General features: G+C 42.4%; 1 protein-coding gene across 1 annotated transcript; it reads right to left on the bottom strand.

The window, feature by feature from the left end:
* Window positions 1-12,593: 12,593 nt before the first annotated feature.
* LOC126484036 (uricase) lies at window positions 12,594-113,020 on the bottom strand. The gene is made up of 7 exons (XM_050107372.1): window positions 112,886-113,020; window positions 40,960-41,091; window positions 33,860-34,298; window positions 30,513-30,708; window positions 27,851-28,037; window positions 20,859-20,982; window positions 12,594-13,111 (listed from the first exon to the last, which is right to left on the bottom strand). The coding sequence occupies exons 1-7, from the start codon at window positions 112,894-112,896 to the stop codon at window positions 12,938-12,940; spliced, it is 1,263 nt and encodes a 420-aa protein (XP_049963329.1). The 5' UTR covers window positions 112,897-113,020; the 3' UTR covers window positions 12,594-12,937.
* Between the last annotated feature and the right edge of the window lie 31,159 nt (window positions 113,021-144,179).

The raw sequence follows: 144,179 nt of genomic DNA on the forward strand, positions 1-144,179 counted from the left end.
TTTATCATCCTGAATTAAAATATTTCCTTTTATCAATAGTGCAATTTATAAACAATGTTTTGTGAGTAGAATAAAATTTCCAATGGTAAACTTAACTGCTTTTTCGATGTTATTTTACCAGCTAACTAAAAATAGGAAAGCCTTGAACGCCTTCCACTAAATTTGGTTAGTATTAAGATTCTTTTACAGGGAGTGCAGTGGTGCTTACGCTGAAATCATTAAGTATTTGATTATCTCATCGCTAGTCTCAGTGAACTCTTCTGAACTCTTCATGTGTGGTCTGGCGTCTCCTTACTAACAACAGGTCCCAGGTTCAAACTAGTCAATTCCCTAAAAAACACGCTCAGAGCGTCGTTGCGTGAAAGTGGTAGGGAGACAAAAATTAAAACAAACAGACACCACGTAGAATGTTAGAACCTAGTGAAGCTGCTCAACATGTGCACCGGAGTGAAAGTGATGGGGTGCGGACTGGAATCAGTTGCAACTGACTGGTAGTATTGAGCACTTACACCGGACTAGCCGTCCACGTTCAACAGGTGCACAGGATGGTCGATATCTACGACTTTTGAATCCAAGGAATCATGGTCTAAGCGCTCCAGAACCGAATTCGGCATTAGAAGAGGCTACAGCACCTCATATATTACATCAAAGTGTTAGGAGACAACTGCGTAATACCAGTCTCCTTACCATGATGAGATGTAAGTCGTACATCACAGCGCCATGGACCCCGTGAAAAATGAGCAGGAAATCATGCAGAATGGGCGCCCTAGAAAGGTGTTTGTTGGTTTCTTTACAGACAAAACTCGAAATTGTTTGTACCTTAACAATCGCTGGCATTGTGTTTGGAGACACTCGGTAATATCGAATGCCTTCTACACTGTGTCCCACATGTGCAGCAAAGTGGTGATGTGATATTCTGGGGTGGCATTACACGGGGCCACCGGACACCGTTTCGTGGTTGTTGACGGAAATCTCACCATTTTACGGTGCGGGATTCTGCAACCAATAGCGGGACCGTATCACCAACGTTTTGGTGAAAATTTCATCCTGATGGATGATAACTCGCGTGATCATTGGCGTATTCTTGTCAACACGTTTCTTCAGCATGCTAGGGTCACGAGAGTGGAGTGGCCTGCCTGTTCCCCGGACACGAACCCAGTCGAACGTGTGTGGTATCGATTGAAAAGAGCTGTTCCTGGACGTCGGTAACGATTCCGAACTCTGCGCGACTTATGCAGAATTGCTATTGAGGAGTGGGACAACATGGACCAGGACTGGCTGGATGATCAGATCGGTGGTATGCCACGACGGATTCAAACCAACATCCGAGCAAGGGCGCTAAGAATGAGTGCACCGTAGAGTGCGTTGTAGACGTGTGTCACAGGAAGAATACCATAAACACACACACAGCCGGCCGGTGTGACCGTGCGGTTCTAGGCGCTTCAGTCTGGAACCGCGTGACCGCTACAGTCGCAGGTTCGAATCCTGCCTCGGGCATGGATGTGTGTGATGTCCTTAGGTTAGTTAGGTTTAAGTAGTTCTAAGTTCTAGGGGACTGATGACCTCAGAAGTTAAGTACCATAGTGCTCCGAGCCATTTGAACCATTTGAACACACACACACACACACACACACACACACACACACACACACACACACAAGCGAGTGCGCGGGCGCGCGCGGGAATTAAACGTTGTAGTTTCATAGGTTGGAAACGCTCGCGACCTGCACGAAGACAAACGAACAGGAGTGCAGAGTGAGAAACACACATAACTACAGTTCGATTTAGAAAGGTGAAGTGTAAAATACGAATATGCAGCGCAAGAAATGCTGCAGAATGGAAAAGCTTCCAAATGTATATGTGAAACGAAATATTTCGACATCAACCACCACTAGCAGGGGTTGCTGGGAAGAAGGGGGGAGGAAGGGGGGAGGAAGAAGCAATGGTGTGGAGAACATATGGAGAAACACCGTAAGTACCTTGTACTCCAGCTTTATAAACAAAATACTCTTTTTAATCTAAAACAATCAAAACGTACAAACATACATATCCAATTTGCAGAAAAACGGCAGAAGATAGTTCATAAATAAGAGCGAAGGGCGTCTGGTGCAAAATTTTCTTAAATTAAATGGCACGAGGCTCAAGGTGGAAAACCCAGTAGTAACTGATTTTTACAGCTGCCGCGGAGGATGGCCTTGCAAACAAACGTACCATTAGCTTTGTAGTCTGTTGCCATTCTCTCTTCCTTTCTTCCAGAGGTTCTTTTCGTTGCATTTGTATCATGAAAGTTATGTTTTCTGTAGCTAACTTTGTAATCTAAATGCCTCCTTCGACAGCTATTCCGTCAATTCCTTTCCCTGTATGAGTTTTTAGTCCATGTTAAGTCTACAAACCAGTTCTTTTGTAACATTGTAGTCTTATTTCTTGCTTTCTCACTTAGAGAGCTGTGATGATTTAGACCCCTCAAAGGACATTGTTTTGCTGTCGTTCCGTATTACCGCCTTCTTCGTAAACAATGCTCTGCGTTCTGATTTTCTAAAGTCTTTAAAATAGGAGGGCGCCTCCCTGGTTGTTTCAAATACGAGTATTTCTCAGTGAAAGGCGGCAGTTTGAAATTGGCAAATTTCATGTATTCCAGAATAGCTTCAGGTTCAATTTTTTTTGATCAGACACTCAGTCACAGGTCGGCTCCTTCTGTCAGATTGATGTAACGTTACAGGACTATCTTACCACGAGCTAAGGGCTTCGAACGATTTCGTCCAATGAAAGGACTAGGTGCCAGAATTCTGTAAAACGAAATGAACGTGATATCGGCCTAACAAGGGAAACATTTGTCCTTGCACAAATCGGATTTGGAGGTTATCTAATACGTCTTTAACAATTTCGTACACATACTCAACATTCATTCCGAGTAACTTTCCCCCTTCTTGTTGAGCTTTGCGTTAGCTTGCTTCTGCTTTGTTGCTGTTGTGGTCTTCAGTCGGTAGACTGGTTTGACGCAGCTCTCCATGCTACTCTATCCTGTGAGAGCCTCTTCATCTGAAAATAACTACTGCAACCTACATCCTTCTGTGTTCATCTCTTGGCCTTCCTCTACGATTTTGACTCCCCACTCTTCCATTCAGTACTAAATTGGTGATCCTCTGATGTCTCAGGGTATGTCCTGTCAATCGATCCCTTCTTTTGGCCAAGTTGAGCCACAAATTTCTTGTCTGCTCAGGCCTATTCAGTATCTCCTCATTAGTTACACGATCTCCCTATTTAATCTTCAACATGCTTCTGATATCGTTAGTGAAAAGGTCAGACTGCATTATCCTTGGGTTATATTCACTTTCTGAGGGTAAATTTCAGGGCATGAAATGTGTTTATCGCTTTGTATGATGGCTGGTATGTTATCAAGATGGGAGGCGGCTTGCACTAGCTTTTATTTCATAATGCAGTCTCGTATTTTGTTCATAAGTATTTCTGTTCTATATTATACTTGTTCTGCAGTTTTCCTCACGTTGTGAATGTGGCTGATGGTATTTGAAAAGTACAGTAGGAACACCATACGGTAGCCTCGCCTATGCAACTACTAACAAGAAATTGTGTTTCCGTTGTCCGTCAGAGATTCGTGCGAGAGATTGTTCACCGCGTAGGAGTCTTCCAAATTAGCCTTAGACTCACTGTAACCTCCTTCTGGGCTTCCTGCCCCTAAGTTTTCCGCCACGTAATAACCCATATTGCTAAATTAGTCTAGTTAATCTTCTACATATTTTGGTGAATATTGGCAGGAATCAACTCGCACAAAAATTTTGGAATGTCTGTGTAATACATTTGTTACACAGGTAAATCAGTCTGGAACTTACGCAGATAAGCTGTTCATACGAGCTTAAACATTTTCAGAACATTTACTAGTCTCGGCAGGAAAAATGATTATTCGTCCAGGGTAAATGGCTTTATCAACTTCGAATTACTGACAGTCTGACTTTAGGGCATGTTTCCACAGTTAATTCTCCTGCCCACCTGGACGTACGCGGCTGTCTTTGACACAACAAACCTGTTCATTTGTTTGGAAATCATGTACAGAATATCGCAGGAACGTTTCTAATTACACATAATGTCTCTGAAGATTATCACAAGAGTTCCTTCAGAAATGGTTTTCATCTAATAATCTATATAATACAAGCGCCAAGTGACTTCGATGTGCAAAAGGTAAGCCGGCCGCGATGGCCGAGCAGTTCTAGGCGCTACAGTCTGGAACCGCGCGACCGCTACGGTCGCAGGTTCGAATCCTGCCTCAGGCATGGATGTGTGTGATGTCCTTAGGTTAGTTAGATGTAAGTAGTTCTAAGTTCTAGGGGATTGATGACCTCAGAAGTTAAGTCCCATAGTGCTCAGTGCCATTTGAACCATTTGCAAAAGGTAAATGCATTCACAATCTGTGCGAAGAATGTAATGGTAGTCAGCACGTTACGTACCGCTACTAGAATAATAATAATATTTTGGTTTCTTGAACCATTAACAAGAACCGTGCTTGTAGAAAATCTATAGGATTCTCTCCTTCCTGTTTGCGCAAGATACAGGGTGTTTCAAAAATGACCGGTATATTTGAAACGGCAATAAAAACTAAACGAGCAGCGATAGAAATACACCGTTTGTTGCAATATGCTTGGGACAACAGTACATTTTCAGGCAGACAAACTTTCGAAATTACAGTAGTTACAATTGTCAACAACAGATGGCGCTGGGGTCTGGGAAACTCTCTAGTACGATATTTTCCACATATCCACCATGCGTAGCAATAATATGGCGTAGTCTCTGAATGAAATTACCCGAAACCTTTGACAACGTGTCTGGCGGAATGGCTTCACATGCAGATGAGATGTACTGCTTCAGCTGTTCAATTGTTTCTGGATTCTGGCGGTACACCTGGTCTTTCAAGTGTTCCCACAGAAAGAAGTCACAGGGGTTCATGTCTGGCGAGTAGGGAGGCCAGTCCACGCCGCCTCCTGTATGTTTCGGATAGCCCAAAGCAATCATACGATCATCGGAATATTCATTCAGGAAATTAAAGACGTCGGCCGTGCGATGTGGCCGGGCACCATCTTGTATAAACCACGAGGTGTTCGCAGTGTCGTCTAAGGCAGTTTGTACCGCCATACATTCACGAAGAATGTCCAGATAGCGTGATGCAGTAATCGTTTCGGATCTGAAAAATGGGCCAATGATTCCTTTGGAAGAAATGGCGGCCCAGACCAGTACTTTTTGAGGACGCAGGGACGATGGGACTGCAACATGGGGCTTTTCGGTTCCCCATATGCGCCAGTTCTGTTTATTGACGAAGCCGTCCAGGTAAAAATAAGCTTCGTCAGTAAACCAAATGCTGCCCACATGCATATCGCCGTCATCAATCCTGTGCACTATATCGTTAGCGAATGTCTCTCGTGCAGCAATGGTAGCGGCGCTGAGGGGTTGCCGCGTTTGAATTTTGTATGGATAGAGGTGTAAACTCTGGCGCATGAGACGATACGTGGACGTTGGCGTCATTTGGACCGCAGCTGCAACACGGCGAACGGAAACCCGAGGCTGCTGTTGGATCACCTGCTGCACTAGCTGTGCGTTGCCCTCTGTGGTTGCCGTACGCGGTCGCCCTACCTTTCCAGCACGTTCATCCATCACGTTCCCAGTCCGTTGAAATTTTTCACACAGATCCTTTATTGTATCGCTTTTCGGTCCTTTTGTTACATTAAACCTCCGTTGAAAACTTCGTCTTGTTGCAACAACACTGTGTTCTAGGCGGTGGAATTCCAACACCAGAAGAATCCTCTGTTCTAAGGAATAAACCATGTTGTCTACAGCACACTTGCACGTTGTGAACAGCACACGCTTACAGCAGAAAGACGACGTACAGAATGGCGCACCCACAGACTGCGTTGTCTTCTATATCTTTCACATCACTTGCAGCGCCATCTGTTGTTGAAAATTGTAACTACTGTAATTTCGAAAGTTTGTCTGCCTGAAAATGTACTGTTGTTCCAAGCATATTGCAACAAACGGTGTATTTCTATCGCTGCTCGTTTAGTTTTTATTGCCGTTTCAAATATACCGGTCATTTTTGAAACACCCTGTACATATTGCCTTATGTTACTTTTCTCGTGTATTATGTTTCGACACTGTTGTGCTGTCATCAAACTTCGCTGCAAATCTTGGTGAATCCTTAGTTTCGGTGTTTTTTTATTACGCACATATTCCTCCCATGCATATGGAGATACAAGAAAGTAGGTTCACACAGTAAAATCACAATGGAAAATGCGTTTTTCGATAGCTCTGTACCTTTTTAAGATAAAACACCATGTGGTTGCAGATGAGAAGCTATGTGATCTGTGGGAAAGGTCTTACAGAGCTTAAGCAAATAGTAATTAGATCTTGGTAGATAAAATACTGTTCAGACCGAATTTGTATTCGCAGACTTTATCATCTGACACGTTGTATCGTCAGATCACAGAAAAATAAGAACCCACTGATGATGACACAAATTTTCTGAAACAAGTTTACGCGAGAAAAGTAACAGTACAACAATTCATGTTTTGCATAAATAGACGGAACACGATAGTATGTGCGGAGTAATAATTTAATTTGTATACATTTTTGTGTTTTACAAAGCGATGTAAAGTAGTGAGAAACTTGTTTCTGTAAATTAATTAATTATTAAACTTAGTACTGGGAATACTAGCTTTTCGCAGCTGATGAATACTGACGTTGCCATTCCCAGATAAGGCCTTGTATTTTCCCTTTCTTTAAATCGGTTTATAAAAGGCCATCTTTCCCACAAATTGCTTCGTAAGAAAGAGAGGTGCGAAGCGCGATGTGTCAGTAGTACCATTTGGCAGCTGCACTATCTTGCCTAACGACACCACTGATGGGGACGAACTGCTCTGGTCAAGACAGTAGCTACACATTTCGATATTGAGGCCTACGTTGCCTTACGAGTTCACACATCATTACATGAGGAAATCAGCGTGCGCGCGGCGTTAGACATCGCCACTGTCGCCAAGTAGATCCCTATTAAAGACGCAATATGCCTCTGCACTCCTGCAATTAGAAAACAGTATTTCTCCGAGGTGACATTTCATGCTTGAATCAATAACAGTTCAAGAAATTCGCGTTCACACACTTCGTGTCGTTGTACATGTAAATAGTTACAGGTGATGTTGCCATGGTATATCAGGAAGCAATGCATATTTCCTTCCACTTCTTCTGGGCGGACAAACACAGCCTCGATAAATTTGAAGGAACACATCATTCCGCCATGCTATATATTAAAAGCGTACTTTGTTGAGCACTACTAGTTTTGAGCGTGGCTCATTCCTAAGTGCATCTACGACTGACGTCGATTCATCGTCCTCGTCAAACAGAAATCACGTGTCCTGCTATGCATGCTTACATTCTGAACTCAAATACACATGGCACACAATTTTCAAATATAGCCTGATGGAATTACGTATTTCTTCGAAGAGTACTTCTTTTATACAAACATGGTTGTTTAGTGATCCATTACTAAACAGACAACATGCAAGTGTTTCACTATTGCAGGTGCGATCGTAGATATACGAGACTGCATCTCTACCACTGTGCAGTAGTGATTTAAGTAGATTTTGAAGAACAGTGGCCGGCGGCTGTGGCCGAGCGGTTCTAGGCGCTACAGTCCGGAACCGCGCTGTTGCTGCAGTAGCAGGTTCCAATCCTGCTTCGGGCATGGATGTGTGTGAAGTCCTTAGGTTAGTTAGGTTTAAGTAGTTCTAAGTTCTACGGAACTGATGACCTCAGATGTTAAGTCCCATAGTGCTTAGAGCCATTTGAACCATTTGAAGAACAGTGAACACTCATATCCAACAGGAGCATCATTTGCAGTAAGAACGGAAATTAAGTCAGTAACATCAGCTCACATTAATTTTGAGAGTAAACTCGTCCAATGTTTATGTAAAAGAAGTAAAATTTTTCAAAGGGAAATAACTTTAAAGGGTTTACTTGGGTTGGTACGAAACTGCCTAAAAAATGAAAACCATTTTATTTCGATAAACATTATCAAATGCAATGCAAGTTCCCTTGTTGTTCCAAAACCTGTCATCTATACTCGGTCGTAGTACTAAATTGCTTCTTAAGTACCTCCATTTATAAAACCAGATTGACCATTCATTATTCGAGAAGTGCTACAATGTTCAACGTACTTACCCATGACGCGATGCAAAGGATACATTCAGAAGGGGTGAGACTGTGGCTGTGTGCCGATGTTATGGTGCTACTATCAGACGAGAGTCTCTGTAAGATGCCATTAACAAACTGGAAGAATGGTTCCAGGAAAATGAACGTGTCATAAATAGGAATAAGACAAAAACAACGAAATTCAGTAAAAGAGATACCCTGCGAACAATGACATTCACCTTCGGAGAAGAACTGGAAATAGTCAAAACCTACAAATAACTACTAATTACACTGCAGATGACAGGCCATACACTTTACAAGCTGACTGAAGACGGGGCAGGAAGAACGATGGAAGTAACTTTGGAATAAAGAAACTGAGCCTACTTTCTGTAAAACCAAAAGTAAAACTTGCGCCTCTTGCATCAAACAGCACACAACTTACAAGTAAACACCGCACACACTCAAATCAAGGGGTGTATCTAGGCAGATACTACCTGCTGCACTGTGTACCTCATGGCAGTTCTCAGATTGATATTAATCCCACAGAGAACCAAACTTCTGCAAGAGAGGAAGCATAAAACAAGAGACAAAGTCCACAGACCCCTTAACACCCCAGCGATCACAAATAACGAATGAAAGGAAGCCAACGTCCAGTCGCGCCACGTATATACGTAGGTGGAAGCTCATCGACTGTATCAACGAATATGCTCAACTAAGCGATATCACAACACCACCAATTTTTTGTCGGTGCACCATATGCGGAGAACCTAGCAATACATATCGCATCAGCAAGTGTAAAGGAAGAACATTAACATTATCTCATTAAGGAAATTATAATAACTTTAATTAACTAAGTCCTTGTACATATTGTGTTTAACAAAATCTTTCTTTTGTGAATATTGTAATGCGTTTAATATACGCTTATAAGGTATTTTTCATACCTATCAGTCATGCTTTCTTCAGAAATGCAATAATTACGTTCATTTCAAAAATATGATGGCACTTTCTCATTTACATAAACTTCACTGAATAGCTTGTGTAGTACTTGCTCTGAATATTTCCCTGAAACCATCAAGGCTTGTGCTGGTATTTGATCCATATCTAGGCATTTGTTCCCTCCGAATTTGACCAACGTTCTCTGATATTCAGAGATATAGATTACACGTTCCTTATCGTCCTTTGATCTCTGTTCTCATTTTAAACTGACCTATCTGAAGTCTCCTGTGTGTATGGCGTCCCCATATGTTGTCAGAAAATGCAATTTGACGAAATATATGTGAGACTGTATGAAAGTAGCATAACACGTCGTGTGGACGTAAGGTCAAACCTATTATCAAAAATAATTAATTTTGTAAAACTTATTAATATACTGAATCACCGACGATATGCATCGCATAGACATATTATAATTGTATTAACGATAGTTATTATCTATTCTTTTCTATATATCGAGGAGAAAATGCGCGCTTTTTTTGTCTCGTTTGCCGTCTCTCTTGTTCACGTCATAACAGCTTAAGTAGCCATATCAGGACTAGGCGGGCCTGGCGCAGCCAATATTTTATGTTCTTACCAAGTAGGTGGACTTTAAATAATTATTTTGTATTGCTGGCCTGGCTAAGCGTAACGAAGAGATATTACAATTATTTTCTCAGTTAAATAGTTTTAGAGCAACTAAATGATAAGTTACTCCAGACCGTTTACTATTTGATTTCGGAAGAGGTTTCACATGGAATTTTGTGTTGTAATGTCTGTCTCCGACATAGTGTATTAGGACTAGCCACAGATATGTGTTTTTAAAGTCATGATATTATGCTAGCTAAGGCAGAAAGTATTATTAATAGCAATAATACATTCCAAGACTCATTGAAATGATCCTGGCCAGATATTAAAAGGCGCGTTGCGTATATAGGCTAGAACCCAACCAAAATACATTGGGCGCAGTATCTGCAAATCATCTTCAACTACGACAAACTTAGAAGCTAAATAATAAACAAACGTAATAATCATTAAAACATTTTCTTACTAACACTAACACTGTCAGACGTTATGTGTGTCAGCCATGTAAGCCTTTGTGTAAATGATAGCGGTTAAAAATACACTACTGGACATTAAAATTGCTACACCAAGAAGAAATGCAGATGATAAACGGGTATTCATTGGACAAATATATTATACTAGAACTGACATGTGATTACATTTTCACTCAGTTTGGGTGCATAGATCCTGAGAAATCAGTACCCAGATCAACCACCTCTGGCCGTAATAACGGCCTTGATACGCCTGGGCATTGAGTCAAACAGAGCTTGGATGGCGTGTACACGTACAGCTGCCCATGCAGCTTCAACACGATAACACAGTTCATCAAGATTAGTGACTGGCGTATTGTGACGAGCCAGTTGCTCGGCCACCATTGACCAGACTTTTCAGTTGGTGAGAGATCTGCAGAATGTGCTGGTCAGGGTAGCAGTCGAACATTTTCTGTATCCAGAAAGGCCCGTACAGGACCTGCAACATGCGGTAGTGCATTATCCTGCTGAAATGTAGGGTTTCGCAGGGATCGAATGAAGGGTAGAACCACGGGTCGTAACACATCCGAAATGTAACGTCCACTGTTCAAAGTGCCGTCAATAAGAACAAGAGGTGACCGAGACGGGTAACCCTTGGCACCCCATACCATCACGCCGGGTGATACGCCAGTATGGCGATGACGAATACACGCTTCCAATGTGCGCAGACTGCGATGTCGCCAAATATGGATGCGACCATCATGATGCTGTAAACAGAACCTGGATTCATCCGAAAAAACGTCGTTTTGCCGTTCGTGCACCCAGGTTCGTCATTGAGTACAACATCGCAGGCGCTCCTGTCTGTGATGCAGCGTCAAGAGTAACCTTAGCCATGGTCTCCGACCTGATAGTCCATGCTGCTGCAAACGTCGTTGAACTGTTCGTGCAGATGGTTGTAGTCTTGCAAGCATCTCCATCTGTTGACTCTGGGATCGAGATGTGGCTGCACGAACCGTTACAGCCATGCAGATAAGATACCTGTCATCTCGACTGATAGTGATACGAGGCCGTTGGGATCCAGCACGGCGTTCCGTATAACCCTTCTGAACCCACCCATTCCATATTCTGCTTACAGTCATCGGATCTCGACCAACGCGAGCAGCAATGTCGCGATACGATAAACCGCAATCGCGATAGGCTACAATCCGACCTTTATCAAAGTCGGAAACGTGATGATGCGCATTTGTCCTCCTTACACGAGGCATCACAACAACGTATCACCAGGCAACGCCGGTCAACTGCTGTTTGTGTATGATAAATCGGTTGGAAACTTTCCTCATGTCAGCACGTTGTAGCTGTCGCCACCGGCGCCAACCTTGTGCGAATGCTCTGGAAAGCTAATCATTTGCATATCACAGCATCTTCTTCCTGTCGGTCAAATTTCGCGCCTGTAGCACGTCATCTTCGTGGTGTAGCAATTTTAATGGCCGGTAGTGTAGTTATTAAAAACATTGCTGTAGAAACATCAATAATAGCTGATACAATTGAGAAACATTATATAAATTTTAATAAACAAATTATTGCACTTATCACATACGTGTATCAGACATATACCGCAGGCAGCGCAACTGCTGTTTAGGTTTTTATGTTAGTAACGCCACATAGCGCTCTGTATGAAAATCACTGACTGTGCTGTGTGCAGTCTGTGGCTAGTTTGCATTGTTGGAATATTTGCTATTGTAGTGTTGGGCAGTTGGATGTGAACAGCGCGTAGCGTTGCCCAGTTGGAGGTGAGCCGCCAGCAGTGGTGGATGTGGGGAGTGAGATGGCAGAGTTTAGAGAGCGGACAATCTGGACGTGTGTCCGTCAGAAAAACGAAATTTGTAAGACCGGGTGTCATGAACTGTTATATATATTATAACTTTCGAACACTATTAAGGTTAATACATTATTTGTTCTCCATCAAAATCTTTGATTTGCTAACCATGCCTATCAGTAGTTAGTGCCTTCAGTAGTTAGAATCTTTCCTTTTCTTTTTTTCTTTTTTTCTTTAGAATCTTTTCTTCAGTATTGGTGCTCGCTGTATTGCAGTAGTTCGAGTAACGAAGATTTTTGTGAGCTAAGTGATTCATGAAAGGTATAGGTTATCGTTATTCAGGGCCATTCTTTTGTAGGGATTATTGAAAGTCAGATTGCGTTGCGCTAAAAATAATGTGTGTGAGTTTGTGTTGATCAGAATACGTAAAGAGAGAAATGTCTGAGTACGTTCAGTTTTGCTCAGCTGTTTGAAAAACAAATAACGTAGAGGTTTTCCAGAACAGTCATTCTTAATTTTTCTAAGGGGGTGTTTCACAATTAAAGGCTGGAAATATACAACTGATAAGATATAGAAATGACATTACCTAACTTTTAATAAATAGTTTTATTGTAACTATCTTTATACAAATGTACAATCCTTCATAGTAAGGTGCGTAAATTTACAATACTTAGTTAAAGTCTTATTTTTTATAGACTAGCCAATAACTGATGGTTGCTCTGCCGCTCGAAAATTTGGATAATCTGTCCAGCAGGCAACCCCGTTCCGTGTAAGTACAATACATTTTATTGAGCAACGTATAGCGCCCGCGAGACTTTCGGTGCAGAAGAAACTACCATTCCTGGCAAGCGGCAGCTGGGCGCACTTAGAAAATCGCGCATAGTGCCAACAAGCGCTCGCTGCGAGTCTCGCGTCGCTATCGGCGGTGACGTCACAGCTTGGCCTTGAGATCCTTGCGGGCGAGCTTGGCGTGGATGATGCCGGACGGCTTGTCCACCGGCTCGTACACTTCCTTGTTGTCGCTGCCCACGATGCTGCGCGGGAACTTACTCAGGTCGATCGTGAAGTAGTGCTTGTTGGGCATCCACATCTCGATCTGCGAAATCTGCAACGGGAGAGCCTCGTTAGGTACGCTAATGCGCCGCTGGAATGAACTACACTCCTGGAAATTGAAATAAGAACACCGTGAATTCATTGTCCCAGGAAGGGGAAACTTTATTGACACATTCCTGGGGTCAGATACATCACATGATCACACTGACAGAACCACAGGCACATAGACACAGGCAACAGAGCATGCACAATGTCGGCACTAGTACAGTGTGTATCCACCTTTTGCAGCAATGCAGGCTACTATTCTCACATGGAGACGATCGTAGAGATGCTGGATGTAGTCCTGTGGAACGGCTTGCCATGCCATTTCCACCTGGCGCCTCAGTTGGACCAGCGTTCGTACTGGACGTGCAGACCGCGTGAGACGACGCTTCATCCAGTCCCAAACATGCTCAATGGGGGACAGATCCGGAGATCTTGCTGGCCAGGGTAGTTGACTTACACCTTCTAGAGCACGTTGGGTGGCACGGGATACATGCGGACGTGCATTGTCCTGTTGGAACAGCAAGTTCCCTTGCCGGTCTAGGAATGGTAGAACGATGGGTTCGATGACGGTATGGATGTACCGTGCACTATTCAGTGTCCCCTCGACGATCACCAGTGGTGTACGGCCAGTGTAGGAGATCGCTCCCCACACAATGATGCCGGGTGTTGGCCCTGTGTGCCTCGGTCGTATGCAGTCCTGATTGTGGCGCTCACCTGCACGGCGCCAAACACTCATACGACCATCATTGGCACCAAGGCAGAAGCGACTCTCATCGCTGAAGACGACACGTCTCCATTCGTCCCTCCATTCACGCCTGTCGCGACACCACTGGAGGCGGGCTGCACGATGTTGGGGCGTGAGCAGAAGACGGCCTAACGGTGTGCGGGACCGTAGCCCAGCTTCATGGAGACGGTTGCGAATGGTCCTCGCCGATACCCCAGGAGCAACAGTGTCCCTAATTTGCTGGGAAGTGGCGGTGCGGTCCCCTACGGCACTGTGTAGGATCCTACGGTCTTGGCGTGCATCCGTGCGTCGCTGCGGTCCGGTCCCAGGTCGACGGGCACGTGCACCTTCCGCCCACCACTGGCGACAACATCGACGTACTGTGGAGACCTCACGCCCCACGTGTTGAGCAATTCGGCGGTACGTCCACCCGGCCTCCCGCATGCCCACTATACGCCCTCGCTCAAAGTCCGTCAACTGCACATACGGTGCACGTCCACGCTGTCGCGGCATGCTACCAGTGTTAAAGACTGCGATGGAGCTCCGTATGCCACGGCAAACTGGCTGACACTGACGGCGGCGGTGCACAAATGCTGCGCAGCTAGCGCCATTCGACGGCCAACACCGCGGTTCCTGGTGTGTCCGCTGTGCCGTGCGTGTGATCATTGCTTGTACAGCCCTCTCGCAGTGTCCGGAGCAAGTATGGTGGGTCTGACACACCGGTGTCAATGTGTTCTTTTTTCCATTTCCAGGAGTGTACATCCGCACTTTTATAGTTCCTCACAGCAAAAAGGTAGACTCCATCTTTCCAGATTTCCGAAAGGCGTTTCACGCACAATTACCCTGGCGGCCAATAACCAAGCTACGCTCATATCTTAGGATATGTGCGAATTTGTCAATAAAGTTACCATTATAAATCCCAGTTTGTTATATTGGACGGTAAATATTCAATAGTAATGAAACCACATGCGCCCCAAAGGAAGCCCATAATATTCTCAGTACGCATAAATAATTTATCAAATTAGCTCAGCAACACTGTAAGATGGTTCACTGTTGATGCTGTTGTCTACAGCGAAGCATCGCCGCGGATTGAAACTCCCCTTACTTTGATTCGGAGATAATACATCAATCAAAAAAATATGAGACTGTAGTGTATGAGCATGTTTCTGTCATCTTGTGTAACAGAGTAAAACTGACGACTTGTTCCACGTGTGTTGCAGTGTATCTTACTGGAACGGTCTTTTAGTTCTTTTTGTAGTTTTCATTCTCTAATCCAGTGTTTTGAGCTCTAACCCACTATAGAGTTGCAGGGATTTCCAGCCAGTCGTTAGATGGGCTGTTGGTAGTAGCGCAGAGGGGTTTCCAATTGCGAATGAATGGGAGACGCCTACCAGTTGCCTCAGAACCCAGGAAAATATTGGCCATTGGCACTATCTTTAATTTAATTCTGAGATAATGTTGTCCCTTACTCTAGACAAAAATTAATTTTTTTTACGTGTTTATCGTTCGTGGGTGTGCACACACACACACACACACACACACACACACACACACACACAGAGAGAGAGAGAGAGAGAGAGAGAGAGAGAGAGAGAGAGAGAGAGAGAGAGACCTTACGTTAAAAGTTGTGCCAATGAGGTACCATTACACACCGGAAGCAACCATGCGAGGTAGAAATTAAAACCAAACAAACTACTCTGCGAATCATCATTATTTGGGTTTTAAGACAGTTCAATTTATTCTTTCAGTTACATCGGACACCAGTTTCTCTGAAAATGGCTAATGGATACACCTTGTTCTACTAATTATATCTCTGTATATAAAAGGAAACTTTCCGACTGACTCACTCCTCATTGCCCAGCCCAAACAGCTACGGATAGAAACTCGAAATTTGGAGAGGTTGACCTTACACTGTAGGCATCGTTTAAGAATGGCTTTTACGAAGAAGGACGGAAGCTCGGGTTTAACGTCCCGTCTACACCGATTCATTAGAGACGGAGCACAAATTCTGATTGTGTCAGGGATGGGGCGTGACCTTTCATAGGAAACATCCCGGCGTTTGCCTGCAGCAGTTTAGGGAAATCACGGGAAGTCTAAACCTGGATGGCCGGACCATGTTTGAACCGTCGTACTCCAGTGTGCTAACCGCTGCGCCATCTCGCTCGGTATTTTTCGAAATAGACCCCTAAGGGGAAGGAAATAGGCGATAACAGTTTTTTGAAAGCTGTCGCTATTAGGGCAATTTTTAAGCTAGAGCTATGATATTTGGTATTTGGCTTCTCCGTCAGAAATAAAAAGATACGCGTTTCAGTATTCTTGGAAATTCAACACCCAAAGGGTGTAACAGGGGATGAAAAATTTTATGAAAATATTTCGTTGTCTCTGTTCGAAATAAAGAAATATGTGTTATGGGACGAAAGTTTCTGTGGAAAAATCACCACAAAAACTCAAAATGCAAAACTTAAAAAAACTTCCTACTTCAGCTACTAGAATCACTTTTTGGTCAGAAGTACATTTGGAAAGGACTATTCTTTTACGGCCTTAAAGGCAAGCGAAGCAGAGGGCGCTAAGCTAGTTTGCCATAAAAGCTAATCAAACGTCATAGGAACAATTCATCGAACTAGAGCGTCGACTGTAACTCCCAACACCATAACAAAGATAAAAGTGACAGGCGAATAGAAAAATGGTGAGGCTCATAAACGCCGTTTCCCCTCTAGCTGGGTAGGGAACAATTAGAAGCAATATTAAGTAGTGCAAACAGGTTGCTTGGCTTAAAAAAAAATGGCTCTGAGCACTATGGGACTCAACTGCTGTGGTCATCAGTCCCCTAGAACTTAGAACTACTTAAACCTAACTAACCTAAGGACATCACACACATCCATGCCCGAGGCAGGATTCTAACCTGCGACTGTAGCAGCAGCGCGGCTCCGGACTGGAGCGCCTAGAACCGCACGGCCACCGCGGCCGGCTGCGTGGCTTACATTTCAGATATAAGGTTGTTAGTCGCTAAAATAGCGGTTGGTTAAATCTCACAAGTGAAGAAGATTGAGTAGAAAAAGCGAAGGAACTGTGGTGCCTGGAGAGCAAAATTATACAAAACAGGCGAATTTCGGTAAACGTAAACAGGATAATGTAAGCGAAGGAAGATTTTTCAGCAGAACTGCTGTCATCAAATTTTAAACTAGAGCACATGGATAATTTTACGAGAATGTGTGTCGAAAGCATAGCACTCTGTAGTAAGAATACGTAGACAGCGGAAAAAGGAGAAAATATGGCAATGGAAAGCCAGCAATATTGAGTGTTGTGGAGAAGCACTGTGGATATTCAGGGTAGCAAATAAAAAGAACATTTGAGGGAAGCAGTCTACCAGGTGGTCTTACAAGAAATTAATATACGAGTAAAGCAATCTAAGACTAATTCATTAGGTAATACAGAAAGCAGTGAAGAGGGAGATGTAGTTCACAGATTATACGTATTGCTGTTGCCGTGGTCTTCACACCCAAGACTGGTTTAATGGAAATCTCCAAGCTGGTGTAATCTGTGTAAGCTTCCTCATCTCTACATAATGAAGACATTGGCTTAGTAGCCACGCATACATAATGCAACACTGGATATAAATAAATGGATAACGTCGAAGCAGTCTTGTGACGACTCAAAAGAGAGAAAATTTACTCTAAGCCACTATGATTCTTAGCAACGAATCATCTCTTACCGCCAACTGTGCTCTTTACTTGAGACATTTCATAAAAAGAGTAGCTCTGAATATTTACTTCTTTGTGGGCACAAGATGATTATTATTTATTATCTTCTCTTCTGTTATGTAATATCTTCTCTGTGAAATTTAAGACTCATTAATAACGCACAAAATAAACAACATTTTGCGTTAGTCACATTACTTTTTTTTAAATTCGTTTCGCATCGAACGGGATGGGCCGTGACAAAGTTCTTTTTTTTTTTACTAACGTTAAGTGAACTTACAGTGTAGCCAACACCTTACTGCAGATGTAGTACATGTGACGATTCAACAGTTGCGTAATTAGATACGTAGTCTGAAGGACTTAGGTTTAAATTCCCGCCTAAACATCCTGATTTGTGTTTTCTTGAGAACATAAAACTACTGCAGAAGAATTGTAATATGTATCCTTACTCGAGCAGAAGGTCGATTTCCTTAACTTATCGTTAATCTGAGCTTATATTCTTTCTCTAATACTCTGGAGTAAAATTTTACCTATGCTACTGCTTTCAGCTCACTGCATCTCCCTGTGCTCATCCTATCAACTTTACTTGCATTATTTTGCCCCTCAAAATGTATTGCGCTGTGGCACCATGCAGTAAGTACAATATTTCTATCAAGCACGCAAGACCTCTCACAACTTTCTCCTCACACTGCTGGCTACCAGAAGGCATTGCAATTCAAGACGTAAAACACAAATTAATCTATGTAATGAAGAGTACATCTGTTTTCCTAACAGTGTTGTGGAAATATTGTTTTATTTGTGTGAGATTAAGCAGATACAGCAACAACGTACAGCTGAATCGCGAAAATCTCCTGCCGAAGAGAGCGAAATACCGCGCTCACACTCGCTTCTCATGCCACGTCCTGTCACAAACTCTCATCATTCGTGTTTGCGCGCGGTTTCGTCCCAAAACGAGAGTAATTAAAAAAGCCAACTCGGGTGGGAAGCACTGTGACGTGTGCGATATAACAGCTGCTGACGAATTCCATAAAGCTTCCATCCGTGCAGACTAGATAATTACCGTACACCCGGAAAATTAATCTGTGACAGCAATAATTCGCCGTTCGTCCTTTTTTCGATTCCCTGTCTTCTTCATCAGTAAGCTTACTAATATTGTGTGTATGAGGGGAAATGATGGTGACTGTTTATGAGCAATTTGCCTTGTCATGTTGCTACTCAAAATGAAAATCCATTTCCAAACTAAATAACTTGTATTTGGTTTACGAGAAGCTATATTCCTTGTGGAATATCTAAAGAAACAGAAAACTGTAGGATAGACAGCAAATGAATGATGACTCTCCTACTTACAATACTTGCAGAATACGTACCACAATACGAGAATATCCATATTGGAATTTTCTTTCCATATTGGTAATGTATGATTCTTATTGTATAACTGGCCTGCAGACTTATAGAAGTTTGGGTCTGACCGTGATGCGTGCACGGATAGACGAAGCGGTTAAGACGACCACTTGTGTAATGCGGGAAATCCGGTTTCGAGTTATAGTCCGGCACAAATTTTCTCTGTCGTCATTCCAATACACAACCCTGTAGAGGCTTAATTGTAACCGGGTAAGGTGGCACATTGGTTAGCACACTGGACTCGCATTCTAGAGGGTGACTGTTCAGATCCGCATCTAACTATACAGATTCAGGCATTCCGTGATTTCCCTAAATCGCTCGAGGAAGGACAGGGCCGATTTCCTCCCCCAAACTTATTACAATCCGAGCTTGTACTTCGTTTGTAATGACCTCGATATCGAAGTAACAACTATAGTCAGCTGAAGCTCTGCTTCCATTTGTTTCTGTTTCGCTGTAATTAAATTTTCATCCTCACGGTAATACACATACAGAACAGAAAATTAAATAGAATCCATGTTCATAACATCATCTACAACGCTCATCCTCTTGCATTGAAATTTAACCAGAAGATACAGTCAGGAAGTTTCATCTGCCGATCTCTAAGTTTTATGTATGTGGTGTCATAATTGAACTGGTATGTAATGCGAATCGTCAGGAACACCTGCAGAACGATATTTTCATACCAATAATGTTCTCATATTTCAATCCAATGTGAAACTAGTAACTTTATTACCATTTATAGTTAACTATGGCTGCTGCTGTAGGATGAAAAACGCAAACGTGTTCTTAAAATGTGTCTCAATGAATATACGCAAGTACTTTCAGACAGGTATATGAGTAACCTAAAACCATCAGGTAAGCAGTAATACAACACAAATGAAATGAACACATTTGAATTCAGAAGAAGTTGCATCTTTTGCAAAGTAATTTCCCTTGACAAACTAGATAAATGTACAGTAATCCGTTTGTACAAATAGTTTTAGTGGCTTACATACTAAGATAAAAAAAAACATGTTTAAGGAGGATGAAATAAATTCCAGACAGTTCCCTGTGACAAAGGCCAAACCATAAACAAGGAAACACATTGATAACTCCTCTTTGATTTAAAAAATTCAAGTAGGAGTGCGAGGTCATCGGAAACTGAGTACGGAAAGCTTGGGATCTGCAATAGTTCAATAAAAATTTGAAAACTCATTACAGTGGTGAAATCGTAATTGTCAATGAACGACAAAGAACTCTTTGGCAAGACTGTGTAAAAGATGCTCTGAATAATTTAGTCATCACTATATGGAAAAATCTCTTAGAAACTTTATGTTGCGTCAAGAGCTTTCACGAAGTTTCTCACAAAGTACCAAATAAGAAAGCTCTGTGAAATAGATTAGAAGAGGTGTATTGTTAACAGCCATATGTTGGTGTGCTTGAATAGAATTTCGAATAATTTAAAAAAACTTCGAAGAGTGCAGTAATTACTCACGAAAATTGTTTCTACAGATAAGCTGTTGAGCTCCTTTTAACATGTCTCAATACGGAGTCATTTGTACAACCCACCTGAGACAGCACATGAAGTATCAATTTTGCATATTATTTTGCGCGTTACAAACTGAAATTCAAACTACATTTACATCCACATGTATACTCTACAAGCCACTGTGAACAGAAGGCAGAGTAACTATAATTTTCCGGGCATGATCGACTGTCAGAGTGGTACAACCTAAGAAGCTCAACAAGACACCTCTGGGAACAACATGAAGCATGTGAGAACCCAACAACGAGTCTGAATATCTTATTACCAAAATTACAGTATATGCGAAATTGCAGTGTCAACTGACGTATGGGAGGCAGAGGTAGCTGCGAAAATTACTATGTACACGCCCTCCACATGCGTCGTTAAGGCCATTCTTCTCGAATAATGAACAGGGGTAGATACTGACCTGCTGGACTTTGTCGAGCACCATCTTCTCTGTGAGGTACAGAGTGTTCTGCACAGACGGCGAGAAGATGCCGGTGTCCGACGGTCCAGCGAACTTGTCCAGGATGCACTCCTTCACCGCGTCCCTACAAATACAAACAATAATCACATCTAACTCCGCCTGAAGAGGTCTCAATGTGGCCATAAATTTCAGGACTAAAATACGTGGGTAATCCCAAAAGTAAGGTCTCTTATTTTTTTGTAAGTACATAGATCTGTTTATTTCTACAATGGCTTATACCAGTTTACAACTTGAACATTTATGTAGAAAAATAGCTAATCACCATTTATGTCGATGCATTTTTGTAGGCACTGTGGCAGTTTTTGTATGCCTATGTCATATCAGCTCGCCGTCATGCCGTTCAGAAAGTTATGAACCTCTTCTTTCACCTCGTCGTCGCAGCTGAATCGCTTTCTGGTCAAATGTTCTTTTAACCTATAGAACAGGTGATAGTCACTGGGCGCCAAGTCAGGACTATAGAGTGGGTTGGTGATTATGTCCCACTGAAACTGTTGCAGGAGAGCAACAGTTTGCCGAGCGATGTGTGGGCGAGCGTTGTCATGGAGAATGTGTACGCCCTTGCTCAACATTCCTCTTCTCCGGTTCTGAATGGCCCGTTTGAGTTTCTCAGAGTCTCACAGTACCTGTCAGCGTTAATTGTGATACCAGCGATTCAGCTACGACGACGAGGTGAAAGAAGAGGTTCATAACTTTCTGAACAACATGGCTGCGATCTGGTACGACATGGGCATGCAAAAACTGCCACAGCGTCTACAAAAATGCATCGACATAAATGATGATTATGTCGAAAAACAGGTAAATGTTCAAGCTATAAACTGATTTAAACCATTGTAGAAATAAAGAGGTTTATGTACTTATAAAAAAATAGGAGACTTTACTTTTGCGATTACCCTCGTACTCCTTCACCCTTCAATATAACGTCGTTCGTCAAAAAGAAAGTCAGCCTTCGGCATACCAAATGTGTGCACTTCTAAATTACCGAAAATAACGACAGTTTCTTATAACATTTTACTGTAAAAAAAATGCTGCATCAGCAGTGTCCTAAACAAACGTGTACATCACCTAAGGAACTTCATTATTGAGGTTATATGGTATTCAACTGTATAAAAAGTTTGTTCGTAACGTGACCTGTGACAGACATATAGGGTGCGTAACGTAATACGGACGCCTCTAATATACAGCATTATTCGTATATACCTCAAAGATTTCAGAAATGACTCCACGAAAACTGCATGATATACCGAAAATGACCCATATCAGTGGATAGAACATCTCTCCAAGTTTCGATTCGTAATACGCGCCGTAGCGTAGGTACAATACAATCAGTGTAATTGTATGGGGCAGGCGTGTCGGAACATGCAGCATGCAGATAAGTCATCTGCTCCATATTGACCCTTCGAATTAGTTCACGCGTGTAGAATGTGTAAGTAGGCTGTTTAGGTTTTTATGTTGGTAACGCCACGTAGCGCTCTGTATGAAAATCACTGACTGTGCTGTGTGCAGTCTGTGGTTGGTTTCCATTGTTGGAATATTTGCTATTGCAGTGTTGGGCAGTGGTGGATGTGGGGAGAGAGATGGCAGAATTTTGAGAGCGGACGATTTGGACGTGTGTCCATCAGAAAGAGTAAATTTTAATACTGGATATACTTACTTACTTACTTATCGCGAATGGACCCAGAAGGATCACGCAAAGCTTTCTGACGTCGTTTCTTCCATACTTCTTTCATTCGTTCTCCATGTTTTCTTTTTCTTTCTTCTGTCCATTTTGTTCCTGGTCTCTTTAGTGCTTCCTTCTCCGACAATACAATCCACTTTTCCACCTTATTTCTAAAAGTTTTTCTATCTTTGACATCTTTAAGTTCAATATTTGCTTTTTGTAAATCTAATTTTACTTGGCTAATCCATGGTGTTGTCGATTTGACTTTTTCTATGTAAGTGAGAATTCTGTTGGTGAGTCGTGTGGGGGGAAGTCTAGTGACATGTCCATAAAATTTTAATCTTCGCCTTCTTATGTCTGCTGCCAGGTTTGATGTAGTTTCTGTGGTTCTTCTTGATTGTATCCGGTATCCTTCTTCTGTTAATTTTGGACCTAAAATCTTTCTCATAATTTTGCGTTCTTCTTTTAGTATTTTTTCTAAATCACATTTTGTGTGGAGTGTGAGCGTTTCACTAGCATATAGTGCTGCTGGCTTAATTACTGCGCAGTAGTGTCTGATTTTTGTGTTCGAGGAGATGCATTTTTTATTGTATATTTCATGTGTCATACCATATGCTCTCTTCATTTTCTGTTGTCTGATCTTCTGTGCAACTTTCTCTCCTCCGGTTGGCTCCAAAATTTCACCTAGGTATTTAAAATGTTTTACTCTATTTATTTTTCCATATTTTGTGTTCAAACTGTGTATATGGAATTTCGTACAGAAAAATTCTGTCTTTTGAATATATATATATGACGACTTTTGAACATTATTAAGGTAAATACACTGTTTGTTCTCTATCAAAATCTTTCATTTGCTAACTATACCTATTAGTAGTAGGTTCCTTCAATAGTTAGAATTTTTTATTTAGCTGGCAGAATTGGCGCTCGCTGTATCGCAGCAGCTCGAGTAACGAAGATTTTTGTGAGGTAAGTCATTCATGAAAGGTATAGGTTATTGTTAGTCAGGGCCATTCTTTTGTAGGGATTATTGAACTTCAGATTGCGTTGCGCTAAAAAAAATATTGTGTGTCAGTTTAGTATTGATCAGAATAAGTAAAGAGATAAATGTCTGAGTACGTTCAGTTCTGCTCAGCTGTTTGAAAATCAAATAACGTAAGGGGTTTTCCAGCACAGTAAAATATAAATTTTCCTAAGGGGATGTTTCATAAAAGGTAACCCAAAGAAAAGATTTACAATTTAGGTTTTAGTTGTTGCACCTTCCCAGGAGAATCCCATGAATTTCTCTTGCTCTTCAGCCCGTAATAGAGCTTAAATTGAGAGCTTATAATGTGAGGAACATGGAGAGATGCTGACGTCTGTCTATTGCTTTTCCGCAAATTGAGAGCTTATAATGTGAGGAACATGGAGAGATGCTGACGTCTGTCTATTGTTTTTCCGCAGTTGTCGTCTGAAATCCTGGAGATATTTATGAATAACGCTGTCTTACAAAGGATTTCGCAAGTGACAGCACGCTAAGGATACATAATACCCGTAATTTCTCTAACTGGAGATATATTTAAATTGTGGTGTTCTTGAAGCACTTGACAGCGGTAGCACAGCAACGCTTTACAAATTATTCACACAGTACGCAAAATGCAAGCCGTCGGAAAATCTCAGTTTCTTCATGGCTGAGCGATGCACAGCCGAAATATTAGAAGAAGAAGAATCTGAATTTATGAGGCTACACACCAGAAATTTAATGGAGCAAGTTCAGTTTCGCCTTTCATTGCCGAATAAACATACAAAAACCGAAGAAGATTGCACCGGAGCGGCAAGTCTTCATATAGAGCACATGTCCAATCTCTTTCACGGAAATGTTTAGCGGCGTACATTAAGAATTTCGTATCTTCTTTCTCTTTTATTATCGAGCTCTCAAAGATCTTTAACAAATGCACACCTTTTGCTTTAAAAATAAGTTATAAATTACGTCAGTATCTCTCTACAGAAAATTCGAGCGTTAATTAAGCGCAAAATATCCTGAGACTTCAGTGGGATCATGACCACTTCGTCTAAGTGTGGATGACAGCTGCTTTTTTGTCTGTACCATGAAAATTTTGAGCGTTTTTATTTGTTTCAGTTAATATCTGTAATTAATTTTAAACACGGATTAGTAGCACCACTCTTTATACGAGGCTTCTCACGAACGATAATTTAGCCGTCAGTTCAATTCTGCTAAGATTAGCAAGAGCTCAGAAAATTAAAATACCGTTTTTGTGCGTCGGGCCTTCATGTGATGATATGTCAATAACAAAACAGCCTACATCCAATTAGCCTTGCGCACGTTTTCGAACAGCAAAACCTGATACACTATCTGGAGGATACGGGACTGGTATTGCCCCAGACATTCTGATTTAAATTTTCCTCGAGCTTCTCAATCACCTTTGTACAGTGATGGGCTAATTTATTTTTCTCTTCCAGACTTCTAGATGGTAAACCTCTGATAACATTGTCATCATCAAGATGCTATACTCCAACCTTTTTCATTCCTTCTGACGTAGGGGTGACCGAGGTTAGTTGGCATAAGGGGCTAGCTGGCACACATCTTCTATTTCCTGCCACCGTGGAGCCAGTGCATTCCCATCGTGCTAGAAATGAGTATTTATAAAGGCGAACCATCCACTATAATTTTGCTTGGAAATGTCACGAAGGAAGGGCCAAAGTTTCATCGTTTTCTGACCGTTGAGTAAATTTTTTGATCGTAAATTTTTTTGTTCTTGTGAATCTGTAGATCAAATTTAGAAACTACTGATAATACACTCCTGGAAATGGAAAAAAGAACACATTGACACCGGTGTGTCAGACCCACCATACTTGCTCCGGACACTGCGAGAGGGCTGTACAAGCAATGATCACACGCACGGCACAGCGGACACACCAGGAACCGCGGTGTTGGCCGTCGAATGGCGCTAGCTGCGCAGCATTTGTGCACCGCCGCCGTCAGTGTCAGCCAGTTTGCCGTGGCATACGGAGCTCCATCGCAGTCTTTAACACTGGTAGCATGCCGCGACAGCGTGGACGTGAACCGTATGTGCAGTTGACGGACTTTGAGCGAGGGCGTATAGTGGGCATGCAGGAGGCCGGGCCGGATGGACGTACCGCCGAATTGCTCAACACGTGGGGCGTGAGGTCTCCACAGTACATCGATGTTGTCGCCAGTGGTCGGCGGAAGGTGCACGTGCCCGTCGACCTGGGACCGGACCGCAGCGACGCACGGATGCACGCCAAGACCGTAGGATCCTACGCAGTGCCGTAGCGGACCGCACCGCCACTTCCCAGCAAATTAGGGACACTGTTGCTCCTGGGGTATCGGCGAGGACCATTCGCAACCGTCTCCATGAAGCTGGGCTACGGTCCCGCACACCGTTAGGCCGTCTTCCGCTCACGCCCCAACATCGTGCAGCCCGCCTCCAGTGGTGTCGCGACAGGCGTGAATGGAGGGACGAATGGAGACGTGTCGTCTTCAGCGATGAGAGTCGCTTCTGCCTTGGTGCCAATGATGGTCGTATGCGTGTTTGGCGCCGTGCAGGTGAGCGCCACAATCAGGACTGCATACGACCGAGGCACACAGGGCCAACACCCGGCATCATGGTGTGGGGAGCGATCTCCTACACTGGCCGTACACCACTGGTGATCGTCGAGGGGACACTGAATAGTGCACGGTACATCCAAACCGTCATCGAACCCATCGTTCTACCATTCCTAGACCGGCAAGGGAACTTGCTGTTCCAACAGGACAATGCACGTCCGAATGTATCCCGTGCCACCCAACGTGCTCTAGAAGGTGTAAGTCAACTACCCTGGCCAGCAAGATCTCCGGATCTGTCCCCCATTGAGCATGTTTGGGACTGGATGAAGCGTCGTCTCACGCGGTCTGCACGTCCAGCACGAACGCTGGTCCAACTGAGGCGCCAGGTGGAAATGGCATGGCAAACCGTTCCACAGGACTACATCCAGCATCTCTACGATCGTCTCCATGGGAGAATAGCAGCCTGCATTGCTGCGAAAGGTGGATATACACTGTACTAGTGCCGACATTGTGCATGCTCTGTTGCCTGTGTCTATGTGCCTGTGGTTCTGTCAGTGTGATCATGTGATGTATCTGACGCCAGGAATGTGTCAATAAAGTTTCCCCTTCCTGGGACAATGAATTCACGGTGTTCTTATTTCAATTTCCAGGAGTGTAATTGTCGAAAGTGAGGTTAACTGGAGTTGCATGCATGTATTACAATCTTTTATTTCTGATGTACGGGATCGTGTGGTATCCACTTCGTTTATGATATCAATTTGGCACAGCTAGGTTTGGGTTAAGTTGACAAGTTTTCCAGCAGTTCACATCGAACAAAACCGACAAGGAATGTCTCACTGTCTCAAGAGCCTCCCGATCACCATAAATACATTTCAATGATTGTTTTGGCGAATTACTATGCGAGTCATGATCCAGTGAAGATTGTCGAACCGACAACAATGAGGTTCGCGTGTCCACTATGGTCAAAAAGAGGAAATTTGGAGATGGCCAGACGACGACGATTCGCTTTGGTACAACCAATATAAAACTGCGGGAAAATTGAATTCACGTGTTCAATTAAACGAGCGCCCAACCTCTACATTCGTAGGAGATTTAAAACATTGAACTGATTCTATTTGAATAATTACAAGTATCTATAATTAGCAGAACCTATTTTTCTTGAAGTATTCATTGTTCGGCTAGATAGTTAGGCTCATAAAGTTGTTTATGAACTTAAGTAGAATTTGTTTTTTTTTTTTTTCAAGTGTTATTTCTTCACAAGGTATTTAGTTTTTGAAGAATTTATTCTTTGAAAAGAAAGTTATCGTAAGTTTTGATAAAATAATATGTTGTTCCTTGAAAAGTGCTGTGTTCTGCCTAAGTAACCATATCAGGTTATGCCAATTCACCCATAGGGGTATGCCAACTAACCCAGCAGATAATTGGCCTGGTTCCAAACTTTTAGGAAAAACAGCCGCGTTTTAATAAACTACAATTTTACCAGCTGTCAACTGAGTTCTTCTTAAATGTTTTTCGATTACGTATTCGATTAACAGGTCCTACATGATTTTGTAATCAATAAGCTAAGCTAATCGCGGGATTCATCAGAATCTCTCCAAGTATTACCCAAAAAATCGAAAAATCAAAAGTCAAAATCCATGCCAACTAGTCCCTCTCTACTTGTAAACAGGAGAGGGCAGTCACCGGTGAAGTATCAGCAGGCACACTCACCAGACTTTGTCGAAGTTGACGCCGTTGGCGGTGGAGTAGTCCCACGTGGCGCTGACGATGGTGCTGAAGATCCTGTCGTTGGCGTCGGGCAGCGTGCGGTACTCGTCCTGGATGAAGTCCTTGAAGGCTGACTGCGTCGTCTTGAGGACACGCAGGTCGCGCAGCCCGCCCTTTATCTTGGGCCGCTCTGCAAAAGGACAACAGGGTTTCAAATAAGTAACATCTGTCGCGAAATTTGTAAAAGCTACCCCCTGAAACCAAGGAACGGTAGTACTGGTACTCATTAATGCGAAAATGGAAGGAAGACGAGGATGCATTTTCAAGGGCACGACGCGTCTGCGTGATCTTCCACAGTGTGAACTAAAGACTTAAAATGAAGTACATTCTACCTTCGAGGGGTAAGATCCGTTTCCGTACAGAGCAGTAGCCTTACGCTTCATACCTGAACAGAAAAGGATGTCGACTCAGCAGTAACTGCGAAGAAATTGGAACGCCGAACCATATCGTTCGGTGCTGTATCCATTTTAAGGACACCACTGAATACGGAGGAACTGAAATACAGAAGCACGGGTATGGGACAGCACACAACAGGTCTTAAGGGTACCAGATAAACATAATAGCTGAAAATATATCCAGGAGAGAACTGGAAATTTATCTTTAAAGATAGGAGAAACACCGCAGGTCCTTGAAGAATTTATGACATAAATGAATGTAATTAAGTACGGACTCCCCCATGGCCGGTGTTATTTTGGGTAAAATAATTTAGGTTACTGGGCCGCATCATTGTATTTACTAAAACAGCTAAATTGCCGACATGCTGATCGGCTTTCTGCGGTTCTCTTCAGGGAGTTGAACATAATTTTGGGTTTTGGGTCGCGTAATTGTAACTACTAAAGCCGCTAAATTATCGACGTTTTGACAGACTTCCTGCGGTCCTCCTCCAGGGGGTTCAGCGCCCTGAAGAGGACTACAGAAAGTCGGTCGAAACGTGGGCAGCTTAGCTGTTTTAGTAGTTACAATGACGGTGCCCACTACCAAAAAGTATTTATCTAAAAGGACTGAATGCAAAGTTTGGGCGTAGAAGTATGCTGAACTTCATCTGGCGGGGTGTCCAGCGTGGGCCCCTAAGCTGTCGTCTGTGAAATGTTGCGAAACAGCTGCCAGACAACACAGGAAGGCCAGACATTCCCCGCCGGAGCCGGAGGACGCACGGCGGTGATGGCAGCACAAAGTGGTACTGTGACAACGTATTGTTGATCAGTGGGAACTTTAATAAGCACTGCAGGTACTTCGGGATTTCAACTTCTTAGCCTTGTCGTGGTCTTCCAGATTTCAGGAAAGCTATCTTAGTGCCGGAAGCCATAAATCTCAAGCTATCTTTTTTGAGGCAATTTATAACTAAGATAGGACTAAAATCTTAATTACCAATTAATAAGTTTATAAATTTAGTTAGTAAATATTGTTATCTTAGGAAGAAATGAATTAGCACGAAACTTTCAGAATAATTAGGAAATAAAATTACAAAATGGTAGCTATTAAAAACAATAAAAATTTCAGTCTGATATAATTGGTAAGTGGTTACATTGTATATATACAAGCAACAAATAGGTAAAACTCTACGCACGTGGAATGTATCTTCAAAAATAAAAATCCTCTGATTACTGATTAGGTGAAAACTAAAATATAAGAAGATTCGGAAACAAATTGCTAGTACCAGCAGAGCTAATCTAGTTTACTGCATTTTGCAGAAAGACACTACGATTTAGTTCCAACGGAAGGTATCAGATGAGAGTTACAAATTGTGAAGATATGAAAAACCTCAGGACCGTAGAAGAGGATGCAAAAGTAGAATAAAGCTATATAATATAATTGCTTGCTCAGTGAGAGAAACCTGGCGAGACAAGGCTCGCATAAAAAGAATGAAACTGAAGCACTGAGTATAAAGTTATTTTAATGAAACGTGAATTTGTGTTTGGCGGGGACATCGACAAGTAAAGTTGTCTTATAAGGATACTGAATAATTAACGAATGGCGAATACTTCGACTGAACGAAGAGCGTAAATTTACGAGAACATTTTTTGCTGGCAAGTTGTTGGAAGTTTCCTATGTGTGTCAAATTTACAATAGTTTGATGAATAACTTCGCCACCCTATTGCGATTGATTGATTGTTACTATTAATTCAAAGGGAATCTATATCGAGAGAAATGGTGCTGCAGGTGTTACTAGCATAATTAAATCCCTATCGACACTTCTTAAAACAGGCTTCTTACAGTTTGCCTAAATCACACTAACAGAAAATCTGGTGTTATTCCTCTAAAGCAATAAATTTAAAAAAATCGTTCTCGTCTTTTTCTGAACCAATCGTGCTAGTAGTTACTTGTGATACTAATGACCGAAATGTTAAAAGTAGGTTCATAGTTCTTATTTTCCTCAATGGATCTTCGCTGGAGAAAGAAAAGGAGAAGTCCAACGGAGATAAAACAAGTAAATACGGTAAAATAGATCTCAAAGGAAAGGAAGCATTCAAGAAAATGGCTTTCCTTAGAGAAAATTAATCTATCAGCACGAAACAGTAATGGTTGTAATCTGATAGAATATTAAACTGTTTAACGAAACATACATGCAGCCACAGTGTGTTGTACTTTCTGAAGTTGTGCTCACCGTTTCTGGCCTGCGTGACGGTGCAGAACCTGTAGGCCGTGGGAGAGAAGATGAAGGCGTGGTTGTGCGGCCGCTCGTCGGATTGCAGCCTCTCCCAGGGGTACTCCTCCACGTGTACGGAGACCTCCTCCACGTGTCGGTACGTGTACAGAAAGTGGCTGCACACCAGCAACCCGAAGTCTTCCGGTGATTCCACCTGCGATACAGAAACACTTTATCAAAGGCCGCGTCACACGTTTCCCTATCCGTAATCACCGTCGTTTGTGTGAACTGCAACAGACAGGAAAGAAGCATCGTAGTCCGGGTAGTACAGAGATATTAAGTGCAGAAAATATTTTTGAAGTACTATTCATTCGTTCAAACTTCGTTCATATTTAAAGCAGTCTTTGTGTTATCTCCATCGCAAAGGCGTCAAAAGAAGCGGTGAAATGTAGGTAACAGCAGCTGTGTGACACCTTCACAGTGGTGCTATATAGAACTGTGGTGATACTTGGTGCCAGAATGATACCACTAAACCACATTATAATTCACATGAACTTCTGAGCTGTGGTCTAGTTTCGGCATGTTTCGACACCTTGCTGTCGGTAGTGTTGCCGGGCCCGAGGGTGATGTTGAAGAACGCCACGATTTTGCACCATTAAAGAGGAAGGCTACAGATACTTTTGGGCCAAATTTCAAATTTCTGCGTTGCAATGGGAGATTATTACTGGGTTTTAAAAAAAAGTAGCCCTTTAACTGTGTTTCGCAATGTAAAACGTCTCAAGGCTGAACCAAAAAGTCTATACGTTTTTTTCTCCGCCGCCGACCGAAAAGTGGAAAACTGAAGTGTGCAGTGATAAATAAAGAGTTACTTATTTTAACTTTTTCATGCGACATCTGAACCGACGACTGAATATTTTATGGTGGGTGGTGCGCGCTGCGTGATCTCCTATAGCCGTTGTGCCTGCCTACATTGGAAGTTTTGAGGCCATACACTGCTACCTGTGTCCGTGGCTTGTTGAAGCGGACCGCTTTGAGCAATGGCTTTTTATGAGTGGACTTCCTCTCTTTGTAGCATATTGTAATGAAACAAATGGTATTAACAACTGTTGTTGTTGTTGTTGTTGTGGTCTTCAGTCCTGAGACTGGTTTGATGCAGCTCTCCATGATACTCTATCCTGTGCAAGCTTCTTCATCTCCCAGTACCTACTGCAACCTACATCCTTCTGAATCTGCTTAGTGTATTCATCTCTTGGTCTCCCTCTACGATTTTTACCCTCCACGCTGCCCTCCAATGCTAAATTTGTGATCCCTTGATGCCTCAAAACATGTCCTACCAACCGATCCCTTCTTCTAGTCAAGTTGTGCCACAAACATCTCTTCTCCCCTATCCTATTCAATACCTCCTCATTAGTTACGTGATCTACCCACCTAATCTTCAACATTCTTCTGTAGCACCACATTTCGAAAGCTTCTATTCTCTTCTTGTCCAAACTGGTTATCGTCCATGTTTCACTTCCATACATGTCTACACTCCATACAAATACTTTCAGAAACGACTTCCTGACGCTTAAATCTATACTTGATGTTAACAAATTTCTCTTCTTCAGAAACGATTTCCTTGCCATTGCCAGTCTACATTTTATATCCTCTCTACTTCGACCATCATCAGTTATTTTACTCCCTAAATAGCAAAACTCCTTTACTACTTTAAGTGTCTCATTTCCTAATCTAATCCCCTCAGCATCACCCGATTTAATTTGACTACATTCCATTATCCTCGTTTTGCTTTTGTTGATGTTCATCTTATATCCTCCTTTCAAGACACTGTCCATTCCGTTCAACTGCTCTTCCAAGTCCTTTGCTGTCTCTGACAGAATTACAATGTCATCGGCGAACCTCAAAGTTTTTGTTTCTTCTCCATGGATTTTAATACCTACTCCGAATTTTTCTTTTGTTTCCTTTACTGCTTGCTCAATATACAGATTGAATAACATCGGGGAGAGGCTACAACCCTGTCTCACTCCTTTCCCAACCACTGCTTCCCTTTCATGACCCTCGACTCTTAACAACTGTTAGGGAGAGGAAATATGTGGTTTCAAAATACATATTCTCAAGAAAAGTTGAAAAATGTAATTTTGTTCATAGGTTCCTCCAGAGATTCAGAAAATTAGAAGACACAGAGAAACAGACACACATTACAGAATATAGCATCTCCCCAAGCTTCGATCTGTAGTATGCCCCGCAGTTTAGTTGCAAAGCGCACCACTAGATGGCAAGCATATCAAAACACGTAGACAAATCAGTTGCTCCATATTGTTGCATCGAATTAGTACGCGCCTGCAAGTAAGCAACTCAATGAATAGATTTACAAGGTGGTCCACTGTCGCTGCCCTTCCCCGATCAGCAATGAATTTCACGCACGTGCTCCTCCGCCCATATTGACGTGTGTCGCGTCACAAACGGTGCCCGTATCGAGCATTTGTAGCCAGAGTAACAATGTTGGAGAGGTACTCTATTCACGACGTGTGTCTGTTTCCTATACATCTACATCTACATCTACATTTATACTCCGCAAGCCACACAACGGTGTGTGGCGGAGGGCACTTTACGTGCCACTGTCACTTCCTCCCTTTCCTGTTCCAGTCGCGTATGGTTCGCGGGAAGAACGACTGCCGGAAAGCCTCCGTGCGCGCTCGAATCTCTCTAATTTTACATTCGTGACCTCCTCTGGAGGTGTAAGTAGAAACGCACCCTCTCGAAACCTGAACAGCAAGCTACACCGCGATGCAGAGCGCCTCTCTTGCAGAGCCTGACACTTAAGTTTGCTAAACATCTCCGTAACGCTATCACGCTTACCATATAACCCTGTGACGAAAGGCGCCGCTCTTCTTTGGATCTTCTATACCTCCTCCGTCAATCCGACCTGATACGGATCCCACACTGATGAGCAATACTCAAGTATAGGTCGAACGAGTGTTTTGTAAGCCACCTCCTTTGTTGATGGACTACATTTTCTAAGGACTCTTCCAATGAATCTCAACCTGGCACCCGCCTTACCAACAATTAATTTTATGTGATCATTCCCCTTCAGATCGTTCCATACGCATACTCCTAGATATTTTACAGAAGTAACTGCTACCAGTGTTTGTTCTGCTATCACATAATCGTACCTTAAAGGATCCTTCTTTCTTTGTATTCGCAATACATTACATTTGTCTGTAGCTTCAACCAGCCGTCTTCTGAAGTTCCCAGAGTTACTGACGAATAACACTATAGAAAGTTGTAGTAAGAATGTTGGGTTAATCCCGCCTCTGTCTGTCACGGACAGGAGGCTCGGAATGGCACGGCATGGGCGCGGTACTTACGCCGTGCTTCTTGGCGAGCACGTAGACGGTGTTCTTCTGGGTGTCCGTGGCGATGATGTGGCGGTTGTCGCCGGCCAGGTAGTCGCGCTTGGAGTTGAGGCGCAGGTGGGTGTTGACCTCGTACTCGCGGATCGAGTGGGTGGCACCGTCGCGCTTGACGTGTAGCAGCTTGACGTAGTTCTTGCCGTAGCCGTACTCGTGCAGCTCGTAGCGAGCCTCCCCTGCCGCCGACTCGGCGTCGGCGTCGCCGGCCGGCCGCGGGTCCGGCAGCGTCGGATCCGCCCCCGGCGCCGGGGGCGGCAGCTGCGCCGGCAGGCGGCCCACGCGGGGGCGGCGCTCCGCCGCCGGCACCTCGAGAGCTGTGCCCAGCGCAGACACGGGCAGGCCGCCGCCGGCGCGCATGTGCTGGTGCGTCTTGTTGACGCCCACGCCGTTCATCCTGTACAGAGCAGCGACTCGTCAGGAAGACTCTCCACAGAAGACACAAAACATGACCGCGTAAATGCGGTGCTGATAGAATCAACAGTTAAAAATTAATTTTTTGGGTTATTCTGTGACCTGTGTGAGACGCAAAATTGTATTTGGGAGACTAAAATGTTATGGCATTAAACAGCGTGGACGGAGTCTTAGGTTCTCAAAGGAAAGAATGAAAAGTGTATGTCTGGTCAGGACCTCCCGATGGGTAGAGTGGCTGCCTGCATGCAGGTCTTTTTAATAGACGCCAATTCAATGACTTGCGTGTCGATGAAGATGAAATGGCGGTGTAGACAACAAAACACCAAGTCTCCAAGCAGAGAAAATCTTAGATCTAGTCGTGAATCGAGCGCAGACTTCTCATATGGTACTCAACTATAAAGGCAGACTCTCAGACTAAAACAGAGTGTATGTTGATACGCTGCATTACAGGTATAAATGATATAACGGGAGTAGGACTCGTTAAGACTACGAAGGCAGGACAGTTCAGCGATACGATTGTTCTCATCAGAATCGACAGAAAACCAACACTGATAACAATAGGTTACCTACACACACCGACGTAGCGAGCAGAAAATAAAGAGACTGAGAAAGTATATGAGGATACTGAACGGGTAATTCAGTGATTAAGGAAGATGAAAAGCTAATAGTCATGGGGTATTGGAATGCGGTTGGAATAGAAGGATAGGTTGCGGGAGAATATGGACTTGGTAGTAGAGAAGAGAAACACTAATTTAGTTCCGCAATAAATTTCAGTTAGTAACAGCGAATACTCTGTTCAAGAAGCACAAGAGGAAGAGGTATACTTGGAAAAGGCCGGAAGATACGGAAGATTTCAGATAGATTACTTTATGGTCAGGCAGAGATTCCGAACTCAGGTTTTGCATTGTAAGGCATACCCAGGGGCATAAATAGACTCAGATCACAATTTGGTAATGATGAAGAGTAGGCTGAGGTTTAAGAGCTTAGTCAGGAAGAATTAATCCGCACAGAAGAAGGATACAGAGGTACTAAGGAATAACGACACACACTTGAAGTTCTCCAAGGTTACAGATATAGCAATAATGAATAACTCAGTAGGCAGTACAGTTGAAGAGGAATGAACATCTCTAAAAAGAGCAGTTACAAGAAAGGCATCTGTGAAAAAACCATGGTTAACAGAAGAAATACTCCATTTGATCGACGGAAGAGTCAAGTACAAAAATGTTCAGGGGAATTAAGGAATACAGAAGTACAAATCACTTAGGAATGAAACAAATAGGGAATGTAGGAAAGCTAAGGCGAAATGGCTGCATGAAAAATGCGACGAAACCGGAAAAGAAATGATTGTCGGAAGGACTGACTCAGCGTATAGAAAAATCGAAACAACCTTCGGTGAAATTAAAGGCAAGGTCGATAACATTGAGAGTGCAATGTGAATTAACTGTTAAACGCAGAAAAGAGAGAGAGATAGGTGGAAAGAGTGCGTTGAGGGCTTTTATTAGCGGGGGGACTTATCTGATGACGTCGTAGAAGAATAAACAGGAGTCGATAGGGAAGAGATAAGGGCTTCAGTACCCATTATATCATACCGGAAACGTTGCGACAAACTTCAAGTTATTGTAGAGGGCGTCTTAAAAAACAGATCAAGGATAGGGAACTGTACCTGGAAACTTCATCCAAGACGCTACAGAGCGTCTAAGTTATAGGTGCTGGCGCCTGCTCCTAGGCAACCCCTTTAGCAGCTAACCTGACACTGCGCGCTGATGGACCATAGACGGAACGTTTCGCAGTGTTGTTTGTTATTCAGTAATCGTGGCTGATTTCCGCGATCGCCAGTGGAGAAGATGGCGTTAGCAGCTGCGTAGACAGGCCTTGCCTCCGATGAACGCGATGCTGTGTTGCCTTGGTGAATCACAATTTCGGACACAGGTTTCCATCTACAGTTTATTTTTCTCCTGTACACCGAAAACATTGGAGATTCTAGGAGAAAAATAAACTTCCGATGCACCACACTGTCCGAAACTATCATCCACCGAAGCAACAGAACATCACATTCATAAGAACTGAGGCCTATCTAAGCAGCAGTCAGTTCCATCTTCTTTACTGATGATTGTGACAGTCAACCGGGATCATTGAATACGAGTAACAAATAACATCGCGAGACGCTCCACCTATGGTCCGTCACCGTACGAAGTCACGTTTGCTGCTGAAGAAGTGGCCTAATGGCAGGTGCTCTCACCTATAACTTCGACACTCTGTAGTGTTTTGGGATGACGTTTCTCGACACGGGTTCCTATCCCCGATTTCTTCAAGCCATCCTCTTCAACCTCTCGAAGTTTCTCGCAACATTTCTCGGTCACCAAATATTAAGAGTGAGTGGACATAATATGTGATGTCCCACGAGGATCGTGGGACAGCCTGAGGAAATGTGCAGCTCTCACATAGAAAAATTTGAACATAACTTAAGTAGAACTAGAGTCAACCTAGCTCCAGTTCTAATAAAATTTGAACATAATTTAAGTAGAATTAGAGTCAACCTAGCTCTAGTTCTAATTAAATTACGTTCAAATTTTATCATGTGAAAAACTGCACATTTCCTCAGGCTATACTTTATTGGCGTTGTATTATTCATGCAAGAATTTGAACATACGAGTAATTTATGTAAAACAAGAGTGAACCTAGTAACGATAATTGTGAGACTTCACATTTTATGTTCCCCCATTCATGCAAGATACTTAGGAATAAAGTGCAGCCTGAAGAGGCCTCTAGCATTTCACATAATCAGATACAAAGTCTGTGTATGGCTCTGAGATCCAATCATCAACAACCATAAAGAGATTAAAATCAAATACACAAGTTATTTTAAAGGACAATTTACAAACTGTTTGCAGATGACTCGAGCATTCTAATGAAGGGCCCAAACTAGACCTTACCATACAGATCAGATGATAGTTAAATAGGCCTAGAACTGGTTCATTACAAACATTTTAACTTTTTATCTCACGGACATTCAGATACGGAAGTTCAAAGAAGCAGAAATGATCTTCTAGTACAGGTGCAGTACACAATGATCATAAATATTGAGTCACTTAAGATTTCATGTAAAATTTTTCCCAGGACGCATATGCTATCTGTTCTCTGTCGCCAGATGAACTGTCATAAGGTCCACAATAAAAACAATGTTGGCTGTAGTCTTCCCTCATATCAATATTGCTTGTAAAGATAACGGTGTCCGAATTTTTCAGAAATAACTACAGAAAACTCTGCCATCAGAACGAATTCAACAGCGATTCACTCTCCGAAATACCGTAAGTAGTTCTTGAGAAATTTCCGTATGTTGAACTGAAGACATCTTCATTTTGTAGATCAAACTAGTTGCTGTTTTACGAAGTAATTCACGATTTTGCAACCTAAAGAGGAAATATACTGCCTCAGTTAAGGAGGCAATAATATTTCTGACTGCTACATTTATCTCTCTCTTTTATATCGGACTGTGGGACTGCAGTATAGCATTGTATTTCCACATAATCGGAGATGATATATGTTCTTATTTGAGTATGAAATCAAGAACTAATAACAAGCGACTATTCGACGATCAGGGAGCAGTTGTTTACAATTCTTACGGCTGAAAACTGGATTTTGATGGCTTCAACGATTCAAGAAATATGTGAAGTGATTGACACTGTACATATCATCCAAATATGGTTTCCTTATGAGTGTATACGCTCTGAGGAAAGTCTGAGTACCATAAGGCTTCTTCTTACTTTGTACCAACAAACTTCATTTCATAGTCTCAGAGCAGCGTTCCTAGGTCCTTCTCTCTCAGATATTTTCACCAAACATAACATGAATATGAAATTTTCTGCGTGACTTCACTTCTGCACCTAAGTACATACCGCTCCTAACTGACACTGTGTGTGTGTGTGTGTGTGTGTGTGTGTGTATGTGCGCGCGCGCGCGTAAACACTAACTTGCTTCATTATGGATGGAAGACGCGGGTTGTTATCTTGAATGAAGAGTCATCGACAGACCGAAAAGCGAGTTCACGCGGGCCGTACGAAAGCATGTTTGTACACTTGTCATTCATCTTCTATGTTAATGAAGTCACAGTTAATATCAACCTCATACCTTTCGAAAATGATTTAGTTATCTACAATTAAGTGCTCTCTGGAGAAAAATTATACAAACAGTCAAAACTTGGGGTGATTTGAAAGTAGTGCAAATATTTGCAATTTTCTGTAAATGTTCAAAAATGAGAAACTGTACATTTTACAGTACGCGAAAACATGGTGTCCCATGACTACAATAACAGTGAGTCGCCACTGGAGTCAGCCAACTTTTACAAGTGCAAGTGCTTCAAATAATATGAAATAGAATTATCGCATAGGTTCAGGTAAAGAAGTGTGAAGACTTCAATCTGTTGGTTGGATGGGAAGAAAATGCAATTAGTCCGTATAGAAGACTGCCTACAAAACACTCGTGCGAACCTTGTTCTAACATTGCTCAAGTGTATACAGGACCCACAAGAAATAGGTCTAACAGGGGATATTTAACGTTTACAACGAAGGGCACGAATGGTCGCAGTTCTGTCTGACCCTCGGGAGGGCATCGGAGAAATAGTGAAAATCTTGAACTTGCAGACACTTGAAAGTGGACACCGACTATCCGAGAAAGCAGACTTACAAAATTTCAAGAACCAATATTACCGAGAAATTCCGTAATATTATACAGTCCCGTATGTATCGCTCCACTACGGACTGTAAAGACTACACTAATTAAACGACATACACATGAATTTAAGCAGCATTCTTACCGAGTTCCATACACGAACGAAGCTTTAAGAAACTCTGATATCTGGTTCAGTCGGATAAGATCTAACATCAACGCTGCAAGGAAATTAATCTAGTAGTCCTTGCTCCACTTCTCTTCAGCTTCTAGGTTGCAGACATACCAAAAACAAAATCAAGGAAGTTTGGTTCCGCTGACGAATGGGTATTTTCAACAAGGTGACGAAACCCTAACGGAGGACCTTGGTATAGTCGGAATGTATTTTCACATATGGAGACTCCAAGCAATAGCCACCAATTCTGAGGTTTCCTGCTTTCACCTAAACTGTAAACTCGCCGAAAGTAAGTTCAATTTACAGTCTGAAAAACACTGCACTCACGTACTCACTTTTAACAAAACAGCAAAGTATATACGAGTAATCCTCGACACAACTCTTTCAGAGAGGATCTAACAAAAACAGCCGAAAAATTATAAGCAAGAAACATCACCATTTGAAGCTAAGTGATGTAACATGGGAGCATCGACATCCAACCTATATTCTTCTGCTTTGAGTGTTATCTTCTCAACGACTGAATGGTAAGCCCCAGTTGGTTAAATAGCGAATATGCACGAAAGACAGATATCCATCTAAATAGCGCCATGAGAACAATTGCTGGCGTTGTCAAATCAGCACCTGGTTGCTGCTACTATCCACCATTTAATTCCCTCAACTACAATGCATAAGTGCTAAAAAATGTAATGGTAACAAAAACCTAACAATCCAATAAGATATCGATGATGCAAACCATAACGGTCACCGCTCTAGACTACCATCAACAATAATAGCAATGGTCGCTGTGGAAGACGAATTCAATATTACTAATGAATGGGCTCGAGACTGGACTGTCCGCCTCGATAGCTGCGGGATCAGCGCGGTTAACTGCTAATCGAAGGGGCCCCGGTTCCATTCCCTGCCGAGTCGGAGATTTTCTCCACTCAGGGTGTTGTGTCTTCTCATCGTCCTTATGGCTTATATGACCAGTCTAAGCCCATGCAACTTAAACGAGAATGTGGCTTGACCTAATGAATACACTGAATTGTCGTAAAACAAGGACGTATCATCTTTGCAATGATGGGATAGATGTATGGGCACGTCCAGAAAGCCAATAAGTAAAAGAAAAGAAACAAAGTAATAATATGCCGTGTATCTTCCAAAAATCGCCGGGATTTGACTTGCTGCGCAAAAAATGGTCAACGCTAAACAGATTTAGAACACAATACGACAAACGTGTATATTTTTTACACAAATGCGATACGTAACGGTCGCCACTTTGTGGTAGCGGAGAACCGCAGACCATCAGGCACATCACAGAAGGATGCTGCCGAGAATTCTTCTGGGTTGTATGGCCTTGGTCCATGGAATTCTTCTGTCCCTGGCGTTTCGTCCTGGTTGTGCTGAGTCTTGCCGACTGTTAGAAGAGTCAGCACAACCAGGAGCACCTCAAAAGATGTCCAACGCAGCTTTGGACGAAACGCCAGGGATAGAAGAGTTCCATAGACCACGGCCATACAACCCGGAAGAATTCTCAGCAGCTGAAACATCCGGTCGTGAAAGCCTTCACTGTATGACAGAAGGATGCCCCACAAATCATACGATGGTAGACCAGGAAGCCTCCTACTGACGACTCCAAAACCGATAGATACACAGATGCTCTAGATGATTGTTTATAAGACTTTATATTGCAAATATTGTGCTCTACACAGTATGTATACTTTTTTTTCAATTTGTCAAAAGCAGTACAGTGAATAAATAAATGCAGAGTTGTCACCCAGATGAGTCGCCAGTGCTGTGCATTGACGAATACTGGGCTACTGACCTGTCAGAGTAGGACCAGGGCATGGTGTCTGGTGACTGCTGATCGTCGACGTCTGTGTCCTTCTGGTCGCTCGAGGCTGCCGGAGGCGCAATGTCGCCCGGCCGCGCCGGCCGCCCCGTTTTGAAGGCGTCGCTGCGGACAAAGTGCAAGTTGAGAGCCACCGCCGGCCTTGCGACGGGGAGCAGATAGAGGGAGATTCGTGTAAACACGGGCGTGAGCCCGCCACGCGCCGCGCCGCTGCCGGCTGACCCCGGGCCGCCGGCGACCGGTTCGCAGCCGGATCGGCTGCTCGATCAGGGTCGCCACCCTAATCTAATCGACTGCAATAAATATACCTCGACGGTTCGCAGCGTCTGCTGCGCAGCTAACTGGTCGTGTACTGCTTCTCCGGGACACGTCAGGCGCCCGCCTCGTGCACCCTCTGAACCAGCTGTACAAACTACCTTCCCTCTACTACACAACAAACAGAACTAGCTCTTTTTGCCGATGCCACTAGTACTGTAGTCAGTCCGAACAGACATTCAGAAACAGAAGAAATGGTAAACAATGTTGGTAAAAATACATTCGAGTGGTTCAAATGGCTCTGAGCACTATGCGACTTTACTTCTGAGGTCATCAGTCGCCTAGAACTTAGAACTAATTAAACCTAACTAACCTAAGGACATCACACACATCCATGCCCGAGACAGGATTCCAACCTGCGACCTTAGCGGTCACACGGTTCCTGACTGAAGCGCCTAGAACCGCACGGCTACACTGGCCGGCTGTCGATTGGTTTTTTGCAAATCCTCTCACTCACAATTTCAAAAAGATACTTGATGCTGAATAAAAACAACTTTCTGAGTAGCGCAGCTACACCTCGGAGACATTGTGAATAACAATACAAAACACTCAACGCTCAATAACCTTCTAAAGTACCATAAAAATAATACCACTTTAAAAAGTCAAGAATGATGAAGTATTTCCAAATGCCAGATAGCTGTTAGATTAGATTAGTTTTTCGTTCCATAGATCCGTGCTGAGGAGATCCTCGAGGATGTGGAACATGTCAATTTTTTTAAGCTGAAATAACAATACTAATAGTATGTATATACAGGGTGTTACAAAAAGGTACGTCCAAACTTTCAGGAAACATTCCTCACACACAAATAAAGAAAAGATGTTATGTGGACATGTGTCCGGAAATGCTTAATTTCCATGTTAGAGCTCATTTTAGTTTCGTCCACCTACCCTCAATGGAGCACGTTATCATGGTTTCATACGGGATACTCTACCTGTGCTGCTAGAACATGTGCCTTTACAAGTACGACACAACATGTGGTTCATGCACGATGGAGCTCCTGCACATTTCAGTCGATCTGTTCGTACGCTTCTCAACAACAGATTCGGTGACCGATGGATTGGTAGAGGCGGACCAATTCCATGGCCTCCACGCTCTCCTGACTTCAACCCTCTTGACTTTCATTTATGGGGGCATTTGAAAGCTCTTGTCTATGCAACCCTGGTACCAATTGTAGAGACTCTTCGTGCTCGTATTGTGGATGGCTGTGGTACAATACGCCATTCTCCAGGGCTGCATCAGCGCATCAGGGATTCCATGCGATGGAGGGTGGATGCATGTATCCTCGCCAACAGAGGACATTTCGAACATTTCCTGTAACAAAGTGTTTGAAGTCACGCTGGTACGTTCTGTTGCTGTGTGTTTCCATTCCATGATTAATGTGATTTGAATAGAAGTAATAAAATGAGCTCTAACATGGAAAGTAAGTGTTTCCGGACACATGTCCACGTAACATACTTTCTTTCTTTGTGTGTGAGGAATGTATCCTGAAAGTTTGGCCGTACCTTTTTGTAACACCCTGTATATGTAGATGTAGAAATGCAGAAACATCTGTTGTCACTGACTTGACTTGGATACTGATGGAGCGCAATAATCATCAAATTGTAAGTTACACTTCAGTTCCAATGAGTGTGAATCATTTCAGTTTCTTGGATTTGAAATAACTTGAAAAAATGAGGAAGTTGGACAAGCAAGTCTCTCCTATGCTCTTTGAAGAAAGCATAACATGTCATAAAGTCTGCCTTTCTCTCAATTTTTCATTTTTGTGCAGATAACTTAAAGTCTTGTGTGATGTGCGTACCTCCGCCGTATATACAGCTGCTGTCTATCGGATCCTGTAATATACCCTACAGGGTGTTATCTGGCCTCGCTCATTCAGCAGTCATGCTTTTCACATTTTCTTTCACTCAGTTTCTACATCTACATCTACATCCATACTCCGCAAGCCACCTGACGGTGTGGGGCGGAGGGTATTTTGAGTACCTCTATCGGTTCTCCCTTCTATTCCAGTTCTAGCAATACCACCATTTCCAAAGTTGGTTATAAATCAGATTAATAATGTTGCTCACGCAGCATATGTTCGCTTTATCTAGCAACAACAAAGTTATTGACTGTGGATGGTATCGTATAATGAAGTCGCTGTAAAAAAGTCATTAATTTTGGCACTTATCTTGAATGGACTCCCACGTAGATTTCGTCGAAGTTGTTATGGCTCATATTGTTGATTTTAGGTTGATTCCACTTTCACTGCTAGAAGGTCCAGATCTGTATTTTAGCAATATTTGAAGACTTAACAAATGCGTTTTTCAGGAAATTCTTAATGATCAATCAATCCTTGGTGTTCACGATTCACATTTTTATTAAGCTTCTTGTAAATTCACATATACTTCTTCTTAATTGTTACATCATCAAGCAAACAGTTTTGTATCAATCTTCATAAATTTAATTTCCACTTTAAACAAACACAAGACTGACTGTTCTTTTACAAAGCGAAATAGCAACTTCTGCAAAGTGAAACAAAGGCTGCTCTGTGCGCATTCGCGCCAAAACGGTTACAAATAAGTCAAAGATTATGACAGTCTCACAGAAATGAATACACACAAGAACCATATCACTGTAATATATCGATATATAGGAGTACCTATACATTAATAAAACCAAATGTGAATATTGTCACAAAAATATGTCTGTTACTTCGCAGAAAAACAGTACGATATTACTGGTATCGAGAACTGGGGTTGGAGTGCCGTAATTGTCACGTAAATAAAGAACCATTACACAGTCTCGTAATGTTCGTGGAAAGAAACATTGTCGGTATGCCTCTGTGTGGTCTCTATCTCTCTGATTTTATCCTCATGGTCTCTTCACGAGATATACTTAGGAAAGAGCAATATACTGCTTGACTTCTCGGTGAAGGTATGTTCTCGAAATTTCAACAAAAACCCATACCGAGCTACTGAGCGCCTCTCCTGCAGAGTCTTCCACTGGAGTTTATCAATCATCTCCGTAACGCTTTCGCGATTACTAAATTATCCTGTAACGAAGCGCATTGTTCTCCGTTGGATCTTCTCTGTCTCTTCTATCAACCCTATCTGGTACGGATCCCACACTGGTGAGCGATATTCAAGCAGTGGGCGAACAAGTGTACTGTAACCTACTTCCTTTGTTTTCGGATTGCATTTCCTTAGGATTCTTCCGATGAATCTCAGTCTGGCGTCTGCTTTACCGACGATCAACTTTGTATGATCATTCCATTTTAAATCACTCCTAATGCCTAGTCCCAGATAATTTATGGAATTAACTGCTTTCATTTGCTGACCTGTTATATTGTAGCTAAATGGTAAAGGATCTTTCTTTCTATGTATTCGCAGCATTCATTACGACAGACTACCAGTTTGGTTTGACACTTAAAGGGGATAACTTCTCGAACGCTGGGAATCTGTAATTCTTCATCTTCATTATGAAAATATAACCATTATAAACCTGAAATGCGTCAGTACTGTCGTGAAAGCTGTAGTTTGGAAAAAGCCCCTTCATACAGCTATCGGTCTTTTGGAAACACTTCATCATTCTCGATTTTTTCCGTCGTTATAATTTTTGAGAAGTTGAATCCTTTTTGAGTGTTTTTTATTGTTATGAAATTCAATATATTAGTTCCAAGGGGTCCTCAGCCGTGAGAAATTTCTTGAATAGTAACAGTTCGCCGCACTGGCTGTTAGTGTTGGGATTAAACCATCCTTTCATCTTCTGTTGTGTGGTTTCGGCCGTGCAGCCATTCTCAAGTGTAGGTTATAGCCCCTTACGTGCATGTACACTATCTGTTCAATAGTACCCGGACACCTCTATGGAATCTGGTCTAACAGGGCCATTTCATGAATTTCACATTTGTGACGGATCTTTCGTGTTTGTGGTGCCGATTCCATAACGCACATTACGAGCGACGTTCGATAAATAATGCAACGCATTTTTTTTTTCCTGGGCCGATTTAGGTTGTGAAAATGAGGATTTTCTTGTCGGACTTAGTGAAATATTCCCGCTTCAGCTCCTATTGTTTCATGAAGTTCCGATAGGTGGCGGCGCTGTAGGTAATCTTCAAAATGGCGTCTGTAACGGAGTTGCGTTCCAAGCAGAGAGTGTAATCGAGTTTCTTTTAGAGGAAAACCAGAGCATCGCAGATATAAACCGTAACAAACAAAAACTAAATATTTATGTCCGGGCATTAGTTTTTTATGTCAGAGTTATCGGTTTAGGACCCCTGTATTTCAGAACACCTGCTCCCTTACACTAGCAGGTAAGGAACTGAATGACCCCTCGAATAGCAGGTAGCATATTGAGTTTTTATAGCCTCTGATGATGTCTCCAGCATTGGAAGGCGAAACGTTAGGCATAGAAATATGCCTTAGACTAGGGACTAGTGCCCAAGAAAAAAAGGCATGTAGCAGTTAATGCTTGTAATAAATATGCTTCATCGTCGCGCAAATTCACTTTCTTCCGTTCATATGGTCCCAGAATTAATAATGGCTGCTAACCCGCCTTCTAACAAGAAAATATGTGAAACATATTGACTATAGGCTGTGTCCCACAGCTTTTAAATGTGTAATTAATCCCATGTTAGTCAACAGAAGTTGCTGATTAAAAAAATTTTTTTTTCTTTATTCCCGATTTGGATTTCACAGATATATATATATATATATCACAAAATGTGAATCCAGCATATTCATAATAAGCGAGACTATACGATAAGAAAATATAACCTACATGCTTATGTTATAGTCATAACCAATAACAGATTACGCGCCATCGCAGCTTTTACAGTCATACGCCGACCGTCAGGAAGTCCCGAAGCTGATTGTATTTCTGACGTAGAAGCGACGTAAGCCCAGTAGTTACAGTAGCAGCTTGAACTAACATATCTAAACAACAGATGTGCATTCGAGCATCAGTTGCGAGCAGGCAGTTTTAAGTAGTGGAGGTGCGGCCATAGTGTATCAACGTTGTTGTGCCACAAATTGCCATGGAGCAACGAACTGAACATCTCTAAATTAAGTGTTCAAGACGTTCTCCAGAATGTTTGGAGGAAGATAAATTTTTTGTCTTGCAAAAACAATGATTCAATTACAAAACGCAGACATTTCTTACCAGAAAAAAAATCACGGTTGACCTGACTCTCTGTCACGACTAGGCACCTACCACAGAAGTGTAGTGAACAACGTCCCAAACAAGGGCTTTTCTGAGAGTTTCACTCGGTGATATGAACTTTCTGTGCGATGTACTCAAATAGTGGGAAACTATGTAGTACACCTAAAGCACTAAAATGATCATTTTAACTTTTCGTATTTTTTTATTAATCTATTCTCGAAACGTTTTGCACTGATAGGGTATAGTGTCGGTGCAAAGAATGGAGAGCACTTCTTACTGTTGTGAAGATTCAGATTCCGTAAAAGCAATATAAATGTGGATTTCACGAAACAGCTTTCAATTTCGTACCAGCACAACGCATATCGAGAAATGGAATGGACTATTCTCTGTTTATTGTGTCGATGAAAACAATGCTATGGATAAGCACACTCGCTTGCAGTTGTTTAACGATTTAGCAGTCACATTCGTTTCAAAACTGTTTGCCAACATCAGAGGATATCTTTTATTCTTGTGTTTCATTTTATGTTGGGTACTGAGTTTGCGTTTTGGAGACAGAACCGTATAATGAAATGCGCCCCATACTGCCATATCTCTTGCACGAAAGCGCAGCATTTATTGTTACCCTGCTTACTATTATATTTATATCAAGTCAACTAATGTGGTATAAAGGCAAATATCGAAGAGCTTTTATAATCGTCGAACAGAACACAGGCTATCAGTAGAAGAGACGTCGGTTGTAGTATGTAATACGTGCAAACTTTGCCTTTCGTTTGTGACTCCACTCCACAGCAATTTTTGGAACTATTCACAATATACTAGAGTATGCGTCCAATACAAAATAATTATGGTTCCACAACAGTCTAATGTTGAGTCTAAACCGTATCAATGTCCTATCACGTGTTTTCAAAACGTCCGTAAATAACAAATCTGTCCGAGAATACAACAACGCGTTCTACGACGTTTGTACCTGAGTAACACGAGTTGCTGCAATGGTCGTACTGAATTTATAGTCTGTATCTCGACGAGACGTTGCTAACGCCGATACCGTGTTGAGTGACGATATCTTCCTTCATTATTAATAATAGTTACGTCAGTGAGATGGCAGAATGTCGTCACATTCACGCCCCGTTATCTGAGAAATGGTTGTTATCATAACATTCAGTTCTATACCCAATTACATGCAATTTTACTGTTTTCTTTTTCCGTTTTCCTGAAGTCCTCTCACCATCGAGTTCATTAAAAATACTTGAAAATCTGATTTTATGATTGAAATATGAGGAAACCAAATTGCTATTTTTTTACAGAGGTATAATCTAAAATCTACTCTAAAGGTGGAGGGAAACGCCTTAATTACGAAGTGTAGCAGCGGAAAATACACACATACACTCAGGGAAGAGAAAGAAGAGAGAGAGGGAACGTATCATCTAAAGTAGCAAGTACAGGAAACGTGGATGAAAGCTAGATTGAAAACAATGACTAACTCTGTAGGCGCCAAAACATATTAAGGTACGTATGAGGAAACTTGGACAAAGAGTACTCGGGAGACAAAAAGTAATATTCGACTTTGACTTTAGCACCAGTGAATTACATTTTGGTGACATGTTTCAGCTGTGCAGGACGTAAATAAAAGCGCAACAGCAAATGCTGCTGTGAAGCAGTACCTAATATATGAAGCAGTCCTTTCACAACGGTCTCTTGCGAGCTCCCCTTCACGTTGTAATGTTCGACTGTTGAGAGCCCTACACGTAGTACATGTGAATGCCTCGGACAGGATTAGGGAAACTTCTCTGTTAATTTCCTTGCGATAACAGTGCAAACAAAATTGAAATCAATATTGAATCAGTGATATTTATCAGTTTTTGAATACACTCACTGGGATGACTAGCTCCTCAGAGGCCGAGATAAGGAAACAGCGACGGAAAGTGACCAGGAATGAACGGTTGCAAGGCCCCGTTGTTTATCAGCCTCGACTGCAACACCTGACTCAGCGGAATTGTCAACAGGGGCAGTAACTTGTAGTGTTAATATTCGTGTACAATAGTAAATATTTTCAACTAACGACATGAGTAATTTCACTAACATGATCTGTGTGTTCAGTACCATGTAAAACACATAGAGTAACTTCCATTCATCTTTAGTTGGGATTGCTTACTAGTGTTACAGTGAAAACGGTATATGTAAAATAAACAATATATGTCGTGTACGTTAGTTACCTGGGAAGCATAATTAAATAAAAGGAAGCTGTACTTCCGTATTAAGTTTTTATTATCAGTTAAACGTACGATGTATTCAAAGACGTATTTATAAACAGGACAAAGCAAAAAAATAAAAAGACACTGCAAAGTTCGGTCCAATGGAGAGTATCATGAAGATAATTTCCGTTGATGAATGCAACTAATACTGCAGTGTAGCTGTCAGTTTTATGTATGAACTACCTCGGTAACGTATTTTCATCTAGATAGAAAAAAGGATCTTAAAAATAATTTTTAATATATGCTGGTATAAAAACATCGAATTTGTCTTCACAAGTGAAAATATCTAATTTCCGTCCCTCGAGAATAGAATTCTCGATTGAAAATGATAGAGCTATTGCGTAAATCTAACAAATACTGATTAAATTACACTTGCCGGCCGGAGTGACCGTGCGGTTCTAGGCGCTACAGTCTGGAACCGAGCGATCGCTACTGTCGCAGGTTTGAATCCTGCCTCGAGTATGGATGTGTGTGATGTCCTTAGGTTAGTTAGGTTTAATTGGTTCTAAGTTCTAGGCGACTGATGACCGCAGAAGTTAAATCGCATAGTGCTCAGAGCCATTTGAACCAAATTACACTTAAAAATGGTATTTCTCGTTCTTATTAGAGCGGGCTGAATTTAGCAACAAACTGAATTTTATTCCTCTCATGGCAGCAAAATCTCAGCTGATATAAGAAATATTGTTTCTGTCGTACATCTGAGAGAGAAAAATCCAAAGGCGGTTTACTCCTCGAAATCCGGTAAGTAGTGTCGAAAGAATCACAACAGAATAATTTTGTTTTGAATTGCCTTACGCGTAAGTTAATGACTGCGCACCCAAGTACGAAAATACATGGAAAGAGAAAAGAGAAGGAGACGTTAGCACCGCGGGGAAGCCAGTGTAAATGGGGTAGGGAGGGAATCATGCTTTTTTTTTTGTCTATCCATAATCGAATGTTTGATCGGTCTCACTTACCCACTTCGAACTGGAATTACCAATCAGGCGAGCGTAACATTTCCTTCTGATCTCAGGAATTTATTTATAAGACAGAATATGTTCGCCGGTCGTGGTGCCGGGCGGTTCTAGGCGCTTCAGTCTGAAACCGCGCGACCGTTACGGTCGTAGGTTCGAGTCCTGTCTCGGGCGTGGATGTGTGTGATGTCCTTAGGTTAGTTAGGTTTGAGTAGTTCTACGTTTTAGGGGACTGATGATCTCAGAAGTGCTAAGAGCAATTTGAACCATTTTGAACAGAATATGTTCAGATCAGGAAAGTACTAACTTGTAAGTTCTGCAAGTTCACAGGTATTACTTACACAGATTTGTAAGAGTAAAACCCAGTTGAATTCGTCTCTAACGGTACTAGCAGTCGGAAGTACTATTGCTCAATTTAAAAAAGTAAAGTTTTTAGATATATCTCTATAAGCAATAGTGCTGTGGCAAAAGTAAATAAGTCATTTCGTTGATAATATCTTGCAAATCATCTGGGTGAAAAGTGAATTAGGAAATCTTAAATTATTGCAGAAATATTTGTGATTAACAGCTCAGGTGATTAACAATATATGTAAACCATGAGAGATGTCACGTTACAAGACATTCATCGTCCACTGTGTGAAACTTACACGGCGACGCAATGAGTGAAGCAACGTTTTGTTGGTGTGTGCGAATATTCAGTTCAGGTGTGTGAATGTGAACGATGAAGGACGAGAAGGGCCGTACTACGAAATTGATACACGAGTGCATGGAAAACATCGATGCGCCGGTCACACAGTACAGACGTTTCACCATGACGGCATTGTATTACATCTTCCAGGAAAAGAAACTGGCATCAGTTGGTTATCATCTGAGGAGGATAGTTTCTACGACGGGATTGAGGCAAACCTGTTCCCACGCAACGCTATAAGTCTCAAGAACGATTACTTTGAAATGTGGTGTAATGTGTCATCCGACCAAATGGGGTATCTGTCTAGCATGAGGAAGGCACTCTGTCGTCGTGTTACACTGCCGAATAAACGAATTGTGCATTTTGGGGAAAAGTGAAGATACGAAACTAAGAATAATACACGAGTTTACTGGTGTCAAAACTTAAGAACAAAAGTAACTTTCACATAATTTGGCACTGCCTAGTGACATAGTTCGATGAAACTTAGCTAGAAATAACAGCTGTAGTATAGTACAGAAGGCAACTGGTAGAAAAACGCAATGAGACGGAAATGACGATACGGTCCGGCACAAATTTTCATTGTCGTCGTTCCATTATGCAGTTGATGGTTGTGCATATTTGCAGCTGCGAATGCATTTCATGTAAGACAGTAATGACATTTTAATTCAAAGATAATAATTGCACTGATGTCACCTACATTTTTGGTTGTCTCCTGAACATTAAAATTCATGAAACTGACCTAAAATTTCCATTTTCAATTTTTTTTATTACTGCAACTCATCGACAATAATTTCGCAAAGTGTCAATGAAGAAATCACATCCGGAGTGTCTGAAAAATAATTAAATGTGTGTCGCGACCTTCCGGCCACGCCCACTTTTTGAAGCAATACTTCAATACTAGCTCGGTGAACAACTATTCAAGAAAACTTGCACGGGATATATACACTGAAGAGCCAAAGAAATTGCTACACCTGGCTAATATCGTGTGGGGCCCCCACGAGCATGCAGAAGTGCCGCAACACGACCTAGTATGGAGTCGACTAATGTCTGAAGTAGTGCTGGAGGGAAGAGACACCATGAGGTTGTCTCCATACCCGTACGCGTCCATGCGGTCGATACAATTTGAAACGAGTCTCGTCCGATCAGGCAACATGTTTCCAGTCATCAACAGTCCAAATTTAGTGTTGACAGGCCCAGGCGAGGCATAAAGCTTTGTGTCTTGCGTCATCAAGGGTACACGAGTGGGCCTTCGGCTCCGAAAGCCTATATCGATGATGTTTCGTTGAATAATTCGCACGCTGACAGTTTTTGATGACCCAGCACTGAAATCTGGAGCAATTAGCGGAAGGGTTGCACTTTTGTCACGTTGAATGATTCTCTTCAGTCGTCATTGGTCCCGTTCTTGCAGGGTCGTTTTTGGACCCCAGCGATGTCGAAGATTTGGTACTTTACCGGATTCCTGATATTCACGGTGCATTCGAGAAATGGTCATACGGGCAAATTACTTTGGAGATGCTGCGTCCCATGGCTCATGCGCCAATATAATACCACGTTCACACTCACTTAAATCTTGATACTCTGCCATTGTAGCAGCAGTAACCGATCTATCAACTGCGTCAGGGACTTGTCTTATATAGGCGCTGCCGACGGCAGCGTCGTACTCCGCCTGTTTACATATCTCTGTATTTGAATATGCCTGCCCATACCAGTTTCAAAATGGTTCAAATGGCACTGAGCACTATGGGACTAAACATCTGAGGTCATCAGTCCCCTAGAACTTAGAACTACTTAAACCTAACCAACCTAAGGACATCACACACATCCATGCCCGAGGCAGGATTTGAACCTGCGACCGTACCGGTCGTGCGATTCCAGACTGTAGCGCCTAGAACCACTCGGCCACATTAGCCGGCTATACCAGTTTCTTTGGCTCTTCAGTGTATCGGCGAATAAAAATGTCTTCAAAGTTCAGAACTTTATTTCATTGAATAATAATAAGAAGCCACCTGGATAACACAACCGTTCTTAATGTTTCTTCGTATCGGAAATAGAATCCGAAATAGGAAATTTGAGAAAAATAGATATACAGCGCCTGTCTTCACCCGAAAGTCGTTTGAAGACCTAGCAAAGGAAAGAAGGCAGGAAACAGGAAACCAGAAAAGAAGCTTTGAAGTGAAAGAGGACCCTGAGTATAAATATGGGGCCTTCTGAAGAGGAGACACAACGAAACAGCTTTAGGTTGAACTTTAAATTGCAGTTTGTGAAAGCTACGTTTTTTAATGTTCATAACTTTTTCTCTGAATCTATGAAGGCCAGAACTATGAAATCTTGTCAGAGATTTGGGGTAAAGTGCTTGCAACTCTTCATGAATTTTATATTATATTTCCGGAATTATAATTAAATTCTGCTATTCGGTGTATTCAATAAACCTCGTGAGAGAATCTTACTATATGCAAAGAGATTAAAAAGACAATATTTTGTAGAAATCTCTTGAGTAGCTCCTGATAAAGACCCACAAATATTATTTTTTGGAAATATAATTTCTAACTTTCATAAATAAGTTATATACAGGGCGGTCCATTGATCGTGACGGGATATCTCACGAAATAAGCGTCAAACAAAAAAAATACAAAGAACGAAACTTGTCTAGCTTGAAGAGGGAAACCAGATGGCGCTATGGTTGGCCCCCTAGATGACGCTGCCATAGGTCAAACGGACATCAACTGCGTTTTTCTAAATAGGAACCCCCATTTCTTATCACATATTCGTGTAGTACGTAAAGAAATATGAATGTTTTAGTTGGACACATTTTTCGCTTTGTGATAGATGGCGCTGTAGTAGTCACAAACATATGGCTCACAATTTTAGACGAACAATGCAATAAATGCTCAAAATGATGTCCGTCAACCCCAATGCATTTGGCAATACGTGTAACGACATTCCTCTCAACACCGACGTTTTTAGGTTCCCAATTCTCGCGAAATTTGTAGGCTACTGATGTGCGGATTAGCCGCGACAGCAGCTAAAACACCTACTTGGGCATCATCATTTGTTGCAGCTCGTGGTTGACGTTTCACATGTGGCTGAATACTTCCTGTTTCCTTAAAAGACGGAACTATCCGGCGAACGTTCCGGACACTTGGATGATGTCGTCCAGGATACCGAGCAATAGACATAGCACACGGCCGTTGGGCATTTTGATCACAATAGCCATACATCAACACGATATCGACTTTTTCCGCAATTGGTAAACGGTCCATTTTAACACGGGTAATGTATCACGAAGCAAATACCGTCCGCACTGGCGGAATGTTACATGATACCACTTATTTATACGTTTGTGACTATTACAGCGCCATCTGTTACAAAGCGAAAAAGGTGGTCCAACTAAAACATTCATATTTCTTTACGTGCTACACGAATATTTAATAAAAAATTGGGGGGTCCTATTTAAAAAAAACGCAGTTGATATCTGTTTGACCTATGGCAGCGCCATTTAGTGGGCCAACCATAGCGCCGTCTGGTTTCCCCCTTTAATCTAGAGGTGTTTCGTTCTTTGTAGTTTTTTCATTTGATGCTTATTTCGTGAGATATTTGGCCTGGTCACTACCAATGGACCACCCTGTATATAATCCAAGGAACTTAAGAGTGAATGAGTTAGTTTCATGTAAAGCATTGTACAAAATTTCATTGCTGTATGTTTAAAATCGTGGAATTGGTGCATCTATTAAATAGCGTGTGTTTTTCATGAACGCCCCACTCCCTCCCTTTGCAACGTGCAAAGTGGATGTTCTGCGACGTGCTCCCATGCTGGCCACAAGGTTCGTAGGATTTCTTGTGTTTGGGCGTTCCATTCCTCCACCAGTACGGTCGATAACTGCCAGATTGTCGTTGGTGCATGTGGTCATGCTGCAGTAAGTATCCACAACGGATCCCACACATACTGGATGGAATTTGAGTCGGAGGAACTGGCAGGACAGTCCATTCACAGAATATTCTCTCGTTCCAATAACTCCTCCACCCGCACAGTTCCATGCGATCGCGCACTGTCAGGGCAGAATGTATCCCCGAAAAAGATGTACATGGGGAAGCTGTACAGTGACAGTGTCACAATAACTATGAAGGTGAGTGTACCGTCTTCAAAGATTTGGGGCTCAGTACAATCACGCAATATTATGCCTCCTCGCACCATAAAAGCCTGCACCACCAAAACAATTATGTACGACAATGCTGAACGAAGCCTCATATGGTCGGGAGGAGGGAACACGTAATGCTCTCTGCTCGTTCCCCTGACTTAAATCCCATAGAGCACCTGCAGGTTTCGTTGGACGGACGTATTCCAGCACGTACACATGCACCAACGACTATCCAGCACGCTGGCGAAGGAATGGGACGTCCTAGCAGAAAAATACCTTACCAACCTTGTGGCAAGCACGGGAACACGTTGCAGAGCATGTGTTGCCTATTGTGATTTTCACACATCCTATTAAGAACCACGTCCCACTTTTTGTAATATCCAGGGGACCAACAAATGGTTCAAATGGCTCTAAGCACTATGGAACTTAACGTCTGAGGTCATCAGTCCCTAGACATAGAACTACTTAAACCTAAGTAACTGAGGACTTTACACACACACACACACACACATGCCCGAGGCAGAATTCGAACCTGTGACAGTAGCAGCAGCTGAAACGCCTAGAACAGCTCGGCCACAGCCAGGAGACCAATATCAGTCAGTGATGTCAGTGTAATTATTGTCTTTGAATACCTCATTTCTGTTCGTGTCACTGCATGTTTCTTTCGGTTACTTTCTTTGCTGTAGTGTAGCATTTATTACTATATATGCTCAAAGTCATTGACCTATGTTATTTGGCGGTGACACGTCATGCAAAACTTGTTTTCATCCCGATGTTTTGCACTCCACTGTATTAAAGCTCGTATTGTTCTCCCCATCGATGTAGAAATACAGACGAATACATGCATTTACATTTTACATTTACATCGATACTCCGCAATCTACCTTACGGAGTGTGGTGGAGGGTACCCCGTGTGGGGTCTTGCCGACTCTTCTCGTATAGGGTGTATACAGGACGCTGCGTTCTCGGAATGCCATACAACAATTGAAGCAAAAACACATTAATATTTTTTATTACAAATAAGAAAAATGACAATACTTAACTTGTATTTTCAACAAGTGGTAGCAAGCGAGAGGCGACATACAAATAAGTGTCCTTTGCTATATACAATGTTCATGCGAGTAATTGATACAGATCACACGTCACTGCTATCATAGCACTCTCTTCTACGTCTTGCTAATACTGCCTGAGATTCAGTCCGGAACCACGCGGCTGCTACGGTCGCAGGTTCGAATCCTGCCTCTGGCATGGATATATGTGTTGTCCTTGGTTAGTTAGGTTTAAGTAGTTCCAAGTTCTAGGGGACTGTTCACCTCAGAAGTTAAGTCCCATAGTGCTCAGAGACATTTCAACCATTTTTGAGCACTGTCCGAATACTGTGCGGCGGAGGCTGTCAGGAGCGGCGCTTATATTCTCCTCTTGTAGAGGCCGCTCCGGTCATAGTGCCGTCCTAATCAGCGCACCATTGACCGACGTCGTCTCACCGCCTTCTCTTCTCTTGCGTTCTTCATCTCCGTTTCGTCGCTTGCGGTTGCGCCAGAACACGACGTACCACTACTAGTCATTTCCTTTCCTGTTCCGCTCGCAAATATAGCGAGGGAGAAACAACTGTCTTTATGCCCGTGTATGAGCCCTAACTTCTCGTATCATATTCATGTTCCTCCACGCAACGTATGATGGAGGCAATAGTATCTTTCTACAGTCAGCTTCGAATGCTAGTTCTCTAAATTTTCTTAGTCGTGTTCCTCGAAAAGAACGTCACCTTCCCTCCAGCGATTCCCATTTGAGTTTCCGAAACATCTCCGTAAGTCTTTCGTGTTGTTCGCACCTACCAGTGACAAATCTAGCAGCACGTCTGAACTGCTTCGATGTTCTCCTTTAACCCGACTTGGTATGGACCCCAAACTCTGGAGCAGCACTCGAGAACAGGTCGCACAAGCGTCGTATATGCGAACTCCTTCACAGATGAAAGTCACTTTCCTAGAATTCTCCCAAGAAGCCAAAGTCGACCATTCGCCTTTCCTGCTACAATCCTCACATGCAAGGATAAATTAAACTTAAGATTATACCTGAATGCACAATTTTATGTCCAGACACATGTTTCACCTGAAGTGGCCATTCGTACTAGAATGTACAATAAATGTCATTATCGCTATTTGTTCTCTTACTTTCTGGAAGAACTTCGGATCGTTCCAAACCCACATGTAAGGCGTAATATTCCGTGGCTAGGTGGCGCGATAGAAAAGAAGCATACTCATGCACGAGGGATCAGTCTTTAGTGCCTATCCTGTCATCCTGCTGCAGGTTTCCGCAGATTTCCTTTTATCGTTCGAAGGTAATGCCAGATATGGCCAATACGTCTCCCTCCTTTTGACCAACTGCGTTTCCGCTTCGTCCCTAATGACCTCGCTGCCAGCTAAACATTCAATTTTTGCCCTTCCTCTTAAATATCTAGTGCCAGTGACTTACAAGAGATTTAAATTATTGTAAGTAAGAGAACGTTAAAAGCCTCAACATGTACACTCCTGGAAATTGAAATAAGAACACCGTGAATTTATTGTCCCAGGAAGGGGAAACTTTATTGACACATTCCTGGGGTCAGATACATCACATGATCACACTGACAGAACCACAGGCACATAGACACAGGCAACAGAGCATGCACAATGGCGGCACTAGTACAGTGTATATCCACCTTTCGCAGCAATGCAGGCTGCTATTCTCCCATGGAGACGATCGTAGAGATGCTGGATGTAGTCCTGTGGAACGGCTTGCCATGCCATTTCCACCTGGCGCCTCAGTTGGACCAGCGTTCGTGCTGGACGTGCAGACCGCGTGAGACGACGCTTCATCCAGTCCCAAACATGCTCAATGGGGGACAGATCCGGAGATCTTGCTGGCCAGGGTAGTTGACTTACACCTTCTAGAGCACGTTGGGTGGCACGGGATACATGCGGACGTGCATTGTCCTGTTGGAACAGCAAGTTCCCTTGCCGGTCTAGGAATGGTAGAACGATGGGTTCGATGACGGTTTGGATGTACCGTGCACTATTCAGTGTCCCCTCGACCATCACCAGTGGTGTACGGCCAGTGTAGGAGATCGCTCCCCACACCATGATGCCGGGTGTTGGCCCTGTGTGCCTCGGTCGTATGCAGTCCTGATTGTGGCGCTCACCTGCACGGCGCCAAACACGCATACGACCATCATTGGCACCAAGGCAGAAGCGACTCTCATCGCTGAAGACGACACGTCTCCATTCGTCCCTCCATTCACGCCTGTCGCGACACCACTGGAGGCGGGCTGCACGATGTTGGGGCGTGAGCGGAAGACGGCCTAACGGTGTGCGGGACCGTAGCCCAGCTTCATGGAGACGGTTGCGAATGGTCCTCGCCGATACCCCAGGAGCAACAGTGTCCCTAATTTGCTGGGAAGTGGCGGTGCGGTCCCCTACGGCACTGCGTAGGATCCTACGGTCTTGGCGTGCATCCGTGCGTGTCTGCGGTCCGGTCCCAGGTCGACGGGCGCGTGCACCTTCCGCCGACCACTGGCGACAACATCGATGTACTGTGGAGACCTCACGCCCCACGTGTTGAGCAATTCGGCGGTACGTCCACCCGGCCTCCCGCATGCCCACTATATGCCCTCGCTCAAAGTCCGTCAACTGCACATACGGTTCACGTCCACGCTGTCGCGGCATGCTACCAGTGTTAAAGACTGCGATGGAGCTCCGTATGCCGCGGCAAACTGGCTGACACAGACGGCGGCGGTGCACAAATGCTGCGCAGCTAGCGCCATTCGACGGCCAACACCGCGGTTCCTGGTGTGTCCGCTGTGCCGTGCGTGTGATCATTGCTTGTACAGCCCTCTCGCAGTGTCCGGAGCAAGTATGGTGGGTCTGACACAACGGTGTCAATGTGTTCTTTTTTCCATTTCCAGGAGTGTAGAACATGTTGTAGGATTAGACACATGTATACCGTTCGCGTGTAGCCCAAATAAAGCTGACAGAGGATGATACGCAGACACGCGTACTGCAATTGCTTGCTCACACTACAACATTTCGCACCTCCCAAGATTTGCGTTGAGCCCAGGTGTGACCTACACTCATTTCAGGTGGAGTCTGATGATAGTGTATACCTTGCAATATGACCTTCAGCAGGTGTTTCCGTTTGATATACAACGTATATTTCGTAGTTTGAAAAGAAACTTAAAAATTAACTCCTCCCGAACAGGCCATGAAGGCCCAACGGTACCGATCGGCCACCGCGTCATCCTCAGCCTACAGGCGTTACTGGATGCTGATATGGAGGGACATTTTGACAGCACTCCGCTCTCCCAGCCGAATGTCCGTTTCCGAGAACGGAGCCGCTGCTTCTCAATCAAGTAGTTCCTCAGTTTGCCTCACAAGGGCTGAGTGCACCCCACGTGCCAACAGCGCTGGCAGACTGGATGGTCACCCATCCAAGCTCTTAACTTCGGTGATCTGACGGGAACCGGTGTTACCACTGCGGCAAGGCCGTTGGCCTTATTTCGTAGTTTAACAGATCCACAATTGTGTCAATGATTCAGAACGAACATACATATGCAGCAGTATCACTCGTCGTAGATGTTACGCAAATTGGCTTACCAAAGATGTGGAAAACGTACAGTAAGACGAATTATGTCACTGAATGACGGCGGGAGGGTCGTCCAACAGTGATACCGCGCACATCGGCAGACTGACGTAACGGAGCAAAGGAGGCCAACTCAGACAGCTCACCAGATGATCTCATACGGGCGCCCTGGGTACACACGTGTATCTGCACAAAATACCCGTTAGGATGCAGAGAGCCTAATTACGATACTTGCAATCGATTCCGTGTCATCGTCATTGTGTCAAGTCGACAGTGTGACATCATAATTGGAACTGGGTGTATGACACAATACCTTTTTGCAGACAAAAAACGGGTTTACTAAGGCTAGATACAAGACAACTAAAACTGTAACAGATTAAAGGATGCAGTAACGGTCAAGAGGTCGATAAATTTGAGGTATCTTGTTTTGGACTGGGACAATGCTTAGTAGGTCGTACGCCTCTGAATTCACTGAAAGGATGTTAACTGCCAAATGGTACAGCAATGGCATTTTTCGATCATTTGGATAACTCTTTCGCAAGAAATGGGATGTTGAAATGATCTTCAGCAACTAGCTTCATCCAAACGTATCAGTGAGGAACTTCGTGTCTGTCTGAGATGAGTATAAACCATAGGAAATGGCAGACTCATTCCATATACATCAATTGCATTGAGCACGTATGGAACAGTTTTAAAGCTTTCTTTATCGTCTACAATCACAGACACTCTCATGTCTTATTAGAGTTCCCCAGATGGAATGGGACCGCCGGCCGAAGTGGCCGTGCGGTTAAAGGCGCTGCAGTCTGGAACCGCAAGCCCGCTACGGTCGCAGGTTAGAATCCTGCCTCGGGCATGGATGTTTGTGATGTCCTTAGGTTAGTTAGGTTTAACTAGTTCTAAGTTCTAGGGGACTAATGACCTCAGCAGTTGAGTCCCATAGTGCTCAGAGCCATTTGAACCATTTGGAATCGGACCTCTTTTCTCAAGAGGACATCAGGACCTCAATATACTAATTAGAAGGATGACCTACGGTGTTAAAGACCTGAACCATCACGTATGATGCAAAGACTGAGTGAAAAAGTGGCGGAGTTTTAGTGTCACTTATGTCATATCAAGGACAGTAAATCGTACATATTCCATCCAGGCGTATTCAAATGGTTCAAATGGCTCTGAGCACATTGGGACTTAACATCTGAGGTCATCAGTCCCCTAGAACTTAGAACTAGTTAAACCTAACTAACCTAAGGACATCACACACATCCATGCCCGAGGCAGGATTCGAACCTGCGATCGTAGCGGTCGCTTGGCTTATTCATAGTGCATACAACCTAACCTGGTTTGTCAACTGATACCGCTGTGTCGCACGGTACTCAGATTATTAAAGCTACATTAAATTGATAAAAGTACTCGTAGGCGTGGATCGTTAACTATCATCTTGCCTGAAGACAGTGTTAATACAGAGATGAGAAAGTTTACAGAGCAAAATGTAATAATTTAAGTAACTCTGAAATTTATGATCGAAGGGATTGTTACATGTTGTAAGAAGTAATCAAACTATGGAATGTGGCACATATATATATATATATATATATATATATATATATATATATATATATATATATATATATAGTCGTACCCAGTGCAACATCAGCAAACTCGTGTTTAAGCAAGTTGTTGTAAACAATAGGAGTAATTGTATGGGCTTCCATTACGAAATAAATACCGAAATGAATATTATTTTATCATTAAAGTTACAGTCAACGTCATGAGAAGTCGACGTTCGGTACGAGCAGAGGTTAGGTTTCTTTTACATGACCTCATTCAAATAAGAACTTTTTCGACTTTCTAAGATAGCTAGCGTGATCTCATTAGAAAGTTATCATTCTATTAAAGAATTTGAGCAGCATTTCAGAAATTTAATTTTTTAAAGGAAACTAGATCTTCCTGACATAGTTGTACTGTTTTCGTTTAACAAATTTTTACAAATTTATTTTTTCCTGTGGAATGGGCTATGGATCACTTGAAACCTTTACTCCGGTTTTTCCATTGAACTCGCAACCAGTGACTGTGGAACCTATCCATTGAAAGTTAAAATTAGGTAGTCGGTGAAGACTTACTTTCTTTTCAATTACAGGAAAACCACGTAACTTCATATGACGTAATTAAATATTTAATTTGTCTTCAGACGTTTGGAATGGATCTCTTAATCTCGAGCATTTACAGTCGTTCGTCTTGGACACGCCAGTTCTGTCATTTCTAACACAACAGGTATGGAATTTGAAAACCATTAAAAAGATGTTTAAAGATAATTATTGTACATTATTGTATCTGTGGGATAGAAAATAACGTCTCTCCAGTAATTTTATTTTTACGCTTTATCTACAACGTCTTATCTGAGAAACTACCCTGTAACAACATGTACGGCGTTTTGCACATGCGAAAATTCTTTAACCAAAATGGCTTATCAGAGGGTACACAGGTGACGGCGTTTCAACAAAAACGACGGAGAACGTCGAGAGGATAAAAGGCGCTGCTGATGGCGGCACCTCTTGCCAAACAGACACTATGGACGGACGGTAATTTAGTTTCAGCAGACAAAGAACTGTAATATTAGAGAGACACCGCCTTTTAATTAAGCGATCGCCCCCTTTCAGCACTTCCCTGCATCCTGTCATTTATCCTTTGACACTGGAGAACAAAAAGAAGCCACCGTAAAAGCGTTCACAATGACTGCTGGAAGCGTTCTCATCTATCCACGCTTTCTCATGTAACCTCTGCACGTATTCTTTGAGAGCAGCAAGTCTTGGGCAAGTTAACTCTTCCTACACTAAAGAGATATTCTGCTGTACGAGTACAGTGTTCTGGAATTATTCCTGTTTCACTGTCAATTGGCTCAAATGGCTCTGAGCACTATGCGACTTAACTTCTGAGGTCATCAGTCGCCTAGAACTTAGAACTAATTAAACCTAAGTAACCTAAGGACATCACACACATCCATGCCCGAGGCAGGATTCGAACTTGCGACCGTAGTGGTCGCTCGGCTCCAGACTGTAGCGCCTAGAACCGCACGGCCACTCCGGCTGGCTCACTGTCATTTATTGAGAGAATGAGATTATGTAGCACACTATCGGTAGATGCTGAAGTTTTGCCGTGTACAGTTTATATACACTGAGGTGATGTCACGGGACAGCGATATGCACGTATATAGATGGCGATAGTATCGTTACACTTGGTATAAAAGGCGAGTGCATTGGTGGAGCTATCATTTGTACTCGGGTGATTTATGTGAAAAGGTTTGCGACGTGATTATGGCTGCACGACTGGAATTAGCAGGCTTTGTACGCGAAATGACAGTTGGAGCTACGTTTCATTTCGGAAACCGTTGGGGAATTCAGTATGCCGAGGCCCACAGCGTCAGTGTGTGCCGAAAATACCAAATTTCAGTCAGTAGCTCTCGCCACGTACAACGCAGTGGCCAACGGCCTCCAGTTAACGACCGACAAAAGCGGCGTTTGCGTAGAATTGTCAGTGCTAAGAGACATGCCAGCGCTGTCGAGCATGGCCGGCACTTGGATGGGTGACCGTCCAGGTCGCCATTCAATGTCGCCATTCTTCGGGGTGCACTTAGCCTCGTCATGCCAATTGAGGAGCTATTCGACCGTGTAATAGCGGCTCCGGCCAAAGAAAACCATATTAACGACTGGAGACTGCTAACCACACGCCTCTCCTATACGCATCCTCAACTGAGGATGACACGGCAGTCGGATGGACCCGATGGGCCAATTGTGAGCTGGCGACGGAGTGCTTTGCTGTGCTTTAAAAGACATGCAACATTGCTTGAAATAAACACAGAAATCAATGTGGGACTACGACGAACGTATCATTTGGGACAGTGCGGCGAAATTTCGCACTAATGCGCTATTACAGCAGACGAACGACGCGAGTGCCTTTGCTGATAGCAGCGCTTCTCCTGGACTGGTGACCATATCGTTTGGACCCTAGACGACTGGGGAAATGTGGCTTGCTCAGATGACTCCAGATTACAGTTGGTAAGAGCTAATTGTATGGTTGGATTGTGGCGCAGACCCCACGAAGCCATGGACCGAAGACGTCAACAAGGCACTGTGCAAGGCTGGTAGTGGCTCAAATGTTCAAATACGTGTGAATTGCTAAGGGACCAAACTTCTGAGGTCATCGGTCCCTTGACTTACACACTACTTAAACTAATTTAAGCTAACTTATGCTAAGAACAACACATACACCCATGCCCGAGGCAGGACTCGAAGCTCCGGCGGGAGAAGGTGGTCGCTCCTTAATGGTGTGGGCTGTTTTTGCATGGAATCTACTGAGTTCTCTGGTCCAACTGAACCGATCATTGACTGTAAATTGTCCTGTTCGGCTACTTAGAGACTATTTGCATCCATTCAAGGACTTCATGCCAATGCCCCACGCCACCGGGGCCACAATTTTTCGCTACTAGTTTGAAGAACATTCTGGGCAATTCGAACGAATCATTTGTCCACCAAGATCACTCGACGTGAATGCCATCGAACGTTCATAGGACATAATAGAGAGGTCAGTTTTTGCACAAAATCCTGCGCCGGCAAATTTTTGTTGTTGTAGTCTTCAGTCCAGAGACTGGTTTGATGCAGCTCTCCATGCTACTCTATCCTCTGCAAGCTTCTTCATCTCCCAGTACCTACTGCACCCTACGTCCTTGTGAATGAGTGTATTCATCTCTTGGCCTCCCTCTACGATTTTTACCCTCCACGCTGCCCTCCAATACTAAACTGGTGATCCCTTGATGCCTCAGAACATATCCTACCAACCGATCCCTTCTTCTAGTCAAGTTGTGCCACAAATTTCTCTTCTCCCCAGTTCTATTCAGTACCTCCTCATTAGTTATGTGATCTACCCATCTAATCTTCAGCATTCTTCTGTAGCACCACATTTCGAAAGCTTCTATTCTCTTCTCGTCCAAACTATTTATCGTCCATGTTTCTCTTCCATGCGTGGCTACACTCCATACAAATACTTTCAGAAACGACTTCCTTTTGCAATTATGGACCGCTATAGGGAGCAGCTTAGCTCAATATTTCTGCAGGAGTCTTACAACGACTTGCTGAGTCCATGCCACGTCGAGTTTCTGCAATAAGCCGGGCAAAAGTGTATACCTAAGGATATTAGGAGGTATCCTGTGAGTTTTGTCATCTCAGTGTAGACTGACATCACGTTAGTGGCAATCAAATTGTGCATTTGTTTATCATGCTTTGTGCCTCATACTTGTGAATCGTGGTACAAAAATACTGGCTCAGTTGGAGAAAGATGGTGGAGGACCCAGCAATAGCCTGATTGAACAAACTGAAGTAGCAAACGCCGGATTCGATGTAGAGTAACTGAAGCCCAGGTAGACGAAGAAAATCAAGTTCATTGAAATCAACATAAAACTTCTTCTTCTTTAGAGCACAGTTACAGAATATAAGCAATAGTTCACAACTAAGTCTTTGTCTTTGAAATGGGTGAGATATGTAAGCCCAATGGCTGTTGTCCACAGAAACTGAATAATAAATACTAAAGTACTGCTTCACGAGGAACTGAATAACTACGCAAACATTGCGTCGATCAGTATACCAAAGACCTGGAGGCCCACGCTGTGTAAACCAGGTCTCTGCATAACTCGAGGACGACTGCTGAAGACTCCATGTAGTATCGGCGGCGAAGATGCCAACCTAGTGGACTCTCGTCTGATTAGCTTCTGACTGAAGTGTCAGGCTCAGGGCGCTTGCTCGTGGAGAAATGACTAGCCGTATCCGAACTCCGGAGGCGCTAGGATACGGAGAGATCTATTTTCGAGTACTCGGCAAGGCGGAGGTGGGTAAGTCCACACCGACTGCAGCCTCTTGGAGCGACGCTGCTCACGCCTGTTAGTGTGCGTTCGGAACTGCAGTGGCGACGATGACCATTTAGCCCCAGGGACTTTCGGCACAGGCCACCGCGACGCTACACTCGAGGGGTATGAGTTGCGATCTTCATCTAAAGTGGTTTAGAGATGCTACAGGAGACTTAATTCAAGGTTTCAGAACGTGTATGTGTCTCTGCTACTCCCAAAACCTCGCACGTCCATAACCAAGGGGCCAGGCTAACGCATATGTCCACTGGCCATTTCCTACGCAGAAGAAAAATAAATCTCCTGCATTTTTGGGTCTACATAGTGTATAAACCATTTTAGGGTTTCTTTCTATTCCAGTTGCGTATGGAATTATTGCTTGAATGTATTTGTATGTGCTGTGATTAGTCTAATCTTATCTGACGGTCCCTAGGAGAGCGGCACTTGGGTGGGGGTGGGGGGGGGGGGGGAGGGGGCTGGTCGAAGAACGAAAAAAGTATCTAGATTCTTCACTTAATACTCGTTCTTGGTACTACGCATGCGAGATTTAAGATAACTAGTGTCTTTCTTGAAACATCTGGAAGTTCAAGTTTATGAACATTTTCGTGACGATCTACCGCAAATCATGCAAACCTGTAACGATTCTTACCATCCTTCCTTATGTGTGTTCAGTATCACCAGTTAGTCCTATTTGGTATTGGTCCCACATACTTGAGTAATAATCTTAAGATGGGATACAAAAGTTATTGTAAACAGCCTCCTATCTAGACTGGAGACATTTTCCGAATATCCTGTGAATGAGATGAAGTCTGCCATCTCCGTTACCTGCAACTGAGCCTAGGTGATCCATTTCATATCCCTAGGAACTGCCACTCCCAGGTACTTGTACATGTCGGTTGCTTCCAGCTGCAGGTCATTGATGTTGTAGTAGTAGAATACTATTTTTCTGCGTTTAGTGAAGTGTACAATTTTGCATTTACAACAATTTGCCAATATCTGCTCCTCCTTGGAACATCTTGAAGATCTTCCTGTGTACTTGTGCAGCTTTTTTCAGTTAGTATTAGATTATAGTTCACTGGATCATTTCCAGATGTCAGAGGCTACTGTTAATACTGACTGCTGTGTTAGTTATATGTTACATAAACAATAAGTATCTCGTGTCTATGCGTGGCGAGGCGCTAGCGGAAACTTTCTCATCATCAGACTGTTTGTTCATGTGGAATCTTCAAACCAATACATCTCCATACGATCTACTCCACTGGGTAAGACGTAACGATTTACATAGTGATCTGTCCGTCTGACGAGCTCCGTATGTTCAGTGACCCTTTTGGTGATTTACGACAGGGATTGGTTCTGTGCTCATCGTCATTCTTAACACACGATCGACACTACACTGGACAAATATTTATCAAACAGATTTGCACGACACAAATGATACATTACATGCAGGAAACAAATATTTCAAATTATCGCACAGACTCTCCTCAAAATGGATCACTACGTTTGCATTCGAGTTCCGAGTATGTACCAAAGTCCACTGTTATTTAAGCTACAGCGACTGCGTCCTTCGCTCGTTTAACGATGACATCAACTATCAGAATGCAACAGCAGGAGAAAGCTGCTGTTACCTTAATCTGTTGCGTGGTCATTTCGTTCCGGCGCGAAAAGAATTAATGTTATTGTCATTTTTTGCATCAAGATAATACAACAATGTTCTGTTATTAGTGTTTATTTTATTTTAAGAAACCACTCCGAAGAAAAAAATGGCTCTGAGCACTTTGGGACTTAACTTCTGAGGTCATCAGTCCCCTAGAACTTAGAACTTCTTAAACCTAACTAACCTAAGGACACCACAGACACCCATGCCCGAGGCAGGATTCGAACCTGCGACCGTAGCGGGCGCTTGGTTCCAGACTGTAGCGCCTATAACCGCTCGGCCACCCGGCCGGCCACTCCGAAGACCTGACCCATCCCTAGACGTACGTTATATGGTATGGGGCACCAGACGTCTACGCACAGGTCACGGAATTCTCATAAATTGCGTGCTGGTGAGTTTTGGACACGGAAGTGACATTCGGTAGCGTTCCAGATGTGTCCCATCGGGTTCACATCAGGCGAATCTGGTGGCCAAGATATCAACGTGAGTCCAGTTTCATGTTCTTCAGACCACTGTAGCACGATTCTGACGTCGTGATACAAACAGTTATCTTGCTCGAATTTAAAATGGTCGACTTCACTGTTTGGCCACCTCGGGAGAGTAAAATTCCGCTTTTACAAGAATTCCTCGTCAGAAATTGCATGCACTGCTTTTCGTTGCAGTCTGTTCTCTACAAGCCATTTCCTTATATTACGTTCCACGAAAATAGGAAAATTTTTGAATCATCTGTCATTATTAGTGGAAGAACATTGAGATGTATCAAGAAAAGGAAGGGACCTAGAAAAAAAGTCATGTGGTACCCCCACTTTACAAGACATGTTGCAGTGCAGCAAATCACTTGCTAATTCATCGCTGGACAACAACATCCACCTATGAGCAGTCATACCATCCTGAACCACCTGCTCGCAGCGGACTTCAAGATCATGATAAAAGTCGACCAGGTGTGATGATTCGTGTTCTACGTTGTCTGCACACAAGGACATCGGAAACCGCAGGAGGTGGTGCATAGCAACAGACCACCGTTCAGGCCAGTGCTGGTACCACCATCTTGTGAAGGAAGTGTATACGCGATAAACTGCGGTCCCTGACAGATCCGCTATAGTGTATATTCTTAACACAAGGAAAAAAATTGCAACACGAACAGAAGTAAAGAAAGAATAAAAATTGATGTTTAAGTCCCGACACCGACGAGTCATTAGATGAGGAGCATAGGCTCAGACTGGGGAAGAAAATCAGCTGTCACCTTTCAACGGATCCATGCCGGCATTTGTCTTATGGTTTAGGGAAACCACGGAAAACTCAGTCTGAATTATCTGGAGGGGGGTTGAACCAGCATCTTTCTGTACATGAGTCCAATGTGTTAACCTTTGCACAATAACGCTCGATACCAAAAAAAAAGGTTAAATTACATTCATGTTGTGCTGCACTATGCATTACGAAGATGAGTCACTTGGAAACAATTATAAACATAGGTTAACGGGAGTTAAAAACAAAACTATCTTGACTAAAAAACCATGTATACGTAAACTAGGGAACCACGCCAGCTTCTCACGGGTATGAACCACTGCTGCTACCATCAAAACCTCTGAAGGTGCACGCACGTATAAATGCACATCACGGAGAGCTATACGGAGGAAAATTTCTTCCTGCCGTAGGTTCAGCACTGTTGTATTGTGGGAATGAGCTAAACCGCCTTCTCCCATGCACTTGCATTTGTCTAATACCGTCACAGTGCAAAAAAGTGTGTCTTTACGTCACTGGTGACTGAGCTGTTCGTGTCTTCGTGATATATAAGTACATAAAAAAACATCGCCCTTTACTCAGTGCATGACACCGGTAAAATACATCCCTCAATATGTCATGCAGCGACGATATACTGCACAACATCTTCTCATTGTTCGGTTTGCTCAGCAGCTACCTATTCGGAACAGCGTGTTATGCACATCACGACCAGAATAATTACTCTATGAAGCACCTCCAATTGTTTTTATGAGTGTCCAATTTCATGTAACTGATTACGTTTCCTACATCTGTTTAAAAGAAAAGTGTACGAGGTATTGAGATAGAGATACAATATTACAGAAAAGAAACCGAGCTGCAGCTGAACAGCATCAAAGGCTTTAAAAACTTTATTTAACCATCAGGAAACAAAACTGATGGTAAAGAAAATATAACCTCTCAATTTAAAAAGTATATTTTTGTTTGTGCGGTCCGACCATATTTTCACTACCTATTGAGTTTGGGATTATTATCTTCTTCTTCGAATCACTGTTGGACAACTTAATTAAAGATGTAAATGTGTTTTGACCTGATAATGTAATTGCAAAAGTTATAGCGACATTATCAGAACAGCAATACAAAGCATTAAATCTGAGAGAGAAGCTGACAATTAGTAAACAAGTCCGCCCCCGTAAATTTGAGGAGCTGTTTGTTTCTTGAAGTTCATATTACGTCAAACTTTTTAGAAGTTAATGCTGGATAAGAAAACGAACGGCGAAAAAAGGCTTCCGTAACGACTTAATACCAACTCAAGCAAACAGTCTTCGATAGCAAACTTCTGTTCTCTGTAAACTGTATGTTTCAATCTGGTAAGTTCCGTTAGTAAATTCTTGATGAAATGATGAAGTGTAGCTATACAGCGGCCTTACTTCACAATCCAAGAGAACTGTTTCCCAAGAAAATCCTTAAAAATAATAAATTTTGTGATTCCCTCGTGGTCTCATTTTATGCAAATTGAGTGGACAGTAAAAGGAACAAATAGAAGTCAAAGGATGACGGAAACAGTTTGACCTCATGAAATCAGTTAAAAGTGACAAGTGACAACTCCTGAAATGCGAACAGACGTCAGGTACGACCGCGAACGTTATGGACATCATTTTAAATTACAAATTACTGTAACCAGTCACATATACTTTCGAATACCCGTTTCGATGGATTATACGTCCATTATCAGGTGCACTAATGTCTATGGTTTGGATGTATTGTCTGTACAACCTTTGGATTTATAAAGTTCCACAACCGCTAAGAATTTATTACAGGTTGAAAACATTAAATCGACCAGGACTGTAAACGCTTTGCAAAGTTAAAAATTTACTAACTTTCTCTAAGGGCTTGTTTCGTTTTTAAGAATTGTCAAGTAATCCATACATATAAAAACGTATGTACGTGTGTGTGTGTGTGTGTGTGTGTGTGTGTGTGTGTGTGTGTGTGTGTGTGTGTGAGAGAGAGAGAGAGAGAGAGAGAGAGAGAGAGAGAGAGTGTGTTCCACATCTGCTAAACCAGTGGCCCGATTTCAACCAAGCTTGGTTAACATATCCCTTACTGTTTGACAACAATCGCTGTGGACATAAGAACCGCCTACCAAAACTATTTCAGTAAATACGACGCCATAAATACTGAGATGCGTGATGAACTGTCGCATCATGCACGACGTTTATCACCTCTTTGCTACTAACTCTATTCGCAACATATTTAGGTGACAATATCCACTTATGGCACTGAATGTACGCTCACAAATATATCATTGTGTGACTCATGGTTCAAGAGATATAACATCTAGAACACTCAGAAGCGTGAGAGAATGCCGCATCATGCATGAAGTTTTAATACATTTATTTTTTACTACTAAGAGACTGCTACAGTCTAGTCAATTCGAGGGTATCCCTGACATTTGTCAGCGTTTTTTTGGCTTTCAACTGCGAAGCAAAACGGCTGTAGCTGAAAATGATAGCCGTCTATAAAGCTGTGAAGAGGTGTTGCCTTAGAGGCGTTTACAGAATCGCATTGTAGATACTGTAGGCGAAGCAGCTAAGCACAGCGTACAGAAAAACTGTCGGGGATCATGTTGCTTAATTTGGATACTGTTTCATAGGTGCTTGAAATGATCTTTTTTAAACTTCACTAGAAACACAGTTCTTTTTTTTTGTTTTCGTTTCTAATAGAAACTTGGCAAAATGAAGGCAATGCCGCGTTTGTCAGCTAGTACTTGCAAATAAATTTGCATCGACACTGTTCCTCTACTAGTCAGTTTGAGAAGAAAACTACATAGATTACTTTTGAATACATCGTGGGAGCAGACTGTGATCAAAGTTATTACTAATTAAAATCAGTCTAGATAACAAATTTATTTATTCTGGTAATCGGTTTCGACCATGCCAGTGGTCATCTTCAGACCTAGAAGTCAAATACAAAGTCTGATCTGAGGACTACATACATTAAAGAAAATTATATAAAAATAAATAAAACTCAATAAATTTCCGATCAAGACTGATTTTAATAGTCTCCATTAGTAAACCTACGTAGGCAAGTAGTGCATATATATAAACTTTTAATTTTCACAAATAGTTTGCTGCTACAGATAATCAAATGGTTGAAATGGCTCTAAGCGCTAGGGGACTTGAGGTCATCAGTCCCCTAAACTTAGAACTACTTAAACCTAACTAACCTAAGGACATCACACACATCCATGCCCGAGGCAGGATTCGAACCTGCGACCGTAGCAGCCACGTAGTTCCGGACTGACGTGCCTAGAACCGCTCGGCCACCGCGGCCGGCTACAGATACTCTGTTGTATTCTTGATGACATGGAATTAGCATCTACAAACCTAAAGACTGAAACATCTGACGAAATCAAAAGGCACCTTATCCGAGAACGTTTGAAAAATGGCCGATGATGATATTCACGCATGTAAAGTACGTAGTATTGCTACAATTTATCATCTGTAAATCAGTAGGAGTATTGTCACAGTTTTCCTTTATCGGTTGACCTCAATTGCAACTATCAGTTACGTTAAGAACATTTTTTTGAGGATGTGTTAGCTTTTCTGCATCACAAATATTGTCATTTATTACCACAGTTGCCATGGGAAAATGTTGCATACAATAAGCCGTACACATAGTTTATGAATACTGCAATAAAAGTCTTTTTAAGTTGAACTCTTAGTGTATATACAGGGTGTTTGGGGAGGAAAGGTCAATATTTTGAACAGTGATAGTATAACTAATTCTGAACAAAAAATGTTATATGAACATAGGTCCGCAAATGCTTCATTAGGGAGGTATGAGTATTGAAAGGAACTTTAATTCCGCAAAATTGATGTGCACAACGTGAACGTATACGCAATACAACTGGACCTTAATGCGATTTCCTTGCAAGCAGTGCACGGGTACCTGTCATGTTTACGCTATGCAATCTACCACGTACTACGGTAATGTGACGTACGTAGTACAATCACCCGTTGTTTGCGTAGTTATGCCGTGTAAGCTGCATTGTGTAGTGTACCGGCGACGGATCGGTTAGCTGTGTAGTGTATGGTGTTAACTGTGTTCGTAGAAGCGCTGCTAACAATGCCACAAGTCTACAGTAATGAGGAATACGCAGATATGGTGTATGTTTATGGCTTCTGGGAAGGTAATGCTATCGCTGCAAGAGAAGAATACCATAGGAGCTATCCGACTCGACGATTATCTGATCGCAGGGTGTTTACCAAAGTTTTTATCACTTTTCGTGCAACCGGTTCCCTTCCAAGTAGACATTTTTCGTCTCAGCGTGCACGTGAACATATTTTGCAAGAACAGGAAGAAAATTATCGCAAGTGTTGAGCGAACTCCCAGTACGAGCATACGAAGAATGTCTCTGCGTATGAATGTCCAACAAGCACGTGTATGGGAAATATTACACGCGGAAAACCTGTATCCATTTCACATACAGCGTGTACAAAATCTCCACGTTGGCGACAATGCCTAACGACTTCAATTCTGTCACTGAGTGATTGTGAATAGTCATTTGCTTCCATGTATTTATTATTCATCAGCGATTGACGAGAGAGAGGTACCTGCTTGTTTTGGAGAATTCATTTGTGGACTATTGGAAGACGTTGCTAAGCGAAGTGGAATGTACTTTCAACATGACGGTGCCCCTCCACATGTTACCTTACGTGTGAGGGACCATCTCAACCTACCCTAACAGCTGCGGAGAAACTCTTAATTTCGCCGGCCGAAGTGGCCGTGCGGTTAAAGGCGCTGCAGTCTGGAGCCGCAAGACCGCTACGGTCGCAGGTTCGAATCCTGCCTCGGGCATGGATGTTTGTGATGTCCTTAGGTTAGTTAGGTTTAACTAGTTCTAAGTTCTAGGGGACTAATGACCTCAGCAGTTGAGTCCCATAGTGCTCAGAGCCATTTGAACCATTTTGAAACTCTTAATTTCTTACCTTACCACCTAACTTTCGATTTTCTTCTATAGCACCACATCTCAAAACACCGTAATTCGGTTCCGGTTTTCCCACAGTCCATGATTCACTTTCATAGAATGCTCTGCTCCAAACGTTCATTCTCAGAAATTTCTTCCTCAACTTTAGGTCGATTTCTGATGCTTGTACACATTTTCTGGCAGGAATGCACTCTTTCCCAGTGATAGTCTGCTTTTCATGTGCTCCTTGCTTCGTCCATCATGTGTTATTCTTCTTTGTAACAGAATTTCTTCAGTTGATCTACTTCCTGGCCACCAGTTTTGTTACTAAGTTTGTCTGCTGCTTCTCATTACTTTCACTTCTTTTCATTGCAGCATCAACCGTTATTCTTTAATCAGTAGCACGTTTATCCCATTCAACAGATCTTGTAATTCTCTTTCACTTTCCCTGAAAATAGCCACATCACCAATGAGTCTCATCATTGGTATCCTTTCACCATGAATTTTAATCCCACTCTTGAACCTTTGTTTTGTTTCCGTCATCACTTCTTAGATTTAGAGATTGAACAGTAGCGGAGAAAGACTGCGTCCCTGTCTCACTCCCTACTTATTCAGAGCACTTAGTTCATGGTCTTCTATTCTTGTAGTTCCCTCTCGTTTTTTGTACATACTGCATATGACCCATCTTTTCGTGTAGCTTACATGTACTTTTCTGAGAATGTTGAACATATCGCGCAATTTTACATTGTCTATCGATTTTTCTAGGTCGAAAAATCCTATGCAATTTTCTTTATTTTCTTAAGTCTTCCTTCCGTTATAAAGCGGAACGTCAGTACTCAGTCTCTCTGCCTATTGATTTTATAATACGAACATCTTCATCTAATAGATGCTGATGATGAGCCGTACCAGAGATATAGTAAATTGAAAAGTACTTATATGTTAGATACTAACAGGTCATGATTGTCTAAATGAATATTTCTTCAGTGCTTTAGTAACAGTATATGACCGAATTTGAGTTATTGACAAAGGCGAAGTAAATGCTTTGTCCATCCCCTACGCCTTCCCCTAGGTTAAGCGTAGTCATTGGACTCGATTCTACTGCCGCCAACATATACTGCGCGTAAGGACTACGAAGATAAGACATTAGAAATTAGGGCTCATGCGGAGGCATACAGACAGTCGTATCTCCCTGCCTCTATTTGCGAGTGGAACAGGAATGGAAATGGCAAGTAGTGGTACAGGTTACCCTCCGCCACACACCGTGCTGTGGCTTGCGGAATATTTATGTTGACGTAGGTGAAGGCGTAAACTCGAAACGATGTATCTGGTCAAAGCACAAAATCATAATGAGCAAATTTGCACCATGCGAGGAACCTGGAAAGGCGGGAACAACTCTACAGAGAACTCAAGTGTTCTATTAGTTTTCGGCCAATATGTGTGGAATACCTCAGTGTTTACCGGAAAGCTACAAGCAATATTGCAGTTTTCCTGGAACGTAAACACTACGACTGAGTTGCTGACCACGTGTTTGCGAACACGCATTTGAACAGTGACCAGTTATCACCGCAGACCTTGGACACTGGGTGCTTGGCGGGAGCTCTAAAATTAGCGGTGCTCTCTGGTCCAGTTGGCTGTCTCACTGTTTACTTTCTCGTAATATTGCTTATATCATCTGGGTCGGTAGACTCCATATGTCTGTGGTCCCGAACTGTCAATACCCCACCGCAGCCTGAATGGTGTTAGCACAATGGTCTAGGATTCTCTGGGTTTATTGTACCACAGTAGCAACGGAGTGCGACCGTGAGGGTGATAGATGATGCAAAAAAGGAATAGTGACATATGCATCGCAAGTGCAAGCCTGAAATTGATTTTACCTTTCAGCCTACACCTTCTGTAAATAAAAATATTTATCGCGTCGTCTGACATGGCCTCGAATAGCCTACTCTAAAGAGTTCTTGTAGAAGTATCGCACCGAAGGCATGACCTCTCTGCGAGGTGTTACTTAAGGGGTTCAAACAAATGAAAATCACTAGAAGCTCAGACGGGGCTGAACGGTGGATTTGCAAGCGTTCTGGATGAAAATTTTGCTAGAACACTTGCGAATTTCCTGCTGTGGGAAAGCGGCTATTAATGTCCAGAAGAATCACACCAACTGTCAGGAATCCAGATCGTTAGCAGCGTATAGCATGCCGTATTTCCCGTAAGGATGTACGATTGGGTGTGGCGTTAACAGCCTCATTTTAGAAATCTTCCAAAACACAGTCACCATAATCTTGCGTTCCAGCTGAACCGCCTTTCTATTTTTTTCTGTGGAGAAGAGATGCTTCCATTACATGGAGCACCGATTTGACTAGAGTTGGAAATGGTGAACTCGTCCCCTGTAACGATTTGCATTACGAAATCATTTCATTCTCCAATTAAACGCATGAGAAACTGCACAGATATATCCATTCCGTTTTATTTGTGCTTTGGAGTCAACCGGCGTGGATACCAACATAGACAAAGTTTTCGAAATTTCATCTGTTTATGAATTATGTTGTATGCGTTTCCGAGAGTACAAAGTAGTGCACTCGCCACGTCATCGATTATAACACGACGACCTTCAAGCATAGTTTCTTCCATATATTTCATCTGTGGTAAAATCCATAGGACGACAACAATGCTCCTTGTTCTTGCCATGCACAAAAGGCTTTTCTTACAATAATCCTTGTGGACACTTCCTTGGGCCACAAAAATGCGCACTAGACTGGTGCATTCCTGTGGCACAACTGACATATTGCAGAAGTTCGATAACCGTTGACTGTGGTATGTCGTGTATCGGCTGTCTTCCGTACGACATGTGCTGACACACTTCAGAAACACACAGGCGAGAAGTTTAAAACTGATCGCAGTATTCTGACGCTCGCGACTTGTTTATTGACTAACTCTCGTATCGCATCGTACACAGCCAATTAGAGGTAGGTGCTCCAGGTAACGGTTGCATATTGTTCGCACACGAATGTCTCGAGGTTGTCTCTGTACCGGTATTCTATGAAAGCTTCAAAAACTGCAGGTTGTAACGGGTATAAGTACAGAAATTCTCATATTTTGTACCTTAATATGTACAAAGATCAGTGCTTTTACTGTGCGTCGAGCAACCTTCCCACAAACACGTCACGAACTTGGTTACTACCTCGTATTTTTTGCACGGGCGTAAGTGCACCATTAAGTGGACTTCACATTTCAATAAAGACTGACCATTTTGCAACCACGCGTCCACACTTTATCACTCACGGGACAAGAAGCATTAATGTCTTGCGCTTGCCACAAGCAGCTAGAGGTACTAACCAACCTAAGAACAAACGACTTGTGCTAGCTAGAATTATTAGTCAGCAAATGACGTTAATACTGATGTAATGTTGTTCACTACACCATCATCAGCCACTAATAGAAATACGAGGGTCACTCCAAAAGAAATGCACACTATTTTTTTTAATCCATCTTTTATTCTACATGTTTGAAAGTTTTACAGTGTGTAGATACATCCTTTAGGAATAATATTTTCATTTCTCCACATAATTTCCATCCCTCTCAACGGCCTTACGCCATCTTGGAACCAATGCCTGTATACCCACACGGTAAAATTCTGCACCAACCTGTTGGAGTCACTGTTTGGCAGCGTACACAAGGGAGTCATCATCTTCAATCATTGTTCCACGAAGGGAGTCTTTCACTTTCCCAAAGAGATGATAGTAACATGGAGCCAAGTCAGGACTGTAAGGCGCGTGCTTCAGTGTTGTCCATCCGAGTCTTGTGATCGCTTCCATGGTTTTTTGACTAACATGTGGCCGTACATTGTCGTGCAACAGCAAACCATCCTACTTTTGCCGATGTGGTCGACCACAACTCAGTCGAGCTTGAAATTTCACATATGCATCAGAATTTATGGTGGTTCCACTTGGCATGATGTCTACAAGCAGTCCTTCGGAATCGAAGAACACCGTAGCCATAACTTTTCCAACAGAAGGTGTGGTATTGAATTTTTTTTTTCTTGAGTGAACTTGCATGGTGCCTTGATTGCCTCTTCATCTCTGGTGAAAAATGATGGAGTCATCTTTCATCAGCTGTCACAATTCTTCCAAGAAATTCATCTCCACCATTCTCGTACTGTTCCAAAAGTTCGCTGCATACCGTTTTTCTTGTTTCTTTGTGAGCCACTGTCAACATCCTGGGAACTCACCTGGCACAAATCTTTTTTTAACGCTAACACTTACAGTATTCTGCAAACACTTCCTTCCCCTATCCCAACGTAGCGTGACAATTCGTTCACTGGATGCGTCTTTCAGCAGTCACCAATTCGTTAACTGTCTGCACATTGGAGTGTGTGCAGTACGAGGCCTGCCGCTGCGAGGACAATCCTCAATATTGGCGTGCCCGCTTTCATCACGAAACCTGCTTGCCCACCGACTAACTGTACTGCGATCGACAGCAGCATCTCCATACACCTTTTTCAACCTCTTGTGGATGTTTCCCACTGTCTCGTTTTCACAGCACAGGAATTCTATGGCAGCACGTTGCTTCTGACGAACGTCAAGTAGAGCGGCCATCTTGAAGATATGCTGTGACGGCGCCACTTACGGGAACAGATTGAACTAAGGAAACTAGCGGGAAGGATGTATCTACACACTGTAAAACTTTCACACTTGCAGAATGAAAACTGTATTTTTATAAAAATAGTGTGCATTTCTTTTGGAGTGACACTCGCGTCTGCACTTACACCCGTTACTCCTTGTATCTATGACACTTAAGAGGTAGGGAGCGGTGGGTCAGAGCAGTTATTTCAAAAAGAAGTAGTTGGTTATTTAGCTAGTTAAGTGATCCTTTTCAGTGGCGAGTCGTTACATACTAATACTGCTCCTTTTTACAACAAAATTAAATAACTACCAACTTCACAATTTAGCAGATAACATGAAATTAACTTCATTTTATTTCCATCATTTACTTTAAATACTTTTCTAGACTTGATTCTTTTTGTTATTGAGATGTGACTTATCAAGAGAAAACTCCAACTCTTGACTGTCAGCGATTAAAAAAGGAATCACACACGAAGCAGCAGAATTTTTCCGAATCCTTGTTGTATTTATCCTTCGTGGAACAAGGACACCATTGTCACCTTAGCCTGCTTTAATACTGATTATAATACTTCCAGAAAGGATCCCCTCCGTGATCACCCCCCTCCTCCGACCACCCACTCTTCCTCCCCCCCCCCCCCCCCCCCCGCCGCCTATTAGTACACCCTACAAATATTTTGTATGCTTTTTCCCTATAGTGGCATTTTCACCACCCATCTACTCTGATTTTATACTTGGCATAGTAACGACGTTATAACTGCAACTAACGTGGTGGGCTGAACTGTAAACAACAGTTGTGCATTCGATCCGTTAGTTGTGAGCAAGCAGGCAATTAAGTGGTGGACGTGGTGCCGAAGTGGTCAAAGTTGTTGTGTCACAAACTGCACTGGAGCATTATCTCTAAATCAAGTGTTCAGCACGTTCTCCAGAATGTTTTGAAGAAAAGAAAAGTGTGTGCGTAGTTTGTCCCGGACATACCATCTCCTGACAAAAACAACGACTCGGGGACGCCTCCCACGAATTGATTTAAATACAAAACGTGGACAATTATTTTCTGAAAAAAAAATCGTCACGTGTAACGAGACTCGGTGTTATCAATACGAACCTAACACAAAACGACAAGGTGCAGAAATTCACATGAAGGATCAACGCTTTGATAATATAACCCAGATTCAAGCCAATGTGACGTGCGACTTGAAAAACATGCCAAAAGACTTTTCTGTTAGTTTCACGTGGTTGTATCAACGTTCTATGTGCTGTACTCGAGTAAGGGAAGACTATGTAGAACATCTGAAGCACCAAAACGACCGTCTTAACGTTTGTATATTTTTTATTAATTCAGTCTCGAAACTTTTTGGACTCACATTATTTGTAAATTATCACATCAAATTCGTAAATGTTTCCTGTGGCAGAAGGTTACAGAATTTCTGAGGTGAAAAACACATGTCCAAAATTTTCAGAATGTAATTCATTGTTCCTTATCGCTGATGGAATGCGTGTCCCTAGTCTATTGTTAGTTATTGTTCAGTTTGGAGTTGACAACTTCTACGTCAAAACAAGTTGCAAAATAATAAAAGTGAAACTTTCAGCAACCTGGCTTGGTTATTTTCAACAAAATATCTTTTATTCAAGCTACGCCACACGATTTTAAGAATATTTTATCATATTACATATTCGATTTGTTTCCCTGATAGGAGATTCAAGTGAAGGAAAATAATGTTCACTACAGTTCCTGCAAACAATTTTCTTGTTTTGTTGTCCCATTTTAACAGTAGTTGCTTTTGCCAAATTTGCAACATATTTCAATAGTAATTTTTGGGTAGAAGCAATTTCATAACGGTAGATAACTTAAACTTACACAGCGCTGCCCATCTTGTTATTAAACTTCAAATGAAAGTTGCAGCCAGTTGTGGCGCACAATTTGCTGGCGAACTTCATCTAAACTATAGAGTAGAGACTGGAGAAAATTTGGCTTGATGGCAAGGACTTTTCATCAAAGGAGGGATTGGTCACTCCAATAATGAAGTATGTTGGAGGTTTTGATGAAATCTAATTTATGTGGGTGATGAACAAAAAATTGGAAATTCGCCGAAGCGTGTAGCAGCGGATGGAGACTACGTTAGTGGTTTTTTTTCCAGCAACTCAATTTCTTTACCATCATTTCGAAACTGCCTTTGTGCAATAACGCCCATTTAATAACTTGGTGCTTATGGACAGGACGGTCATTTTTAGTAAGCTCTGACCGTCAACAAACTACCCAAAAAAAGCAATAACTTCGATAGTGAACCCTATGTCACACCACATTTCGAGTTTTGCCAAGCGCCACTGCTGCTACCGTCGCAGGTTCGAATCCTGCCTCGGGCATGGGTGTGTGTGATGTCCTTAGGTTAGTTAGGTTTAAGTAGTTCTGAGTCTAGGGGACTGATGACCTCAGATGTTAAGTCCCACAGCGCTTACAGCCATTTGAACCATTCTGCCAACCGATATGAGATGCGTGCAGCGGTCAAAGGCTATCATCACTACGTGATCCAGTTGAAACCAGTTACTTCTACGCACTATTCTTTTTACGTTACGCTCTGCCAGTGTACTAATCCCTTTCGATGCTACGGCAGCTGACAGAACTAACGTTACATGTTCAAACATATACTAAATGTTTGTTCCAGATTAAAATAAATATTTTCCAGGAGTACTGACTACACATAATACAAGTCCGCACGAAATGGTCAGTATAATTTTTTACAAGAGCGTGCGCGTTATTGAAGCTCTCAAAGTGCAATAAAAAGTACCCTGGGTGACGGGATAAATGATTGTTTCTACTTTGTTTTCAACACATATCGGAAATTTCATTTCTTCTTATGTAAAACATCGAAGATATAATGATATTCTGTTTTATACCTAATTTCCGAAAGATAAAGGTACACTATGTGATCAAAAGTATCCGCACATCCCCAAAAACATGTGTTTTTATATTAGGTGCATTGTCCTGCCACCTACTGCCATATCAGCGGCCCCAGTAGTCATTAGACACCGTGAAAGAGTAGAATGGGGCAGTTCGCGGAACTCGAGGACTTCGAACGCGGTCAGGTGAATGGGTGTCACTTGTGTCATACGTCTGTACGCGAGATTTCCACACTCCTAAACATTCCTAGGTCCACTGCTTCCAATGTGATAGTGAAGTCGAAACGTGAAGAGACTCGTAGAGCACAAACGCGTACAGACTGACCTCGTCTGTTGACTGACAGAGACCGCCAACAGCTGAAGAGGGTCGTAATGTGTAATAAGCAGACATCTATCCAGATGATCACACAGGTATTCCAAACAGCTTCAGGATCCACTGCAAGTACTATGACGGTTAGGCGGGAGGTGAGAAAACTTGGATTTCATGGTCGAGCGGCTGCTCATAAGCCACACATCTCGCCGGTAAATGCTAAACGACGCCTCGCTTGGTGTAAGGAGCGTAAACATTGGACTATTGAACAGTTGAAAATCGTTGTGTGGAGTGACGAATCACGGTACACAATGTGCCGATCATATGGCAGGGTGTATGGCGAATGCTCGGTGAACGTCATCTGCCACCGTGTGTAGTGCCAACAGTAGAATTCGGAGACGGTGGTGTTATGGTATGGTCGTGTTTTTCATGGAAGGGGCTTGCACCCCTTGTTGTTTTGCGTGGCACTATCATAGCACAAGCCTATATTGATGTTTTAACCACCTTCTCGCTTCCCACTGTTGAAAAGCAATTTGCGGATGGCGACTGCATCTTTCAACACAATCGAGCACCTGTTCATAATGCACGGCATGTGGCGGAGAGGCAGAGTCCTGAACTGAATCCTACAGAACACCTTTGGAATGTTTTGGAACACCAATTTCGTGACACGCCTCACCCACCGACATCGATACCTCTCCTCAGTGCAGCACTCCGTGAAGAATGGGCTGCCAATCCCCAAGAAATCTTCCAGCACCTGATTGAACGTATGTATGCGAGAGTGGAAACTGTCATCAAGGCTAAAGGTGGACCAACACCATATTGAGTTCCAGCATTACCGATGGAGGGAGCTAAGAACTTATAAGTCATTTTCAGCCAGGTGTGCAGATACGTTTGACCACATAGTGTACATGCCGACGACACAAACAGAAGACAACGAGACACAGAGAGCATATGACGTAACTAAACGGGTAAGTCAATACATAAAAAGAGATAAAATCTAGTAATCATGGGGGAATGGCTCGCTAAAGCATGAGAAGGAAGAGAAAACGGACTGACGAGAGAATACGGAGTCGGTAGTTGGAGGAAACCCCCCAGAGTCTTGCAAAACATTAAAAAAAATTATTTAATTCATTTATTGTATAATAAGCAGTACAATAAAAAAATTGCCGGCCGCGGTGGTCTAGCGGTTCTAGGCGCTCAGTCCGGAGCCGCGCGAATGCTACGGTCGCAGGTTCGAATCCTGCCTCGGGCATGGATGTGTGTGCTGTCCTTAGGTTAGTTAGGTTTAAGTAGTTATAAGTTCTAGGGGACTGATGACAGCTGTTAGGTCCCATAGTGCTCACAGCCATTTGAACCATTTTTGATAAAAATTATATCACTGTGAGAAAGACTCCGAAATGAGATATCGGACCATAAAGTGTACCCACGAGCAGATATATATTCAGATCAAAATTTAGTGATGATGAAGAGGAGGCTGATATTTAAGGGTTCAAAATGGTTCAAATGGCTCTGAGCACTATGGGACTTAACATCTGTGGTCATCAGTCCCCTAGAACTTAGAACTACTTAAACCTAACTAACCTAAGGACATCACACACATCCATGCCCGAGGCAGGATTCGAACCTGCGACCGTAGCAGTCGCGCGGCTCCGGACTGAGCGCCTAGAACCGCTAGACCACCGCGGCCGGCGATATTTAAGGGAATCGTTGGGAAGAATCAACACGAAAGAAAGTCGGATATTGAAGTACTGAGGAATGATAATGTGCGTTCTAATTCTCTGAGGCCGTGAACACTACTATAAGGAAGATAATAATTGGCTAGTTTCAGGAAGAATAGAAATCTCTAAAATGGTAAACACAAAAGTTGGACAATTATAGGAGGGGAAAGACAACTGCGACTAAATCATAGATAACGGAAGATATACATATTCCATTATATCAGCAGAAAAAAGAAATTTAAAAATGTCCAGGAAAAAAATTAATACAGCGATATTTAGAAATGGAAGTGCAAGAAAGTCAAAGCGAATTGGAAAAAGTGAAGAAATCGAAGTTAAATTGGTTGTTGGAAGGAAAGATACAGCAAACAAAGAGTGAAAATAGTTTTGAAAAGTAGAGAACTTCCACTAACGAAAGCAGAAGATAGAACCGATAGTTGGAAAGAATGTACTGAGTGGTTCTACAAGGTGGAGTAATAGTCTGATAACGTAGCAGAAGAAGAAACGAGTGTCGATTTGTGGGACAGTATTAAAGTAAAAATCTGTTTCAGTAGCGTTCTAACGAGACAGCAAAATGGTTCAAATGGCTCTGAGCACTATGGGACTTAACATCTGTGGTCATCAGTCCCCTAGAACTTAGAACTACTTAAACCTAACTAACCTAAGGACAGCACACACATCCATGCCCGAGGCAGGATTCGAACCTGCGACCGTAGCACGAGACAGCAGTGAAAGATAACATCCCCTTGGAATTTCTAAGTCCATTCGGAGAATAAGTAATGAAATGATTATTCAGATTAGAAAATAGAATTTATTAGAGTCGACATACACTCTGGCGCTTTGGAAAGAATATCGTCCACACGATCCATAAACAACAAGAGCAGATAAATCCGAGAACTATTACACCAAAGGCTTGACGACTCATGCATACATATTGCTGATCAGAATAAAGGGAAATGAAGTTGTGGATCCAGTAGTTGCTTGGCTCTCGAAAATGCAACGGCACCATAAACGCACTTTTGGCATAACGCTTGTTAATGGATGCAAGTCTTAGGAAAAATCAAGACGAACGCAATTCAGTGCAAGATATTTTGAATCTGCACTAAAATATGCATACCGTACGAGAAAATACGAGTAATGTGCAGTATATGCCAGAAGCAAGAGGGAATGGTAAGAGTTCAGGACCAAGAGTGCAGTTCTCAGATTAAAAAGAGTGTAAGACAGTCTGTCTCCTATCCTGATCAACCTTTACATTGAAGGAAATAAAAGGAAGTTTCAGAAGTGGAATTATAGTTTCGGATGACCGGATATCAATCATAAGACTGGCTGATTTCTCTGCGAAATAAAGAATTATAGGATATGTTGAATGGAAAGATCAGTCTACTAAACACAAATACGGACTGAGAGAAAACCAAAGACAGGAGAACCTCGAATTCCCTTGAAGACATAAGGTGTTGCACCGTCTTGCTGGTAGTAAACCATCCCATATCGGTCATCTTCATGGATCTGTGGAATTAAAAAGTTCTGAAGAATGTCCAGATACGCCATACCAGTGACAGATTTTTCCGTGAGGAAGAAAGGGCCGTACACCTTCAGTTTGCTAAGAGCACGAAACTCATTAACTTTAGGGCTGCCACGAACGTGTTCCAGGGTTGCATGTGGATTTTCGCTGACCCATATTCTGCACTTCTGGGAGTCCACCATGCCACTGTGATGAAATGTTGACTCATCGCTGAATATTATTGTGTTCAGGGATGTCTCGTCGCCCTCTATCTGATGCGACATTTCCGCATAGAGTTCCTCACGACCAACCTCATCTGCATTAGTAATGTGCTGTGCCGTCGTTAATCTGTACGATTTCAAACGTAAGTGTCTGTGCAGCACTCGCCAAACAGTCTTTTCTGGAATTCCAGTCTCGCGTTGATTTTTGTGGACTGCAGGCAAAGCTCTCCCTAACCTGTTCGACATAATCATCAACATGCAGGCGATCTGGTGATTTATCATGTGGCATTGAATAACTCGTCTCAGTAAAGTTCTTGTGCCAAGAGTAAATTGTAGGCCTGATTGGAGGTTCCTTATGGTACTTAGTGCGAAATTTACACCGAACAGTTGTTGCAGAGTTATTTTAATGAAAACAAAACACATATCGAGTACGCTCTGCACCATTGAAAGAAGGTAGCCATTTTAACTGTGCACTAAAGCTGGCGCTCCTGGTGGCAACGTGGAATATCGATGTACTACGAGAAGCCAACTTGAGTTTCTTTGCTACAAAATGACATATCTACTTATTCTGTGAGTTATCTCAACAAATTTCTATGTCGTTCCAGAATTGTAAAGACGTTTTTGACTCGTCCTGTATAGGGATAACTTTCAAGCTGCTTCCAAGGCGAAAACCTTTACCAAATTCAAGAAACTAAAGTCACATGGGTTCTACTTAAAATTTAAACAAATTCGTAACACACCCAGATATCTATGGGTCTATCATATGTGAAGTTCAGTACTTAAGTGATTTTTAAGGTTCTGTGCCTGAGTCGGGAAAAACGGAACCCTTATATGATCGCTTTATTGTCTGTCAGTATGTATTTACGTGCATTTGTATGTCTGACTGTCAGTTAAAAACACTTTTTCAGCCGGCCTGTGTGGCCAAGCGGTTCTAGGCGCTTGAGTCTGGAACCGCGCGACCGCTAAGGTCGCAGGTTCGAATCTTGCCTCGTGCATGGGTGTTAGTTAGGTTTAAGCAGTTCTAAGTTCTAGCGGACTGATGACCCCAGATGTTAAGTCCCATAGTGCTCAGAGCCATTTGAACCAACACTTTTTCTCAGGAAGGGGTAGATATATCAGGTTGAAATTTATGTCACATACTGAAGTCTGTGGTCTCTTGGCGGTGAATAAAAACTGAAGCTTCTAAGTCAATGCAGTCAAAAGATAAGCTCACATATGTCACATATTCTAATGGTAGTCGCAAATACACTCATCAGAACCTATAGGGTACTTATTGTTGGCCTAGAGATATGAAATTTGGCAGACAAAGGTTTCACAGTACAACCAAAGAAAAAAATCCGAAAATTTGTAAATTTGTTATTATTTCACACGAAATTTTTTTTGCCAATTTCTTATCTGACTCTACGTCTGTCCATCACTCTCTTTCCGCAGCTCGTGGTCGTGCGGTAGCGTTCTCGCTTCCCACGCCCGGGTTCCCGGGTTCGATTCCTGGCGGGGTCAGGGATTTTCTCTGCCTCGTGATGACTGGGTGTTGTGTGATGTCCTTAGGTTAGTTAGGTTTAAGTTCTAGGGAACTGATGACCATAGATGTTAAGTCCCATAGTGCTCAGAGCCATTTGAACCATCACTCTCTTCAGACTTCTTTTTGTTGGGAAAGGGTAAACTCTTAAGCTGAAATTTATGTCACGTACCAAGATCTATAGGCCGTTGGTAGTGTCATAAATGTAACGTTCTAAGTCAAAGCAACTAAAATCTATGGCCATTTAGATCAAAGATTTTGATGCTCGCAAACTCACTCTTCAAAACCTGTAGGATACTTCCCATTGACATAGATTCGTGAATTTGGCAAGAAGTACAACCAAAGGAAAAAGTCCGAAAAAATCTGTAATTATATCACATGAAAAAAAAACTGTTTTTTCGTTTGTTATCCTGCTGTCTGCCTGCCTGTCTGCCGGTTAAAAAACCTTTTTCAGGATTGTCACATACTAAGGTCTATATCGTCACTTGGATGTATAATAAACGTTAGCGTCTAAGTCAGTGCAGCCAAAAGGTATAGCCATTTATGTCACATACTTTGATACTCGTAAACTTATTCATCAAAACCTGTAGGATATTTCCCATTGATGGCAAGAAGTAACGTTTCACAGTACAAGTAAAGGAAAAATTTCGAAGATTATTAATTTGTAATTATATCAAACGAAAAAAATATGTTTGTCATTTGTTGTAGGACATCAAACATGATATTAAAGCAGTCAGTAGTTATGCAGTCGGGCTGACTGGATCGCAATGCTCAAACTCAAACATCAGGTAAGGAATGACTTTATTGCTCATATGACTCGTTTCCAAATTTATCCATCATCAGGTATCCAAAAGCGATTACTGCACGCAGATATTGCGTTTCAAGTGACATGTGAAAAAAACATTCGCAGGCTAGCCTGTCAGCCTGGTTGCAGAACTGCTGATTATTATAATAATGGTTGCCTGCCTCTTGTACGACTTCATGTCACATTTATATTTTTTGAAAATAAAACGTTCTCGAAAATCTTGGAATCATTTCAGTCGATATCTTGCCAGTATCAATGTCGATAACAAGCAACAATGTTCTTGATTCCCGGGATGGATGAACTGTATACATACATAATTAAGTTTGTAAGGAAAACTCAGTGCGTGAATCCTGCACGCACCTGGCCAATTTTTGCAGTTCATGGTGACTTTAAAGCGATTTTCTACAACCGTGGAGAGCGAGGACTGTAGTGGCTGCCTGCAAGCAATATCTGTCGCGACAGAGTCGCAGCTTTGTATCTTGAAGTTGGGTACCATCTAATCAGGTGGTTATTCAACACTGGAACATCTAAAAAACACCTCGTTTGATTCCTGAATCAAAGTGACTAATTTCCTAATCACTGTCGAGAGAGTACAATGGAAGAATCGATGGATATTTTGAAGAGGAAAGGAGTAGGTTGGAAGGAGAGGACCTATATTTCCAACAGAAAGTATGAACAAGGATCGGAAATGAAGTGTCTGAAGCAAATAGCATTGGAAGGGGTGTTAGATAAGGTTGTTGTCTCTGCTCTTCAGTGTTCAGCTTATAGCTGGAAGAGATTACGGTGAAAGGCTTGGATTGAAAAACAGGAATGTGTATTGGTGAAAAGAGAATAGAATAGAATGTACACAGTTAGCTGAAAACATGGTATTAGAAACTGAAAAGAAACGAACTGTAAATAAAATGCTAAAAGATCTTAATGATACTTACGTGGAATACGAGATGAGAATCAATACAGCAAAAAGAAAGAGTATAGTGATCGGCGAAGGAAGAAGACTGGCACATTTTAAGCCACGTAGAGCATTTAAATATCGTGGAAGTACGATTTCTGAAGACTTAAGATGACATGAGGTCAAAACTCTCATCACTATAACGAAGGGGGTATTCAATAGAAAGAGGATATTATTATTTGGCAAACTAGATAACCATTGGAGAAAATGACTTGGCAAGTGTTTTGTTTGGAGTGTGGCACTCTGTGGAGGAAGAAACAACAACACTGAGACGAAAGTAGAGAAAAGCCTAAAAGCATTTGAGATGCGTATGGGGAGGAGAATGGAGAGGACAAGCTGGATGGAAAGAGTAAGTAACGAAAGAATGTTGGAAAGTGTTTGTGAGAGGAGGAGACTGCTGTAGGTTATAAGAAAAAGGAAGAAAAACTGGATGGGACATTCACTGGACAGAAGTGCCTGCAAATAACAGCTTTGGAATGTCTAGTTCGGAGGATATTGAGAGGCAGGAGGAGATACAAGAAGATAGACGACGTAAAGAGAAGCAGGATTTACGCGGACCTAAAGAGAATGGCAGAAAGCGAGAGAGAACAGAGAGTTACCGCGTGAAAACCTGCCTTTGGGCTGAACACTGATGATAATGATGATGATGATAATGACGTCACATGTGTCTCAGGACGAGATGAAAGTAATGAATTCACCACACACACAACTCCCTGTTCGCCCTCGGTACATAAATGCTCCTTAACGCAACATTTCACGCTTTGGTGAATATTGATTTTCTTTAATAAGTTTGACGAATTTCACCGAGGATGCACTGAACTCATTCTCTTTCTGTGATAAGCCAAAACGTTATGACCATTGCCCACTGCGACGTTGGATGGCAGCTGGTGGCGTTACAGGCACGTGACCGGTAACGAAAGTATATAACCGAAGATATGGGCTGCAAATGGAAAAATCCATTGAAGTAAGCGACTTTGACAAAGAGCGAATGATTACTACGCAGGTCCTGTGAACGAGTACCTCGAAAGCAGCAAATTGGTGTAATGTTCACGTGCTACTGTCGTGAGTATCTGCGGAAAGAGGTAGAAGGACTGTGAAACTACCACTAGGCGCTAAACGGCTGGACGACCACGACTCTTCACTGAACGTGGAGTTTGGAGACTTGTCTGCTCTATAAAGTAGGATAAATAGTGATCTGTGGCATCTCTACTGAAAGAGCACAGTGGTAGTGGACATACAAGTGTTTCAGAGCACACTGTTCATCGAACAGTGTTGAACGTGGAGCTCCGCAGCAGACCATCCCTACGTGTTCACATGTTGACCCAACGACATCGCCAGTAACGATTACAGTGGGAACGGGACCATCGGGATTCAACCGTCGATCAATGAAAACGTGTTGGCTCTTCTGGTGAATCACATATTTGCTAAGGTAGGTCGCTAGTCGTCTCCACAAACGCCATCATCCAGGTGAACGTCGGCTCGCAACGTGCAGTGCACCACGGACGCAAGCTGGTGGGTGCAGTATTATGTTACGGGATACATTCTCCTACGCTTTCTTTGGACCTGTAGCAGTAACCAAAGACACGCTAATAGCTTCGAATCACCTTCATGCTTGATATCTTCCCCGACGGCGAAGTTATCTTTCGGCAGTTTAATTGTCCGTGTCTCGAAGCTAGAATCGTAATACAGTGGTTTGAGGAGCATTATAGTGAACTGAAATAGATGGCTCTGCGACCAAATTCGCCTGATGTAGATTTCTAGATTCCATGGAAACCTCTGGGGCGCTATCGGGCGCCATCACCGCGTACGCAAAGCAGCGACCCTTTATTTAGGCGAATTACGTGACTGTGCGTAGACATTAGTGCCACATGCCCCCACAAACCTACCAACAAACCGCCTGATACCTGGTACGCAGAATCAGTGATGTACACTATTGGCCACTAAAATTGCTACATAACGAAGATGACATGCTACAGACGCGAAATTTAAGCGATAGGAAGATATGCAAATGATTAGCTTTTCAGAGCATTCACACAAGGTTAGCGCCCTGGTGACACCTACAACGTGCTGACATGAGGAAAGTTTCCAACCGATTTCTTATACACAAACAGCAGTTGACCGGCGTTGTCTGGCGAAACGTTGTTGTGATGCCTCGTGTAAGGAGGAAAAATGCGTACCATCACGTTTCCGACTTTGATAAAGGTCGGATTGTAGCCTATCGCGATTGCGGTTTATCGTGTCGCGACACTGCTGCTCGCGTTGGTCGAGATCCAATGACTAGAATATGGAATCGGTGGGTTCAGGAGGGTAATGCGGAAAGCCGTGCTGGATCCCAACGGCCTCGTATCACTAGCAGTCGAGATGACAGGCATCTTATCCGCATGGCTGTAACGTGCAGCCACGTCTTGATCCCTGTGTCAACAGATGGTGACGTTTGCAAGACAACAACCATCTGCACGAACAGTTCGGCGACGTTTGCAGCAGCATGGACTATCAGTTCGGAGACCATGGCTTCGGTTACCCTTGACGCTGCATCACAGACAGGAGCGCCTGCGATGGTGTACTCAACGACGAACCTGGGTGCACGAATGGCAAAACGTCATTTTTTCGGATGAAGCCAGGTTCTGTTTACAGCATCATGATGGTCGCATCTGTGTTTGGCGACATCGTGGTGAACGCACATTGGGAGCGTGTATTCGTCAACGCCATACTGTTGTATCACCCGGCGTGATGGTATGGGGTGGCATTGGTTACACGTCTCGGTCACCTCTTGTTCGCATTGACGGCACTTTGAACAGTGGACGTTACATTTCAGATGTGTTACGAACCGTGGCTCTAACCTTCATTCGATCCCTGCGAAATCCTACATTTCAGCAGGATAATGCACGACCGCGTGTTGCAGGTCCTGTACGGGGCTTTATGGGTACAGAAAATGTTCGACTGCTGCCCTGGCCAGCACATTCTCCAAATCTCTCACTAACTGAAAACTTTTGGTCAATGGTGGCAGAGCAACTGGCTCGTCACAATACGCCAATCACTACTCTTGATGAACTGTGGTATCGTGTTGAAGCTGCATTGGCAGCTGTACCTGTACACGCCATCCAAGCTCTGTTTGACCCAATGCCCAGGTGTATGAAGGCCGTTATTACGGCCAGAGGTGTTTGTTCTGAGTACTGATTTCTCAGGATCTACGCACCCAAACTGCGTGCAGATGTAATCACATGTCAGTTCTAGTATAACATATTTGTCCAATGAATACCCGTTTATCATCTGCATTTCTCCTTGGTGTAGCAATTTTAATGGCCAGTAGTGTATTTCGTTTCTAAAACGGACAGCGAGGCTATGAAGCAGGTGGTCATACTGATTTGGCTTATCCGTTACAAGTCTGACCAGTTCCGCCGAGGATGCACTGAACTTATTTACTTAAGGTGTGCTTTGCAATACGCGAAGATCTATTCTGGAGCGTGCGGAATATTGTGTGTTGCAAGCACGTGTGTGTGTTTTAGAAGCACGCCTCTGGCGGCCGCGTGCCTCGTCCCGAGTTTCCTTGAAGATGGTCAATGGCGGGTTGCGAAACTCTCCGCCCGACCACGCCGGCTCCCCGTGGCTGTGATCAGCCAATGCCGAGCCAGCAGCCACAGGATGCGGCGCGCACTCGCCAAGGACCTGGGGCGCACGCCGCACAGTGTCTGAAGATAAGGCGCGTAATTGCGCAGCAGCGCGTGGCGCTTCAGTTTGCGCAGGCGCGGCAGCGGACCAGCTACCCGCGTACAGCCGATACCCACCCCTTCCAATACACTTGCTCCAACCAGAAAATGCGAGGGATATTTCCGCTTTAGTATTTGTTTTGTCCCTTTTATCAGTTTGAGTATATGCGGTCCATAATAAATTACTCGTAACACATGGAATTGCAAATTCAAATAAAAAATGCAAATAAAAAATGTAAATAGAAAATATACATGCTTCATTTGCGTGTAATGTTCGAATAATTCAACCACTATTTACATCTCGACAGATATATACTACAGTACTAAATGATATCACGATATTTAAGGTATAGTATACAGCTAAAAACAGTCAAGTTACAATTTGAATTACTAAACATAACCCTAAAAGAGATCCAAAATTTCATTGAAATGAAATATTTGTTAATTCAAGTAAATCAATTAAAGAGTTATTAATAATTTTAATTAAAGTTTGTCTTAATTGTAAGGGTTTATTCATTAGTATAATTATCTTATTTAAGAATTGGTCCTTGAGTAATGCTAGTGATTTTGACTACTGCTAACAATGCTAGAAATAGATAAATTTTTATTATTATTGTAATGACAAATGTTGAATTATTATACAGTTTTTCTAAAGATATTGTTATTTCTTGATGTGTGCTTCAGTTATTAATATTTGTAGTCTCAGTGTATTTCATGAATCGCATAGATTATCAATAATCTATAATATAAAAAATCAGTTCTATAAAATATACCAAGACAATATATATATATATATATATATATATATATATATATATATATATATATATATATATATATATAGTAAAATTATTTCTATTAATAATTAAATAAACAAAACTCAAAATAACGCAATCAATAATCAAGACCTTCTGATCTGCACAAAAAAAATTTCGGTTTAAGTGAATTACTTTACTAATAAGTTACGTCTGCCTGTCTTAATGTTTTTTAAGTACCATCGCCTTGATGTTGCAAGATAAATGAGTGTCTAGTGGTACACTGAGGAACTTCTACGAATGTAGTGCATTGTGTCAGTCGCTTATGGAGTCCAAAGCAACAGTCGGCGCGGAGATTGTGCTGTGGGTGATTCTAGAAGACTGAATCTTTTTTTCCTTCAGTGGCTTCATTCAGGAGGTCATTGACAGTGTAAGTAAGTACAGTCATTACTGTTCACAGCAACATCGCTTTTGAAGACATATTGGCTAAAACACCGAAATGTAACGGTCCCATCTAAATCCTATGCAAACGCTATAGTTACAAAGTCGTTTAGTACGACATCATTTATTGCGACTTATCGTATAAAACTAATTATGTTTATCAGATTTTGGAAGAAATATATCGGCTGTTACAGCCAATGTCCTTTTTGTTTGTTATATATTTGGGGATTAATAACAATAATGTAACGTTAATTTTCAATCCCTTGTTTTCCGCAGATTGTTGGTTTCAAATCAGGCGTTAAAAACGAACGTATTCCCAAACACAAAATGCATACGCTCATCTTACAGCAAAAATAAAGCAATGATAAATGAATACCTTAAGCAGAACCATATACTGTAGTAGGAACTACTGTATTACCTTTTACATTTAAAGCAACGGCTTAAAATGTTAAACTACGCTGTCTCTGCTGTGATTGTAGAAAACTAGAAAATTAAATTCTAATGTGTGTTATTTCTTCAAAGTACGAAAGTGGAACTATTATACGTTCATTAGTGATGTTTTGTGGTAATGGGTGTTACATATTCTCAATATGTTAGGTACAGTACATCACATCTGTACAGCAATATAGGAGGAAGTGTCGGCCTTCAAGTAATTTTTGTTTAGAATACCTTCTTTTCATTGTACTGGAAAAAAAGTTTCATCTCAAAAGGACTAGAGCGCCAAATTTTGATACTGGGAATTCCAAGTTTTGTAGTTTTTAGTCAGCTTAAAAGTTATTGAGGACTGCATAAAATCAACATTAAATGCCATTTGCTTTTCAGGATTTGTTTAGTAATCTAGAGAATGGTTTCTCTTTCTTGCAATCTGGGTACAGTCTATGATGTTCTTGAACACAGCATAATACAAATTCATTCTGCTCCTCATCCACAGTCAGTAGTCTATGAAACTCTTGCATTAATTCTGCCTCTATGCTGTTCATTTTTGGAACACAACCTACGACCAGCTTAGAGACAGAAGCGATGACATTTTCTGCAGGACCTGACCATCATTTTGCAGGACAATGCTCAAGCACGTACAGTGCAAGCTGTTACTGATTTGTTTGAATGATGTAGCTGCTAAGTGCTATACCACCTACTACACTCCCCTGACTTACGCCCTCGTAAGTTCAACTCGATTTCTAAACTCAAGGAAACACTCCAGGGCATTCGCTTCAGAACTGCTGAAAATCCGCCGGGCAATAGACCGCGCCGCTCGAACTGTCAACACAACTGGCACTGCCAAGAGTATCCTACGACTTCCACATCGCTGGCAACGGGTTTTACACAATGCTGGTGACTACTTCGGAGGTCAGTAAAACTTTGAAACACGTATCTATTTTGAAAGACCTGAAAATAAATAGTTACGACTATTAAAGTTCCAACCCTCGTATGGACAGAATCTCTTACAATCAGTTCGCATCTATCCAAAGAAGGCACTAATTTTTCTGTAATAAAATCTTTGGTACCTCGCCTTGCAGCATTCTCCAATGAACTATTCTCAGAAATACGTTCTAAAAACTCACCATCTCTCGTCAATTTCATCTGAACTAGAAATTCCTTATTTGATTTTTCGCATGATGAAGATGTAGATGTAGATGCTGTGCGCTTTTGTTCCTCTTCCAATTTTCTCTGCCTCGCTCTTTCGTCTTTATTCACAAATATTTGGTCTACTCCTGCAAGGTAGCCTTTACGCCCTGGTTATTTCTGTAGAAGTAAAAACATCCTGTCTTCTCAACACAACGGAAAACAGTCTAAGTTGCAAATTTCACTTTTATTTACTTTATAACTAGTTTCGGGTCGGGACCCATTTTCAAAACATGCAGATTTGTACTGATTAACACAAGCTGCTGCCCTGCAATTACTCCAGATTTAATGTTTGTAGGGCGGTGGAAAGTGCAATATCAAATAAACTGTCCTAATTATTTATAAGCTGCTCTTCACGGCATTTAAACACATCTTGACACTCTTTGCGATTTTTGCAATTCTCTCTATTCTCTCTATTCCGAATGCAAGTTAGTAACTTCTTGTGAACAATGCTGATTAGCTCTTGTCGGAATTCTTGCTTTCTTCTCCCGAAATATGACGCACTCGCGAACCGCAAGATTTTCAGTAACGGTTAATTTTACTCCCCGTGTAGTATAAAATAAAACTTCCAGCACTTCTCAATTTGATAGCAAATACGTAAATACGTGCGACACTATGGGTAGCGAATAAACAAGTGGCTGCACTGCAAACTGATAAGCTCAAGTGACGTCAGCGCGACATCCATGAACTTTCGCGTTCAAGTTAACGCGGGTTACAGTGTTTCGATCACAATAACATTTTGTGCATGCATGTTTCATAGTCATTCGAACCACGTTGGAGGATGAGCGCTCAAAACTATTGAAGTCGGAAAATAGCGGACACCCCTAACGCAGCATGATAACGGTGTGAGGCACTGTTCGTATCATAACGGCCGACTTCATCCAGCTCCGTTTCCACATAGTTACTGTAATCCCATCAAAGGCGGTATGGGGCCACATTTAGGAGTATGGTCGGCATACCCAAGTGTAGGGTGAGGATTCTACGCGCCATGGGCCAGTTGCCTCACTCTCGCTTTCCGTAGAATACCTCCGTCTCCTGAAATTTCGGCTCCAGGCTGACGTTTCCCCCCCGACACAAATAGCGGTGTCACTGCCCCACTCGGAGGCTGACACGTACGGGCGGCCTATTTCACGCGTCATCAAGCAGAGAATCCCCGCCTTTTAAGAATGCCGCCTTCACTGCTATTCTCGAAGGCGTTAGGCGTCGTGGAGGCAAGAAAGAAAGATATCGGACGAATTTATTTTTCACTGAACCGAAGCGCTTTGTAGGCTGAAGACAGAAACGTAATCGGCCACCTAAATCAATTTCCGTTTCACAAAACACATGAGTGTCTTACAGTCTCTTACGAAGAGCAATCGGATCACCAGGAGAGTTCACTATAGATGTGGTTGAAACATGGTGGTCAAACAGTTCTTGACGTAAGATTCGCGTTCAGATCTTTTGATAGGCTGAAGTTGGTATATCGCTGAACGTCGATGTGGATGCGTAATCGATGTAGACTGTCCACCAGAAGATGACTGTGTGGTGTTGGCCATTGCAGAAGCGTTAACAGAAGAGAAATTCGGAGTTTCCGATTAGGATGTCCCCTCCGATTACTCCCGATGCTGCCCTTGGAGACCATGAGCAAGGAGAAGACCGGATGATGGAAACAAATTTTGCTATCATTTGACCGAAGTAGAGCTGACGAGCGGATGTCCTGTTTCCGACTAGTGAGCTCCAAATAGGTACTTCCAATACTGGCGTACGAAACCATGAGAAAACGGATAATACGTCCAAGTGACTGAAAACTGGCAACGGACATGCACTTTGTGTGTACCAGCACATATCACACGGCGCAGAATTTTCAAAGAGAGTAAAATTATTTTTGTGAATGAAGCCATCTACGTCACTTAAAGTACTTCTTTGTTTTTAAGAGCATGTAGCCAACTCTCTTTATCAGATCAAAACTTACGACTTGTAAAACAAAGTTCAGTGTCCAAGTGGGTCGTCATGACTCGGTTGAATAGGAAGGGCGAGAATGTAAGTTCCTTTACGGCCGACTCAACCAGTGCAAGAGTACATACATTACTGCAAGCCCCGCTTAGCGACAGGGTTTACTGAAACTGGTACCGAATTTTGTTTTAAAAGTTGTAAGTTTTATCTGATTATGGGTACTGGCTACATGTACTCATAAGTAAAGAAACATGTTAAGCGAACCAGACAGTTTCATTCACAAAAATCCAAAGTGATACGTATTCATTGAGGAAATTTATGTACTTCATTAATCCTTTCTATTGTATCATTGTATCCTAGTGGACCGTTTACATTTTTTAGATGTTTCTACAATATCCGTAAAAGCCTATTGGTTCCCCATTGCACCACTGCATTCTAGTGTGTAAACTGCATCACTAGATGGCAGCACCAACAGCTTCATGTCTATACAGAACACTTCTTCCATTTTTAATCAAGTGATTCAATGCGTTCTTACATCAGGAACTCTGCTAATGAAGTTGAATTATTTTTTAGGTAATATTTGTTTACTTTCTATTTTAAAAATGTGCAACAGAATTTGTGAAACGCTGGTTTTAGTCGACGATGTTAGGTTAGGCCAAATTTGACGTTGGTCTGTGCTAACGAAGATGAGAACTGTGTATGCAGGTAAAACGACACGTGATGGTGATGAGGTCTCATACTCCGAGGAGCATAGGGGACGATGCGAGAGACTCGCACCGCCGACTAGGCAAGGTCCTAGCGGAGGTGGTTTGCCATTGCCTTCCTCCGACCGTAATGGGGAAGAATGATGATGATGAAGACAACAACACACAGTCATCTCGAGGCAGGGAAAACCCTGACCTCGCCGGGAATCGAACAGTAATCTGCTGCTGCAGTTTAGTGCATATATGACTGAAATGATAATTAAATAGACACCCTAGCTGCAAAGAGGCGTTGACATACTTCGTTGGTGACATGTTGAAAATGTGTGCCCCGACTGGGACTCGAACTCGGGATCTCCTGCTTACATGGCAGACGCTCTATCCATCTGACCCACCGAGGGCACAGAGAATAGTGCGCCTGCAGGGACTTATCCCTTGCACGCTCCCCGTGAGACCCACATTCCCAACATGTCCACACCACTACATTCGTAGTACGCCTAATAGATGTTTGCCCATCATACTCATTACTCGTGGCAGATTAATCTACCAAGTCCCGTACGAGTTCTGGCATAGCGTGTGCGTTCGCACAAGAAGGTCAGTGGCCGGGAAGCCATATTTTAACTATATATGGCGGTAGTATCTGTTCCCGAAAGAACAGTTGCCGTTGATGACCATGCAGCTTTGCTAGAATGAAATGATAATTAAATGGACACCCTAGCTGCAAAGAGGCGTTGATATACTTCATATACTTTATATATGACAAGTGATGGGCCAACGAAAATGAGTATCCACAAACTGTGTTGTTATATGACATATGGATATGTGTGCTCGCACTATGTAACAGTGTCACCTGTGTCACCTATGTATTTAATAGTAATAACAACGACATATAAATGTGTCAGCTCATTTAAGGTTGACATGGCCTAATAGCCATAACATCTTCACTTGATAATGGCCTGAGACCGAAATTGCAGTCGTGAAATAAAGAAAGTGTTACAGTCACTGGCGTAAATATGATGTCTTGTATTAAAAAGCCTTCATTTGCATCATCTTCAGTTTTTTTCCTGCGTTTCAAATGTTTCAGCAAATTTCAGCAAAAGAGTTTACACAGTGGAATTAGCGTTAAATCATCTCAAATTGGCTATGTATGTTAACATGTTAAAACTACACGGATTTCGTAGCCAAAATAGTGGAAAATAATATTATGTATTCGAAAACAGAATAAAGCCAATCTACTTCCAGAAAAAAGCGTTGTATGTTTACGAGGGGCGTTCAATAGGTAATGCTAGACGCGTTCATTAAATGATGTAACTCTTTTTTCTGGAAGTAGGTTGGTTTTTTTTATTATTTCAATGCACTATGTTATTCCCCACTCTTCTGGCTACAAAACCCTATCTGTCAACATAACATCCATTCAATGCGACAGCCTTACGCCACCTTGCTGGGAGGGCCTGTAAGCCCAGATGGTACTGGTCGATAGAAGAGCCAACGCCTTTCTTATCAATAACCTCCCCATCATCCACGAACTGCTTCCCGCGAAGTACATCCTTCATGGGGCCAGACAGATCGAAGTCAGAAGGTCTGAGATGGGACAGTTGAGCAAGAACAGTCCAGCGAAGTTTCGTGAGCTCCTCTCGGGTGCACGAACTTGTGTGAGGCCTTGCGTTGTCATAGAGAAGGCGGAATTCGTTTGCATTTTTGTGGCGACGAACACACTAAAGTGTGTGTGTAACGCATTCGTATCTGTGCACCTAAGTATCAAAACGACCATTATTTTTATCTCTCGTCACAGAATCAAAATCTAATGGCGAGATGAAACCGTGAGTCAGTCATTGAGGCTTTTATTGATGGGGCAGTTGATATCAATTTTAACTTGGCCACTATAATCGAAAATGACGTAGCCGCTCACATTACTTCGTAAATAATAACAATAAACTGTTTAGCACTACGTATTTGCTAAGAGCAGGAAGTAAAACATTCACTTTCAGTTTCTACAGTTCGTAATGAATATCAGTGCAAATTCTGCTATGCCCCTACAAAATTCAATTTGATTAACAGGGTGAAATACACTTCTTACTTGCCTCTCGCCATTTCCCATTTGTTTCTCATTTACATGCAGTTTATTGCCGTTATTATTTTGTTACTGCTTCCAGTAACCAATGTTTCGTTCTTCTGGGGTGTCTTACACGCTCTACACCATCCTCAGCAACGGCAAAGTTCTTCTTTCTATTAACGTCTTCCAGCCTCCACACGAACTAAAATTTTACAGAGTGAAATTCAGAACAGAGAGAGGACGGCGAAAAGAATTTAGCTTCCGTTCATTACTGCCGAGGATTGCGAATGTGCAGCGACCTGCACCAATCGCGAGCCATTCCTTCCGGTTTTAGCGTTTTTCGCGGGCAGTTCATATCGCCGTGCTCTCGTGTGCTATTAAGTGACACCGCGAACACTGCTGCGGCGTCCAAATATTCACACTGCACTTCAACTTCCTGGGTCCCACGCGATCTCGAACTACCCTCTGTTCTCTGTATACCTTCCCACAGCCCACTCCTTACAATTTGACAATGTTATTCTTTCATAGTGTATCTCTCGTTGGTTCCAGTTTTTCCTTTCCACTGTGTTAAACAAGCAATTCTATACGAATCATGCGTTCGCTTTCCTTCTATTACGTCACTATAAATTGTGGCTCACATGAAAATTAAACACTTTGCCGTCCCACGTCTCGAACAAATTTATTCTCTTGGCGCCGGCAGCGCTAATTCGGACAACTTGGCTTGTCGCCGGCCGCTTGTCACCTTTCCGTTCATGACACGCTTCAAAAACATTGATTTTTGAGCGCTTTAATTTTCCGGAAATCCTCTACTTTGCCGTATCGTTCCACAAACTCGAATTTTCTTTTCAAGTAACTTCTCTGCAAGTTCTACACTGTTATAATAATTATCCATGCAGAGGTGATGACACTTTCCATCAAAAGGTGTCAGTAGTTCCATCACTGTTTTTGCTAAAGGCTATCCAGCACCGGAATATATCTTGAATGAGGAAATGTATCCCGTAATCGAATCACACAGCAGCCGAATGAGTATACCGTATTTCGTAATTTTCGACGGATTGTAAACTTTAAAATGTAATTGTCCACGCCACGGTATCATTCCTTCATCAATTGAGATGTTTTGACTTAGATTAAACGTTTCTTTAAACTTTTTGGAAAAATAATCAATTACGAATTGCACTTTGATAAGCCGGTTGGCATTATTCGGTTTATTGTTGCTGTCGGAAAAATGTAAAAACGATATTTTTCTGAATCGGTTGCGGGACATCGTTTTGCGAAATATCGGTGTGTCTATCAACGGAATCATTGACCAATAATCATCGATCTTTGCTTTTTTACAATTTCCGTAAGGATAGAAAGTCCAAACCATTTTTTAAGTTCGGGTCCCATAACGTCGACAAATTTGGCATTTTTTTTAAAATCCAGTTTCCTTCTCCTGCATATTTGACTGTAGTACTTGTTGGTTTCGTTGCTAATATATTAAAATAGATCGTTCCAATATATAATTCTACGATATCCTCGACCCTCTGTGTATCTTTGGGGAATATGTTTGGATCCGGGGATCGTTCAAATTTTCTTCTTCGTCTGATTCAGCCGAATCAGCTGGCAACCGTAGCGTTCGCCGAATTCTTCTTGGACGTATTTCACTATTTTCCTAAGATTCTGCTTCACTCTCATTTTTTTGATATCCATTGTCTTCTTCCCAATCGGCCAAGTCGTCCGGAACGTCAGACAAGACATCCGCGCATTCATCGTAAATAACCCTATTGTCTCTTTCGTCTGACATGATGAAAGGCAGTACTTATAAAAACAAAAAACTTGTTGACATGTGTAACTTAATGTTACCTAAACAAAACACTAACAGAATGCAAAAGATACTAAAGTGGTGTCGCCGGCCACTGCGTGGTACTATGCACACGACAACGCATGGTGTCGCCGGCCGTTGACCGCTATATCGCACTGTGGTGTCGCTGGACGGCATAGTGTTAAGAGCAAACATTTAGGTTAGAAGTGATCTAGATTTTTCAGCTGTTCATGTCTTATTTGGTACTAATTCAGTCGCGTGTATCAGCTTTGTGGTACCATTTTACTTAGCTTTCTTTCTTTTGGGGTAACTTAAGTGTGTGGTCACATTATTATGTTATGTTATGTGTGTGAAATCTTATGGGATTTAACTGCTAAGGTCATCAGTCCCTAAGCTTACACATTACTTAACCGAAATTATCCTACGGACAAACACACACACCCATGCCCGAGGGAGGACTCGAACCTCCGCCGGAAACAGCTGGACAGTCCATGACTGCAGCGCCTTAGACCGCACGACATTATTATAAAAACATGCTACTATTCAGAGTAATCCTGCAACGCTCCAAACTAAAAGGCATTGACGGTGCTTCCTTTTCTCCCATTTTGATTTCTTTACTTATTAATATCAAATTTTTGTGAAGCACTGATTTTAAATGTTTTTCTCAGACTTCTTGTGTAGTGAAATGCTTAAAAATTGTCTTGTGAATAACATCACTGGACCATGTCAGGACTGAAGCATAATTTTAATGTTAGAAGTAGAGTATCTTCCTAAAATTCTTTGGAGAAGGAACAAAATTCGCTGCGCTCTTGACTTCTTTCGTGCTATGGTTCGGTTCCTCTGGTGGAAGTACGAGGACGCTGTCTCGTCGAGGCACTGTGGTCAAAACTGCCACAGGCCAGTGGATCTATTGTTACCGTGATTGTTACTCTTACTTTTAGACCACCGTCAAAACCATCATCATCTGTTCCTGCATCGAGTTTGTTTAAGAGAAGACGCTTAGTTGTGTTAACAGAATGTACCAGGAAGTGCAAGAGATAAGGTATCTAATGAGGTCGAAGTTTTGTCGAGACTAAATTAATGTACAAAACATTCTCGGGTTACTTTGCCCGTCACGTCTGGGTAAAATCTCGAGTTTTCAACAGAATCCTCAATTTTCTCGTCAGGAACGGCTGGCTGGCACGGCTGCTCATACGGTGATCATTTACAGCCCATAGACGGCTTGTCATACGTTGGCATACGACCGCACTATGTCATGCTGTCAGAGATTGTGCATTTCTGCATAGGTGGGCGCCAGTGTTCTCGTAAGAACGCAAACAATTCAGCGCATCTCTCTCTTTTCAGCGTCAAGAGCTCGTTTCCACACAACACTAAGATTATGACGGCTGTCCCTGTTGAAAATATTCTCGTACGATCTAATTTCTGCTGCTTCTTCCACAACAGAATCCCATTGTACAGAAACGTAGGATAATATTTTAGTTTCATCAAACATTATTCCCGGTTTATTAGCCGGCCAGGGTGGCCGAGCGGTTCTAGGCGCTACAGTCTGGAACCGCGTGGCCGCTACGGTCGCAGGTTCGAATCCTGCCTCGGGCATGGATCTGTGTGATGTCCTTAGGTTAGTTAGGTTTAAGTAGTTCTAAGTTCTAGGGGACTTATGACCTAAGAAGTTAAGTCCCATAGTGCTCAGAGCCATTTGAACCATTTGAACCCGGTTTAATTGTGGGACTGTATTCAGCAACTACGTGGCAGTTGGTAACATTACAGGTAGACTGTTCGATGTAGTCTTTTCCGCACTCACGAGCAAATAAATTCCAAGGACTACGCGACCAATATTGTCCATATAAGGACGTAACATATTCATTCCCTTAGGTGGTCGGAAAATAGGTCTTATGACTCTTCTTGGCTAGAGGTAGCACCACAGAAAGGAAAAAGCCCAATAGGTATGTCGTGACGCGATTCTCATCGCTTTTACGTTTTCTTATCTTGGAGAGTGCTAACTTTACATCTCTAATCCCTTAGCTTTTCTTTCAGAACACAAATTTCGAACCACTGAGCGTGGAAGCCTAGAGGGAGCACGCTAAGCATGCTGTAATTGATTATTACAATTACTTGTTCATAGTAACATACACTGAATGACCCACCAGGTTAGCCGAGAGCGCTAATGCGCTGCTTCCTGGACTCGGGTAGACGCGCCAGCCCCGGATCGAATACGCCCGGCGGCTTAACGACGGAGGCCGGTGTGCCGGCCAGCCTGGATGTAGTTTTTAGGCGGTTTTCCACATCCCACTAGGTGAATACCGGGCTGGTCCACACGTTCCGCCTCAGTTCCACGGCTCGCAGAAATCTGACCACATTCGCTCTATTCCCTGGATTATACTAGACACAGACAGTTCGGGGTACACTAATTCCGTCCTGGGGGGGTACGGGGTGGTGGCAGGAAGGCATGCGGCCACCCCTTCAATTAACCTTGCCTAATCCGATTAACCATGCCGACCCTGCGTCATTGCGGGAAACAGGCGCAAGCAAAAGAAAGAAAGAAAGTAACATATACTGAATGCACTTTCCTCTGCCGGCCGCTGTGGCCGAGCAGTTCTAGGCGCTTCAGTCCGGAACCACGTGGCTGCTATGGTCGTAGGTTCGAATCCAGCCTCGGACATGGATGTTGTGATGTCTTTAGATTAGTTAGGTTTAAGTAGTTCTAAGTCTAGGGGAGTGATGACCTCAGATGTTAAGTCCCATAGTGCTTAAAGCCATTTGAACCACTTTCCTCTTCTAAACTAGAATCCCGAGTGCCGTTAACTGTGGAATATTGAGTAATTGCGTAATGTATGAATTATGCATATACTACGAAATTTTCGATACACTTTCGTAACTGGAGCCTTTAATTTAGAATTGGTTCAAAATTGCTTTACATGAATAAGAGACCTTCAGTCTCAGAAATTATTCATTTAAAAACAACGTGTCACTTTAAACATTTTTGTTGATATTTATATGCTTGTGGGTTTTGCTTTATTTGTACAGTTTGCTGGCCGAAGTGGCCGTGCGGTTAAAGGCGCTGCAGTCTGGAACCGCGAGACCGCTACGGTCGCAGGTTCGAATCCTCCCTCGCGCATGGATGTTTGTGATGTCCTTAGGTTAGTTAGGTTTAACTAGTTCTAAGTTCTAGGGGACTAATGACCTCAGCAGTTGAGTCCCATAGTGCTCAGAGCCATTATTTGTACAGTTTGGCTTGGCGTGTTTAGCTTCTGTATTGTTCCATTCTTTTAAGTATAAAAAAGATTATAATAATAACTTCGACAATATCTTAATGAGCATGATTAACAAGCGAGAGGTCCAGTCCGACATGTCGAAACCTACCCTGAAATTTTCCACACAGGAAGAATACACCGCCGGCCGTTGTGGCCGTCCGGTTCCAGGCGCTTCAGTCTGGAACCGCGTGACCGCTACGGTCCAGATTCGAATCCTGCCTCGGGCATGGATGTGAGTAATATCCTTAGGTTAGTTAGGTTTAAGTAGTTCTAAGTTCTAGGGGACTGATGACCACAGCTGTTAAGTCCCATAGTGCTCAGAGCCATTTGAACCATTTTTTGAAGAATACACCGAAAGAAATGCACTCACAAAATTTTAGCTGCTAAGACTAACTGCAAACATTTTCAAGAAACATGTTAAAGTTACTTATTTTTACCGCACGAACAGGCGCTTAAACCAGCGGTTTGTACAGCCTTTTTCCTAGCGCCTGACGCACGGTATAAGCAGACGCAGCCGTGATGAGAAACGTAGCGCGAAGTCCAAAGGGCACACAATCTAATTTTAAGCACTTAAACCTTGTGAAATTTAAAATTTTCCCGACGAATTAAATGTTCGAAGAGGTTCCGGGATTGCAGCCGGTCGTCGTCAACTTCACTCCACTATATTTCGACTGGACACCTGCCAGTCATCTTCAGGTGAGCCACCGAAGACTGACGAAGACGTTCTCCACTCTGCCTTGTATACTGCACAGAGAGTATTACCGCACATGTTTCAGAGTCACGGTGACAAAAGGACCACACCGCCAGGCGGCAGTGCCCTCGCTTGTGTCACTACAAATATTAGCATCTGCTAATTGTTAATATATATTGAATGAGTTCCAAATTCGAACGCTAGTAAGTGAATAACTATCAGAGAAACTATCAATGGAAACTGAAATTCGCTTTACAAATTACGATCGTGTGGTGTCGTGTTATCTGTTTACCGAAGTGGTGACGATGAAGGTTATGTGCCAGTTGTGTTGCGCATGCGCGCCCTGCTGTAGCTATAGCAAGGGTGTTCCACTTCTCCAACCGCCTAGCGAGGTACGAATTCGGCAATTTTCAAAGTGATTTAAAAAAAATATTTCCATCGAAAATTTTGACATTGTGCTTCTTCCTGTATAAAAAATTGCGGGGCAGGTTTCGACTGTGGTGTCACCGCCAGACACCACACTTGCTAGGTGGTAGCCTTTAAATCGGCCGCGATCCGTTAGTATACGTCGGACCCGCGTGTCGCCACTATCAGTGACTGCAGACCGAGCGCCGCCACACGGCAGGTCTAGTCTAAAGAGACTCCCTAGCACTCGCCCAGCTGTACAGCCGACTTTGCTAGCGATGGTTCACTGTCTACATACGCTCTCAATTGCCGAGACGACAGTTTAGCATAGCCTTCAGCTACGTTATTTGCTACGACCTAGCAAGGCGCCATATTGTTACAATGTATGAGAATGTATTCTAAACAGATAATATTGTGAATCATGTACCGTCAAAAGCGACGTTCATTATTAATGGATTAAAGTTAAGTATCAAACTAATTACGTCCGCTTTCTGAATTCTAATTCCTTGTCATGTTCCAGACCTCACGTCAGTATAGTTCTTCCCTCCTTACGCCAGCCTGCGTGAGCTAAAACGCGTGCATTTAGGTCTTCACTAGTAACACGGTGTTGGCTCTTATTCCAACACAACATCGACAGTATGGACTGGACAGTTCCCTTCTGAGTTCAGTGAATATTTTTGTGTACATAAACATAGTGTGTTTTAACGCTGTACCACTGTCACATACGTTTGTGATTTACTTTTGAGTGATTACAGTGCGTATTTCAGTAAAGTTATTTAAAAAAATGTTAACTGGTGTTGATTCCGTGCGGGAAACACTAATTTTATTATGAGTGAGTAGGTTTTGGATCATTACATGCGATAGACAATAGCGCTTTTCGAAGTACACGTGCGTTTTCGAACTACCTACGCCTCTGTTCATAACTGTGTACTGGAACAGTGATATTGTCTGTCTTGGACTGGTAAACGTGTAATTCTTTTTCCAAGGATTTTCTTAAAACAATGAGCACACTGAATAATAAAATAATAATGACGAAGGGATCTATCAGTGTGATAGAAAATGTACATACTTCCACTATCATCCGTCATATTTTGAATTGACCGTTATCACAACTGCAGCTGGCAGTAGCATACGTAGCCAATAAATTTCTCCTTTTCAAGAACACTTCTCTTGCTTTTGTCACTCTGCATTTTATGTCCTCTCTGCTTCGGCCATCGTCAGTTGTATTCCACCCAAGGAGCAAAAAGCATCTACTACTTTCAGTGTCTCATTTCCTAATCTGATACTTTCACCATAGCTTGATAAAATTTGACTAATTCCATTACCGCTGTTTTATTTTTGTTGATGTTCTTCTTATAACATCTTTTCAAGACACTATCCTTCCTGTTCAACTGGTGTTGCAAATCCTTTGCTGTGTCTTATAGTACTATAATATTATCGGGCAACCTCAAAGCTTTCATTTCTGGTCCCTGAACATTCATTCCCTTTTCAATTTCTTCTCCGGTTTCCTTTACTCCTCGCTCGACGTACAGACTGAATGATATAGAGGGTAGAATACAATCCGGTCTGCTTCACTTCTCTACAATGTTCCATGTCCACTGGCTCTCATAACTGCAATCTGGTTTCTGTTTATGTTGTAGATAACCTTTCACTCTATGTATTGCATCCGCACTCCTTTCAGAATTTCAATCAGTGTATTCCAGTCGACAATGTCAATACCCAGTAGTAATTCAACATGCAATACTGTAGCGCCCGGCACACATACGCCAATCGTCTGCTACAGAACACCATACAGAGCGGAGTTCGTTGAACTGTTGCTGTAGACAAAACTCATTCCAAGGAGGCCACTCTGTGAAAGTGTACTTACAGGTATTGATTTTATCCATAATGGATATAAGATTGTGGCTGTAAGGAAAGTAACACCGTTATTTTATTTTTATTGTGCTTGTTTATACTTCATTTTGGCCACTTTTAAGAGATTCATGCACAGTAATTCTGCTAATGAAGGACTGACCTCCGAAAAGCGTAAATTTTAGTACATTCTACACTGTAAATAGGTGGCTGAGCTGACATTTTAACAATGATCTGTGGTCATAAATCGATACCACTTTCACCGGCGTCTCACAGTTGGCAATGGAAACGCAAGTTTCCAACAGACGCCAATATCGATCGCGTGGGGACCCGGCGGATCCAATGGTCGTGCCCGCTAAGCCACGCCTTCAGTATCTCCCACTACGAGCGCCCTCTGCCGCCTCGACGAAGGTTGGCCGGCGGTAGCTAGACGGCACCGTCTCAGTCTTCATTCTTAGCCTTCGGCAGTTCGCTCCTGCATTAGTAGAGGGAAGCTGACGCTGCACGACACTCTTTAGTTGGCTTCTTGTAACTGCTGGACTTTATTGCTGTTTGTTCGTTTGTAAAGTTTCTTCTAAACCCTTGAAGAAAGCTGCAAGTTAAGTAAAACTTCTGTTTACTGTGTTTACGTGTTCGCTAATCATTTCTACTCCTGTCCACCTTCCCCATGACGAGAGCTGCTGCACCACTATGTAGCCCACCTGTCCTTACCTTTGTGTAGGAAGTAGCACACAACATGAGGTATTTTCAAGGTTTCAAGAATCAATATTATATGGAGTATACCACGCTGGAATATACAACAGCCCACTACCTGTCGCTGAAAAGCCACCAGGAAGAGGACATTAGTTTAATTACAGCGCACACAGAGGCTTTTAAACAGCCGTTCTTCCCGCACTCAACACGCAAAACGAACGGAAAGAAACTTTAATACCTGATACAAGCAGAACATGGATGTAAATCTACAGATCTGTGGGAGTTCTAATGTGTCCATGTGTGCTTGGACCTCACAAAACGTCGTAGACGATGTTTATCTCGTACGTCAGTGACATGGTTATTCTCTAGTTTCTTTGTCATTATTCAACTCACGATACACCTGCGCCACAAATGGTTGGAAACAGTTCACACACTCCACCATCTCCCGAAAACTGCTGCCCTTGAGCGTAAAAACTCAGAATCTATTCTGTAGGAATCAACATGGATTCCGGAAACAGCGATCGTGTGAGGCCCAACTCGCTTTATTTGTTCATGAGACCCAGAAAATATTAGATATAAGCTCCCAGGTAGATGCCGTTTTCCTTGACTTCCGGAAGGCGTTCGATACAGTTCCGCACTGTCGCCTGATAAACAAAGTGAGAGCCTACGGAATATCAGACCAGCTGTGTGGCTGGATTGAAGAGTTTTTAGCAAACAGAACACAGCATGTTGTTCTCAATGGAGAGACGTCTACAGACGTTAAAGTAACCTCTGGCGTGCCGCAGGGGAGTGTTAGGGGACCATTGCTTTTCACAATATGTATAAATGACCTAGTAGATAGTGTCGGAAGTCCCATGCGGATTTTCGTGATGATGCTGTAGTGTACAGAGAAGCTGCAACATTACAAAATTGCAGTGAAATACAGGAAGATCTGCAGCGTATAGACATTTGGTGCAGGGAGTGGCAACTGACCCTTAACGTAGACAAATGTAATGTATTGCGAATACATAGAAAGAACGATCCTTTATTGTATGATTATATGATAGCGGAACAAACACTGGTAGCAGTTACTTCTGTAAAATATCTGGGAGTATGCGTACGGAGCGATTTGAAGTGGAATGATCATATAAAATTAATTGTTGGTAAGACGGGTGCCAGGTAGAGGTTCATTGGGAGAGTCCTCAGAAAATGTAGTCCATCAACAAAGGAGGTGGCTTACAAAACACTCGTTCGACCTATACTTGAGTATTGCTCACCAGTGTGGGATTCGTACCAGGTCGGGTTGACAGAGGAGATAGAGAAGATCCAAAGAGGAGCAGCGCGTTTCGTCACAGGGTTATTTGATAAACGTTATGGAGATGTTTAGCAAACTCAAGTGGCAGACTCTGCAAGAGAGGCGGTCTGCATCGCTGTGTAGCTTGCTGTCCAGGTTTCGATAGGGTGCGCTTCTGGATGAGGTATCGAATATATTGCTTACCTCTACTTATACCTCCCGAGGAGATCACGATTGTAAAATTAGAGAGATTCGAGCGCGCACAGAGGCTTTCGGGCAGTCGTTCTTCCCGCGAACCATACGCGACTGGAACAGGAAAGGGAGGTAATGACAGTGGCACGTAAAGTGCCCTCCGCCACACACCGTTGGGTGGCTTGCGGAGTATAAATGTAGATATAGAACATATCTCTTGCAGCGCGGATAAACTGTTACTTTATCCAGGAAAGCTATGTGCAAATTGTGAACAAACCGTTCTACGATACGGTTGTGTAACTACTGTAAATCACGTGTTATGCCTCAAAGGCAATGTCGGTACTAGGAGAGAGGTCATGATAGTGCTAGAAGTTAAGGTTCATCCGATTTCGAGGTGATCACAGCACTGCAACGTGACGTGACGTCGAATTTCTTGATATGAACCAGTCAGTGTGTGTGTGGAGGGGGGAGGGGAAGTATGTGAACGAAAAATATTCTGTATTTTCAAAGTCATCTCGACGTATTTGAAACGTTATAGTGCGGAGCTCACGACCTGGAAAACCTTTGAAGGTGTCTCTGTCTTCTCACACCCAGAGTGTTTAATTCCTACGATGTTCAGTAATATTCTCGATGAAATTTGTTGTTGGGCAAAGATATGTTGCTGCGAAGAAGCATCTGAGCAAATTCTTCATATGTGAATAACCTGCTAACATCTTCCGAACGCGTTTTCCATCGCAGTGATCATGCTTTTGTTACTCGTTCAATACCCGACAATTACTCGTTCAATACCCGACAACAATCTCCTTAGGGTGACGCTGCCCGTAGTGCAAAAATTCTACTATAGCGAAGAAGAAAGGGAGGAGAAAGGCGCCATCTAGATTACAAAATAATTGCTTTGAAAAACAGAGATCTCAGAATAAACGCCTGTTAATAGAATAGATTAAATAACTGTTTGAGAATTAACGAAGAGGAGTAACGGACGTAACCGTCATTTCTTAAATTCTGTAACAAGGGAACCGTACATGTATGTATGAGAGCCTCCATTACCACACTCGCAGTTGGCACTTGCTGTCAGATACACTGGTGTCCAAAGTTATAGCAACAAACCGTAATTTTGCAAGCTTGCGTTTATTTTACCACAAAAAAGTATAATCAGGTGACAGTAAAGTAGAATCAATATGAAGAATACAGAACGTAAACAACTGCAACTTGCATAACGGTAGACACAAATTTTCTTCGTTTTTTCCAACTTAACGGATTTACACACACATTCCGACGACTGGTTATGCAGTCAATATGAAGTGTGACCACCTCTGGCAGCAATGCAGGCCTGACAAACGACGGGACATGCTGTGAATGATGTCATCAGTCTCATGTTGTAAAACAACAGAACGATTCACATTAAGCCATCGGGTCATATCAGTTTGCGACTGCCAAGCTTCCATTCTTCCCATGGCCCTCCACCGCAGAGAGCCTGCTAGGCGTCTTCTCTGTGCCATACTGCACCGTCTGTTGTTGTTGGGCTGTTTTTGGGGGAGGAGACCAGACAGCGACGTCATCGGTCTCATCGGATTAGGGAAGGAAGGGGAAAGAAGGGGAAGGAAGTCGGCCGTGCCCTTTAAAAGGAACCATGCCGGCATTTGCCTGGAGCGATTTAGGGAAATCACGGAAAATCTAAATCAGGATGGCCGAACGCGGGATTGAACCGTCGTCCTCCCGAATGCTAGTCCAGGCACCGTCTGTGACTGTGTACACAACGATTGTGGATGTGGGACCACCCGGCGAACACTATCCCGTTTGATATCATCGTGGCGTGGTTGTCCGCTGACCAGAATGCCATCTTCCGTGCAGGACACGATCGTACTGACATCTGTTGACATTTTGTATGATTATATCGTGAATGAGACACAGGACGGGGATATTGTGGTTTGTTGCTTTAATTTTGGACACCAGTGTATATAGCCACAGGCTGTACATGTAATTATCTGCGATGTTGCGTACTTTTGATAAAAATTGTAACTAAATTTATGTTACCAATCCCTACGATGCGGAAGAGTTTTAGAGTGTAAAGCATATTTAAGTTTTGACCGTTAATACCTACGTTCTTTTTATTTTTCAGTCTTGTGTATGATAAATCTATGTATTCCCATTAGGAAAATTTGATTAATGTCTCAATTTTGTAAAGTCATATCGGTCCTTATCCGGCTGTCACTTGTGTGGTAGAGTCAGAACGAGAGAGTGGGGAAAGATAACGGCGTAGTGACGCAACTCGAATGTAACAAATCGTCCTGTTTACGGTGGAGAAATGGCACAAAATATTCCCTCAACAATTCGAGTGATATATCCGGACACTTCTTTACGGTGAAAGAGTAGTGAGCTGCTTGAACAACTAGAGCGACCACTACAAAATGTATCGTGCCCAACTAAACAAATCGGACCCATTCCAAAAAGTGCTCTAAGAAAGTGGACCATTTCCAGCTTAGTGCAAGATTTTCGTTTGTTGGGTTTCTTGATAATCAGGAAGTCTAGACGTGCTAAACACGATAACCTAGTGCAGTTCTTCGCAATCTTCTCGATTTAATAATTAAGTAGCAAAGCATATCATGATGATATATATTATAGTAGTAGAGAGCGAAAATATATGCACGTGAATATAGCGTTCTACAAAAAATTTCAAAAAGAAATTTGTAACAACATATGAGGATTTCTTTAGATGTTCGTAACCGTCACGCATTACTGATCGTATAAAAATTTTGAGAATTAAAGACGAAAGCGCTTTTGTGGAGATCTCTGTGTTCGTACCTCTAATTTTGTAAAGACTTTCAGGTGTATCAACACGCTGACGTTAAATATTTTGTGGACTTGAGCCAAGATACCACAGAGCCCGCTTTATGTAATACACGCATCACACCAGCGACGAGTCTATTTCTTGGAAACTCCTATGATTTCCAAGATACTATCACTGAGCCTTAATTTGCTGTCCTTGCAATTACCAAAGCAAATTAGCACCAAAAATTTCCTGAGTGTCCAACTATGTACTAGGTCCTTCCAAACTTCAAAATTCACACTGGGACACTACTGTGCAGAAAACTACTTCAAAATTCCACTTCTAGCACCGATTCGCAGTCTATAAAACAGATGGGTAACAGTGGGTATCTTACTTATCATCCAGCTGACATATGTACAGACATTTTTATGTTCAGATAACTCTATTTTCTGAGGAATATTTCCCATATTCTTGAATGAATTCCAGTTACAAACTTACTACAAACTTGTGTGTCATCAGTAAAACAATTACTCATTATTAAAACCCGACCGGCCGTTGTGGCCGAGTGGTTCTAGGCGCTTCAGTCTGGACCCCCGCGACCGCTACGGTCGAAGGTTCGAATCCTGCCTCGGGCATGGATGAGTGTAATGTCCTTAGGTTAGTTAGGTTTAAGTTGTTCTAAGTTCTAGGGGACTGATGACCTCAGAAGTTAAGTCCCATAGTGCTCAGAGCCATTTGAATCATTAAAACCTGGCTGTACAGTTTTCAGAACGTAATTCGTATGTAAGATTTTGAGAGGCGGTGGCTCCTCCAGTATTGTTTCCTGCCAAATTTTAATTGTGGCCCTTGCGTTCCCATTACTCTGTTTTTTAAGGTGTTACAGCAGAAGTCGGAACATGCGGATAGTAACACCGTTAGTAATGCAAAGCGAACTGAAGCGCGAAAGCACAGAGCAATTTAGTCTGCGCGCAACCCACACATCATCGCGTCATTGTGGTTACGTCACTGCAACAACTGGAAGGCGCTTCAGCTAGCACCTTCAATCTATCGATCACCAGTTTATCAGCTAGCGACAGAGCGTGTTTTCAGGTTCTTTCTAAAACCTGTCTTTTCAGGAGCTACTGTGATTTGCAACTTTCGATCTCATTTACTATAGTCAGAAACTAGTATAGCACAATTTATAATTCCCGACACAGTATTGCACACACCATTCCTACCGTCACAGTTAAGGCAGGTATAAACTAGTTAGCTAAATTTCTGACGTTCATAACATCGAAACACATTTAAAACTCGCGGCGGAAAGAGCCAGTGTCCCACGTCACATCACATGTTAACTGCAAATTTTACCTGCGAATGGAACACAAGTCTGGAGCTATTCATCAGTGTTATCTTTGCAGCACTTGCCAACGTACCTGGATTGCATTTTGGTGCAGAGTCGTAGCGCGGCGCTCAAGCTTACTGGACTACAGAAACTGTTGTCGTCCGCCAAGGTCCCTCCTTTATATGAGCGTCACAATAGACGTCACCGGGAGTTGGCGCAACATACACAGAGAGCTGCGGCCCCCTACGGAGTTAGCCCTGGCCCTTGACCTATAATCGTGTGCTCTTCCTTATCGATACAGATCCGCGCTCGACAACCCGTCACTATGGGCTCCGACCGACAACAAGGTTATGAGTAAGCCAGCGCAATAAGCAGCTTTTATCTTTCTTTAACCCTTTGACTCCCACCGGTACGTATGTGTGGCACGATAGGTTATCAGAGAACCAACTGAGCTTTTAGCACACTGGACTCGCATTCGGGAGAACGACGGATCAATCGCGCGTCCGGCCATCCTGATTTAGGTTTTCCGTGATTTCCCTAAATCTCTCCAGGTAAATGCCGGGATGGTTCCTTTGACAGGGCACGGCCGACTTCCTTCCCCGTCCTTCCTTAATCCGATGAGACCGATGACCTCGCTGTTTGGTCTCTTCCCCCAAACAATCCAACTGAGGTTGTTCCATGTATCTGTGTCCGACTGGTAAAGGGAAGCCTACTAATGGTTATCAGATTGCACCTGTATGCCGTGCTCTCCTTCATTGTTAACCCCCGTGTTCGTATTGTCACATCGAATTAGTTCGCACCTGCAGATAGGCAACCCAATTACTGGATTCGGAATGCGGACTGCCTTCGCACCTTCCTGGACACATCGTGTCAGCAACTTGCACCCACGTACTGACGCTTGCCGCATCATAAATGAAGCCCATGTTGAGCACCTGCAGTGTCAGTTACAGACTTGGCGAGATGCTCTGTCCACTGATGTGTGCCTGTTTCCAGTATGTCTTGCAGTTTTTTTGCAGTCGTCTTCTGAAACCTGGAGGTACTTATGAATAGTCATGCATGTCCTATCACCCCTCTTCCCCTCACCCCAAATCGCCTTGGAAACAGAAACGGAGGGAAACTTTCTTTTTATATTGTTATTTCTACCTAAGGCATTAATTAAAGAACATATGAATGTTTTTGAAATGAAATTTTTTATAAAAGTGTTAAAGATGTTCGATTTCCCCCGGGGAGGCGCCTAGCAGCGGGCGAAATTCGGTGTTTTATTAAAACGAAACCAAACAAGGAGCTAGCAAAACCATTCGACTAAAAAGGACAAAATTTTTTAATCATTACTGAAGTGTCGGCAGAAGTGCCAACACCGTGTTGTTTGAGGAATCCGAAATGCACGCTATAAGCTCACGCAGGATGGCGTGAGGTCTGAAACAGGATACTTAATGAATGCTATAAAGAAAAGTACGTAGCTTCTGGAATACTTAACTTTAATCCACAATTGGTGAACATTGGTCTTGTTACTGTACATGCTTCATTAGATACATAGCAAAGGATTAATGGCGCCTTGCTAGGTCGTAGCAATTGACTTAGCTGTAGGCTATGCTAACTATCGCCTCGGCAAATGAGAGCGTAATTCTCAGTGAACCTTTCCTAGCAACGTCGGCTGTACAACTGGGGCGAGTGCTAGTAAGTCACTCTAGACCTGCCGTGTGGCGGCGCTCGGTCTGCGATCACTGATAGTGGCGACACGTGGGTCCGTCGTATACTAGCGGACCGCGGCCGATTTAAAAGGCTACCACCTAGCAAGTGTGGTGTCTGGCGGTGACACCACAATTACTCTTGAAACGTCTTATAACGGCTTTATTAGAAGCTCAGAAGACAGTCCGCCTCGACAGATGAGTGGTCAGCGCGACGGAATGCCATGCAAAGGAGTCTGGGTTCGATTCCCGGCTGGGTCGGAGATTTTCTCCGCTCAGCGACTGGGAGTTGTGTTGTCTTCATCACCATCATCATCATCTCATCCCCATCGACACGCACGTCGCCGAAGTGGCGTCAACTAAAAAGAGTTGCACTAGGCGATCAGTCTGCCCGACGGGAGGCCCTAGCTACACGACATTTCATTAGAACACAACCCGCCTCCGCACATGTGCAGTGGCACTCTACATGGAGCCGTACGCCGGTTCAAATCAGGGTCGTGGATGCAATATTCACAGCAGTTGTTTGGATGGAAAGGGCAGGAGAGATGGTGGCGCCAATGTACTGGATTAAATACTAAATCTCTCCAGTGTCTCATGAACTGAGGGCCTGTGACACTACTGATCTGTCCGTCGAATGGAGACGTTAAGTTCGTCGGTCCCCTTGACGCTATTCGAGAGGATTAGACTATCTGCCGGTACCGGGTTTTACCCTCTCCCTTCTCTCAGCATCATCATAATCATCATCATCATCATCATCATCATGATACACTCTTAATGTACACGAACGACTCAACCCTCACATTTCAGCAATGAAAGGGGCCATTATGCGCGGCGGAAAAAGACCCTCTCCGCAGAGGCGGCCGAACCCCCCCCCCCCCCCCATTCCACCTTCGGATCTTCGAGTCAATTATGCCATACGTGGTGAAACAAAATCACGCACACGGACGCCACAGCGCAGTTCCATGCAGATTAACAGCGTGAAAATGTCTAACAAAATTTCAACCTATACATGTTTTCGATAAAAATGGATTTCAAAGAACTGCATTTGAACATGCAACGTACCAGAAAACAGTTTATATAGTGTGATGTATGTTTGTTATGTATTAATTACTGTCCTACTTTGAATGGTGACAGAAAGCTGTTTATATATTTTAACATGTGGGTTTTACATTTTGACTAGTAATGTACATTTAAGGTAGGCAATCGTTCGATGCAGAACGGAGAACTTCGAAAGAAGTCATCATTAACCCAAGGTTTCAATGCAACTGCGACGGAAAAATAAAAGAAAAATGCTGGTGCTAATGCTTTTACAAACGCAATGTTGGAATTTCTCAAAATCTTTACTGACAGGTTTCGAAGAACAAGGTACGGGCTCAGCTTACAATACCATACTGATGAATTTATATACAGTAGACTCTAATTATCCGAAGTCCAAGTATCCGTATCACAAATTATCCAGATCGCTTCGAGGAAAAAGAAGTTTATACTGTATGACTAAAATTGTTAGTTTTCTTCGATAGTTAATACAGTAACCAGTACACTGTACGTTATTTGTCGTTCTAGAATTAATCCGCAGCGCATATATTAAATGACAAAATCTTCCCGTGAACAATGAATAACGTATGTGTATTGTTTTAAGCACATTACGCTGCTTGTTGTGTTTGCGGTGCTCTTTATTAAATGCGGCCTACATCGGCCTGTATCGTGACCTTAACGTACACATTGATTTCTCCCTATATCTTCCGTCTTCGTATCTTGTTTTGATTTGTGCACGTGTTATGCTTCACTGGGTGATATATGTCATCTAAAATGAAACGGCTGTCTTATCATTGACAGACGAAATAACCCCAATTTTAACGTTTGTCTGTCTATGAGAATGAAGATAAGAGTTCGTCGAGAAAAGCAATCAAAACAGCAGAAAACAAAGAGCTTGAAAAAACCGTATTCATGTGATTTTTGTAGCAGCGAGCATTGGGGGACCCACTTTCAGAATCGACTGCTTGCGAAAAATTAGATCTTTCAGGCGAGAAAATCGGAAGTTTGTGTCATTTAAAGTGAGCAATGGTTGGATACAGAATTTCAAGACAAGGCATGGTGTTCACGAGTTGGATTTAAGTGATGGAAAACCATCAGCAGACAAAATAGCAGCGGAAAATTTTATTGAAGAATTCAGAATTATGGATTTTTATACAAAGCAAATGTGACAGGCTTTATTTGGAAGTTTTACCTACAACAACTTTAGCTTCTAAAAGGAAAACTGGGGCTCCTGACCATAATGTTAGTAAACACCGCGATACCATACTGAAACGTGTTAAGTCTACGGGAAACTACGAAATACCCTTTTGTTGCTTGGAAAATTGAAAAACCCCAGGGTTTTAAAAATATGAAAAATCTTCCCATTTTTTACAAGAATCAACCAAAGGTCTGGATGATTGCTACACTGTTTTGCGCGTGGAACGATGCAGTTATCATACTGGAAATAAAAGATATACTAAATGGCCATTGGGAAAGAAGGCAGTAACGTGACGTAAATTCTGGACAATACACCCACCCACACTACAGAAAGCCCTCTTTATAGAGAAGATGAACATTCCAGAGCACTCTTCCCGCCCCAAACATAACGCGTTTGCTCCGACCAAATTATCAATCGGTTATCGAAACCATGAACCACATTGCAGAAGACAACTGTTGAGGAAGCTTCTGATAGAAGATGGAAATAAAGATGGCATTGTGGCTTATCACCAATAATTGAAGTTAAAGATTGCTACTACATGGTGGCGAAAGCATGGGCTTTGGTGAATACATCCACGTTAAAAGAGCTTGGAATAAATTGCGAGGCATTTCTACCAAAGATGAGGTGCAGAAATGATGAAAGCGAAACGTCGGAGGACGAATTATCACTTGAGGAGATAAGAAACATCTTTTTGAAAATTCTTAGACGTTCCGAATGCAGTGCAGAGGATATAGGCGAGTGGCTTGCTTGCGACTCTTCGGACAGTGGATTCCAAATTGTTAGTGCAGATGAAATCATTCAAATTGTGAGAGAAAAAACTGATGGCCAGGAAGATGACATTGTCACCGTTAGCTGGTGAGGCTTCTTGCGTGTAATGACCTTGCGCTAATGTGTAGGGAGCAGGAGGCTGAGTGTGACCACATACAGCTGTTCACCGTCAAATGGACATCTGACTGCACGGAAACGATTGAAAACGACAAAACAATTTACTCTGACGAATACTTTCTAGTACTGGCACTGTATATAAGTACCGTACTGTACAAAATGTAAACGACATTGTTTTGTAGTCATTAAATTAATATTATCATAATATCTTTTTAAAAAGCACCTATTTTAACGAAATGGCCTATTTTCATGATTTTTTATAACCCTCCGGATATTTGATCATTAGGATCGGGTCATCTGGGTAGTTGGAGTTCTACCGTACAGCTTCCATTAGCTTTCATCAGGATAGTGGCTAGACAAGAAAATTCCATATCACCAAATTTACACCCACTAGCCCCACTGAAACTTTTTAGATTGTTGATCTGGGGAAACAAGAGAGAATTCGTTTCAGTGGAACACGTATGGACTCCATTTTACTGAGAACGTTGTAAACTTTGTTTGTCTCTAGAACGGTTAAACTACAACAATAAATGAAACAATCAGCAAATATCGAAGAACGCCTCAAAATTACAGAAGTTAAAACAATTTATAGCGAACACATCAAAAATTATAAATTAAGTGACTAAATATGTCGAGTTTTTCTGTTTATAGCAGTTGAAGTCAGTAAAAGAAAGAAACGGAATGATAGGAATGGCATACTTTTTATGCGCTACATACGGTTTTCCAAATAAAGTTTCAGATACGTCTGAAAAGAAAAATTTACAATCAATGTGCATTAACAGTTTTGATTTGTGGGAGTAGGACATAGACTTTTAATGTGTAAACAATACCAATACCGATGCCTGCTCAGTTAGCAATGGGGTGATACATGTAGGGAATTACCACCTGAGACAATGAGAAAAACAAATTTAACTTACCATTGTTTGTCAGTGTTTCGTCCGCACAAAAACACTGAAATGAGAACTACCGACACAAAACATATCTTCACAAGCATTCCATACTTAGGCACAGTATAAAAAAAAAATAGCCAACTTATTAAAAAAACCAATATTAAAACATCTCTCTCCACAAACAGCAAACTTGGATACCACTTACCTCACACAGTGAACAGAAACAAGGCAATAACACAACACAGTGGAATATATAAATTACAATGTAACAGTTGCCCTGCATTTTACATAGGAAAAACTGGAAGAACCTTCCACACACGGTATAAAGAACGCACCGACGCCTTTCGACTAAACCATTTTGAAAAATCTACAATTGCTAACCACATGTATATTAATAAACACAGACTTGACGACAGCCTAACTGTACTTCACACAGAACCCAACAGTAAAAAACTTAATCTACTAGAACAATTAGAAATAATGCTACACAAAGAAAAATATTCCGAAAACTTGTTCAATGAACAAACAGAGTTTAACAGCCACCATTTTTTCTACACCTTTAAAAGTTTATTTTTTTCCTGAGGAATAAAATCTATAACAGTACAAACAGCTGACAACCTACAACATGGTGCCAAATAATTATTTTAATAATACCTGTGTACTAGTAATACTATATCATATTATCTTCTGTGAAACAAGAAAATCGATTATATTTAGAAGTAGAACATCTCTATGAACGAGAATCTTTGGCATGTTTACGTTCTGCTACTACAATGTGCGAAAATGTGTGTGACTATGTATATATCCCAGTATGTTCTGCAAAATTAAAGATGTGTATTGTGTATACCAACTGCGCAACAGAAGCAGACATCATACAATATTAAACTGTAAGTTAGTTTCAAATTATTAACGCTGTTAAACTTATATCTACAACATACCATGTTGTAACACAAAAATGTAATATCAACAGGCAAACAACTAAAAAACCTGATGTAAATCACTAAAAAGCACCTGAAGATGAGCCTCCAGGGCTCGAAATGCATAGTGCAGTAAATAAACGCAACTTGTGACTGAAGGCGGTTTGTTCTTCATTTTAAGAAAGAAAAACAAATGTTCCGCGAGACAGACTGAGATATAATTATGAGCGAAATGGAAATGGATGGTACATGAAATCAGGTGAACAGGTGAATGGGCCAAGGAAGTTCTTTGCTAAATTCCAAGACTTAAGAAAAGTACGAGACCACATCCTAATGCATGCTCAATACCTCACAGAAAACATGCAGCGGCGATACAGGGATAACATTAAAACAACCGAGAAACTGCAGGGACTAGTTCCTGGCTGGAAATGGAGTAAAAAAGAGCCCACAAACGTGTGTCCAGAAATGCATAGCTGCCACGGTAGACGGCGCTGAGTTATGGAATTTCCTCTGACCACGTTCCGCGTCTATAGCCCACAGATGACGATTATGCAGACTGATGCCATTTCTGGTAAGAGTTGCCTCGTCGGTATAGAGGGGTGATGACAGAAATCCCATAATTTTTATGGTCTGGTGCAAAAACGACCGAAAAAATCCTATCTGTAAAGGGAAATCCGCTGCTGGTACCCACTGCACTCGTTACAGGTGATCGGGACAGCAGCCGTTAACATGCAGGATACACATAATCGTACGCTGACTTACACCATGTTGGCAGGCCACTTGCCTGGAGCTTGTACTAGGATTCGTCCCAGTATCCTGCAGAACCCGGTCCTTCAAACCTGGTATACACACAGCCCGCCGCCTCCCTGCACGTTAGTCTGTCCAAAAGGACCCACGATCACACAAATGCCCAAAAAGGGCTTGAAATGTGGTATGATATGGTTAGTGTCTTTGGTGGTACTTGTTTTGGTATGGCCGTGCTGCCTCTCGACCGTTTCCATCAGCTTGGCTGTACACAGGCACCATCTCGGCTTGTTCTCGACACGAACACCGGACCATTCTGCTGCTTGCTGTATGCGGCGTCAATCACACAACGTGCAACACACAAGGAACACACGGCTCGTGGTCGGAGGAACTGTCATTTGTCAGCCCCCTTTACCACGGCAACGATGCATTTCCCGACACGTGTTAATAGGATCATTTTTCCTCTCTTTCGAGTCTGGAATAAGTCCCTGCAGTTCGTCGGTTTTATTAATGTTCATCGTGTATAGCTGGGCATAACTTAAGACTGTAATTCGTGGAGAAGTCTAGATCAGGCCTTTATCCAGCAGTTCATGTCCGATGTCTGATGATAATAATGGTACTACTTAGCAAATCAATAACATTATAGAGTACTTTCTACCATTTAAGCAATTTGTTTTATTCGTGTCATTTTGTACGTCATTGATAAATATATTACTGCTGTATTCGTTATTTATTTTCAATGTTACATATTTTAAGATAAGAATTTTTCTCATAATAAATTTTGTAATTTCTTAGGTGTGGAATTAGACCTGATTTTTATCATTCTCTTCGGCCGTAATAAGTCCCTAAGGTATATATGGGTTTGGGACACTAAAAATATTGTTCCATAAGGTATTTAAGTTGATCTACTTAAACAAACAAATATACATTGTAAAAAATATACCTGTTTAGTTAAAAAATAGTTATCCTAATATTCCATACTTTAAGCTTATATGAAAGAGAGCATAATATATCTTAGATAGTTTTCCATTAATACTACCTTGATTTATTCTTATGGCCGGCCGGAGTGGCCGAGCGGTTAAAGGCGCTACAGTCTGGAACCGCACGACCGCTACGGTCGCAGGTTCGAATCCTGCCTCGGGCATGGATGTGTGTGATGTCCTTAGGTTAGTTAGGTTTAAGTAGTTCTAAGTTCTAGGGGACTTATGACCACAGCAGTTGAGTCCCATAGTGCTCAGAGCCATTTGAACCATTTATTCTTATGAACCGCATTAGCAGTCAATACAGGGCTATTACAAATGATTGAAGCGATTTCATAAATTCACTGTAGCTCCATTCATTGACATATGGTCACGACACACTACAGATACGTAGAAAAACTCATAAAGTTTTGTTCGGCTGAAGCCGCACTTCAGGTTTCTGTTGCCAGAGCGCTCGAGAGCGCAGTGAGACAAAATGGCGACAGGAGCCGAGAAAGCGTATGTCGTGCCGGAAATGCACTCACATCAGTCAGTCATAACAGTGCAACGACACTTCAGGACGAAGTTCAACAAAGATCCATGAACTGCTAACTCCATTCGGCGATTGTATGCGCAGTTTAAAGCTTCTGGATGCCTCTGTAAGGGCAAATCAAAGGGTCGGCCTGCAGTGAGCGAAGAAACGGTTGAACACGTGTATCTGGACATGCTGGAAAATTGGCTCATGCCACAACCGGAGACCGACAGCGCCGACTTCATCTTTCAACAGGATGGTGCTCCACCGCACTTCCATCATGATGTTCCGCATTTCTTAAACAGGAGATTGGAAAACCGATGGATCGGTCGTGGTGGAGATCATGATCAGCAATTCATGTCATGGCCTCCACGCTCTCCTGACTTAACCCCATGCGATTTCTTTCTGTGGGGTTATGTGAAAGATTCAGTGTTTAAACCTCCTCTACCAAGAAACGTGCCAGAACTGCGAGCTCGCATCAACGATGCTTTCGAACTCATTGATGGGGACATGCTGTGCCGAGTGTGGGAGGAACTTGATTATCGGCTTGATGTGTGCCAAATCACTAAAGGGGCACATATCGAACATTTGTGAATGCCTAAAAAAACTTTTTGAGTTTTTGTATGTGTGTGCAAAGCATTGTGAAAATATCTCAAATAATAAAGTTATTGTAGAGCTGTGAAATCGCTTCAATCATTTGTAATAACCCTGTATATTACTGCCAGCGTGGTCGTATGGGAATTACGTCACAAATTACTGCCTAAATAAATTGCAAATAATTTCTTGGAGTGAGGGCATATATATCATCATCAAGAATTTTAACTAAGAAATGTATACTATCAGTTATACTATCCGGTGCCGTTAATAAACATGTCTCTGTGGATCATTGAGTTGTATTTTGCATAAGAGTCATTTGATTCTGATGTCATCACCTTAAATTAATGTTTTAAATGGTAACGAATTTCACAATACATTCACATACACAACATATAGGCAATGATTCAATTAAGATCCCTGGTAAACTCCATTCGTTTTGTTTGCATTTATGACCTCCATTAATATTCTCTTTGTCGAATAAGATTTTAGTAGTGCTTGTCACAACTCATTTACCCCACGACGCTTGAGTTTCCAATTAAAATACTGTGCGGTGAAGCGCCTCAAAGAATGTCTTCCTCGTTTTCCGAATTTACAATGAAGGAAATAAAGCGGTGTACTCCTACCCATTTGAAAACTGCCAAAACTGTTGAAATATAAATCTTAAGATTTGCGTATATCTGCACGGTGAACTCGAAGAATCGTAACCATTCACGACGTGCGTCGTCGTTTATGAAACATTAGTATTGTTGGCGAAGGTTTCAAGATTTGCAGAGTTTGGTAATTTTCTGCTGTTTCTGTGCGTAGCTGACTGTTCTTACACTTTTACCATCGTTCAATATTTTCTCTTTTATAATATTCTTCTCATATATGTCGAAGAATAACTGAAGTACGTGACAGTCTATACGGAAAATAAGAGTTGATAAAACATTCCAAGAAAAATTATTCACCCAACAAATACGTGTCTGTAAAAGAAGATATTCCTCAAAACAGAACACTAACGATCTTATAACGTGATTCAACACTGCATTAGTTGCTTTGATGCCTAATACATTTAGATAGATGAAGAAGAAAGTCCAGGACTGCATAAACTGATTAACTGAGTAGTTCTAGTTCAAATGGCTCTGAGCACTATGGCTCTTAACATCTTAGGTCATCAGTCCCCTAGAACTTACAACTACTTAAACCTAACTAACGTAAGGACATCACACACATACATGCCCGAGGCAGGATTCGAACCTGTGACCGTAGCAGTCCCGCGGTTCCGGACTGAAGCGCCTAGTACCGCACGGTCACCGCGGCCGGCTGAGTAGTTCTCCGCAGATATTCAAATCTAAGAAATGTAAAGAAATATCAAATAAATTTTTAATCAACGTTAACATAATGATACGGAGGGAGAAACAATGTCATATAAAGTGTATTAACGTTTCTATAGAGAGAAGACGAGAAGAACAAAAAACCACGACATTGTAACAAGTATCACCAAGACGACACAGACAAGTGGATCTGTAAAATAAAGTTCTGCCCTCACATTCGCTGTTAAGTATTCATCTTCCTTGCAAAAAGGATAAACTCAGCACGGGTCTCAATCAGTTCCAGTCCAAGATGATTTTTCGTTACCTTTTATGGCCAAAGAAAGGGCTTCCAGGTGCAAGAGTTTCAGTATAAGCTTGAGCTCTTTGCTGACGGAAATTTGAAACAGTTAAGCCTCGCTACTCACGTCCACGTGTTAGTCTTTATGCTACGAACTCTACAGTGCGGTGCACAGAAGACACGATAAGAAACAAGAATGAAGTAACCCTTGGCAGACGAAAGACGACCAACTTTCCATTTTTACTGCTTCGTCAAGCAGATTATCTCAAAGTGCTTCTTATTGGACATCACTAATCCGTTGATAGACAAAACGTAAACAGATAATTTCGTTTAGACTACACATAAAATTTACTTTGTCACACTGCTGATACAGGAGGTTGCTTCTGTGATTATGTGATTTTTTAAGGGAGCGAGCGACCAGGAGTTGACGTATGTTGGATACAGTCCTCCGCCCTCAACTTACAATATGGCGCTGAAGGAACGTAATGCACGAAACCATTACTAAGATCCGCAATTTTTTTAATATCCTTGTCCTCTTTTTCCGACGGCTGTGATAGCTTTGATTCGCAGCTCTGTAAAAGTTTCATGTATGCGGGAATTGCACTACGGACGGTTTTCCAAGAGAAAGAGTGAGATACCCGTATCTCGATGCCTCAGCTTGCATAAATGTCGACAGCCGTGTTAAACGAACAGCGAACGGACAAACGCATTAAGGACCGATTGGGTTACAACTGCGCGGCTGAACTGGCCAACAGATAACGCCGAGTCCTTCTTTAAGGCTAGGTTCTCATTCAAATAAGCAAAAAATAAAGTTTGGAAATTTCTTTCGAGACAATGAAAAGACATACAGAGGATCTGTTTGGGGATTATGATTGATCACACTTCGAACTTTATTTTAAATTTTCGATACAAAAACAAACAAAATAGCGCCCTTAATTACTGTTTGATCAAGGCCCTGTGAGTTTCAAGTACGCCGGCTGTGTACAGTGTAGCCCCTCAGGAGTTACGTGAAATCAAAATTGATGGGAGCTTATACCTAACAACAATTAAATAACCTTAAATTTAACGATGTGTTGCCGACTGGAACTTTGAGTTCGATTTTTGGAGGTTTGTTTCACTTCACAAAAAGTAGTTAACATTAACAATCTCATATGTTACAGGTATAAGCTCCCAAGAAAAGTCTTTACTTTTCGGGTGTCAAAGATAGAAGTTAATAGGTTGTACAGTTTTTATTTTATGCTGCACGCAGTTTTGAAAAATCGTCTCTCTAGAAAAAGCTGTTTAAAGTTTAGGGAAAACTTTTGCATGTATTATTAGTTCAATTTGCACAGAAACATGTTATTATATATTTTTGATGTCGCTCAACACAAATCTGAATTAGATTTTCAAAATATAAAATGGCAATTCCAATACGGCGGACCAAAAACTATGTTTCGATCAATTTTGAGCAAAAAAAAAAAACTATTTTCGATTACTTACTTTTAGTCTTAAATGCCACGGCCGCGTATCAATCATTCCTCTAACTCGAATTGCTCCTGAAGAGAAATTCCCTCGTTCTTATTGGCGAGAAGAAACGATCTGGCTGAGCCGAATATGCGGCGTTCGGCAGCCTACACACGTCTTTCGTCAGCTTTTTCGGCGAGTATGTTTGCATGCATATTGCAATATAATTCATTCTGTGAACGTGCGTCACTGGACGACAAGTTCCTAAGCCGGGCTCTCCGGCTGAGAGCGTCCCTTAAAGGCCGTGACGCTGCCTTGAACATTGGGCTGTAGGAACTTCTGTAACGCGCGAACTAAAATACCTTTTCGTCCCAACGTTCTATACACAAATTCCCTTAAAAATGGAGTAGAAAAATCGAATTGTCGATCTTTTGAATGAGAATCTGGCCTTTATCAGGGTCTATTGGGCTTTTTGCTACCGTATTTACACCACAAGTATGCCTCCGAGAAGGGACCGATGACCTTTGTAGTTTGGTCCCTTTAATCTTTAACCCAACCAACCAACCTATGCCTCCGAGATGCGGACTGTAATCGAGTCGCTGTAAGAAGTTCCCTGACATCTACCGTGGGTGGGCGCACTTGCAACCAATCGCTTTGCACGATTTTGAAAACGCCTCTGTGGCAATATATACGGCTATTGTTGACCTGCAACCGTTTGCGATTTGTAGTAGAAAGCTGGCAACAGCGCTGCCACCTGTCAAGGATGAAATTACGCCGACTAAATTACAGTGGTTCGTTTCTACGACTAAGGTTTGTGGCGGTATGGGACATGTGTAGGCTCTAGAGTGAACCGTTTATTACTAACTTGAGAGGAGTTCGTTTGAAGTAATATTTCGTAATATGCCAATTTCTTAGGCATATCGCCTACAGCAAAGAGTGCAACGAGATTCCGATTGCCGTGCTCCTTGAGACGAAGGCCAGCATTTTTCGCAGCACTGATCTTGACCCTCTAGTTCTGAGTCTGTGTCAGAAACATCAAAGTTTCTAACCTAGGCTGGGCCCTAAGAGACTTGCGCTACAGGATTTAAAATTGTAGAGTCTCCCCGATATATTAGTGTAACACCCAAATAAATAAAATGACCCCCATAAACGAGACTACTGAAATACTAGTGATCAACTGGCGAAACATTCGCATAGAAGCCTCAGAGTTCGAAACATTCCCAAAAATCATTGGGGTTCACGTAATACTTGGTACAGAACAATGGCTAAAACCCGAAACTGAGAGCAGTAAGATATTTTGCATCGAAAATTCGAGCTAATAGGAAATAGAAGTGTATTCGTTCCAGTAGACAAGAAACTCAAATATTCCGAGATAGATGCATATGGGATTCTCTGACCAACTGTCAGGGCTGGGCGCAAACATAGTTACACAGTTGATTCCTTTTATCAAGACCAGAATCACTGCACCAGCTGTACAGCAAAACAGAGGAAATCACAGCCTACCTTCTCCGATCAACGTTGGAGGAGATTTTAATGATCTAACAATCGATTGCGATACGTGCGACAATACAGCCTGGGAAACAGTATTAAATTCTTTTTCTGAAAGCTATTTATAACAAATAATCCTGGAAGCCCACTCATGATGGTTATAATACACTCCTGGAAATTGAAATAAGAACACCGTGAATTCATTGTCCCGGGAAGGGGAAACTTTATTGACACATTCCTGGGGTCAGATACATCACGTGATCACACTGACAGAACCACAGGCACATAGACACAGGCAACAGAGCATGCACAATGTCGGCACTAGTACAGTGTATATCCACCTTTCGCAGCAATGCAGGCTGCTATTCTCCCATGGAGACGATCGTAGAGATGCTGGATGTAGTCCTGTGGAACGGCTTGCCATGCCATTTCCACCTGGCGCCTCAGTTGGACCAGCGTTCGTGCTGGACGTGAAGACCGTGTGAGACGACGCTTCATCCAGTCCCAAACATGCTCAATGGGGGACAGATCCGGAGATCTTGCTGGCCAGGGTAGTTGACTTACACCTTCTAGAGCACGTTGAGTGGCACGGGATACATGCGGACGTGCATTGTCCTGTTGGAACAGCAAGTTCCCTTGCCGGTCTAGGAATGGTAGAACGATGGGTTCGATGACGGTTTGGATGTACCGTGCACTATTCAGTGTCCCCTCGACGATCACCAGTGGTGTACGGCCAGTGTAGGAGATCGCTCCCCACACCATGATGCCGGGTGTTGGCCCTGTGTGCCTCGGTCGTATGCAGTCCTGATTGTGGCGCTCACCTGCACGGCGCCAAACACGCATACGACCATCATTGGCACCAAGGCAGAAGCGACTCTCATCGCTGAAGACGACACGTCTCCATTCGTCCCTCCATTCACGCCTGTCGCGACACCACTGGAGGCGGGCTGCACGATGTTGGGGCGTGAGCGGAAGACGGCCTAACGGTGTGCGGGACCGTAGCCCAGCTTCATGGAGACTGTTGCGAATGGTCCTCGCCGATACCCCAGGAGCAACAGTGTCCCTAATTTGCTGGGAAGTGGCGGTGCGGTCCCCTACGGCACTGCGTAGGATCCTACGGTCTTGGCGTGCTTCCGTGCGTCGCTGCGGTCCGGTCCCAGGTCGACGGGCACGTGCACCTTCCGCCGACCACTGGCGACAACATCGATGTACTGTGGAGACCTCACGCCCCACGTGTTGAGCAATTCGGCGGTACGTCCACCCGGCCTCCCGCATGCCCACTATACGCCCTCGCTCAAAGTCCGTCAACTGCACATACGGTTCACGTCCACGCTGTCGCGGCATGCTACCAGTGTTAAAGACTGCGATGGAGCTCCGTATGCCACGGCAAACTGGCTGACACTGACGGCGGCGGTGCACAAATGCTGCGCAGCTAGCGCCATTCGACGGCCAACACCGCGGTTCCTGGTGTGTCCGCTGTGCCGTGCGTGTGATCATTGCTTGTACAGCCCTCTCGCAGTGTCCGGAGCAAGTATGGTGGGTCTGACACACCGGTGTCAATGTGTTCTTTTTTCCATTTCCAGGAGTGTATTTAGATCTAATGGCAACAAACAGACTTGACCTCTTTGACGATGTTCAGGTTTAAACTAGTATCAGTGACTATGAGGCAGTTGCATCAACATTACCGAAGTACAAAGGACAGATAAAACAAGCAGAGAGACATATATGTTCGGTAAATGAGACAAGGACGCAATAGTGTCATATTTCGGTTATAGTTTTAATTTTCATAGCAGAAAGATACCTTTAAGCATTAGACATGATTTTTAAGATTGGGGTCCTTGATATGTTTCTTGTACTTCCATTATTACATTGTCTGTAATATGGGACCTTGATTTTGTAGGGCATTTAAAACTATATGAAATCTAGGGGAGACGAAATTTGACCCTCGTATTGGTCACTCAAGACCCTGCACAGTAAAATAAACGGCCCAACACCATACAATGACAACGTACAAGACACAGTAGAATAGGAATCCACACACAAAACAAAATGGCAGTAATATGAATAGTGATGAGACGGACCCTTACGATCACCTTCTTAATAGCGTGCTGGTTCACCTATGGAAAGCAAGCTAGCAGCAATTCTGCACCGCATGGGGACGACAAGTATTTGGTACGTTTCCGGATGTATGTGGCACCAGATGTCTGCACGCACGTGGGGCCTGCAGTTCGCCCAAGTTACGGGTCGTGGTTTGTGGGCGCGAAGCTGGTTCCCGATAGTATCACAGATTTGTTCCATTTGGTTCAGATCAGGCGAATTTGTTGGCCAAAATTTCATCGTGAGTTCACTACAATGCTTCTTAAAGAACTGCACCATAATTATAATCTTTTGAGACGGAGAGTTATCCTGATGGGGGATGGCGTCGCAGTCATGGAAGATATCAAGTTCTAAGACAGCATGTTAATCCAGTTCACAGCTATCATGGTGCCTTCAGTTACTACCACAAGTCCCATGAGAGACCGTAATACAATACTGCCCCTGTCGGCCTCTGTCTGGAGTGTGGTGCATGTTTCGAGTCACTGTCCGCAAGGATGTCGGCGAATGGCACGACCGTTGACCTGGTGGAACAGGAAACGTTATTCATCCGACCAGGCGACACGTTTCCATTGATCCCTTTCCTACTGCAATTGTAATCAAAGATGTCGTTGGATCAAAATGGTAACACATAGGTGTCGTCTGCTGCGAAGCCCCTTTTTCGACAATATGAGCTGAGTGTGTCCTCCGAAACACTTCTGACCCCCACAGCATTGTACTCTGTCGTCAGACCTGTCATCGGTCGCCGCCTATCTGATTTACAGAGCGGGCAAATTTCCGTCCTCCACCTTGTTCTGTAATGAGGTGTTGACGTCCAAAACCTTGACGGTGGGTGACAGTGAGATTGGCACCCCAGCGCTGTCCTATACATCTCCAGACGCATCTTCACTGTTTAGTTCGAAACGGGACTCATCTCTGAGATTCCAGATAGAAGACTGTCTGGAGACGCTCCTGACAGCGATAAGATACCAACCTGATTATCGCCCGCTATACAGCCCCACAACCAGGAGTGATGGTCTGTAGTGCCATTTCTTTTCATAACAGGACCCCTTTCGTTGTCATCCGCGGCGCCCTTACAGCACAGCTTTACATCGACGATAGTTTACTAACAGTCTTATTGCCTTTCACGGCAAGCATCGTGGACTTATATTTCAGCTAGATAATCTCCCCCCGCGCATAGTGAGGGGTTTATACTACTTGCCTTGTACTTGCCAAACCATAGATTGGCCGCAAGTTCGCCAGATCTCCCCTATGTGAGAACGTCTGGAGCATTATGGACGCGGCCGTCCACCTAACTCGAAATTTTGTCTAAAGCGCCCATTGCACAGAATTTGGCATACAACAATTCTGTCTATCAATGTCAAATCGAATAACTGCTTGCTTCAGGGCCAAACGTGGGCCAGGACATCATTGACTTGCTCAGTTCGTGAAGCTCTTTCTCTTGAACAAATGATTCAGTTCTTCTGAATTCTGTAATCACTTGTTTGTCTGTACATGTACATCACATCTATCGGTTTCCGTCCGATTCGGATAATTCCTTCGTGGTGCATCATTTTTTCCTTTTTTTCCCCTTCGGGTCAACATAGGACAGGCAAGGAGACATTTTACGTAAAACAAGGTATTCAGGGCACCTCAGAGTCCTGAAAACAATAGCACATTTATCCATAAACACTGAGGTAGAGGTAAAAATAAAGACCGTGGCCCAATGCCGTGACTGTGCTTTTGGCCTGACCGCAGGGAGAGTAGTGCCTTTCTTCGCCACGGCACTAGGAGGGGTTGGGTGGCGGGCCCATCGCCCCGGCCACGTTTTATCCTCGATAAAGTTGGCCGATACACATTTAACAGCAGTCTGAGTATGTCAGGGTTCGTCCCGTAGGAACTAGAACGAGTTACTATCCGAGATTGAACCCTGGTTCTCCAGAGCCAGAGTGTAATGCTCTATCGCCTGTAATACAATGGTCACGTCTACAAAGAGTATCCAACAAAAACTGATACAGATTTAAAAATTCAATAGCCACAGCTTACATCAAAAGCTTAATGTCGAAGAGAACTTCCACATACAGTGGACAACGACATACGAAAACGTATTATAAATAACTAAGCTAGCTAATAGCACATTGAGTTAAATACAGAAAAAAGACAACACAATCATAGAAAAATAGGAAAAACACAAAACATGATTAAGAGAGAGAAAGAGGGAGCTCTTAAGAAAAGAAAAATAGGTATTCTTATGTCAGACGAGGGGGGTAAGGTGTGGGATGCGTCACCAATAGCCTCTCCCACACAAATGTCAACCTCTCCGGCACGTGGTATCCCCTGCTACGCTAACGAGGCTCTGGCGACCGAGTTTCTCCCGGGATAAGGAGAACCCTCTACTAAGTCAACGACCTTCTAGAAGGGCGGATGAGCTGGTAGAGCAAGGGCACCCTCTTGTCCTTGGAGTGAGAAATCACTCCTAAAGACGGAAGAATCACCAAGGGTGGTTAACGGCATAGGATGCTGAAGGCAACGGGAAACCACAGCATTAAAGATCCAATGGATATCCCCAGGAAAACTCATCATGGCAGGGTTCAATGTCAAATTATCCGGAGTTTCAACTCCCCCACTCGGATCTCCGGGGGGGAGAGCCTTGAACAATGCCACAAGTAAATACAAAAATAATGCAACAATAGCAACTTGGAATGTAAGATCATTATACCAACCAGGCAAAGTAAATAACGTTATACAAGAAATGAAACGCCTAAAAATTAACATTTTGGGTGTAAGTGAAACAAGATGGCCTGACTCAGGAGAAATGACCATTGACAACATGAAAGTATATTACTCGGGAAATTCTGATAGCCAGCACAGGAATGGGGTAGGAATAATTTTAGATGAGTATGCTAGTAAATCTGTCAAAAGCATTTTACCAATCTCAGATAGAGTAATCAGTCTACATTTACAAACGAAACAAACAAATATTAATTTAATCCAAATCTATGCTCCAACAGCCGACAAAGACCAAGAAGAAATAGGAAAATTTTATGAAGAATTAACACAAGCAATAGGAACCTCAAAAAGCAGAGACATTATTATCATCATGGGAGATTTTAATGCCAAAATAGGTGAAGGAAGTGAAGGTGATCTTATTGGACCTTTTGGTTTAGGAACAAGAAATGAAAGAGGAGATTTGCTGTCACAATTTTGCCAGGAAAACAATCTGTCTATTACAAATACATTTTTTTAAACTCCCTAAACGAAGACTTTATACTTGGAAATCACCAAGAGACTGTAATGAAGAAGTTTGCAGAAATCAAATCGATTTCATACTTATAAACAAGAGGCACAAAAATTCTATTCATGGTGTGAAAACATATCCAGGAGCTGATATATTTTCTGATCATAACCTTTTAGTAGCAAAGTTCCATGTGAAACTGAAAGCCATACAAAAGAAACAAAAGAAGGACTATATAAATACAACTATTCTAAGAGACCCCTTGACTAAACAAAAGACTTCTGAAGAGATTAATAAGGAATTAGTTAGGATAAAGAATAATCAAACAGAAGACATTGATGGCAAATGGGAACTTATAAAAGACACATTAAATAATGCATGTAAAAACACAATGGCGACCAAACACGACAACATGAAAAAGAAGTGGATGACAGAGAAGATATTACAATTGATGGAACAAAGAAGAATACTTAAAAATAGAGATGAAAGTGAGTATAAAAGATTACATGCAGAAATACAAAAAGAAACACGGCGAGCAAAAGAAGAATGGTACAAGGAACAATGCTCTGAAATTGAGAGTTATGAAACAAGACATGATAGTTTCAACTTACACAAAAAAGTTAAAGATTTAGCTGGACTTAATAAAAAGAAAAGTACAAGTTTATTGTTAGATAAAAATGACAAAATAATTCCTGATGTTAAAGGTAAACTGGACAGGTGGACAGAATATGTCAAAGAACTATTTGAAGATACAAGAAAAGATCAAAAATTTTATGATAACATGATCGGAGAACGAGGACCAAGCATATCGAAAGAAGAAATATTACATGTTATCAACAAATCAAAGACAGGAAAAGCCCCTGGACCGGATAAGATACCAAATGACATCCTGAAACTCATAGGAATAGACCATATAGATATATTTGTACAATTGTTTAATGATATTTATAATTCGGGAATTATTCCTAGGGATTGGCTGACATCTACCTTTGTTACATTACCCAAAAAGGCTAATGCCAAAACTTGTAATGATCACCGTACAATAAGCTTAACGAGTCACACCTTAAAGATATTTCTAAAAGTTATACACCAACGAATATACAAAAAAGTAGAAGAAGGTATAAGTGAAACACAATTCGGTTTTAGAAGTTCCCTCGGTACAAGAGAAGCATTGTTTGCTTTTAACATATTAGCGCAACGATGTATGGAGGTTAACCAGCCACTATATGTGTGCTTCCTGGATTATAATAAAGCATTTGACAAAGTTCGTCATGATCATCTCATAGAATTGTTAGAAAAGAAAACACTTGATAAGAAAGACATCCGCATTATATATAACCTCTACTACAATCAAACCGCAACCGTGAAGGTAGAAAATGAGTTATCGAATGATATAGAAATAAAGAGTGGTGTGAGACAAGGTTGCGTTCTCTCACCCTTATTGTTTAATATGTATTCAGAAGACATATTCCAGGCAGCTCTATCAGATGAAATAGCTGGCATTAAAGTGAATGGGCTAAACATTAACAATGTTAGGTTTGCTGATGACACTGCACTACTAGCTGGAAACCTCAAAGATCTACAATTACTTCTTGACAAAGTCGCAGAAAAAAGTGAAGAATTTGGCTTGACTCTTAACGTAAGCAAGACTAAGTTCATGGTGATATCTAAAACACACCAACAAGAAAATCTTACAATCAATAGGGAAATAGTCGATCAAGTACGTAAATTTAAATATCTCGGAACAATTGTAAATGAGGAGATTGAAAGCTCAGAAGAAATTAAATCGAGAATAGGACAGGCCAGAAGTATCTTTAATAAGATGAAAAATGCATTCTGTTCGAGAGACATTTGTTTAAACACAAAAATGAGGTTGCTAAGATGCTATGTATTCTCAAAATTATTATACGGAATGGAAGCGTGGACATTGAAAAAGAAGGACATGAACAGTTTAGAAGCTTTTGAAATGTGGGCATATAGAAGAATACTTAGAATTAGTTGGGTGTCGAGGATTACTAATCAAGATGTCCTAAGAAGAATGGGAAAGGAAAAAGAATTAATTAAAACTATTAAAGTAAGGAAGCTACAATATTTAGGCCATGTTATTAGGGGAGTAAATTACAAAATATTGCAAATAATACTAGAAGGGAAAATTTGTGGGAAGAGAACGAGGGGTAGAAGACGGACATCCTGGATTGACAATTTAAAAAATTGGTACAACTGTTCAACGTCAGAACTCCTTAGATCAGCCAAATCAAGATCAGAAATTGCCATGATGACAGCCAACCTTCTTAGAGGAGACGGCACATGAAGAAGAAGAATGTCAGACGAAGCGCCAGAGAACACAAAACAGTTGAACACCGAGAGAAACAAAGTACATAAAAGAAATAAGATCCTAATATTATCGAAGTTTATTGTTTTAAGTTTTGAGCGCTGTTCACTAAAATAACAAGTAACGCATTTTTGCAACTGTTTCTGCAAGAGAGGAACATCGATATCAGGACATGGACTGTAAGTAATCACAAAATATCATCGTGATATATTTTAGGGCAACGAAATTGCGATTGATAAAAAAGTTGTTTTGTAGACTTGTTAACCAACTTCAGATTTTAAAAATATTATGTTGGTGATTAAGAAAGGCTCTGCAAATCCTAACCTCCTCGATAGTAAGATAATGATGGTAGTAATGCTTTAGGTCTAATTTTCGTGTCAATAACCAATGTATATCATAAAGTATATGAACAATGTGCATGCCACTAAAAGTCAGAAACGAGTCCCTGTATGATCAAGGGAGTTACATGGTTTGGCAGCCCTCTGCCCCCATCCATGAAGAAGGTTCCCGTTTTTACCTGAAGAGGGTGCTTTTGAAGATATAAGCGACTGGGAAGCTTAGATCTCTAGAAAGTCCTAGAAGGTTCCAGAACATTTGAGAGTATTCGAGAACATTCCAGAACATTCGGGTATATTCTATAGCATTCCACAAAAGTCCAGAATGTTCCGGTATGTTCCACAAGATGTGGGATGTTCTGGAGTGTTCAGGAATAGTTTGGAACATTCCGGAAGATAAGAGAATATTCGGGAACATCCAGGAACGTCTCAGACCATTTCGGAACGTTCCATAACAACCTTGAATGTTGTGGAATCTTCTGAAACGTGGTTAAAGCTAGGAAACTACTGCGAAAGCAAAGAGAGCATCACTGCAAATTTAAACGCAGCCAAAACCTCTCAGACAAACAGAAGCTAAACGACGTCAAAGCTAGCGTAAGGAGGGTTATGCGTGAAGCGTTTAGTAAATTCGAAACTAAAATTCTATGTACCGACTTGACAGAAAATCCTAGGAAGCGCTGGCCTTGCATTAAATCAGTAAGTGGATCGAAACAGCATATCCAGACACTCTCGGATGATAATGGCATTGAAACAGAGGATGATACGCGTAAAGCTGAAATACTAAACACCTTTTTCCAAAGCTGTTTCACGGAGGAAGACCGCACTGAATATCCTTCTCTAAATCCTCGCACGAACGAAAAAATGGCTGACGTCGAAATCACTCAATAGAGGAAAGTCCACAGGACCTGACGGGATACCAATTCGATTCTACACAGAGTACGCGAAAGAACTTGCTCCACTTGTAACAGCCATGTACCGCAAGTCTCTAGAGGAACGGAAGGTTCCAAATGATTGGAAAAGAGCACAGTTTTCAAGAAGGGTCGTCTACCAGATGTTCAAAACTATAGGCCTATATATCTGACATCGATCTGTTGTAGAATTTTAGAACATGTTTTTTTGCACGCGTATCATGTCATTTCTGGAAACCCAGAATCTACTCTGTAGGAATAAACATGGGTTCCGGAAACAGCGATCGTGTGAGACCCAACTCGCTTTATTTGTTCATGAGACCCAGAAAATATTAGATCTCCCAGATAGATGCCATTTTCCTTGCCTTCCGGAAGGCGTTCGATACAGTTCCGCACTGTCTCCTAATAAACAAAGTAAGAGCCTATGGAATATCAGACCAGCTGTGTGGCTGGATTGAAGAGTTTTTAGCAAACAGAACACAGCATGTTGTTCTCAATGGAGAGACGTCTGCAGACGTTAAAGTAACCTCTGGCGTGCCACAGGGGAGTGTTATAGGAAAATTGCTTTTCACAATATATATAAATGACCTAGTAGATAGTGTCGGAAGTTCCATGCGGCTTTTCACCGATGATGCTGTAGTATACAGAGAAGTTGCAGCATTAGAAAATTGCGGCGAAATGCAGGAAGATCTGTAGCGCATAGGCACTTGGTGCAGGGAGTGGCAACTGACACTTAACATAGAGAAATATAATTTATTGCGAATACATAGAAAGAAGGATCCTTTATTGTATGATTATATGACAGCAGAACAAACACTGGTAGCAGTTACTTCTGTAAAATATCTGGGAGTATGCGTGCGGAACTACTTGAAGTGGAATGATCATATAAAATTAATTGTTGGTAAGGCGGGTACCAGGTTGAGATTCATTGGGAGAGTCCTTAGAAAATGTGGTCCATCAACAAAGGAGGTGGTTTACAAAACACTCGTTCGACCTATACTTGAGTATTGCTCATCAGTGTGGGATCCGTACCAGGTCGGGTTGACAGAGGAGATAGAGAAGATCCAAAGAAGAGCGACGCGTTTCGTCACAGGGTTATTTGGTAACCGTGATAGCGTTACAGAGATGATTAGCAAACTCAAGTGGCAGAAATTGCAAGAGAGACGATCTGCATCGCGGTGTAGCTTGCTGTCCAGGTTTCGAGATGGTGCGTTCCTGGATGAGGTATCGAATATATTGCTTCCCACTACTTATACCTCCCGAGGAGATCACAAATGTAAAATTAGAGAGATTCGAGCGAGCACGAAGGCTTTCCGGCAGTCGTTCTTCCCGCGAACCATACGCGAACCATACGCGACTGGAGCATTGGAAGCCTGTTTGGTATGTTCTGGAATTCGCTACTGATGGGACTACCCATTGGCAGGGGTATATAAAGTATGACCCGTCGTGGGTTCGAACGTCAGTTTCTTATCAGTGATGTGGGGAGGAACGGAAAAAGTAGTGTAGTGAGTAGTGAAAGTGATACAGTGACTGAATGTGAGCAAAGTGAGTAAAGAGTACTTAGTGTATTTATTACTAAAAAGTTGATTTGATTTATATTTTAGACAGTGCCGAAACTTAAAGGAGGAGGAGGACTTGCCAGTTCTGAACAAAGACTGCAAAAACAGAAAGAACAAGGGAAAAAATGAAACTGACGAATAGCGCGAAGCCCGTTTAAGGTCCCGACAATGAGAAGCAGAGAAACCGAAGGACAATGAAATGTACTGACTGAAGAATCAAAAACTGCGGCACAATCTTATCATAAAAGACTGCGAACTCAAGCGAGCCAAGAAAATATCATCCTACGAGAAGCGCGGACAAGCAAACAGTACAATCTATCAAATTGAGCTCTCCACTACGACCCGACAAAAGAAATGACAAACACAAACACGTCGTAAGTGGGAAAATGGATATCTGCCAATTCTGCAACGCGAAAAACTTCAGTAGAGAAACGCCCCGACCCTGTTGCATGTATGGAAAAATTCGATTACACCACTGGAAGCACCTCCGCATGGCTTTTTACATTACATGACCGAGGAAACTCCAGAATCAAAATCCTTTCTTCAAAATATAAAAGGATACAACGCCTGTTTCCAAATGACTTCTTCCGGAGTCACTTCGATCAACACTAATAGAAATGAAATCGATTATATTTTCTCTATCCAAGGACAAATTTATCAACACAAAGGATCATTACTATCACTATCCAACGAAGACGATAAATTTCGGCAAGTATGTTTCATCGGAAATTAAGGAACATAAATTGATCAACGATGCACGAATGTCAGTGCAATGAGACGAGAAGTAGCCGGAGATGTACAGAGTATCTTACAAGAGTACAATCAACTAATTCACAGCAGCAGTAGACAGAATGATTTCTGATGGCTATAAAGTTATAATTCGGGGCGATAGAAGACTACATGGAGAACACCAATGTCGATTTAATGCACCTCAGCTAGAAAAATTCGCCATCGTAATTGTGGACAATGAAAACACAAGTCGTGACATACTTGTACAACGAAGAAGAGAAGGACTACAACACATTGCAGAGACACACCGTTCATATGGTGCCCTTCAATATCCATTAACATTTGTACGCATAGAGGACGGATATCATTTTAATGTGAAACAAATCCAACTTGAAACAGGCGTAGAAACAAAGAAGAAAGTTATTTCCAAGAAGTTCTATGCTTATCGCTTAGTGATCAGTTTATCCTTTTATTCCAAATACCACTCAATCTCGTATCAACTCCCAGAGCGAAGTCGGGTATCCCAGCTAGTAATTACATAAAACATGATGTACTTTCGAGACCTGAGTAAATCGTGACTCATTCACGATGTCACAAGTATGCTGAAAAATATTTGGGTAATCAGAAGATTAGTTTTTCAGATAATAATAATAATAATAACAATAATAGTAATAACTTGGAATCCAAATACCGTAATTTAGAGACTAGATATATATTTTAAAGTGAATTTTATACTATTTCCTGCTGATGACGAACAAGTAAACATCTATAACAAAGTATTTCGTAGGCAGCATGCCAGCGCACATTCACATTGCTCGTAATAGCCGCTTCAGCAGCAAACATCTGCTTGTATGACTTCTGGAGAGCTCATAATTCATTTGCTCTTATTTCTATTTCATAACTTAGCTACAAATATACCAAAAGAGTCTCTTTAATCAGCAACTGGGAAAAAAAGAAGAGGAACCCAGTTTTCCATTTACATTGTACGGGTGCAGTCCTGCAATGACAACATTTATCGAACAAGTAAGTAAGCTTTTAAGCATGCAGCTACTCCGAAGCACTCAGAGTGCTAATTTAGATAAATGTCTGAGACGAAACGTAAGAACTGGAGACGGAAGACAGTTTCTCTTTTAAATCACAAAAGTAATTTCAGCATTAAATAGTCAGTTTAGAAACTAAACATACAAATGAGCTCATAGAGATGTGGTTAGAAAGACCCAGTACCACAGGAGAGTGTGGTATCAGCTTGAAATATTCTCCAGTACATTGCTTAAGAAATGTATATATAACAGGAAGAATTGGGAAAATTATGATGTTTCATAGATTCCACAGCACACGACAATAAACCATTTATTTGGTAAGTCTTGGGTATTATATTTTAATGTAGAGATCTTGCTCTGTTTATCTTATATAGTCTTTCTTCTGCTGTTTTGACTTTTTTAGTAGAAGTACACTCCAAACTGCCGAAGTGAGGCTAGCGAAAGAAGGATAGTGATTGAAGAGGTACGAATAATCGTATGATTGTCATATATGCATGTGATGCTACATATAGTTGAGTAGGATATTATTAGGTTATCATTTTTCTTTGTATTTATACACGCTTGTTTCTACATGTAACTAATTTTGTATTGCGCGCCGTCTTGTGATATGAGCTGCGTCAGAGCCACGAAAAATAATCATAGTATTACTGTAACACATTTGATAATGATAATAATTATAATAATAATAAACTTAAAACGATGCGGAAAAGCACACACAGCTGAAAATATGTTACACGCCAACGTATTCTCCTCAGCTGTCAACAATATTTTCCACCTGTATTACTACGAATGACGTAAAGGATCCGGCTAACAAAATCACAGGCAATACATTAGAAATCTAAATACACTACTGGCCATTAAAATTGCTACACCACGAAGATGACGTGCTACAGACGCGAAATTTAACCTACAAGAAGAAGATGCTGTGATATGCAAATGATTAGCTTTCCAAAGCATTCACACAAGGATGGCGCCGGTGGCGACACCTACAACGTGCTGACATGAGGAAAGTTTCCAACTGATTTCTCATACACAAACAGCAGTTGACCGGCATTGCCTGGTGAAACGTTGTTGTGATGCCTCGTGTAAGGAGGAGAAATGCGTACCATCCCGTTTCCGACTTTGATAAAGGTCGGATTGTAGCCTACCGCGATTGCGGTTTATCGTATCGCGACATTGCTGATCGCGTTGGTCGAGATCCTATGTCTGTTAGCAGAATATGGAATCGGTGGGTTCAGAAGGGTAATACGGAATGCCGTGCTGGATCCCAACGGTCTCGTATCACTAGCAGTCGAGACAACAGGCATCTTATCCGTATGGCTGTAACGGATCGTGCAGCCACGTCTCGATCCCTGAGTCAACAGATGGGGACGTCTGCAAGACAACAACCATCTGCACTAACAGTTCGACGACGTTTGCAGCAGCATGGACTATCAGCTCGGAGATCATGGCTGCGGTTACCCTTGACGCTGCATCACAGACAGGAGCGCCTGCGATGGTGTACTCAACGACGAACCTGGGTGCACGAATGGCAAAACGTCATTTTTTCGAATCAATCCAGGTTCTGTTTACAGCATCATGATGGTCGCATCTGTGTTTTGCGACATCGCGGTAAACGCACATTGGAAGCGTGTATTCGTCATCGCCATACTAGCGTATCACCTGGCGTGATAGTATGGGGTGGCATTGGTTACACGTCTCGGTCACCTCTTGTTCGCATTGACGGCACTTTGAACAGTGGACGTTACATTTCAGATGTGTTACGACCCGTGGCTCTACCCTTAATTCGATCCCTGCGAAACCCTACATTTCAGCAGGATAATGCACTACCGCATGTTATAGGTCCTGTACGGGCCTTTCTGGATACAGAAAATGTTCGACTGCTGCCCTGGCCAGCACATTCTCCAGATCTCTCACCAATTGAAAACGTCTGGTCAATGGTGGTCGAGCAACTGGCTCGTCACAATACGCCAGTCACTACTCTTGATGAACTGTGGTATCGTGTTGAAGCTGCATGGGCAGATGTACCTGTACACGCCATCCAAGCTCTGTTTGACTCAATGTCCCGGCGTATCAAGGCCGTTATTACGGCCAGAGGTGGTTGTTCTGGGTACTGATTTCTCAGGATCTATGCACCCAAATTGCGTGAAAATGTAATCACATGTCAGTTCTAGTATAATATATTTGTCCAATGAATACCCGTTTATCATCTGGATTTCTTCTTGGTGTAGCAATTTTAATGGCCCGGAGTTGTTTAATTTCGTAATTAATGATCTCCTCCTCAACCCAAACATTTATCTTCATTTTGTTAGTACATCTGAATTTTGATTTCATGGCCACAATTTCTGTCACTGATGCATTGACAAAAACGGTCCGTATACGTGTTACTGTTCCTCGTCTACATCGCCCCAGAAACAAGCCCCTCTCCTTATCAGCCAGTGTCACATCTCAGGCGGTTTCTGGCAAAAGAATTTATGTCACACTTAGTTTGAGAAATATTCTCCTGTTACTGTTGACAGTAGAACGGGAGGTTTGTAATACACCTCATTCCCGAGCAGTTGGGCCATCGTCTTCCCATTAACGGCTATTGTGTTCATTGCGGGGAAGTCCACTTTCCTCACGTGGCAGCTTGCTCTTGCGACAGAGCGTGCATAGTAGTGGACCATGTAGGCATCACACGAAACAGTCGATTTCTCTCTTTTGTTAAACCAAGGGACAACTCAAGGGAACGGAAACATATATTCGGCTGCTCAGCCTCATTTTACACGTACAGTTAGTACTTATGTGTGCCATAGGACCGAGCGAGGTGGCGCAGTGGTTAGACACTGGACTCGCATTCGGGAGGACGACGGTTCAATCCCGCGTCCGGCCATCCTGATTTAGGTTTTCCGTGATTTCCCTAAATCGCTCCAAGCAAATGCCGGGATGGTTACTTTCAAAGGGCACGGCTGACTTCCTTCCCCGGCCTTCCATAATCCGATAAGACCGATGACCTCGCTGTCTGGTCTCCTTCCCCAAAACAACCCAACCCAACACTGTGCCATAGGTCGTACTCACGGTAAACGTTATGATGTGGAACGTCTCAAGGGAACAAACGTAGAACACATATACGAGTATATCTCTAGAAAATGAAAAGAAATATTTATGTGGCTACATGCTGGCCATTTACAGGTTTTTCTGTAAAAATTGACAGTTACTTGTTATAATACGTATTTGTTAAAAGACATCTTTCTCTATACAATGTGCTGTATGTAATATACTTCCCACATCCGTATCTAGGCATATAAGCCATAAGTGGCAGCTGTATACCCGAATACGGGTCTGGCAATTAAATATTTACAACAAGATGTCTTTTAACAAATCTTCAAGTTGAAGGGCACCAAGCATTGAAGACTTTCACACGCATACGAGATTTTTTTAGTGAATGTTTCTATTCAGGTATACCTATAAGGCTCAAATGGTTCAAATGGCTCTGAGTAGTATGGGACTTAACATCTGAGGTCATCAGTCCTCTAGACTTAGAACTACTTAAACCTAACTAATCTAAGGACATCACACACATCCATGCCCGAGGCAGGATTGGAACCTGCGGCCGTAGCAGCAGCGCGGTTCCGGACTGACGCGCCTAGATCCGCTCGGCCACAACGGTCGGCTATAGCTCTAAGGAATAGGAGGAGTTGTTAAAGCGAAACAGTTTTAATCTACATTTGAAAACACTTGTGCTATCTGTCATTTTGTATACATGAGCAGATCGCCATAAAGCTTTGTAGCTAAGTATATTTTCCCGCGCCCGGGTACCCGGGTTCGATTCCCGGCGGGGTCAGGGATTTTCTCTGCCTCGTGATGACTGGGTGTTGTGTGATGTCCTTCGGTTAGTTAGGTTTAAGTAGTTCTAAGTTCTAGGGGACTGATGACCATAGATGTTAAGTCCCATAGTGCTCAGAGCCAGCCAGCTAAGTATATTACCATTTTCTGTACCGAAGACAGATCCATAAAACGGTAATTCTGATCACATTTCTTTCTAGTGTTGTGAACTTCTCTGTTGGTCTCAGACCAAAATGAATTGTTGATAACAAATTTCACAAGCGAATAACTGTCCTGTAAGGCTATGCTTGTATTTCCAGCTGCTTAAAGAGATAGCTGCAAGAAGTTTGTGAGTGAAACCCACATATAATATTAATTACTTTCTTTTGTGTAATAAATACTTTCTACCTAAATGAGAAGTTGCCTTTCATTGTTATCCCATAAGATATCAGTGAATGAAAGAGTGCAAAATATTTTAACTTACTTACTGTATCCCCCAACTTGGCAATCATTTTTAATAGCAAATTTATTCGAACCTAGGCGTTTCAGCAGGTATCCTAAATGCTTTATTTGAATTCAGACTTTCATTAACATTCACACCTACGAAGTTAGAATTTTCTGCCCTGTTATTATTTCTTGTTGGTATATTAGTTTGATAGAAGATGTATGAAATAAATGTATATAACCGCGACAGCGATGATAATCTCGTTGTCTAGGGGATGGTAACTAAAAACAGTTACTGTCGATTTAATTAATAAAAGTAATAAAATAGTTCATGATGCATGTAGCAATCTAAATAAAGTTCCCCAGCTACAAGTTGTTAAAGGTCAGTTAATTCTCCTTTTTTGCACACACTGCAAATGGGCTAGTGATTATACTCAATTACAAAGTTAAGCGAATTGAAAATAGTTCGAGCCCCCAATTTAATGGTTAGCAAACACACTATGAACTTTAAACAACTGAAAAGCACAGCAGTGTTTATCGCCTAACACAATAAAATTCAAGTCTGGTAGACACTCGATGTAAGTATTTCAAATGTCAACCAGCTCTGAAATAAACAGTGTTTCCGTTAGCACACTAAGTTGAAGTTAGATTCAGTGTATATAACTCCAAGTCCGATCGACGTAACTCACGAAAAATACATATTTCACTCAACTGCTTGCCAAATAAATTAGAGCATCGACCACTGCCGATTTTTCTAACATCCCATTGAACTACCGCAGAATATTTTCAAGTATCGTGACCATCATAAAGGAAAACTTCTACGTTCAAAAGTGCGTGGCTAGATCACAGCCAAAACTGACATAGGTCTCGCCCTTACAACTCCGTCTAGAACAGTATTCGTGAGGGAAGATGGCCACCGCCTTTTATAAGTTTGGCGTCCCCTTCCCTGGAAATTCCGAC

The sequence above is a fragment of the Schistocerca serialis genome, chromosome 6 (assembly GCF_023864345.2).
Source record: "Schistocerca serialis cubense isolate TAMUIC-IGC-003099 chromosome 6, iqSchSeri2.2, whole genome shotgun sequence".
Taxonomy (NCBI): Eukaryota; Metazoa; Arthropoda; class Insecta; order Orthoptera; family Acrididae; genus Schistocerca; species Schistocerca serialis.

What these genes read in the sequence shown, in the direction of transcription:
- LOC126484036 (XM_050107372.1), bottom strand. An exon ending in CGTCACGCAGGCCAGAAACG is followed by an intron (nt 28,038 to 30,512) that starts GTGAGCACAACT and finishes GTCCTTTTGCAG; the next exon opens with AGCGGCCCAAGATAAAGGGC. An exon ending in TGCTCGACAAAGTCCAGCAG is followed by an intron (nt 13,112 to 20,858) that starts GTCAGTATCTAC and finishes CTCCCGTTGCAG; the next exon opens with ATTTCGCAGATCGAGATGTG.